The sequence below is a fragment of the Schistocerca gregaria genome, chromosome 4 (genome assembly GCF_023897955.1).
Source record: "Schistocerca gregaria isolate iqSchGreg1 chromosome 4, iqSchGreg1.2, whole genome shotgun sequence".
In the NCBI taxonomy this organism is placed as follows: Eukaryota; Metazoa; Arthropoda; class Insecta; order Orthoptera; family Acrididae; genus Schistocerca; species Schistocerca gregaria.
In genome coordinates this window covers 192,574,494-192,718,672 of record NC_064923.1, presented here as the reverse complement: position 1 = coordinate 192,718,672, position 144,179 = coordinate 192,574,494, and positions in this window count along the sequence as shown.

The following is a 144,179-nucleotide window of genomic DNA, read 5'->3' as shown; positions in this document are numbered from 1 at the left end:
TAACTTAGATGTGTATACCATATCAGTTTATTTACGATCCCTTCCGGAATGCATAAAAGCCAATTATTACCGTCTCGGTATGATCGAATAAAGAGTATATTTTGATGTACAGTGTAATGAAGTCTGACTTTAGCGTTACTTCTGTCTTTCAAAAGCGTTACAATCTCTTTCAGTGTTTCATCTTTCTGCTGTTCTCTCTCTATATCCTGTAATGCTGCTGATATAAAGTTTTCGAAAGCTACTTGTTTAATATACATAATACTATGGTTGTTGTAGCAAAAGGTATTTTCTTTCTCCATGCGTTTATTGTGAATGGACCTCGACAATGCGTCGGCAACAGTATTCTGCGTGCCTGGAATGTGTATAATGGTAAAATCAAACTCTTGTAAGTATAATTTCCAGCGGCTTAATCTATCGTGCGTAAGTTTTGCTGACAATAAAAACTGGATTGCTCGGTGATCGATATATATTGTTGTATGTCGGCCATATAGAAAATGACGGAATCGCTTAAAAGCGTAAATTACACATAGTGTCTCTAATTCTGTTACAGAATAATTGCGCTCTGCTGGAGAAAGTATCCTGCTTGCAAAAGCAATGTGTTTCACGACTGTCTTATCTTCTTCCTTTATTTCTTGGAAAATATGTACTCCTAGTGCTGTGGTTGAACTATCTGTTGCAACGGAAAAGTTTTGTGTTGGGTCAGGGTGTGATAACAAAGGTGCTTTTAATAATGCTTCTTTCAAGTTCTCGAATTCAGCTTCAACGTCTTCATTCCATGACCAAAGTGTGTTTTTACTTGTAAGCTGGTATAGCAAGGGCGTGTCTAATGCTTTGTAGTGGATAAATTTTCTAAAATAATTGATAAGACCTAAAAAGCTCCGAAGTTCCTTTTTGTTTGTTGGCACGTCGATGTCTTTCAGTGCTTGCAATTTGTCAGGGTCTGGTGCGATACCTGTTTGTGAGATAATGTGCCCTAGAAATTTTATTGACGCTTTACCAAATTCAGATTTACGCAAGTTTATAGTTATACCATTCTGCTCGAATATATTCAGTAATTGTTGAAGAGTATGATTGTGTTGTTCCCAGTTTTCTGCTGCAATTAAAATGTCATCGACATATGTAGTAATTTTGTTTTTCAGATCTTGTGGTAGAATAGTATTCATGCCTCGTATAAAGGCGGCAGACGAAATCGTTAGTCCAAACGGAAGTTTACAAAATTGATAGCATTCCCCAAAGCAAAGGAATGCCGTATATTTTCGGCAATTTGGGTGTAGTTGGATTTGCCAAAACCCTGATTTGAGGTCGAGTGTAGTATAAATGGAGGTGCCATGAAATTTTTGCAGTAACTCTTCTAACGTCTGTGGTCGGTCGGTTTCTGTAATGATTATTTTATTAACTTGACGTGAATCTAAAACTAAACGTAGTGATCCATCCTTCTTTTCAACAATGTGTAGTGGATTTATATATTGGCTGGCTGCTGGTTCTATTATTCCTTGATCGATCATTGCTCGTAATTCTTTCTTAACTGCTTCTGTGTGTATGTGTGGGATTGGATAATGCTTTGCTTTGAAAGTCTCGTGTGGTTTCACCTGAAATTCGTACATAAATCCTGTCATTGTTCCTGGAACATTGGCAAAAACTGCTTTGTGTTGTACCAGAATATTTTCAAGTTCTGTGCGTTCTGCGTCGCATTTTGCTACACTATTGTCTACCTTGCGTGTAATTGTCTCGAACATATTGTACTCCTGTTCCTCTACCAAGTCATTATTAAGTGTGTTCGTGTATAGTGCGATATAACAATCGTTATCTTGAGAATCAGTAATAATCTCGATCCTGTGCATATTTTGTTCTTCGGAGGATACTGTGTTTTGAAATCTTACGATCACTTCCCTGTTTTCCTTTTGTAGTGTGAGGTATGACGATTTGAAGTCAATCTTCGCATCGTACTGAACAAGAAAATTTATTCCTAATATCATGTCTGTTGTTAAATTCGGAACTATCCAACAATCACTGTGGAACGTTTCCCCTGCAAAAACAAATGTTAATTGTGTCTGTCTTTTAACTTCAATGCCTTTTCGTGCAAAAGCTCCCTTGACCTTCGTTCTGTTTAAAGGAAATACTGGGTAATCATTATTGCTATTGCATCTGTTAAATGTGTCTTCGTTAATTACGCACATAGGTGAACCTGAATCAATTATCGCTAAAATATTGTGCGACTGTAAATTTATCTCTATTATTGGGTGATATATTGTTTTCTGTAGGATTGGTTTCTCCTGTAACAATGTGTCTCTCACGTCGTCAAATGTAATGGCATTTTCGGTCGTTATGTTTTCTCTGTGTGATTTCATAGTATCGACATTAAGAGATTCATTGCAGGTTTTCTCTAGTCATAATTCTTCCGATATGTGATTTTCAGCTTGGGAGTTTGGTATGTGTTCTATCAACTGTACAGTTCTGCCGTTTTGATTATTAGCAGTGTCTGGTGGATGAAATCTGGTGTCTGGTACATTCATACGGTAACGCAGCTGTTGGGCCCTGTTGTAGTTTCCGTTAAAATTGTCATTGTGGAACGTCCTCGGCGGTCTGTGTTCGTTTTCTTTTCTCCTGTCGTTATAACTGTGACTGTACGGCAGCCCACCTGCACCCCGTAGAAACGTTTGTTTTTGTTCATTTTGCGGTCGACCCGCGTAATGGCCTTCCCCTGGTCGCATTATCTGAGCGATGATTCATATGGAAATTTGACCTTTTCGGTTGCGTGTTAAGTCTCGGATTTTGTTGCTGTCCTGAATATAAATTTACCGTGTCAGTATAATGTTTTTCATTACTCCTGTTTTCGTTGTCATTTTCGCTGCGAAAGCGTTTGCTCGGATTGTTATTACCAAATCGTGTTTGTTCAAAAGTAGCTGAGTTTGTTTGTTTTCCGTTCTGTCGTGAAAAATTTTTGTTAACAAATGCGTAGTCTGCCTGGTGTGCTTCTAATAGTTGTAAGATGTCTCTAAAAGCGGATACATTGTCCTTTTGTTGCCCTGTCAGTAATGACACTTTCAAAGCTCTGGGCAGTTTTGAAATGCAAAGCTGTATTAATGCCGATTGACTGTATGGCTCGTTGAGGTACTGGTTCTGTTCCACCATGTACTCGAAAAATTGTGTGATTGTTGGAAAGGTAGAATTTTCAAAGTTTGGCAAACTAAGTAGCCGATCTTTGATGCTGTTTTGTGTAGTGTCAGACCAATATGCTGATAAAAATGCTTCCTCAAATGCTTCTACGGAAAAACATTGTCTAGCAATTGGTCGCATTCGTCGTGCTGGTTCTCCTTCAAGAAAACTGACAATAAATTCTAACTTATGTTGTACTGGCCATGATGGTGGAAGTGCTCCCCTGAACTGTTGGATAAAATCCAACGGATGTATTTGCGCCCTGTCGTTTTTAAATGTTTTAAACTTTCTAACTGAAAGAAAATGTTTGTGATCAAAACTGTCATGTCTGTGTGTGTAAGTGTTGTCGTATTGTCTTGAATATGGATTCGGGTGTCTTTCTTCCTGGGTAAAATCTCTTACTCTCTGAAGTCTACCAACATTATATGTATTATGGATCTGAGGCATTTCGTAACGGTGTGTGTTCTGTTGAAAATGATTATGTGCGGCGGTTTCTTGTGCGTCCGCTATCTCTTGCTGTAGAGAATTTATTTGCTGATGCAATGAATCATTACGCGATTTTAGATCTGTGATAGTTTGTTGTATATTTGTCAATGGCGTGTTATTACTATTAGAGTTCTGTTGCACTGGGACTGGTGCAGTGTCGTCTGATCTCTCGTCATTGTTAGTATCTAAAAGATCTATTCTTGTAGTGAGTTCATTGATCTTTTCTGTCAGTTCTTTTCGTAATTTACGGTTGCTTTTGGTGACTTTCTTAAAATCTGCCTTTAAATTTTCTGTGTCATGGTTAATTTCTATGTGTTCTATTTTGTCAGTTAGTGTCTGAACGTCCTCTGTTAATTTATCTTTAACATTCTGGATTTCAGTGTCTGTAGAAGTTTTCACATCGATTGTCTGTGTTTGGATTTCTGTAAGCCTGTCTTGTATTTGATTATTTGTTTCTTTGACCGTTTCGATTTCTTCCGAGATCGACTGTATGTGATTGTCTACATATGTTTTGCCCTGGGCAAACACTTTCTTTTTGTCGTCCTGACGCTGTTTAGTGATTGTTTGTAGTAATTCTTTTCGTTCTTTATCCTGCGATCGCACCAGTTTACGGTGACGTATCAAACAGTTTTCTGTGTGATTGTTAAAACGTTCATCAATCTGAGCGTTTTGTTTAGCAAAGTTTTCTGTCATTGTTTCCCGTATACTAACTGCAAATGTTGCTTGGTTATCGGATATTTCTTGAATTTTGTCGCGTAATTCTTGTGTTGATTGTGAACATTTTTCAGCGACTGTTTGAATTTCTACTTTGATTTCGTGTTTTAGATTTTGGTACATGTTGTCTAATTTCTGATCTGTGTGTGCGTGTTCTGCCTTAATTTCGTTTTTTAGATCTTGTGACCTTTTTTCTAATTCTTGTGACCCTCTGTTAAAGTTTTGATTCATGTCTTGTCTCATTTGTAGCAAAAATGCCATTATTGGATCCGTTTCGGATTGACTTCTGTGTGTATTTGTATTCGTTGTTAAAGGCTGTAGATCTGTGTTCATTTGAACATCCTTAGATGATTGTGACTGCGTCACGTTTTCCGTAATTTCGGAATTTTGGTCATGAGAACTGTTGGATCTGCTACGCAGGTTGTGTAGCTGTGTACCGTTTGAATCTAAATCAGTGCTTAATGGAGTCTCTCTGTCTGACTGCATTGTAGTGGTTTCGTTACTGAAACTGTTATGTCTACTATGCGGAATTTGTGACTGTGTACCGTCTGTTGCATTTAATGCCAAATTATTTTGCACTACCGTTTCATTGTCTGTGGGCATTTCTGAAGTTACTTGTTCGTTAAACGCTTCCATATTGTTACAGTTATTAAATGTCTGTTCACCTAACGTTTCAGAATCAGGGTTTTCACACGTATTATTACTGCCTATTCCAGAAAAGAATCTCTCGTCAGTATTTTGTACAGTTTTATCAGTTTGAGAACGAGTAATTATTCTGCGGGACATTGTCTATAATCATCACACGCAACAAAAAGTTTTATCAGTTTGAGAACGAGTAATTATTCTGCGGGACATTGTCTATAATTATCACACGCAACAAAATATATCACTGTTCAAAGCGGATTCAACACTGAACAAACACTTTTCCACGCCGAATCAATAAAGCAAACAGAATTGCCGATGACCTGTGAATAAAAGTTATACACTTTAGTATATGCGTTGCGCCACTTAACAGTAACTTATTCACACCATTATCAAAGTCAGTATATTCATATCCACAGTAGATTCACTAAAATGTCGTACTGAATGGATATCGCCAAGTGAAAGCTTCCCGTCTAATATTGGATGTACGTTTGCTTGCTGACTGAACGCTGCGTCTCTTAAAATCTTTTAACTGCTGCTCTGTCAAGACTACCTGCTGATTATTACGACGAAACATAAAATGTGTTGTCGCCGTGGCCCTCAGTCGTTACCTGAAATTATTAAGACTGATTCTTACCTTTAATTATTTATACTGGATCGCCATCTGACTGCTACAGCAAACTGTAGAATGAATATACTTACTTCTCTTTAACATAATTATAAGCTGCTGGTGGAGTTTCATAATACTTTGTGACTGGAATTCTTTAAGTTGAAGTTAATTTAGATTTGATAAAAGCTGAAGCTCAGTTTAGACTTTTCTTTTAAGATAACAATAAATTCCGTAAAGCATTTACGTGAATGATTTTGGGATAGAAAATTCTTAATGCATTTAATCTGGTAGAAGTTAACTATATTCTGAGAACGATCTTGACAAACAATTACAAGGGGTATAGTTCTTTACAAAAATTCTTAAAAAGTAGCGTTGCGCTACATACCTAATTTTCCATCAAAATTACATAACTATATTCTGAGAACGATCTTGACAAACAATTACAAGGGGCATAGTTATTTACAAAAATTCTTAAAAACTAGCATTGCGCTACATATAGCGAGTGGCTGGCGAGCACACCGCTTCTTTCAAAGTGTTAATTCATACCTCGCTTACAGCGACCTCCTCTCATGTCTCGCTAGCTACGACTGCCTCGTCTCACATCTTACTCGCAACTGCTCGCTTCCAACGCTCAATGCTACAAAAGTGCGGTCTCGCCGCCAACAATGGTTTTTGGTGCAGACAATCCCTGCTACCATTACAGATGTATTACTGCGCGCTGTTTCCCGCTCTTTCTCAAAATGTATCTATGCGCGGTTTCCCGCTCTTTCTCAATAATACACAATGCAATTTAATTAACAAAACAATTTAAATAAGAAACAGTTCAGATAATTACATGCTAAAACAGTTTAAATACGCCTATTACATAATTACACATTAAAATCCATCACGATGCCCTGGCTGCACACCATCAGCAACATCCAACCAGCTGAATTTCGATGCCAAAAAGCAATCAATCGAGAATGGAGGAAAATACAACACCTTGACTACCCACAAGACCTCCCACTTCATACAGTCTTAAACAACCTACCCCCAGACCTCTTAAAATCTCGCAGTCCACTGTGGCATAATGGAACAAACGATAAGAAGTTAGACATTAAATAAGAGTGGCCCAAGAGGTGAAATGCTGCAACAATACCATATAAAGGTGTCGAAGACCCAACTGCCATTCTACCAGAACTTCATCTTCAGAAAAGTGAGTGGAGACGGCTGAACAGAATCAGAACTGGCCACTCCAGGTACAACGGTATGTTGCACAAGTGGGACCTCGGAGAATCTCCTACCTGTGACTGTGGGGCCCCAGAACAAACTTTTCAACATATTGTTTGAGACTGCTCTCAGAGGAAGTATGATGGACCATATTGTGACTTTATTAATGCTACTCCCTCTGCTGTTAATTGGCTTTAATCATTAGATATTGAATTGTGGTTAAATGTGTCTGGATTTCTTTGAGCAATTATATCAGTTAAAGTAGTCAGTAATATTAAGTTAGTAATTTTCACAATTTAAGAATGTGTATAAAATTTCTGCCAAAAAGTAAAACTAGACTATACGTAGATACTTAACTAGATATACATATAAAATTAAACTTTATGTATCTCTCAGTGTTTGCTGTTGTTTCCAAACCGGAATTAAATAGATAAATCAGACAAATCTTCGCCTTACAGAGTCTTTCAATGAACTCTTTCAACGTATCTTCTCTCTCCTCTCCATTTAACAGTAGATTTCCCATTACACTCATAACGTTGCCACCCTTCCTTTTAATTAACCTTAGGTTGTTTAGACTTTCATATATGCCTAGTCTCTTCCCGACAATCATTTCTTTTTCGATTTCTTCGCATTTTTTATGTAGCAATTTCGCCTTAGCTTTCCTTACTTCCTATTTATTTCAATTGTAAGTGACTTGTACTCCTGTATTCTTAAATGCCTGGGAACATTTTTGTAGTTCCTTCTTTCATGGATCAACTGAAGAGTTACCCATGCTTTCTTCGCAGCTACTCCTTTGTACCTATGTTTTTCTTTCTGTCTTCTGTGATTGCCCTTTTTAGAGATGTCCATTCCTCTTTAACTGAACTGGCTACTGAGCTATTCAGCTATTAGAGAACTTCAAGGATGTCTCTTCACTCGTTAGTACTTATGTAACTCACTTCTTTGTGCACCGGTTCTTCCTGATAGCTTCTTAAACTTCAGCCTACTGTTCATTACTAGTAATTTCTGACGTGAGTTTATACCTCCTGCTTGGAACGCTTCACAATCCAGTATGTGTCTTCAAAGATCACTATCACCGGCTTTTACGTTCTCTTTTGAAAATACAGTCAACATTATAGACGTTTAACATCTCCTCGACGGTGTGCTTACATGAGACACACTACAAATTTAGATTAGTCATGTATAAAGAGAATAATGTATTGTAGTCTTGCTGAAAATATCATTCGCGCTTGGGCTGTGACACAGAGATGCTGATTTGTGGCATCATCTTCCGTAAGCCTTGATATGAAACCGCTGTTTTACTTCTTCGACATTTAGCTCTGATCACTAGATCTGTGAGACTACGATTAGTAGATCATTCTGTCACTAATAGAAGCGAACAACATTTGAACGCTTCAGGTAATACCTGATTTCTTGATACAGTATTAAAAATTCCACTTTTACTGGAGGACATATTATTAGGCCTCCGTTTTTATGAACATAGGTCCGGATTTTTGTCCATAATGTCGTATCCCTCTACATATTTCTTTCGCTCACTGACAGGAGGCACAACCAAATTATCAATTACTATTACAAACAGTCATTCCCTCGCTTTGCTATTCTTTTGATGAAAATATAACATTGTATCCTCTAAAATGACCTGCTACGTCAACTAACTTCACCTTGGACTTTGACACAGATAAGACAGATACTGCATTTAAACTCTCTCTTGATTTTTTTTGCCTAGATGCAAACATTTAAATACTTTTTACGTAACATAAAAATCTGTGAAAAAATTTGACTGTAGATGAGTGTTTTGTCTTCGTGGCTGCTGTAAGGAGAGAATGGATTAGGCAGAGGATGAGTTGGCGGTCGGAGGTTTCCGTTTCACCGGTTCTCAGACAACGCCAGGCAAAGTCGGAGAGAACTGCTACAACTCGCGATGAAGACTCCGTCTCTCTTGGCAGCCAAAGTACTCACAGCCGCCTTAAGATTTTCTGGAAACACTTTCAGAATGAAAAGGTTGAATAGCAGTGGCAGTGTGGTATCTTCTGACTAAGGAATGTCTTGAACACGCGACACGAAATATTGCGTGTTCTTAGGACCGTGATAGTAGCAGATTCGCCCAGTACTGTTAATTTGCAAAGAAATCACTATTCACTGTATTGTTAAATACACTTCTGATGAAGGTCCGGGGATCCAATATCGAATAAAAGTTCGTAGGTGATATTTACCTTCTTTTTCATCATAGAAATTTTTTATTCATGATGATTGCGATTACAAGTTGTATCTCCTTTGCACCTCAAATTATGTCTATATGCAAACTTATCTGAACAAAAAAGTTACAATCTCCAATTGTAAAAAAGGCTAGACGCTTCTTTTCTTTTTTTTTAGCAAAGAGCGTTGTCGTCACAGCAAAGAGCGTTGTCGTCTCAATTACGGTAGCGCATCATCACTGCTACTCGCAGCCGGAATATTACCATAATATTAAATTATGTAGGGCCATTACATTGCAAACCGAGTAGAGTCGTTCAGATAATTCTCTTCCAGTAATTGAAATCGCACATATGAAAACGAGATTGAAAGTACTTGTGCGTGCTACTGTATATCAATTCATTGTTATGAGAAAATTAGCGGAAGGGGTACATAATTATGCGGTCTGTACTTGTCAATTTGCTATAGAACTGCAGTACACCACCAATATTTATTCATACCTGCTTGCGTGTATCTGCTTCACTGTCGCTTGTACAATACTATTATAAGTTCTACGTGTTTAATTTTTGTATAATATACGAACATTAAAGCTTTTTGGAGGACATTGTTGATTTTCAGTTAAAGTTTTACCGTAAATATTTTTAAAAACAGTTACACAAGGTATCAATGCTTGAGCCATGGTTCATCTGTCGTGCACCATCTCGTACCTTGAAGAGCTACACCATTTTTCCAAATAAAACCATACTTTTACCGAGTCTATCTATCTATATCCGAATCCCGCTCCAGCTACTGCCAGGTCTGGGTGCTGATGAGTTCTCTCCATTTGAATCAGGCCTCCCACCACTTTTCTTCCTCCACTTGTTGCCAGGTCACAGCTCTTCTTTCAACAGATATTCTCATTCCAATTTTTACCCTGCTCTTGGGCGCCCTCTAGGTCTTTTCCCTTCCATCTTTAGTTCTTCCATAATTTTGGAGAGTCTCTGCCATGAATCCTCTTAACATGCCCATACCATCTTAATATCTTTCTTTCAATTTCTTCTCTCATACTTTCTTGTTTGAGGTCCTTTCTAATCTCTACATTCCTTACTCTGTCCATTCTTGTTTTTCCCTTAACTGCTCTGAGAAATTTCATTTCCCCTACTTGCAGTCTGCTCCAGTCCCTTTCTGTCATCATCCATGTTTCTCCTCCGTAGGTGACGATAGGAATGTAATAATTCTTATACATACGGAGTTTTGTCCTTTCTGAAACTTCATTATTCCAAATCAGATGTTTTATTGTTTGGTAGAAATTGCCTCCCTTCTGTAACCTCCTATTAATTTCGTCACTTATTCTTCCATCCCTGATATTTCACTCCCTAAATAAGTGAAACTTTTTACCACTTTGAGGGGTTCTCCATTGAAGGTAATATTTCCGTTGATTCTCTCTTCCAAATACCATTACCTCACTCTTATCTTTATTTATTTTTAATCCATACCTTTTCATTATTTCCTTCCACGCATCAAGCTGTAACTGTACATCTACCTCTTTATCACCTCATATTACCATATCATCTGCAAAAATCATCTTTTTGTCTTTTTCTTTTACTATATCTCTAACTGCCCTATTCATTCCCTCCATCTCAACATTAAAAAGCGCAGGGGATAGAATACTTCCTTGCTTAAGTCCTTGTCTTATTTCGAAGTATTCAGAGTTCCCCAATGGTGTTCTAATTCTACAACTGTACACTGTCTTTATAACATTAATGTATCCATCTTCTATATCTATCTTCTTCAGTTCTTCCCAATTTCCCTGTCAACTGAGTCATTTGCCTTTTCTATGTCTATAAAAACCATTATCACCCTTTTGTTATACTCCCAACTTTTTTCCATTAGTTAACGGATAGAAAATATCAGGTCGATCGTGCTCCGAGTAATTTCTATAATTTCAGAGAACGGCTGTGGCACACATAAAGTGTATTTCGTCAACTTAAATGGAGTAAAAAAATATTTTTCAGTCCTGCTATCGGGCTAGAGGCGAAAGTCTGAAACATTTTCCAATTAGCATCACTCTGCACTATACATACGTATATTACTCTGCGAAAACTTAAGAACGAGATATGTAAAGTAACATAAAAAGGATGGAAATGTGGGAAATAGCAGCAACATGTTGCCAGAGGTCTCCTAGTCGTTCTCAGAAAACTGGACGTCTCATGGCGTGGATATTGTGCGGCCTTAGCGGAAAATGGGACTGACTCGCCAACACAAGGTAACTGAAGGAAAGGGAAAAGCAAGTGTGTGTCAATAAGACAGCTGTTAGGGTGCACTGTGGTGGTTTGCTTCATTACAACACAGCCCGGAGCATTTGGATGACTTGACACGGGGAAGAATCATCGGAAACCTGAAGTGTGACGAGTGTAGCCCAGGAGCTTGGTCTTGCTGACAACATTGTTTCATGTGGATGTGGAGCGTTGCGAACCAATGGCACTGCTGTCAAAAGAAGAGGAAGTGATCGACCATGGTCAGGTACAACGTCAGATGACGGAACATGCAGGAAGAGACCTACGACGAACACTGGGTGCAGTAGCAACCACATTTACGAGAAATGCATGGCAAGCAACCTCACTCTCCATAGTGGCACGTTATCTGCATGGGAGCGAGCTCTCTTTGCCCGACGACTGTAGTTTATGTCCCGATGACACCCGCAGACCGGGGGCACCGTTCGCGATGGTGCCAAGAGTATTTGGGACTAGACCAGCAAGAAATGGGATCTCATGATTTTCTCGGATGAGAGCATACTCAGTCTGAGTTGCTATTGTGGACATACCTTCATATAGCGAGAGGTCAAACACTTAATGCACCCAAAAACATCTTCAAACACGGTCAGGTTGGTCCAGGTGTTATGATGTGGGGAGGAATAATGATGCATGTGCGTACTAACATTCAAATATTTCAAAACGGTAAACGCACCAGTCGCTGTTGTGACACCGGACTCCTTCCGCATGTACATCTTTTCAGGGGTGCATTTGGCACTAACTTCATGTTTATGGATGGCAATGCGCGAGGATATTAGGCGAATGGACTAGCCTGCCAGTTTCCCAGATTTACATCTCATTGCGTACGTGTAGGAAATGTGATTGCAGCACGTTCACATACACCAAAAGCACCAACGACCATCCAAAAGTCGCCAAGTACGCTGATGGAGGGAAGGAAGGCCCTATCACAAAAACGCCTTAGAAGTGTTGTGACCAGCTGGGGGACAAGTTTAGAGCACACATTGCCGTCCGCAGTGATCACACACAACGTTAAGAACCATGTTCTGGTTTTTGTAGGGGATCATCGTAAACTGCAATTACTTCAGTGTAGCTATTGGTTTGGAATAAAAGTGTCATTTCTGTTCATCTCATTCCGTATTTCTTTCAGCTATCTGCTGTACTGGTACTAGTTCTTTATGCTCCAAGTTTCATCAAAATGTCTCTGAGCACTATGGGACTTAACGGACCTTAGAACTACTTTAACCTAACTAACCTAAAGACATCACACACATCCATGCCCGAGGCAGGATTTGAACCTGCGACCGTAGCGGTCGTGCGGTTCCAGACTTAATCGTCTAGAACCACTCGGTCACAACGGGCGCCCAAGTTTCATCAAGCTATTGTATGTTACTTAGCAATGATGCATCATGCGAAAGCTAATTTCGTTCATAATTTTTTCACACCAGTGAACCAGAACTTCAGCGACAATTTTTCTTATGTGGCAGTACGGACTAAAACTAGAAAAAGATATCCTTTAAACATGACATTTCAAAGGTATACCTTAAGAGCCATGAGCACTTGTTCATCTTCGCTACTGTGAAACACTACTGAGAAAGTGTGCCTAGCTCTTAAGGAATGTATTTTACAACACATGTTTACCAGACAATTTTTTTCTTGTTGTGGTCCACATCATATTCTATGGGAAAAGAGCTTGCTATAGAAGAGGTGTTTGTTTCACAGCATCGAAGATGAACAAGTACTCATAGCTTGTAAGATATGAATTTTAGAGCCCATGTTTACTGGATTTTTCTCTTGTTTTGGACAACACTATCACCTCAGCAAATTTGTGGGTGGAGATCTGATTCACGCACTACAACCTTTAAGTACTTCTACGAACATATTTTGTATTTTATGGAAGCTACATCTACTTTTGTATACAATATTTCACTACAATTTGTATTACAATACAGTTCACACAAAGTAATTTATGGTTGTCTTAAAATATAGTGCATATAAATTACTTTTCCAAAAAGAGTTTTGTATCAGAAATCTTCTGAGTGATCGTTGAAAATCTTTTTATGGTCTATCTCTCTCGAGTTTGAACAGTTTCTCTAGGGCTAGTGCTCCAGCATAGGAAGGATTTAATTTGAGTTACATGGTGTTGCGCCTGGACTCGCGAAAGACGTTCCGTTTCCTTGTGTTATAATTGTGTCATGTTCCAATATTTTGAATATAATGAATAATATCTTGAATATAAGGGAACATATTTTAATTCTGTCTAGCATAGGAGTTCATGCTTGATAGTGTTAATATCTTCAGTATTTTCATTGCTGGTCTAGACAAATTAATCTCTCCAATTAATATCGGCCGTCTTATTGCTCTTTACTGCATATTGAATAGTCTATTATAATCTTCCCACAAAATTGTGTTGCAGGTTAGCGTAGACTGAATTGGTGCACAATATGTCACTTTCATAACATCGTTATCTTTTAAGCAGCAAAGTTTGTGGACGACATAAAGGTTCGAGCAGAATTTCCCACTTACATATTCTCTGTGCTTGACCCAGTTTACATTTTCATCGAAGTGAAAGTGTTAATATCCGCAGTATGTTGGTTTTTTAGTAGGAAATTTAAACCAACTGCCATAGTAAATTTATTTCAGGAAACTTTTGGACAGAATTATCTATTTCCAAGTTGCCTTTTATTTCCAGATTTTCTGTGTCATTTTCCGAGAGTAATAAATAAATAAATAAATTAGTTTGACATAATAATGGTGCTTAATTTCTTCTTTTTACAGTTCTTAGTCCTCAGTAAAAATTATTTTAACTGGGACGTATAAACCCTGCTGCACTCAAGTAGCAATACATTTAGGGAACTCTTCATTCCTATTTGAGTCCAGCGCGATTTATACGTCCAACTTACTATAATTATAAACCTATAAACAACAATTGAATTTTAGAAAGATCGTGTGACTCAGTGGCCACCGAAAAAGCATAACCAGTTTTGACAGCAACATGTGAAACTTTAAGTTATTGGGTCACGAAAGGGTTAAGTGAGTGAAGTTTATAACACACTGCCTGTGAGGCACATTCTTTTCTTTCTGTCATAGTTACGACCAATAGCTTGGCATTCATCAAAGAGGTGCACGCCTGTGTACAATCATAGTTCCTTAGGTAACCTCTAATGTCTTGCTCATTAAGTTAGGAATTTTATTTTATGCCCGAGAAGTGTCATATGGTATTTCTTTCATATCATGTTTATAACTTAAATGTATATGACTAGTATAATATGAGCCATGGACCTTGCCGTTGGTGGGGAGGCTTGCGTGCCTCAGCGATACAGATAGCCGTACCGTAGGTGCAACCACAACCGAGGGGTATCTGTTGAGAGGCCAGACAAACGTGTGGTTCCTGAAGAGGGGCAGCAGCCTTTTCAGTAGTTGCAAGGGTAACCGTCTGGATGATTGACTGATCTGGCCTTGTAACAATAACCAAAACAGCCTTGCTGTGCTGGTACTGCGAACGGCTGAAAGCAAGGGGAAACTACAGCAGCTTTACTGTATGATTAAATGATGATGGCATCCTCTTGGGTAAAATATTCCGGAGGTAAAATAGTCCCCCATTCGGATCTCCGGGCGGGGACTACTCAAGAGGATGTCATTATCAGGAGAAAGAAAACTGGCGTTCTACGGGTCGGAGCGTGGAATGTCAGATCCCTTAATCGGGCAGGTAGGTTAGAAAATTTAAAAAGGGAAATGGATAGGTTAAAGATAGATATAGTGGGAATTAGTGAAGTTCGGTGGCAGGAGGAACAAGACTTCTGGTCAGGTGACTACAGGTTTATAAACACAAAATCAAATAGGGGTAGTGCAGGAGTAGGTTTAATAATGAATAGGAAAATAGGAATGCGGGTAAGCTACTACAAACAACATACTGATCGCATTATTGTGGCCAAGATAGATACGAAGCCCACACCTACTACAGTAGTACAAGTTTATATGCCAACTAGCTCTGCAGATGACCAAGAAATTGAAGAAATGTATTATCAAATAAAAGAAATTATTCAGATAGTGAAGGGTGACGAAAATTTAATACTCATGGGTGACTGGAATTCGACAGTAGGAAAGGGAAGAGAAGGAAACGTAGTAGGTGAATATGGACTGGGGCAAAAAATTAAAGAGGAAGCCACCTGGTAGAATTTTGCACAGAGCACAACTTAATCATAGGTAACACTTGGTTCAAGAATCATAAAAGAAGGCTGTATACATGGAAGAAGCCTGGAGATACTGACAGGTTTCAGAAAGATTATACACTCCTGGAAATTGAAATAAGAACACCGTGAATTCATTGTCCCAGGAAGGGGAAACTTTATTGACACATTCCTGGGGTCAGATACATCACATGATCACACTGACAGAACCACAGGAACATAGACGCAGGCAACAGAGCATGCACAATGTCGGCACTAGTACAGTGTATATCCACCTTTCGCTGCAAAGCAGGCTGCTATTCTCCCATGGAGACGATCGTAGAGATGCTGGATGTAGTCCTGTGGAACGGCTTGCCATGCCATTTCCACCTGGCGCCTCAGTTGGAACAGCGTTCGTGCTGGACGTGCAGACCGCTTGAGACGACGGTTCATCCAGTCCCAAACGTGCTCAATGGGGGACAGATCCGGAGATCTTGCTGGCCAGGATGGTTGACTTACACCTTCTAGAGCACGTTGGGTGGCACGGGATACATGCGGACGTGCATTGTCCTGTTGGAACAACAAGTTCCCTTGCCGGTCTAGGAATGGTAGAACGATGGGTTCGATGACGGTTTGGATGTACCTTGCACTATTCAGTGTCCCCTCGACGATCACCAGAGGTGTACGGCCAGTGTAGGAGATCGCTCCCCACACCATGATGCCGGGTGTTGGCCCTGTGTCCCTCGGTCGTATGCAGTCCTGATTGTGGCGCTCACCTGCACGGCGCCAAACACGCATACGACCATCATTGGCACCAAGGCAGAAGCGACTCTGATCGCTGAAGACGACACGTCTCCATTCGTCCCTCCATTCACGCCTGTCGCGACACCACTGGAGGCGGGCTGCACGATGTTGGGGCGTGAGCGGAAGACGGCCTAACGGTGTGCGGGACCGTAGCCCAGCTTCATGGAGACGGTTGCGAATGGTCCTCGCCGATACCCCAGGAGAAACAGTGTCCCTAATTTGCGGGGAACTGGCGCTGCGGTCCCCTACGGCACTGCGTAGGATCCTACGGTCTTGACGTGCATCCGTGCGTCGCTGCGGTCCGGTCCCAGGTCGACAGGCACGTGCACCTTCCGCCGACCACTGGCGACAACATCGATGTACTGTGGAGACCTCACGCCCCACGTGTTGAGCAATTCGGCGGTACGTCCACCCTGCCTCCCGCATGCCCACTATACGCCCTCGCTCAGAGTCCGTCAACTGCACATACGGTTCACGTCCACGCGGTCGCGGCATGCTACCAGTGTTAAAGACTGCGATGGAGCTCCGTATGCCACGGCAAACAGGCTGACACTGACGGCGGCGGTGCACAAATGCTGCTCAGGTAGCGCCATTCGACGGCCAACAGCGCGGTTCCTGGTGTGTCCGCTGTGCCGTGCGTGTGATCATTGCTTGTACAGCCCTCTCGCAGTGTCCGGAGCAAGTATGGTGGGTCCGACACACCGGTGTCAATGTGTTCTTTTTTTCCATTTCCAGGAGTGTATAATGGTGCGACAGAGATTTAGGAATCAGGTTTTAAATTGTAAGACATTTCCAGGGGCAGATGTGGACTCTGACCACAATCTGTTGGTTATGATCTGTAGATTAAAACTGAAGAAACTGCAAAAAGGTGGGAATTTAAGGAGATGGGACCTGGATAAACTAAAAGAACCATAGGTTGTACGGAGTTTCAAGGAGAGCATAAGGGAGCAATTGACAGGAATGGGGGAAAGAAATACAATTGAAGAAGAATGGGTAGCTTTGAGGGATGAAGTAGTGAAGGCAGCAGACGATCATGTAGGTAAAAAGACGAGGGCTAGTAGAAATCCTTGGGTAACAGAAGAGATACTGAATTTAATTGATGAAAGGAGAAAATATAAAAATGCAGTAAATGAAGCAGGCAAAAAGGAATACAAACGTCTCAAAAATGACATCGACAAGAATTGAAAATGGCTAAGCAGGGATGGCTAGAGGACAAATGTAAGGATGTAGAGGCTTATCTCACTAGGGGTAAGATAGATACTGCCTACAGGAAAATTAAAGAGACCTTTGGAGAAAAGAGGACCACTTGTATGAATATTAAGAGCTCAGATGGAAACCCAGTTCTAACCAAAGAAGGGAAACCAGAAAGGTGGAAGGAGTATATAGAGGGTCTATACAAGGGCGATGTACTTAAGGACAATATTATGGAAATGGAAGAGGATGTAGATGAAGATGAAATGGGAGATACGATACTGTGCGAAGAGTTTGACAGAGCACTGAAAGACCTGAGTCGAAACAAGGCCCCTGGAGTAGACAACATTCCATTGGAACTACTGACGGCCTTGGGAGAGCCAATCCTGACAAAACTCTACCATCTGGTGAGCAAGATTTATGAGACAGGCGAAATACCCTCAGACTTCAAGAAGAATATAATAATTCCAATCCCAAAGAAAGCAGGTGTTGATAGATGTGAAAATTACCGAACTATCAGTTTAATAAGTCACAGCTGCAAAATACTAACGCGAATTCTTTACAGACGAATGGAAAAACTAGTAGAAGCCGACCTCGGGGAAGATCAGTTTGGATTCCGTAGAAATGTTGGAACACGTGAGGCAACACTGACCCTACGACTTATCTTAGGAGCTAGATTAAGGAAGGGCAAACCTACGTTTCTAGCATTTGTAGACTTAGAGAAAGCTTTTGACAATGTTGACTGGAATACTCTCTTTCAAATTCTGAAGGTGGCAGGGGTAAAATACAGGGAGCGAAAGGCTATTTACAATTTGTACAGAAACCAGATGGCAGTTATAAGAGTCGAGGGACATGAAAGGGAAGCAGTGGTTGGGAAGGGAGCGAGACAGGGCTGTAGTCTATCCCCGATGTTATTCAATCTGTTTATTGAGCAAGCAGTAAAGGAAACAAAAGAAAAATTCGGAGTAGGTATTAAAGTCCATGGAGAAGAAATAAAAACTTTGAGGTTCGCCGATGACATCGTAATTCTGTCAGAGACAGCAAAGGACTTGGAAGAGCAGTTGAACGGAATGGATAGTCTCTTGAAAGGAGGATATAAGATGAACATCGACAAAAGCAAAACGAGGATAATGGAATGTAGTCAAATTAAGTCGGGTGATGCTGAAGGAATTAGATTAGGAAATGAGACACTTAAAGTAGTAAAGGAGTCTTGCTATTTGGGGAGCAAAATAACTGATGATGGTCGAAGTAGAGACGATATAAAATGTAGACTGCCAATGGCTAGGAAAGCGTTTCTGAAGAAGAGAAGTTTGTTAACATCGAGTATAGATTTAAGTGTAAGGAAGTCATTTCTGAAAGTATTTGTATGGAGTCTAGCCATGTATGTAAGTGAAACATGGACGATAAATAGTTTGGACAAGAAGAGAATAGAAGCTTTCGAAATGTGGTGTTACAGAAGAATGATGAAGATTAGATGAGTAGATCACATAACTAATGAGGAAGTATGGAACAGGATTGGGGAGAAGAGAAGTTTGTGGCACAACTTGACCAGAAGAAGGGATCGGTTGGTAGGACATGTTCTGAGGCATCAAGGGATCACCAATTTAGTATTGGAGGGCAGTGTGGAGGGTAAAAATCGTAGAGGGAGACCAAGAGATGACTACACTAAGCAGATTCAGAAGGATGTACGTTGTAGTAGGTACTGGGAGATGAAGAAGCTTGCACAGGATAGAGTAGCATGGAGAGCTGCATCAAACCAGTTTCAGGACTGAAGACCACAACAACAACAGTATATTATCCCACACAAGTGTTATAAGGTTTTCCGTCCATATACGTTTTGTGGCTTAATGAGCCACCGACCTCGTGAACATTCACTGTCACTGAGAATGAACAAAGGTTAAGCCAGAATTACTATTTGGTGCCCGTGCGTTCTTCCTAAACAGAACCATTTCCTGTACTGTATCCTCTGCAGTATGCACAAGAGCCAATCAAATGAAAAAGAGATAGATGGAAATTATTTTATCAAACATAATAGCCATAATTGTTAATACGTTTATCCCACTGTGAGACAAGACAGTTAATGCTTTCATGGAAAAACATTAGCGGTTACCTAAGGAACTATGATTGTACTCAGGCGTGCACCTTTTCGTCCGGTGCAAATCGACGGCCACGAATGTGAATGCATTTCTTCGGGAATGTATGGAGTATGTGTAAGACCCTAGGAGTGAAATTTCTGCAACGTATTCGAAACGGCCCTGGCATCATTATTTGTAATTTCTCTTTGCTCTTGGAGATCATAGAGAATCATGTTGGATTTAGCACAAAGGGCAATTCTCTCTGGCAGATGTGAAGGGATCGGTCGTGGTAAAATACGCCTTTGTGAGATCGACCACGTAATGAAACTCGCCGACACGGAGCTTCTCGCTGTGAAGAAGACCTACCACGCTCGCTTGATGAGGGAAGCCTCAGAAATTCACAAATATGACAACAGTTTCGACGTGAAAAGAAGAAAGCCGCGAGGTGAACGGATCCTGGATTCCCGTGCTGCAGCGAACGACCGTTGTAGGTAGTGTGGGGAAAATCACAGCCGGCTACTACTCGGCGTCACATTTCGTACATATTTATGATACATGGAGGGCTTGGTCAGAAATGAGCAAATGTGAGACGTGCAGACGACCTAGTGTTTAGAAAATAATAGCATTTTTGGCGCGGGTCGGACGAGGCATGAATCATTTAAGTTTGCGTAATTTCGAGGCAGAGGTTGGATCTTCATAAATAATACAGAACGGTACTTCGAAGATTGTGGGGTCTATTAACTATGAGGTACGTTTTTTTCTTTTTCATTTTTACATTACCTACGTTACAAATAAACAGCAATAATAGTATGTTGTTTATTAACATTTTCGTAAAAGACATGTAAGAGAAAGGCAAGGGAAAATTTTTGACTGCAAATAAATTTATAGGAGGAAATTGTAAGAGTTAGAAGAGAATTTCGTATATAAAATTAGATATTTTCATTATTTTCCAATTGATGATCTACAATTTCTGGAGTGATATTCATCGTAAAAACAAGGCAACTAATATTTTTCTATGCATCTCGCGCACATTATAAACGGGCATTTTTGCAATTGTGTAGTTGCTTTAAAGTGTCTATGGAAAACCAACGTTGATTTTCATTCGTAACAAGTTGTCCCTCATCGCGCAATTTGGCAGTAAACCACGTGTAACGCATTTTACCAGATACTGGGGGGGGGGGGGGGGGATAGCTGATGATGTGCAGTGGTATATATCTTGATGGAACCTTCTCTGAAACATTTGTCTTCTCCTCTCTGGATGAGATAACAGTATTTTTTAATCTTTTTGATCAAATTCTTTACGTAACGATGGACACAGACGTCCTGGGGTTGCATTGGTAGAATGAATTTGTTGTCAAGAATTAGCAAATGAATGCACTCCGTTGCGGTAGCTAGCTAGCGATGTCCCCAATGGCCGATTGGCTAATTTTTATCTGCACCGAGAATCCGCTGTGTACGTGTAGCCGTCGAGGGTTACTCGAAGGTCAAAATGAACCTATTACTGTACGATGTTCTATACGCCTTAGCTAAAATTCCTTCCTGGAAAGTTGTTTGCAGAGTCCTTGTCGATGCAGCATGAACAAGGTTTATTTGGAATTTTTTTGCAATCTCAGATTTTTCTTAATCTTTCCTTTTCAAGCCTTTAATAAAAAAATAATAAATGCGACACATTGTGCATTATTTAGGTTTATTTGGAGCGTAAGTAACGTAAAAGTTGAAAATAAAGGAATGAAGCAGTAAAAGAAATGGGCGTATGGCATCGTTGGTCGGGACGCCCCATGCGGGGAAGTTCGGCTGCTAGGTGCGAGTCTTAATCTGCATAGAGACTCGTCTCCACGACTCTCGCTTTACCTTTCCGTACTGTTTCAGCTACGCCAACCACTGTCTGCAACCTATGCTAACGTAAATGGTTCATGCCTCTGGAAGAAGCCGGAGAAATCACCCAGAGTATTATCAGAACTATCGAAACACGTTCATCAAATCGAATTCTAAGAAGACTCAAATAAGCGCTTTCCACCTTCGATCTTGGCAAGAAAAGCGAATACTACGTTGGAACCCACAGAAAAACAATCTACCTGGCTATGACGTTGGATAGATCCCTGACCGATAGACAACACTGTGAAATGGTTCGTCATAAAAATGGTGCAAATGGCTCTGAGCACTATGGGGCTTAACTTCTGAGGTCATCAGTCCCCTTGAACTCAGAACTACTTAAACCTAACTAACCTAAGGACATCACACACATCCATGCCCGAGGCAGGATTCGAACCTGCGACCGTAGCGGTCGCGCTGCTCCAGACTGTAGCGCCTAGAACCGCTCGGCCACTCCTATCTGCGGTTCGTCATAAGTTGACCTGCAGAAGCAATATTTTCCAGAAACTTGTAAACAGCAAATGGGGAGCAAAACCTACTGTCCGGAGAGCAACTGCGCAAGCACTGTTCTTTTCTACGACTGAATATGAACCAGATCAACCTATGTGAGGTAGAGATAAGCCTTAATGAAACGTGTTGAATCACAACAGGATTGGGGGGAATGCAGTGGAGAAGCCGGTGGGCATTCTAGCGGGATCCTTTCCTGGCAATTCAGAATTTGTAATAGAAATAAGTTGACACAGGAGCAGAAGCATAAGCTCTATGTCCTTTAGGTGCAATTACAATACGCATGTGAACTAATAAATAGCAATGTACTATTAACTAGTGATATCTGGCAAAATTCTTCAGTCATCTGACGTTACGAGTTCCTTTTTTAAATACGTAGCACAAGTATACGAAGTCATGGCATTCTTAGAATTCTGTTTCTTAATTTCACTGCGATCGTTTTCATTTACGGTAGAACATGAGGGAAAAGGTTTAACTGCAATTTTACTTTTTAGATGTGATTTGAATCCATGACTATAGTTGCAGTAGCACACAGATACTGAGGCACTGGTAACGTGCACACTCTCTCACTGCTGCACTAGTGGCTAAGGCACAAAGTGGCAAATTTTTTACAAAGTAAAATCTTATAGAAGTTGTAATATGCTCGTAAAATAGCCTCACTGCAATTGAAAAATTAAATTTCATAACAAACTATCACTTATTACGAAAGATCTATTCAGAAAATTTCATCAACACTGCAATTAAATATCTATTGAATTTAGACGTTGGCCTAACAAGACTGTACGTATATAGATTTTCCTACTATTACCGATCTGCCAAACAGTTTCCAGATTGCATTTTATATACACATTTCTTTTTGGGTCCATGCATACGAATATTTAATTTGCTATTTGTGTAATAGGACTTCAGCGGTATATTTTCCCTTGTCATTACTTTGTAATGACTAAGCCATATCAGAATTAACGTATGTGAATGAGAGTGTAGCTCATATTTATTCAAATAACTAGCGTTCAGAATATTTCAGAACAACTGAAGTAGAACTGCAGCGGGCAGATATTTTACATAGCTGTAACATACAGAACCTGTTTAGTGACTGTCATTTCAGTTGCATAGTGGATGGTAATATTTGTTGCGCAGCTGTTTGCAGAATTAGTGTAATTATAATAACAAACCCTACGTAATTTTTATATCATAGGCAGCTTATGAGTTAATGTCAATTTTAAGTCAGATTATGCAGACAGATGTCAAATTCATGAAACGTCCTTTTCAAGTTGGTGTTGGGGTATGTTTCGCAAACAGCGACGCAAGATTTAAATGCAAATTGAGCAGCGCCTAATCTGTCATATAATATGTATAATTATTATTTATGAAAAAGGGTCTATAAAGAAGCGTGCACGAGGAAAAATGTTACTACGACAGACGAGCTGTATTGAGCAGTATTCCTTACAGTAATTATTTCGCCCATGAAAAATTGCAGCTAGGCTCTGTATTCGTTTGATAAATTACAGTATACTTAAGTATTACCACTACAAAGAACAAATTTAACTTTGTTTCCTCAAGTAAATGGTTGGAGAAGTGTGACGGATCTTCCTTGGCAATTTCTCATAAACTAACACAGAAGTGTTCGGCGTAGTGAGAGAGAGGTGATATGTGGATCTTCAGCTTTTCATTTCTCACTCTGTAGAAGCTGTAAAATGTATAATTTCCAGAAAGACATATAGCAGCTATAACAGGGTAAGTAAATTTGCCAGAAGAGATTCATAGTTCAAGGCTGTAGCCAAAATTTATCTTTGCTCTTGCAGACAGAAGCTGGCATTCAATTATTTGTAAGATCAGTACACATATTGAATTACAGAATAAAAATCAATACATACTGAAAAAATGGGTGGCCACTGGACTACTTTGAACCGAGCTTAGTGCACTTATCACTCACTGTCGAGAAGAAAATGTAGGGGATGAATGTGAAAAAGTGGTGTAACCCACTATGCGCAAATACCCATAACTTATTCATTTGAGAATGAGAGCATTTAGCGACTTGCAACTAACTTCACACATAATTTTAAACCTTTACCTAACTTTTACTACATTTTCGCTGTTCATGCAGTAAAACTGCCACACGTTTTAATTTATTACTGATTTACCACTAACTCTATTCGCAACACATTTCGTGGACAGTATACACATATTCCGATGAATGAACCTGGAAAATATATCGTTGTGAGATACATAGCGAAGGAGATATGACGTCGTAAACACTGGTATGCATGAATAACCGTCGTAACTCGCATGAAGTTTTAATTTATTATTTCCTTACTATTAATTTATTATTTCTTTCCTACTAACTCTATTCACAGCAAATTTTGCAGACGGATATCACATTATCACTGGATGTACCTGTATAATTACATCACTGCGCGAGATATAGGTCAGGAGAAACGTCATTGCAACCATTCAGCTGCGTGAAAATGCAGCTTTAGGGCAACATCCTGTGACGACCTGGAAAGAAATACTGTGGGGGTTAAGAACCACCAGCCTTCTCTTGGTCTGGGGGTGACAATGTGGAGAGAGGAGGGGGGGAAGGAGATGGACACAATTGGGGTGGGGGGGCAGGAGAGGATGGGGAGGTAGTGGGAAGGGAGAAATGGCCAGAGAGGAGATGGACAGTGCGCAGGGGAGGAGATGGACAGAGAGAGGGGATAGTAGGATATGAGAAGAGAAAGGGCAGAAGGGACCAAGAGATGAACAGGGAGAGAGGGAGATGGTCTGGGAGAGAGGGGAGGAGTGAAGAGGCAAGAGGAGGAGTTGGACAGAGGAGGCCAGAGGAGATGGAGAAAGGGGGAAGTGACAGATTGACAAAGGGAGGGGAACAGATGGATTGATGGACAGCAGGAGATGGGCAGAGCCAGGGGCACATGGAGATGGTAGTGGAGAAGATGTACAGAGAGGCCTGAGGGGTAGATGGACAGAGAAAGGAGAAGGAGGAGATGGACCAATAGAAGACTGGAATAAATACATGCCTGTGCAATGCCTCAGCTAGTTGGCAATAAATGGCAATTTGAGGACAAATCATTTACATTGATTGTGCCCATACACTGCATTCAGTAAATGTAAAATATCAAGACCAATGGGTATGCAATGCGCCATCACCAGCGACATTCGAAGCAGTTAGCTTAACACCGCCTTGTTCAGAAGTGCCCATACCATTCTGATCATACAACTAATAGTATCATTTACTTACAATGATTACGCTATAATACCTGCTGATATTTTGTCAAGAAATGCTCAAAGCACCCTGTGTATGAGATTTTCTATATTCAGTCCCAGACAGGTAGAATCCAAAATAACAATAAGAGATTAACCAAATTCTGCAAAGAGAAAAATCTTTAGCAATTACCTTCGGTTCTTGCTGTAAGATACTAATTTAGTTCCTGTTAATTGCACACTAATGGATCTTTAGGCTATGAGAATATTCGGATGGCCATTATAAAAGCGTATTTGTAGAACACTACTGTCTTCAGTAAAACTCCATTTTGCACTGAATACGACTCATAAAGTAATTCTGACTTTCAATCCATCTCCTGACAACTTAGTGAAAGGTTTATGAACAACTGTGACTGCTGTGTTGTGTGCTTCACTAATTTTATAAAGTACTGTGGCAGCTGTCAGTCAGCTGTTATAGGGGGTAACTATTCTTTGCTGGAAGCTCCCTATATTGTAATTAGTAAAATAACATGAGATTCATTCATCTGAAAAACTCTCTCAGTCAGTCCTTAAAAAAGATGCCGTGAGCGGTATGGATACATGAATGGAAACAGACTGCTGGATGGAAATGTGGGCAGCTCCCTCGTTTTTGCAGCTTTTCTGATGGGGAAACCTAATGAACCAAACTGCTAAGAAATTGCAAATGTAACTGCTTTACAATGAAGTTGGTAGACAATGAGTTAAATTTGTTCTATGTGGCTCCTAACCGTTTTTACACTGTAATTTAGTCAAAAGCATACTTATATACCTAGATGCAATTTTTCATGAATATTTAATTACTGTAAATAATACTACACACCAAAGCTTGCTTCAGATATTATCTTATCTGCTATAGTACCGTTTCTTCACGAGTAATGATTCTTTATTCCCTTCCTTTCGTAAATAATACTTTACTTTTTATTGGAAACATTAAACATTAATCGCTCTTCAGTTAAACTATGCACCATTGTTTGTGAAAAACACTTCAAGATAAATTTGAAACTGACGTCTCTTGTAGTTGGCATCAATTTGAATAACCTAGATTAATGAACACAATCCTCATTTCATGAGCTGTTAATGTTACAGAATGACAACAGACTTTGCTGTTGTAATTAAATTAATTCTATTGATAATTACATAAAAGATGCTACCAACTCTATGCAGCAGAAATGACAGTCACTTCACAGGTTCTTATGTTACAGCTGTGTTAATAATCAGATCATTGCATTCCTACATCTACTGTTCTGAAATGTACTGTAACGTGTTAAACAAATAACACACCTTACAATGACTTCCTGAAACAATTCCAGGTAACTCGATATGTCACGTGACATAGTTGAATGAAATTGCACAAATTTTATTGATATACAGATATAACAAATAAGCCAACATTTCGAGAATATAAGCCACTAAAATTCACACTAGTAATTGCACACAAGTGATGTCCCAAACCCGTGCTATGACATGCAGGTCTGAGGGAAGGAGAACTTAACGATGCAATGCCCATTCCGCGTTCAGCTAAAACATCCACAGCGGGACTTATAGTGGACACAGTGAGTCGCTGGACCCACTGCTTTGTCCACCAGCAAAAGTAGTCCTTGCCCCTGCTTTTAACTACGACCCTTCAGAAAGCTTTTCTACAGGAACCCAGCGGGAGATGCTAAATAAAACGTCTGGAGAAACCCTACTCAAAACATTGGTGACTTACTGTAAGCACCTTTGTTAAAACTCGCATGAAAGAAAAAGCTGTTTATCTCAGTATTACATAGAAGAAGTTAAACTTCGGCCTACAAAAGAAACGACGCCTTTGGTAGGCTATAAAAACTCTAGTGGGTGGTGTTAAGACAAGTACAAACGCTCTGATTGGCCAGAAAGAAAACACGTGACCACCAGCTTTGATATAGTCAAATTGCAGGCAGAGTAATTCGCTTTTTGTCTTGCAGAAAATCATTGAGTGTTTAAGCAAGGCAACTCGTGCTACACAGAGACGATTGCGAGAGCCATTATGTGAACACTTATTCACAGGTTTGTCTTAACTTGTAAGGAGTTAAATTGCTAGGTCTACTAGTACAGGTAATCGCACTGAGAACTGACATTTAACAGTTGCAAGTGATTTGAGTGAAATGATGTATGTGCTATTCCAGCCTAGTAGCGTGTACCATGCTAATTAACTTAGCTAGGCAATAACTGGGAGTCTAGGCTTCTCCAAAGACGTAGGAAATGCATCTGAATGGAAGATTCTCATTTTCACAGCTCGTGCCGACAGCAGCCACTGCTGCCGCCGTCCAAAGGTAAACACGTACTCATGCTACACCAGCAAGTGATAGCCAAGCGACTCTCAGAACTGTGGTCGACTCCATCTCTCTTAATTTTTTTGTACATTCAACCACTACCTTTAGTTAAACATATTCATGCTTGCTGGGCTTAACTGAACCAGAAACGGGAGATATCCGATGTAATGAAAAGGACTGATCAGTCACTGTAGAATTCTTTATACTACGAATTTGCGGCCGGAGTGGCCAAGCGGTTCTAGGCGCTTCAGTTCGGAACCGCGCGACCGCTACGGTCGCAGGTTCGAATCCTGCCTCGGGCATGGATGTTTGTGCTGTCCTTAGGTTAGTTAGGTTTAAGTAGTTCTAAGTTCTAGGGGACTGATGACCTCAGAAGTTAAGTCCCATGGTGCTGAGACCCATTTGAACCATTTGAACTACGAATTTGTTGAATTGTTTTAATTGTGTACGTCTTCCTGATCGGTATTTACCGATCCCCATCCATAAATTTATAATTTTGATTATACATTTTTTCTTAATTGATATTTATGGCCCCAGTTGTAAGCAATTTGTTTGTATTTTGTCGATCCACAGACATGGTCATCAACCACCTTACTATTAAAGAGCCTAAGAATAGGTAGGAATTTCGCTTCACAGTTGTGAACATCCCATATAAGTATTTTAGCATCCTGTAGATAATTTTTTTCTAACATTGCTATGTGATGACTGGATGTACCGTGCACTATTCAGTATCCCCTCGACGATCACCAGAGGTGTACGGCCAGTGTAGGAGATCGCTCCCCACACCATGATGCCGGGTGTTGGCCCTGTGTGCCTCGGTCGTATGCAGTCCTGATTGTGGCGCTCACCTGCACGGCGCCAAACACACATACGACCATCATTGGCACCAAGGCAGAAGCGACTCTCATCGCTGAAGACGACACGTCTCCATTCGTCCCTCCATTCACGCCTGTCGCGACACCACTGGAGGCGGGCTGCACGATGTTGGGGCGTGAGCGGAAGACGGCCTAACGGTGTGCGGGACCGTAGCCCAGCTTCATGGAGACGGTTGCGAATGGTCCTCGCCGATACCCCAGGAGCACAGTGTCCCTAATTTGCTGGGAAGTGGCGGTGCGGTCCCCTACGGGACTGCGTAGGATCCTACGGTCTTGACGTGCATCCGTGCGTCGCTGCGGTCCGGTCCCTGGTCGACGGGCACGTGCACCTTCCGCCGACCACTGGCGACAACATCGATGTACTGTGGAGACCTCACGCCCCTCGTGTTGAGCAATTCGGCGGTACGTCCACCCAGCCTCCCGCATGCCCACTATACGCCCTCGCTCAAAGTCCATCAACTGCACATACGGTTCACGTCCACGCTGTCGCGGCATGCTACCAGTGTTAAAGACTGCGATGGAGCTCCGTATGCCACGGCAAACAGGCTGACACTGACGGCGGCGGTGCATAAATGCTGCGCAGCTAGCGCCATTCGACGGCCAACACCGCGGTTCCTGGTGTGTCCGTTGTGCCGTGCATGTGATCATTGCTTGTACAGCCCTCTCGCAGTGTCCCGAGCAAGTATGGTGGGTCTGACACACCGGTGTCAATGTGTTCTTTTTTCCATTTCCAGGAGTGTATATACATACACTACGCAACAAAATTGAATTTTTCGAAATTGGGCTATTGTCTTTCACTGCGACGTATAAGTTTAAAATCTGGCTCAGAGATGCCTAGAGACATCCTCTGTAATGTGGCAAAAGCCTGGCAGGAATATCACCCTCGGCCTCAGCGACGTTTCAGACAGCGAGGTTTCCACACATTAAAAAGAAAGGTGCCAGCTTGGATCATCATGTGAGTTGTAAGGTCAGCTAATGATGTCATAATGACACCAAATTTCGCCACAATTCTGGCCAGCATCACAGTCTCTCTTACCAACATTGCACCCCTTCTTTTGATGTCTTTGCAATGGAGGAGCAAAATATTACAGCCACGCCGCCATTCAGAACCGATAGTAAGAGGCCTCAAGAGATGGCGTGAAGGGCGTAAATGAAAGCACCCCTCTCCCTGGGGTGTATATTCCCACATATTTCGTGCTCAAAAACGACAGTTTGCAGTGACATGAGCAGCAGGCAGATGTTTTTGACATCCTTTGACACCGATGACATCCTGGGACGTTTCAAATCTTCTCTAAGGACATTGTGGAACTGCATCAAAACTAAATGTGATCAGCCGCATTTAGGGTGCAGCGCGGCCGTAATTTTTGCTCTTTTGTACAGGGTGGAGCCACTGCAGACCGTTTAAAACCATTCGCCGAAATTTGAACGTGATCCGAAGCGGTGAAGAATACTTACACATTTTCATGCTTGTCAGTCGAAGGCTTCCGGCATAAGAATTCACCTTCTTCAAGAAATGGCCTTGTCGGAAAGGGTGGAGGAGCGGACAGAGGTCCGGGGTGCTCTCTTGCCCTTGTGATGGGAAACTGCCCCCCAAGAGGCGGAAGAACCAGCAATGATCAACGGCATCAGGATGCAGAAGGCAATGGAAACCATTGCAGTAAAGACACATCTGGCCTGTAAAGGAAGAAATTATAGTGATGATCTCTCCATTGGAAAAAGATTCCGCAATAGTTCACCATTCCGATTTCTGGGAGGAGACTAATAAGGGGAAATCACCATGAGAAAAAGATTGGATAACCAGTGAAACCACAATGTTCTACGAGTTGTGGCATGGAATGTTAGAAGCTTGAACGTGGTAGGGAAGTTAGAAAATCTGAAAACCGAATAGCAAACGCTCAATCTAGATTAGTAGGGGGTCAGTAAAGTGGAATGGAAAGAAGACAAGGATTTTTGGTCAGATGAATATGGGGTAATATCAGCAGTAACAGAAAAAGGTATAACGGGAGCAGGATTCATTCTGAGTTAGAAGGTAGGGAAGAGAGTGAGTTATTATGAACAGTTCAGTGATAGGGTTGTCCTCGTCAGTATCGATAGCAAACCAAGACCGATTAACGTAGTTCAGGTATATATGCCGACGACGGAAGCAGAAGATGAAGAGATAGAGAAAGTGTCTCAGGATATTGAAACGGTAATTGAGCACATAAAGGGGGAATGAAAATTTAGTAGTCTTGGACGATTGGAAATTCGTTGTAGGGGAAAGAGTAAAAGAAAGGGTTACTTGAGAATATGGGATTGGAACTACTAATGAGAAAGGAGAAATACTAATTGAGTACTGCAATAAATTTCAGCTAGGAATAACGAATACTCTCATCAAGAATCACAAGAGTAGGAGGCATACTTTGAAGAAATGTGACATATGGGATTATTTCAGTTAGATTACATCCGGAACAGAGATTCCGAAATCGGGTATTGGACTGTAAGACGTGTCCAGGGCCAGATAGAGACTGGGATCACAATTTGGTAACGATGGAGAGTAGTCTAAAATTTAAGAGTTTAACCAGGAAGAATCAGTGTGCAAAGAAGTGGGATACGGTGTGCTGGAGAATGAAGTTCTCTAAGGTTATAGATACCACGCAAATGAATAGCTCAGAAGGAAATTCAGTTGAAGAGAAAGAGATGTCTCTAAAAAGGCAGTGACAGAAGGAGCAAAGAAAAGTAGAAAGAAGATAACTGTGAAGAAACCATGGGCAACAGAAGATGTACTGTACTTGATCGACGAAAGATAATGGTACAAAAATATTTAGGCAATTCAGGAATACAAAAATGCAGACCACACAGGAATGAAATAAACAGGAAGTGTAGGAAAGCTAGGGCGAACTGGCTGCATGAAGAAATGTGAAGAAATCGAAAAGGAACTTACTGTCGGAAGGAGTGACTCAGCATATAGATAAGTCAAACACAATCTTCATTGAAATTAAAAGCAATGATGGTAGCACTATGAGTTCAAAGGGAATTGCACTGTTAAATGCAGACGAGAGAGTAGATAGATGGAAAGAGTACAATGAAGGCCTCTATGAGAGGGAAGACTTGTCTGATGACGTGATAGAAGAAGAAACATAAGTCACTACGCAGAGATAGCGGATCCAGTATTAGACTCAGAATTTGAAAGAGCTTTGGAAGACTTACATTGAATAAGGTATAAGGGATAAACGACTTTTCATCAGAATTTCCGAAGTCATTGCGTGAAAGAGCAACAAAACGATTGTTGACGTTGGTGTGTAGAATGCATGAGTCTGGTGATATACCACCACAATTTCGGGAAACATCACATACAGAATTCTGAATATTGCAAGAATTATCACCCCATCAGCTTAACAAGTCAAGCATCCAAATTGCTGACAAGAATAACATACAGAGGAATGGAAAAGTAAATTGAAGATTGTTGGATGAAGATCAGGCTGGCTTTAGGAAAGGAAGAGACTTCAGGAAGGCACTTCTTACGCTGTGGCTGGTAATACAAGCAAGAAAAAAGAAAAAATCAAGACACACGTTCATAGGACTTATTGACCAGAATAAAACATTCGACAGTGTAAAGTGGTGCAAGATCTGCGAAATTCTGAGAATAAGCTGTAGGGAAAGAAGGGTAATATACACTGAAGCGCCAAAGAAACTGGTACAGGCATCCGTATTCCGATACAGAGATACGTAAATAGGAAGAATTCCACATAGGACTGTTGATGACTGGAAACATATTGCCTGGTCGGACGAGTCTCGTTTCAGATTGAATCGAGCGGATGGACGTGAACGGCTTTGGAGACAACCTCTTGAATCCATGGTCCCTGCGTGCCAGCAGGGAACTGTTCAAGCTTGTGGAGACTCTGTAACCGTGTGGGGCGTGTACAGTTGGAGTGGTATGGCACATCTGATACGATTGTGACAGGTGACACGTACGTAAGCAAACTGTCTGGTCACTTGCATCCATTCATGTCCCTTGTGCATTCCAACGGACTTGGGCAATTCCAGCAGGACAGTGCGACTCCCCATACATCCAGAATTGCTACAGAGTAGTTCCAGAAACACTTTTATGAGTTTAAACGCATAAAACTGGCCGTCAAACTCGGCAGACATGAAAATTATTGGTTGTATCTGGGATACCTTGCAACATGCTGTTCATAACAGATTTCCACCCCTTCGTATTCTTACGGATCTATGGCCAGCTCTGGAGGATTGACAGTTTCAGTTCCCTCCAGCTCCACTTCAGACATTAGTCGAATCCATGTCACGTCGTGTTGCAGCACGTCTGCTTCCACACTGTGGCACTACACCATATTAGTCGGGTGTACCAGTTTATTTCGCTCTTCAGTGTACAATATGTACAAGAGCCAATCCAGAACAATAAGAATAGGAGACCAAGAACTAAATGCTCAGATTAAGGGTGCAAGGCATGGATGTAGTCTTCGCCCCTACTGTTCAATCTATACAGCGAAGAAGCAATGAAGGAAATTAAAGAAACATTAAAGAGTGGGTTTAACACAGGTGAAAGGAAGTCAATGATAAGATTGGCCGATGACATTGCTACTCTCAGTGAAAGTGAAGAACGATTACAGGATGCGCTGAATGGGATGAACAGTCTAATGAGTACAGAATATGGATTAGTAGCAAATCGGAGAAAGACGAGAGTAATGAGAATTAGCAGGAATGAGAACAGCGAGAAACGTATCGTAAGGATGGAAGTAAATGAAGTTTAGGAATTTTGGTATCTATGAAGCCAAATAACCTATAATGGACGGCGCAAAGAAGACTAGCGCTGGGAAAAAGGGCACTCCTGTCCGAATGAAGTTCAGTAGTATCAAACATAGGCTTAATTTGCGGAACAAATTTCCGAGAATGTACGTTTTGCGCTCAACATTGTATGGTAGTGAAACCTGGACTGTGGAAAATCTGGAATGGATGAGAATCGAAGCATTTGAGAAGTGGTACTACTCAAGAATCTTGAAAATTAGGTGAACTGATGTTGTAAGGAATGAAGTGATTCTCCGGAGAATCACCGAGCAAAGAAATATATAGAAACACCTGTAATATTTCTGGCTTATTCAGCCATCATATTAGGCTCAGGAAGCTATTCCCAGGGCAGTGGAGATGCAAGAAACATAGAGATGACGCAGTGTGGGATGAGGTACCGGTGACAGATGTCAGGTTCGGTACCATTCCGGTGAGAAAGACCACCTGCATGCTGCTGCTGCTCTGTGATTGGCTGCTGTGTTCGGCGGTAGGGCGTCAAAACGTTAAACTTTAGTTGCTATTATTAATTAAACCTGTCATCCAAATTACTTCATTTTTTTAAATAAACATCTGTCAATAGCCAGCTATCAATCAGTCATTTCAAAATTATTAAAATCAAAGTATTACTAAAACAAAAGACTGACGATATTACTGCCGATGCACTTCGGTGGCGTTCGGGTCACGCCTGGCTGGCTTGGCTCGTGAAGTGTCTCAGGCAGCCAGGCTCTCCAGTTCTGACAGTTCCAGTAGACAGACATGTTGTCTGTTATAGCAGTATTTGTTTCATGCAGTTTTATTTACTATAGTTCCGACCGTCGTTAGATACAGACATGTTGTCTGTAATAGTAGTATTTGATTCATGTAATTTTATTCTCCAGTTCTGACGGTTCCAGTAGACAGACATGTTGTCTGTGGCAGGATGTGTTTCATGTTATTTTAACCAGATATAATGACAGTGGAAAGATATGTTCAATACGATGTGATCAAAAACAGTTTCTCGTGTCTATATCAATAAAAACTCGAGTGGCATCCCAAGCGAGTTATAGTTTATTCGTAGCAGCTGTTCCTTGCGAAGTTAATTTCAGCCTCAAGAAAAAGAATCCCCGACCCTCGTTCTGTTTTCTGCGCTGGGGACATCATCATAATGAAGACAGCAGGTTAGTGAAGTGTACAAGAACTTATGTATTCCACACAGGTCAGTGGAAACAACTAGGCACCTCACATGTACTGCATGCACAGTACAAATGTGCTCAGTGACACGTCATCTGCAGTAATACAGAGGAGGTCAAGAAGTATGAAAGTATCAACGATATCTCAATTTTATTCCTTTTTTCTTGCCGTACATTGACAAAAAAGACAGGATGGTATCACAATTGTTAAGACAGCACAGAATAACTTCCATGGTACTATAGAGGGCTATAAAGGATAAAAACTATAGAGGGAGACAGACTGAAACACATCCAGCAATCACGCGAAAGTGTAACTTTAACATGTGCGTGAATGAGACGGCAAAGGGTTCCTCCAAGACTCCCCAGTCCTCCAACAATCACGGTGCCACCCACGCACCTTAGCTGAGTACGTTAGAAAAGTTGGGTGTTGTTAGCCTGCCCTCAGGAGCTTGGGGTTCCACAAGACTGAACTGGTGTGGAAGTTTAACAGACATACATTTACAACGTACTCAGTAAGACTGCGTGGGTGGCAAATCAGTCAATGTTGAGAGATTTCCAGACCTGATACTGAGTTGTTCTGCTGAGTTCACTAAATATTTACTTGTTATTTTCATAAAATATTCAGAAGAGTCATTGCCATAATTAGTGACAATGTGTTAGAAAATTTATGTTTTCGATTGCAAGGATGTTATTTTACGAGTAAATTATAATTTTTCTCAGTTTTTACTATTTGTGAAACCTGCTCCTTTCTGTCTTAGCCACGACTACGAAACTGAAAGGATGTTTCGTTATCGAGAATTCACTAGCAGTCTGCTACTGCAACTGTAGCCATAGATTCAAATTTCGCAAAGGTATATTTAATGTCAGGAGTTTTTCCTCCTCCTCTACATTAATTTAAAGTGACCATAACGAAATTAAATAGTGGAATCGTAAGAAACTTTTGAATTAAACTGAAGTGCTATGTACATAAAAAAGCAGCTTTTTTTAATCGTCAGAAGACCGATGGAGTTTGTAAAACTTCACTAATTGTTACATCAGAATCTTTCATTAGTTCATAGGCACTTTTCTGGCACTTATATTTCTATTTTTTGAATGGTGGATCTGAATGACTGGGAACTTTGAATATTCACCATACAAAATATTTTCATTTACCTCTGTTACTCGACTTCAGAGCAGCAGCACATCCAGTGAGAAAAGTTGACAACGAGAGTCGGTAAAGAAGGTGTAAATCTGCATCGAATGTCATAAATTGTGAGACATCCACACTCGGTGTGGGTAGTGGTGGGTGGGCGTGAACAACTGTGGTAAACTGTTACACCTTTTTATTGTCTCGAAACTGAGGTGTCAGCTGCGAAAGAAATTGAGTCTCCAGTAGAAAGGTGCAATCATAGAACATTCTGCTGTGTTTAACCTGCATGTTTTCCTTGCCATTGCCAGTCTACATTTTATATCCTCTCTACTTCGACCATCATTAGTTATTTTACTTCCTAAATAGCAAAACTCCTTTACTACTTTAAGTGTCTCATTTCCTAATCTAATTCCCTCAGCATCACCAGATTTAATTTGACTACATTCCATTATCCTCGTTTTGCTTTTGTTGATGTTCATCTTATATCCTCTTTTCAAAACACTGTCCATTCCGTTCAACTGCTCTTCCAAGTCCTTTGCCGTCTCTGACAGAATTACAATGTCATCGGCGAACCTCAAAGTTTTTACTTCTTCTGAAGAAGAGAAATTTGTTAACATCGAATATAGATTTATGTATCAGGAAGTCGTTTCTGAAAGTATTTGTTTGGAGTGTAGCCATGTATGGAAGTGAAACATGGACGATAACTAGTTTGGACAAGAAGAGAATAGAAGCTTTCGAAATGTGGTGCTACAGATTAGATGGGTAGATCACGTAACTAATGAGGAGGTATTGAATAGGATTGGGGAGAAGAGAAGTTTGTGGCACAACTTGACTAGAAGAAGGGATCGGTTGGTAGGACATGTTTTGAGGCATCAAGGGATCAGAAATTTAGCATTGGAGGGCAGCGTGGAGGGTAAAAATCGTAGAGGGAGACTAAGAGATGAATACACTAAGCAGGTTCAGAAGGATGTAGGCTGCAGTAGGTACTGGGAGATGAAGCGGCTTGCACAGGATAGAGTAGCATGCATCAAACCAGTCTCAGGACTGAAGACAACAACAACAACAACCTGCATGTTATCGGTCTGATTTGTGTATGCTTGTTAATGCTGTTCCACCACTGTTGAGAAATTCTTTCAAGCAGAAATTAACTCCGGGCTATAATCCAGTCTAGTAATAGATAACCGTAATGAAGCACCAGCTTATGGATAATGTCTGCAAATACTAGGGCTGTCTGCCCATCTGTAATGTAGCTTTACAACTCGCTAAATTTCGTGTGAATATTGTGGGAGCCTAGAAGCGTCGGTCATGTGAAACCACCAGGGACCAATTTAATATGGCTCTGAGGTAACTGTGAAGTATTGCAAAGAAAATTAGCAGCATGCTCAACTTGGCAAACCTATTGTTATTTCGGATTCTCTCTGTTTCTGTCACTCTCCAAGGCTTGTGACGACAGCACCAGTCGTTGTGGAACACTATGTGTTATTTTGTTGCTATTTGAGTACTTTTCATAGTTTCCGGATATAGTTTGTTGAATATAGTTGTTAAAAGTATCACATCTTCTTAATTTTTATTCGTTTCGTGTGTTCTGTGATTCGAAACTTATGGTCAGCGAGCATCTGTGGAGCGCTTACATTCTAGTGTTAGCATCAGACAGCCAATTAATCGTTACATGTTGTCTGAATACATTACTGTGTTTTTCACAAATTCCTGATCGTATCTGTTTAAGACTGTTTTTAAATATATCGCGAGCTTTAATTTATATTCATTTCGGGTCTTCTGTTACCCAAAACTTATGTTTAGTAAGCTTATGTTTACATAATCGTGTTTCTCAACTGCCTGCCACCTAGAAGTAGGCTGTGAAAAGGATCTAAAGCTAAGTTTTCAGTAAATCTTACTTTATTACAGTTTAAGACTGTGTTCTTGCTTTTTAGTTTGCGGTTGAAGCATCTTCATGCCACGAATTTGGATATTGCTGTAGATTAGTTTGTATGGAAGAAAGTTGTCTGGACTGCGGGTTTATACATCACTGGAGTGATTACAGTGGAGAAGCCACGAGAGAATCGGATGACGCTCTTCCATATTGTTATGGGTTATGTAGTCGAGACAACAGAGTTGGGGAATGGGGTAGAAACATTTGCGCCCTTCAAGTAAAATGGTGTACTTTGAATTAGATAGGTTGAGAAGGGAATAGAGACTGTGGTAGCTGGAAAAAAGATGACAGATAACTAGTAAAAGGAGAAAACGGCGGAAACCAAATATGAGATTCTGGTTAGCAGTCAGTTCCACTGGTAGCTGGAATGGGAGAAAAGCGTCAACCAGTTTTTAGCAAAGTAGAGTCCAGCAGACTCGTAGAGAGAAGATTAAATGGGTTGAAAAGCCACGAAGAAAGAAAAAAGTATTGCTGCTAGGTTGCAGGAATGACAGGGGTGTCCGCCAAATGCTACAGGAAAAGCTGTGTGTGGAATACCAAATCACACGCATCATAAAATCTAGCGCCAAGCTTGGGCAGGTGACAGAGAATACGGGAGCTTTTTGCAGAGATTTTGATGAAGAGGATCAGGTTGCTGTAGAAAACACTCTGGCTAGGTGGTTTGAAAATAATATTAAATGTGCCCCAGAGGAAATATGTGCATCGAAAACAGACATTCCTGTTTGATTTGTGGAGGTTTTGCAGCGATATGGTCAACTCTGTCAGTCATGTAAACAAAGAGTTGAGTGAGTCGCTCTCGACTGCAACAAAGTCTCATACCTGTGCTGTTATTGTTTCTGCAGCTGTGTAAGAGGATACATAAATCGTGGTCTACACCTGTAAACGGAAGGGGGGGGGGGGGGGGGGAGGAGGAGGAGAGGACGAATTAACTGTAAATATTCCAGAAAATGTAAGGGGTGGGGACACAAGTTCAAAAGACCGAATCTCTGTGATTACTACAGCCGGAGGTGCATATCTTTTAGCTTCGACTTGTGCTATAGAATCTTGTTTTTCACGTAAAGTAGTGATTACTTAGTTATTCCACCTTTTGGGTAGTACCTGCGTTCCCTGTCATCTGGTCACATGCTCCAGGTCACACTGTTACTTCACTTATGGAACGTAAGCATATTTTTAACGTTACGAACTTTTTCTTCACAATTATCATGCCGTCCGCAGATCGTGGTCGTGCGGTAGCTTTCTCGCTTCCCGCGCCCGGCTTCCCGGGTTCGATTCCCGGCGGGGTCAGGGATTTTCTCTGCCTCGTGATGACTGGGCGTTGTGTGATGTCCGTAGGTTAGTTAGGTTTAAGCAGTTCTAACTTCTAGGGGACTGATGACCATAGATGTTAAGTCCCATAGTGCTCAGAGCCATTTGAACCAATTATCATGCGCTCCGCGTTAATTGCTGTGGAGTACTGTTACTCTTTTGTCCCTACTTGCAGATATCTTAAAGAAAACTGTGTTTTAAAGTCGTAGCTTCTGTTTGCTCTCTTTATGTCTCTTCCTATTTTGTGTATGTACATGTTGCCAACCTAACGAAGTATATAAGGAGACGTATTTGGAGTTGTGAATACGAACAACCATCACCTGTATATGGAAATGAAGACAACGAAAATTTGTGCCAGACCATGACCTGAACCAGGATTTCCCAGTCGACCTAAAATTTTTCTGGGTATGGTATCGCGGCATAAAAAAAAAAAAAACATACTGCTGCTGGAGAAAAACCAACGTTTCGGCCAAGGTTGCAGCGGCCTTCTTCTGGGTCTAATGTGTTTCTCCAGCAGCAGTAGTTTCTTTTTAATTACATTATGACGCGGTACCATACCCAGAAAATTTTTATGTCGACTGACTCTGGCCCCGGAAGCCTACGCAATTATATCACATTTTCCCACTTTACGCAAGCGGTCGCTTTAATCGCTTTGGCTGTTAGATGGTATATATTAAGTTTTATGTTGTTTTAGATCTGAAGATGAGTCAGAGTGATCCAGACATGTAATTTAACTAAAAATGTGCAACTAAGACGGAACAATAAATGAGTATTATCTTAGAGCACACAATTATTTAAAATGCACGTAAAAATAACCATGTCAATCCAAATGGTATTGCGAAAGATGGGGTGCTGCCGAGCCACCCAGGATTATTTGGCAGTAGTTTAAAATAGGGATAAATATAGATGTAGAGAACTGCATGCTCAGGTATCCTGGACATTTATAAGAATGCTGAGTACCATTATAACAGAACGGGGACAGACGGTGCTGTGGTGGTGAGTTTCTCTTTCACTTCGCCTTTGCTCTTCTTGCTTTCTTACATTTCTACATTAGTCTGGTGATAATGCTATACAATTTCGTTGTAGAATTTTAATGCTGTATATACAGTGTTAAGCTGAAAGAAAAAGGAATATGTAGAATGCAACAACCCTCCATAGACGTCTGATCTCTGTTGGTCCATCATGGACAGGAGACATCAGCTGGTTAAGTAACTGACAATGTCAATGAAATTCTCCAACAGCCGTGTAACTTAAGATGTTATTCTATTTTATTTTGAAGGTTATCAGTTTCATCATTTCACTATGCCATCATCAGGAACCATGTGATCCCTACATATAACCGAAAATGTCATAAAGTATCTGATGAAAAGTAACCAGACATCAGGCTGGAAATAACTTAAAAGTTCGTGGCGCCCTCCATCGGTAATGATGGAATTCAATATGGTGTTGGCCCACCCTTAGCCTTGATGACAGCTTCCACTCTCGCAGGCATACGTTCAATCAGCTGCCGGAAGGTTTCTTGGAGAATGGCAGCCCATTCTTCACGGTGTGCGGCGCTGAGGAGAGGTATCGATGTCGGTCGGTGAGGCCTGGTACGAAGTCGGAGTTCCAAAACATCCCAAAGGTGTTTTATAGGATTCAGGTCAGAACTGTTCAGGCCAGTCCATTACAGGGATGTTACTGACGTGTAACCACTCAGCCACAGGCCATGCATTATCAACAGATGTTCGATCGTGTTGAAGAATGCAATCGCTATCCAGAATTGCTCTTCAACAGTAGGAGGCAAGAAGGTACTTATAACATCATTGTAGGCCTGTGCTGTGATAGCGCCACGCAAAACAAGTTGTGCAAGACCTCTCCATGAAAAACACCGCCACAGCATAACATCACCGCCTTTAGAATTACACTCCTGGAAATTGAAATAAGAACACCGTGAATTCATTGTCCCAGGAAGGGGAAACTTTATTGACACATTCCTGGGGTCAGATACATCACATGATCACACTGACAGAACCACAGGCACATAGACACAGGCAACAGAGCATGAACGATTTCGGCACTAGTACAGTGTATATCCACCTTTCGCAGCAATGCAGGCTGCTATTCTCCCATGGAGACGATCGTAGAGATGCTGGATGTAGTCCTGTGGAACGGCTTGCCATGCCATTTCCACCTGGCGCCTCAGTTGGACCAGCGTTCGTGCTGGACGTGCAGACCTCCTGAGACGACGCTTCATCCAGTCCCAAACATGCTCAATGGGGGACAGATCCGGAGATCTTGCTGGCCAGGGTAGTTGACTTACACCTTCTAGAGCACGTTGGGTGGCACGGGATACATGCGGACGTGCATTGTCCTGTTGGAACAGCAAGTTCCCTTGCCGTTCTAGGAATGGTAGAACGAAGGGTTCGATGACGGTTTGGATGTACCGTGCACTATTCAGTGTCCCCTCGACGATCACCAGAGGTGTACGGCCAGTGTAGGAGATCGCTCCCCACACCATGATGCCGGGTGTTGGCCCTGTGTGCCTCGGTCGTATGCAGTCCTGATTGTGGCGCTCACCTGCACGGCGCCAAACACGCATACGACCATCATTGGCACCAACGCAGAAGCGAGTCTCATCGCTGAAGACGACACGTCTCCATTCGTCCCTCCATTCACGCCTGTCGCGACACCACTGGAGGCGGGCTGCACGATGTTGGGGCGTGAGCGGAAGACGGCCTAATGGTGTGCGGGACCGTAGCCCAGCTTCATAGAGACGGTTGCGAATGGTCCTCGCCGATACCCCAGGAGCACAGTGTCCCTAATTTGCTGGGAAGTGGCGGTGCGGTCCCCTACGGCACTGCGTAGGGTCCAACGGTCTTGGCGTGCATCCGTGCGTCGTTGCAGTCCGGTCCCTGGTCGACGGGCACGTGCACCTTCCGCCGACCACTGGCGACAACATCGATGTACTGTGGAGACCTCACGCCCCACGTGTTGAGCAATTCGGCGGTACGTCCACCCGGCCTCCCGCATGCCCACTATACACCCTCGCTCAAAGTCCGTCAACCGCACATACGGTTCACGTCCACGCTGTCGCGGCATGCTACCAGTGTTAAAGACTGCGATGGAGCTCCGTATGCCACGGCAAACTGGCTGACACTGACGGCGGCGGTGCACAAATGCTGCGCAGCTAGCGCCATTCGACGGCCAAAACCGCGGTTCCTGGTGTGTCCGCTGTGCCGTGCGTGTGATCATTGCTTGTACAGCCCTCTCGCAGTGTCCGGAGCAAGTATGGTGGGTCTGACACACCGGTGTCAATGTGTTCTTTTTTCCATTTCCAGGAGTGTATCCTGTTGTTCCTACACACGCTGGCTGCTGACATTCACCGGGCATTCGCCACACCCACACCTTGCCATCGGATCGCCACATTGTGTACCGTGTTTCGTCACTACACACAACGTTTTTCCATTGTTCAATCGTCCAATGTTTACGCTCCTTACACCAAGCGAGGTGTCGTTTGGCATTTACCGGCGTGATGCAGCCGCTCGACTATTAAATCCAAGTTTCTCACCTCCCGCCTAACTGTCATAGTACTTGCAGTGGATCCTGATGCAGTTTGGAATTCCTGAGTGATGGTCTGGATAGATTTCTGCGTATTACACATTATGACCCTGTTCAGTTGTCGGCGGTCTCTGTCAGTCAACAGAGAGGTCGGCCCGTATGCTTTTGTGCTGTATGTGTCCCTTCACGTTTCCACTTCACTATCACATCGGGAAGAGTGGACCTAGCGATGTATATGAGTGTGGAAATCTCGGGTACAGATGAATGAGACAAGTGACACCAAATCACATAGCCACGTGCGAAGTCCTTGAGTTCTTCAGAGCGCCCCATTCTGCTCTCTGACGATGTCTGATGACTACTGAGGTCACTGATATGGAGTACGTGGCAGTAGGTAGGAGTACAATGCACCTAATATGAAAAACGTATGTTTTGGGGGGTGTCCGGATACTTTTGATCACATAGTGCATAGTGCCATAACTCAAGTTGCTATCAAGTACTAGTGAAACGACTGAATTCACGACTTCCAGGGTTTATGGTACTATGTGACATTGGAGAGATGATATGGTTCCTGTAGGTGGCGCACTGAAATGCTGAAACTAGTAGCCTTTAAAATAAAATAAAATAACATCTTATGTTATCCGGTTGTGGGAGAAATTCATTGATAGTTACAAGAGGTGTTTGTCACATGTAGCTGCAATAAATAAAAAATAAGCAATAAAGTGTTTCTAATTTGTTTTTGAATATTCATGGGTTTTAAATTTCCTGGATGATGTCCGCCGGTAACCAATTGCAGATTTTTGCACCAGAGTATAAAACTCCGTTCTGAACCCAATATGGGCTCTGTACCATACGGAAATTTTACTTATAATATTTTGGTTTCGAATTTCACAGTTCATAACCAAATATAACTTTTTTACAAAAACAAATTCATTTTATTATCCATCTGGATGTCTCAAAACTTCATACATGGGGCCTCACCCAGTGTACACCCATTTATCTTTACTTTTGGCACTTGTACGCCTTTTGATGCTTGGAATTGGATAGTATGATTCTTTGTGTGAGTAAATTTTAAAGTATTTACTGTGATGCCGTTGTAGGAATGTACCATTATTCTCTTGACTAACTTTGGTACTCTGAGATACTTATGGTATGTATATTGTCTTTAGTTTTCTTGTTTAGAATTCGTTAAAATACAAAAGATACTTCTGAACAAAATTTCAATGGCTCTTTCAAGAATAAATTATTGATGAACCCACAGCTGAGCAACCTACGATACGTACTTCGCAAAAATTTCAAAAACATTTCACTGAGTTTTGAAACGAATTGCCACCTAAATATGAGCGGAAATGTCCTAGTGATGCTAATATAATGATTGTTACATTTTACCGCTTTCAGACCCCGCCTACGCTGTCTGATAATAGAGTTTCGCCGGTTACCACGTCACACACACACACACACACACACACACACACACACACAAACTTTGTATTTCGATTGTTTCGATATGTATTAGTCCTATCAGGACTATTACGGGTTGACTGAAGGTTGTGTATTTATTCATATTAATACAGGGTACCATGTACGGTAATGAGAACGTCACATACGTTCTAATAAAATGAGGCACATTGTTGCCACGTGACAGGAAGTCGCGGCGCCTCCTGTCGTTCGCAGCAAACGACGGGCTTTTCCACAGAACAGCAAATTCAATTTACGCGATCCGTCGCTGTGGAGCGATTCCGTTTAATCGCGTTTGCCGGCCTTTTCCAGTGTCCGTCCCGCGCTTTTATCTGTCAGCTTTCTCAGGTTTCTCGCTGTCCAATAAAAATCGGGCGTGGCGGAGAGAATTCGACGAGATCCGATAAACCGCCGCCAATTCCGCTCGCTCGCTCGTCGAACCACTCGATCAACAAATGTCGCTGCGCTTTTCGCAGGGACCGATATTCCGCTGTTTTGTGGGCGGGGCTCCCACAAATACCGCAGAGAAGCGACAGCTAACTGAAAGTTGTAGTTTTATACATAGGAGCAAAGCAATCCACGTTTGATTAGTCCACAATTTAATACATATTGCGAACAGGCTATAAGTATCTGTACGAACACAGCGTGTGTAACTATCAACGCAACCCAATATTGCCAACATATTCATCACGAGAGAGTCCACAAATGTGTTGAATTTAAATTTATCGTTTATTTTGCCATCTCAGTTACACATATATTCTTCTTGTATGACTGTTCTTCGACAAATCGGGTCCTTTTTTTACCATGCGGAGTTGGGCAAGAACCTCAAAGCAGGAATATTCATTAATAGTTTGACCTTCAGGAATCCAACGAAAAAATACAAATCCATGAATATACAAAAAAATCATTATCGCTTTGAAACTTGATTTGCTCATTCGAGATTTATTTGCTCTCGGTGAAATTGGGCCCTTCCTGTGCCTGGATTTTTGTTTAATTTTTGGATCATAAGTGAAAAGCAAATATTCGTTAGAAGGTATCACTCTTTTCAAGAAATCATTGTCATTTTCAGTAGTATTCAAAGAGTCAGTACAAAAATTTTCACGAGACTCTTTTTGTTCAGTAGTGAGAATTTTCGACACCTCCGCTTACGCTTTTCTCATTTTAAACTGGTTTTGCAAAATTTGCCTGACGCATTCTTTGCCAATTCTCGCAGTTTGAGCAGTCGATCGGATACTCAACTGACGTTCACATAGAATCAGAGTATCTACTTTTTCAATATTTTCATCCACTTTTGATGCTGAAGGGCGTCCCGGGCGTGAGTCATCTTCAACTTCTTCTCGGCAATCTTGAAAACGCTTGAACCACTCGAAAGCTGGCGCACCTGATAAACAACCTACGCCATGAACTTATTTTAGTAACAGATAGTTTTCAGGAGCAGTTCTTCCAAGGTTCATGTAAGACTTCCCGACAATCCATTGATCTATTATTACATTTAGCATTTTTTCGGCGAAACAAAATAAACAGCTCATACACGAAGGAAGAGGGCCACAGCCACCCCGATTTGTCTTCGGGTAATGCTCGTTTCACAATACCTCCCGCAAACATGACGTCATTTTAACTTTAAGCGTGACAATCGCGAGGCGGCATCGACTTCGTGACAAAAAAAATTTATAAACGTTATTGATCCTCGATTCACTGGCGGTAATTTAAGCAGTTCTCTTAGGTTCGTGACTAACGACACACTCGGAAATTGCTAAATTGATTGTTCGTTATCAAATTAGACGAAACCCAAATAACATTGTACGTTGCAGAACATACTTGTATTTCGTTCGTAAGAAAGACACAGAATTTGTTAATAACGCTAAATATACAAAAAATATTTGCATGTGGCGGGATGAGAACCTGCACTGACGGTTAATCACGTGATGATTGCGACCTGTCATGGTTATCACATCCTCACTTGAAGGCGTATACCGATGGTGCTTTATCAACTAACATTTATGATAATGGTGACGTGTTTGTGACAGTATTTTCAGTTTTCCATTACCTGGAAACAGCATACTTAAAATTATAAACCAAACGTGTTTGATGCTTGATTTGTAAATTATAGACGATAATAAATCGCTCCTAAGGGAGCACTCTTAAATGATGGCATTAACCGTCGATAAACCATTGTGTCATATTTTATTGTAGCAATAACTATGATAAATCATTCCAAGTGTAACGTGTTTTTTGTATATCTGCTGTACGCGTGCATTAAGCCTTGTGGGTGGCCCGTACCGAACGCTAACAAAATTCGATAGCCGATCATGCGGTTGTCGATATTTCGCGTGACATAAAAATGACGTCACGTTTGAGAGAATTGCTGTGAAATGTGCATTAACCATTTGTCTACGGACACCAGAGCGCTGCATTCGAGCGAGAAGACTTCATTCTGCACAGCTATTGGTCGTTCGTTCTTGGCGCATGTGTACTTATTCTATGACAGCATAAGTTCTGTTATTTTACAGCCACACCTCGTACTTAGTTACACGAGCAACCTGTCATACCCACATTGAATTGAAACGAGATAACAGAGTACAAACTGGAACTGTACAAGGAACCACTCCGTCATTATCCCTAAGTCGTTTAAGAAAATCATGGTAACCTGAATTCCACTTGTCCAATGGATGTAGTAACAAGCTTGTTTGTGAGACGATCCTCCGCAGAAAGCATATAAATAATTGTTTTGTAAATTAAGGCCGGCCGGAGTGGCCGTGCGGTTCTAGGCGCTACAGTCTGGAACCGAGCGACCGCTACGGTCGCAGGTTTGAATCCTGCCTCGGGCATGGATGTGTGTGATGTCCTTAGGTTAGTTGGGTTTAATCAGTTCTAAGTTCTAGGCGACTGATGACCTCAGAAGTTAAGTCGCATAGTGCTCAGAGCCATTTGAACCATTTTTTGTAAATAAAACTCCCTTTTCCTGTTGCTGGTTACTTTATTTATCCCTCACGCGTTTTGCCTTCTCCTGTTATAAGACATCATCAGAGAGATCTACACTCCTGGAAATGGAAAAAAGAACACATTGACACCGGTGTGTCAGACCCACCATACTTTCTCCGGACACTGCGAGAGGGCTGTACAAGCAATGATCACACGCACGGCACAGCGGACACACCAGGAACCGCGGTGTTGGCCGTCGAATGGCGCTAGCTGCGTAGCATTTGTGCACCGCCGCCGTCAGTGTCAGCCAGTTTGCCGTGGCGTACGGAGCTCCATCGCAGTCTTTAACACTGGTAGCATGCCGCGACAGCGTGGACGTGAACCGTATGTGCAGTTGACGGACTTTGAGCGAGGGCGTATAGTGGGCATGCGGGAGGCCGGGTGGACGTACCGCTGAATTGCTCAACACGTGGGGCGTGAGGTCTCCACAGTACATCGATGTTGTCGCCAGTGGTCGGCGGAAGGTGCACATGCCCGTCGACCTGGGACCGGACCGCAGCGACGCACGGATGCACGCCAAGACTGTAGGATCCTACGCAGTGCCGTAGGGGACCGCACCGCCACTTCCCAGCAAATTAGGGACACTGTTGCTCCTGGGGTATCGGCGAGGACCATTCGCAACCGTCTCCATGAAGCTGGGCTACGCTCCCGCACACCATTAGGCCGTCTTCCGCTCACGCCCCAACATCGTGAATGGAGGGACGAATGGAGACGTGTCGTCTTCAGCAGGGAGAGTCGCTTCTGCCTTGGTGCCAATGATGGTCGTATGCGTGTTTGGCGCCGTGCAGGTGAGCGCCACAATCAGGACTGCATACGACCGAGGCACACAGGGCCAACACCCGGCATCATGGTGTGGGGAGCGATCTCCTACACTGGCCGTACACCTCTGGTGATCGTCTAGGGGACACTGAATAGTGCACGGTACATCCAAACCGTCATCGAACCCATCGTTCGACCATTCCTAGACCAGGAAGGGAACTTACTGTTCCAAAAGGACAATGCACATCCGCATGTATCCCGTGCCACCCAACGTGCTCTAGAAGGTGTAAGTCAACTACCCTGGCCAGAAAGATCTCCGGATCTGTCCCCCATTGAGCATGTTTGGGACTGGATGAAGCGTCGTCTCACGCGGTCTGCACGTCCAGCACGAACGCTGGTCCAACTGAGGCGCCAGGTGGAAATGGCATGGCAAGCCGTTCCACAGGACTACATCCAGCATCTCTACGATCGTCTCCATGAGAGAATAGCAGCCTGCATTGCTGCGAAAGGTGGATATACACTGTACTAGTGCCGACATTGTGCATGCTCTGTTGCCTGTGTCTATGTGCCTGTGGTTCTGTCAGTGTGACCATGTGATGTATCTGACCCCAGGAATGTGTCAATAAAGTTTCCCCTTCCTGGGACAATGAATTCACGGTGTTCTTATTTCAATTCCAGGAGTGGATAACGATACAGCTTTGTTAGTTATAGATTATCAAACAGTTCATTTCGCCTTTTTTTTTAAAAAAAGTAATTACTTATTAGTTGCTGATCTGCATTTCCTCACATCTTGTCTCTGGTCTTTTTTTACAAAAAATCGCGAAGTGAACTGTTTGATAACCTATATCCAACAAAACAATATCATTATAGATTCCACTGATTATGCCTTCGAACGGGAGAATGCGAAACGCGTATGGGATAAATAAAGTAACTAGCAGCAGGAAAATGCAGTTTTATTTAGAAAACAAGGATGTAGTAATGTCGTCCCAGAATAAAGAGAGTTAGGTCGCTCGGTTTCGTGTGAAAGTGAGGGCCAGCCTTTTGTAATTACGTCTCAGATACTTCAGTGTATATCTAGTCAAACATTTACAACGTTTACATGAATGCCTCAAATTCGGTTTTCGAAGGTAGATTTCCTAGTACTTTTCTGGTTGGTCAAGGAAACAATACGGTATCGATTCTGTTAATATGGTGCCCGTTTCTGCGTTTCCTCAACTACAATCGATATTCGCTTTCCCGTAAACGCTCAGCTGTTTTTAAAACATAACTGGGTTCTCAAGTTTCTATCAGCTTTTCAATATGTTGATATGGGTAATACGGGTGAATAGACACTAGGAGGTGTAAAGGAGAGAGAGCAAGAAATTATCCACTTTTTTTTATTTGAATAACGAGAGAGACACATGGCTCTGAGCACTATGGGACTTAACATCTATGGTCATCAGTTCCCTAGAACTTAGAACTACTTAAACCTAACTAACCTAAGGACAACACACAACATCCAGCCATCACGAGGCAGAGAAAATAACTGACTCCGCCGGGAATCGAACCCGGGAACCCGCGCGCGGGAAGTGAGAACGCTACCGCACGAGCACGAGATGCGGGCGAGAGATACATTTTACATTAATTATATGTAGAGAGGTGTGTAAATGAACGTATAAGAAAATTATGGCTGATTATAACCAATCCTATCTTCTCCATACCTGGCTAGTTTGCAAAAGCTCTCTCCTAGCGACAGATGCTTTCTTACACAAATCATGGCTAGTCCTTTGCACAGGAAAATGCATGCATTTTTACTAATTCGGAAGGAGTTTCAAGTCTTCAAAAGGTCGACGAGGAATAATTTTCCATATGAACACTCGTACGTTTTTGACGATACGTGAAATTTAGTAGTGCAAATAAAACCGTTTGCAACACATTGATTGGATGAGAGTAGATTTGCAACCTTCGCCTACTTCTCACGAGTTCACTGTCAATCACAAGGTAATCCTATGTTATCCTTAGTAAAAATGTTAACAAAATACTTGTAGGGGCCGCCCCCTGCTGGGCTAAAAATCCTACTAATTAGCCAGGAAGCAAACTGAGTTCCTCCGCGACGTCGTTAGATGAAATAATGCAGCATTCATAATTATTTCTTTTTTTACTGAAAATACGAGTCGTTGCTTCTTCTTCCGTGTCGACTGGCGGCTGCGCAATGCAGAGAAGAATGCGATGAATCCAGTATCACACACACGGATGCCGAAGTCGGTCCATCAGCTCAGATGCGGCGGGTTTGCCGCCTGCAGGCGAGGTATGTACGCCCCGGCGGAAGCACAGTTTCGAGAGAGCAAAATGTGTGTCTCATTCACAAGCCGTTTCGGGGAATACTCCATCCCTCATAGATCACAGTCCGCGTTGTCGCTTCCGGTGGAATGCGATGTCGTATGCTGTGAAGTCGTGCTGAATGCAGAACCCGTCCTATCAGTGTGAAAGACCTACAGACGCCTGGGACGCTGGAGTTCGCCTTACGTTTTCTTAGAACGGAGTCTTGTTGGTAGATCGTTGAACTACCTCCCAGCGCTGGCTGCTGCTCTGACGTCATTACTAAATGCTGGACCCTACCTGCCTTGGCTTCGGTTCGCTGATCGTCTCGTAGTACAGCAAGTGGAATACCAACACTGGAAAAATCTCAAACACAAAAATGTTAGCATAACGGGAGAATCCAGAGTGAACGACGTGAACGCCATCGGTGCTGTTGATTACTGTCAAACGCTGGTGGCGTTTGGGGAGGGGGAGTATTTACGTGGCGAGGAGAGGCTGTGCGATGCCATTCGTAGTCACCGAATTGATTCTGCTATCCCCAAGTCGTCAGCGGTCTTAGTTTCCTGAACGAACTTGTTACAGGGTCCCGGATGAGATTTTCACAGCGGAGTGTGCGCTGATATGAAACTTCCTGGCAGATTGTAAGGTGTCAGGCAAATCCAACACCATCCATGAAAACCCTGACATGATAAGCAAATCCAGTAGTATGTCACATAGCTCCGAATAAATCGTGACATTAAATTAACCAAAGTAATACGAGTAACGAGTGAGCAAATGGAATACCACAGACTAACACAAGAATGCCTAAATGCATGTCGTTCCTTCCCACCGTGAGACTGACGCAGTTCCGAGGGGAGAAACGAGAACAGAAGCCGAGAGCAGAACCGTGTTAAGCTAGAAAGCCCTACGATAAGGGACGGACTGGACACCCACGTTGCCAGCGTACCTCTAAGACGACCTACCCGCACCTTTTAGTGTGAGACTTTTTCGCGTCTCCGTTACGTCAAGGACCACCCCCCAGCCCATGTTAAAAGCTAGAGCCCTCCAGAAAAACAGTTTAGATCTTACGATAACACAAAAAGGACCACTACCACCCGCAAGTTTTAGCGTGAGACTTCTTCACGTATCTGTTACATTAGGACCACCCTCCAGCCCATGTTAAAAGATAGAGCCCTCCAGAAGAACAGTATAGATCTCACGATAACGCTAAAAGGACCACACCAGCTGCAGGTTTTAGCGTGAGACTTTTTCACGTCTCTGTTACGTTGAAAACTTTAAAAACATTGCCCCACCACGAAAAGTATAACGTTTCTCATTGGACAGACAGAATTTTTGTAGGCGGAGCTTAAGGTTAACATTGAGACCCTGATTGGTCAGATGAAATACAGCCAGATAGTTTTTTTTTTAAACCAACTTCGGTAAATGTAGTAAGGAGAAGTTAGAGAGTTAGTTCCGAGACGGCGAGCTGGATGGCTGCTGCGCCGGCCGCCACCCCCCTGACGAACACCGACAAGGTAATGAACGCACGCGATGCCGCATAACAGCGCATAAGGCTCCACTCAGAACTGCAGAAGTCTCATCTGTTACACCCTCTTTTTGTGTCATACTAGTGTCGTTCGTAAATTAAAGCTCATGGTGTTCACATTTGCCACTTGAAGTAAAAATCTGAAACGCGATGATTTTTCTTTTACATAGTTATTGAGAAGCAACATCAGCCACTGTAATTTACGACAAGTTAGATAAGTAATTAAAGATAATTGAGGGTCACTGTAGACCATTTTGATAGTTTGCTCTTTTGTGAAACTTAATTTAAACCTATATTATAGATGTGATATGGCATAGGTCATCCTTTGATCGATTGTAGAACTTGGAAACCCATTCAGGGCACATTCGTTCACATTTTTGTTGAACGCAGTTGGTTTTTACCATCCTTTATTAAAACATTTCCTTTTATCAATAGTGCAATTTATAAACGATGTTTTGTGAGTAGAATAAAATTTCAAATGGTGAACTTAACTGCTTTTTCGACGTTATTTTACCAGCTAACTAAAAATAGGAAAGCCTTGAACCCCTTCCACTAAATTTAGTTAGTATTAAGATTCTTTTACAGGGAGTGCAGTGGAGCTGACGCTGAGATAAATAAGTATTTGGTTATATCATCGCTAGTCTCACTAAACTCTTCTGAATTCTACATGTCATGTGTGGTCGGGCGTCTACTTACCAGCAACAGGTCCCAGGTTCAAACTAGTCAATTCCCTAAAAAACACGCTCAGAGCGTCGTTGCGCGAAAGTGGTAGGGAGACACGATGTAGAACAAACAGACACCACCGTGAATGTTTAGAAGATTAACACTGTGTGCTGGACCGAGACTCAAGCTCGGGACCTTTGCCTATCGCGGACAAGTGCTCTACCAACTGAGCTACCCAATCACGACTCACGCCTCGCCCTTACAGCTTTACTACAGCCAGTACCTCGTCTCCTACCTTCCAAACTTTACAGAATCTCTCCTGCGAACCTTGCAGAGTTCGAGTCTCGGTCCGGCACAAAGTTTTAATCTGCCAGGAAGTTTCATATCAGCGCACACTCCGCTGCAGAGTGAAAACCTCATTCTGGAAACATCCCCCAGGCTGTGGCTAAGCCATGTCTCCGAAATATCCTTTCTTTAGGGAGTGCTAGTTCTGCAAGGTTCGCAGGAGAGCTTCTGTAAAGTTTGGAAGGTAGGAGACGAGGTACTGGCAGTAATAAAGCTGTGAGGACGGGGCGTGAGTCGTGCTTCGGTATCTCAGTTGGTAGAGCACTTGCCCGCGAAAGGCAAAGGTCCCGAGTTCGAGTCTCGGTCCGGCACACAGTTTTAATCTGCCAGGAAGTTTGTTACAGGGTCTTTAAAGCTTACCCAAACTCGTGCTAGACGTTGATATGTCCTGCCTGGCATCTGTTATGTAGCATTGTGGGAATAACGAAGCCGGTTCGGTCGGCATTGCTCTAACCATATTCTAATGAGTTGCTCGCTGTCTCTCTTAAGGGTGGGTAGGTGCCTGTTTTGCCTATACCTGTAATGATGTTGAAATATTCACGCTTCGTAGCTCACGGCTGGCGACACTATTACGAAACTGAGTAATAATTGGTGTACGAACTAAGAGAAAATTTTACCCTCGAATTTCCTTACTAATTTTGTCGTATGTCATTCCTCTCCCACGCCCCCCCCCCCCATTTTAATAAATTTCCTCAAGAATTTTACCCTTTTTTTTATCTGTTTGATTAACTATCATACATAATTACAATTACTTTGAACCTTCCGTTCCTATGATAACAAAGGTTCTTATCTTAGCTCAACATCACCTTTCTTGCTGCCTAATTTTTACATTTTACTCTATGATCTCTTACTTATTTGTACGAATCCATGTCAAAGGAATTTTGTGCACGGTGTTCCCTTTGCATGATTTCCTTTCTTCCAGAGGCAAAAGTAGACTGCACAAACAGAAGCTAGTACCACCTTAACACTAGTGGCCGATACACCGATCGATATTTTGTTTGCTCTTCTGTCGATCTCCCTCAACAAAATGGTTCAAATGACCCTAAGCACTATGGGACTTAAGATCTGAGGTCATTAGTCCCCTAGACTTAGAAATACTCAAATATAACTAACCTAAGGACATCACACAAATCCATGCTCGAGGCTGGACTCGAACCTGCGACCGAAGCAGCAGCTCGGTTCCGGAGTGAAGCGCCTAGAACCTCTCGGCCACAGCGCCCGGCTCCCTCTGAACAGACTGTAACATTTGATCTGCCGTAATCTGTCCTTTTTCTGTAATGACTGTTTTATCTATTGTCCGTAGTGAACTGGGATGAAAGCATTATTTAGGAAAGTTAGGACCAGCGTGGAAACACGCTAAAAGGTTTCTCCAGCCAATACAACATTGATCGAGTTCCTGTACTTACCGTGGTACCTATAATTGTAGCAGGAAGTTAAATTGTGTTCCGCCTGTATCACACTTTGTTCCGATTCCTAATAATCTACTTTGCCTTAACAGTTTTGTCATCGCTGTGAATGTCTCACATTGAAATGACAAAAATCGTGGGATACCCTCCGAATACCGTGTCGGGCCTCCTGTTTTTCGGTGGCTTGTGGTACGAACTCAAGTCTTTCAAAGTCCCTTGCACACATACCAAGCCATTTTGGTTCTATAGCCCCCCCCCCTTAATTCCTTAAATGCGAAAGTGCTGCCAATGTAGGATTTTGTACACGAACTGTCCTGAACACGAAATGTCTCGTAAATGTTCGATTGGATTCATGCTGGGCAATCTACATGGCCAAATCATGCCCACGAATCGTCCAGAACGTTCTTAAAACAAGTTTCGAACAATTGTGGCCTGCTGTCATTGTCCTTTGGCAACATAACGTCCATGAATGGTTACAGATGGTCTCCAAGTAGACAAATATAACCATAGCCAGTCAATGATCGGTTCACTGTTGCAATAATAAGCCGCCATCCGGTGGGCCGCAGTTCCAGATACGCATGCAGCCAGTTACAAAGCCGCGTTTCCTACAGACGCCATCGCGGCACGACGGTACTGCCACGAACGATTACGTCGCTGCCAATGAGAAGCAAGCACCCTCTCACCGGATCTCCAGCGACAGGTGTACTTAAGTTCGAACATTCATGGCCTGAGCCCATTTCGTGCGTTTGACAGTTGAAAACCTGACTTTCAGGTTTCGACATCGTCACAACAGGATTTGTACTGAAGAGTGACAGATTTATAAATCTTTTGGATCTGTATGTATTTCTACACTACTGGCCATTACAATTGCTACACCAACAAGAAATGCAGATGTTAAACGAGAATTCATTGGTCAAATACATTATACTAGAACTGACATGTGAGAGACCTGGAGAATGTGCTGACCAGGGCAGCAGTCGAACATTTGCTGTATCCAGAAAGGAACGTACAGGACCTGAAACATGCGGTCGTGCATTATCCTGCTGGAATGTAGGGTTTCGCAGGGATGGGATGAAGGGTAGAGCCACTGGTCGTAACACATCTGAAATGTAACGTCCACTGTTCAAAGTGCCGTCAGTGCGAACAAGAGGTGACCTAAATGTATAACCAGTGGCATCCCATACCATCATGCTGGGTGATACGCAAGTATGACGATGACGAAAACACGCTTGCAATGTGCGTTCACCGTGATGTCGCCAAACACGTATGCGACCATTATTATGCTGTAAACAGAACCCAGGCTCCTCGTTGAGTGCATCATCGCAGGCGCTTCTGTTTGTCATGCAGTGTCAACGGTAACCTTAGCCATGGTATCCGCGCTGATAGTCCATGCTGCTGCAAACGTCGTCGATCTGTTCGTGCAGATGGTTGTTGTAAACGTCCCCATCTGTCGACTCACGGATCGAGACGTGGCTGCACGATCCGTTACAGCCATGCGGATAAGATGCCTGTCATCTCGAGTGTTAGTGGTACGAGGCCATTGGGATCCAGGACGGCGTTCCATATTACCGTCCTCACCCACCGATTCCATATTCTGCTAACAGTCATTGGATCTTGACCAACGCGAGCAGCAATGTGGCGATATGAAAACCGCAATCGCGATAGGCTACAATCCGACCTTTATCGGAGTCGGAAACGTAATGCTACGCATTTCTCCTCCTTACACGAGACATTGCAACAACGTTTCACCAGGCAACGCTGGTCAAACTGCTGTTAGTGTATGAGAAATCGGTTGGAAACTTTCCTCATGTCAGCACGTTGTAGGTGTCGCCGCCGGGGCCAACCTTGTGTGAATGCTCTGAAAAGCTAATCATTTTCATATCACAGCATCTTCTTCCTGTCGGTTAAATGTCGCGTCTGTAGCACGTCATCTTCGTGGTGTAGCAATTTTAATGGCCAGTACTGTATATTCAGAGCTACTGTTAACAACTGGCGCTGCAAATACAGCAACAAAATTGTGTATTATTTCTACTATTTGATACTGAATGTAGGAAAAATTTATATCTGAACTCTCTGCTCATGAACAGCATCTGTTCATCACTCCGGTATCCACGTATAAACAACACAGCGTGAAAGAAGACATAACAAGTGGGACCAGAGGAGCCAGTCTAGTCCATGTAATGACAGATCATTATGGGGCCACCACCAGCTTCCAAAGTGTCATGTTGACAGCTTTGGTCCATGGCTTCGGGAGTCTGCGCCATATTCGAACCCTACCATCACCTTTTACCAACCGAAATCGGGATTCACCTGAGCAGGCCACAGTTTTCCAGTCATCTAGTGTCCAAATCGGTATTGTCATGAGCCAAGGAGGAGCGTTGCAGGCGATGTCGTGCTGTTAGCAAAGGCATTCGAGTCGCCGTCTGCTGCCATAGTCCATTAACGCGAAATTTAGCTACTGTGCCTTTACAAATGCGTACGTCGTACGTCCCAACTGATTTCTGCAGTTATTTCACACTGTGTTGCTTGTATGTTAGCAGCGACAACTCTCTGTAAATGTTGCTGCCCTTGGTTTTTAAGTGACCATCGCCCACTGCGTCGTCCTTGGTGAAATGTAATGCCTGCAATACGGTATTCTCGGCACACTCTTGACACTGTGGATCTAGGAATACTGAATTCCCTATTATTACCGAAATGGACTGTCCCTGCGCCTACCTCCAACAATCAGTCCGCGTTCAAAGTCTGTTAACTGCTGTCGTGCAGTCACAAACATGTTGTAAACTTTTCACGTGGATCACCAGAGTAAAAGTGACAGCTATGTCACTACAATGACATATTATAAGAGATACTACCGCCATCTGTACATGTGCATATCGCTGACCCATGAATTTTGTTTAGTGACACTTTTTTTAAATTCTGGTGATTCTATGTTCCCTAGCAACAACTGAATTTCACACGATAGTTTTTCATTTGGAACATCTTGTGCTGTATAGATGGTATGTACGAGGTGCATTCAAGTTCTAAGGCCTCCGATTTTTTTTCTAATTAACTACCTCACCCGAAATCGATGAAACTGGCGTCACTTCTCGACGTAATCGCCCTGCTGACGTACACATTATTCACAACGCTGACGCCATGATTCCATGGCAACGGCGAAGGCTTCCTTAGAAGTCTGTTTTGACCACTGGAAAATCGCTGACTCAATAGCAGCACGGCTGTTGAATGTGCGGCCACGGAGAGTGTCTTTCATTGTTGGAAAAATCCAAAAGTCACTGGGAGCCAGGTCAGGTGAATACGGAGCATGAGGAATCACTTCAAAGTTGTTATCACGAAGAAACTGTTGCGTAACGTTAGCTAGATGTGCGGGTGCGTTGTCTTGGTGAAACAGCCCATCCCGGACGTTTTTGTTGCAGTGCTGGAAGGAATTTGTTCTTCAAAACATTTTCGTAGGATGCACGTGTTACCGTAGTGCCCTTTGGAACGCAATGGGTAAGGATTTCGCCCTCGCTGTCCCAGAACATGGACACCATCATTTTTTCAGCGCTGGCGGTTACCCGAAATTTTTTTGGTGGCGGTGAATCTGTGTGCTTCCATTGAGATGACTGTCGCTTTGTTTCTGGATTGAAAAATGGCATCCACGTCTTATCCATTGTCACAACCGACGAAAAGAAAGTCCCATTCACGCTGTCGTTGCGCGTCAACATTGCTTGGCAACATGCCACATGGGCAGCCATGTGGTCGTCTGTCAGCACCAACCTGGATGACACTTTTCGCATTTTCAGGTCGTCATGCAGGATTGTGTGCACAGAACCCACAGAAATGCCAACTCTGGAGGCGATCTGTTCAACAGTCATTCGGCGATCCCCCAAAACAATTCTCTCCACTTTCTCGATTATGTCGTCAGACCGGCTTGTGTGGGCCCGAGGTTGTTTCGGTCTGTTGTCACACGATGTTCTGCCTTCATTAAACTGTCGCACCCACGAACGCACTTTCGACACATCCATAACTCCATCACCACATTCGCCGCTGGCGGTATAATTCCATCTGCCGTACGGTGCTGCCATCTCTAGGACGTATTGACAATGAACGCGGCCTCATTTTAAAACAATGCGCATGTTTCTATCTCTTTCCAATCCGGAGAAAAAAATTGGAGGCCTTAGAACTTGAATGCACCTCGTAACTCCTTGACACAACTCCTGCTATTGACTAACAAAGTGCATATGAAACAAGTAAGGCTTCGTTAGTTCATACTTGTACCCACTTATCGATAACTGTGACCAGATGCAGACGGATCGCGAATTTCAACTTGCAACTGGAAATCTGGCTCGATCTGACTAAACCTTAAATGTAGAAACATGGAAGGAGAGTGCTGCATTATTCTTCATTTGAGGCACAACGTCTCATAAGGTCAAAATTAAATTTTCTAATGGCTGGACTGTAATCATCTTTGCTTTGCATACGAGCAAGAACATTACATTTCTGATGACATACTATGACGTCATCTTTGACACCACCTAGTAGAAAAAAATTACCATGGATCCTCTACTTGGTCAGGAAGAAATGGTACCTCCAGAAAACTACTATAGGAAACTAAAAAATTAACATCAATTTTAGTAGCCCAACACAAAATTAAATATAATACACTGTCATTTTATCATTTACCGCTAGACTTAAGCTTATAAGCTACACTCTATGTTACTCTCCTTCCTGTGGTAATTTATTTTTGTGTGGTAACGGTGCAGGTAATTGTCATAACACTTGAATTGTACCCTTCAAAGTTTTATTGTGAGTAACATGTACAACCGACATTCCACCAGTAATTTCAATTTGACAATAGCTGCTAAAGTCATCTCCACTAGTGGGTATGGTTCTTACTACTTCAAGAATTTCTTAGTATTAACTTTTAGAATGTGCTGATTTGCTAATAGAACCAAGTGTCCAACTTTGTACTGAGTTAATCGTCTCATACTCCACCCAGTCCACTCTTTGTCCTGCAGTGCCTTTGTGATTTCACGTTTCGCTCTCTACCAAACTTTTTTTAACGTTTTCGAAAATTACTTTATAAGTACGCCCTCTGTTCCTATCTTTCGCCTATGCATTACTTCATACAGTGAAAGACCTGTTCTTGTGTGAAGTTTTGTGTTGTACACACTCCCCACATAGAGTAAACAGAATCCCAATCTAAATGTTGATAATTCACATAATCACTTACAGTCTTTGCTATGGTACAGAGGACTCATTCTGTATGACCATTAGCATATGTGTCGAATGGACTAGGCTGCTATTTCTTTATTCTCAGTAGATGATGTAACTGTTTAATTAGATTACACACAAAATCAGTTCTTTATCTGTGACAATAGTTATGGTAAATGACTTACATAACCAACTGTTATCCATGGCTTGAGCTATAATGCTTACTTTCTGCTCTGATATTGCTATCACAACGAGGTATCTTAAAGACTGGTCGATCAATGTCAGTGCATACATATTATCCACTAAACTCCCATTAAACGGCTCAAACATATCAATTCCTATAATTTGACAAGGGTCTACCAGTTAAGGAACTCTCTGAAGCTGGCGAATCAAAGCTGTTCATTGAGCACATGGAATGCAGCTTTCTACATCTTGCTCCAAATCACCTTGTCATATTCTCCACCAGAATCTCTCTGTGACTCATCTTTCAGTAGTTCTCCTACCCCCATATCCTGATAGTACATGTCGTGATAGTTGTAACATTTTGGCCCACATTTAGTTGATTTACTTAATACACCTCTTTGCACACTAAACTGTGGTCGTTTACTGTACACCTGGAATTCTGTATTCACTGCCTGTGTCTTCTTCAAATATGCTGGAATCAAGCCCTATTCCTGGAACACTGCAATATTCCTACTGACCACAACGATAACACTCTTTACGAGATCTGAATATTCTCCTGTTCAGTCCACTTCTTGTAAAAGCATAGCAACGCCAAATGCCGTGGCTAAATCCTCACGATTTTCCATTCACAGCCATCTTGAACCACTGTTTGATTCACCTTCTTTGTCAAATTGTTGATTTTATTTCTAAAAACTGCTTACTGCTCTGTTTTCTAGACTTGTGACACAGGCCCTCCTCTATCTCACTGACTGTGTACGTCTTTGCCTCGCCTGTAATGTGTAACTTGAAAATCTTCAAGCATGTTTCATCTGACCAGCTACTCAACGTTGCCATAGTTAATACATCATCTATTAACACAGAAACGTCGTTTGTTGTTTTTATGGAGTAGGACGTTATTAGATTTGCGGCTGAAGGATCAGTTCATGACGAGAGAACACTTAGTACTGTTCTAGACTCACACAAACCCATTGAAACTGCTGTTCTGCCAATAAAGATTGTACTTGTTGCGTTATCTCTTCGTTATATGTTTTCTCTGTTTGTTATCCTACAAGAATTTCGAAACGTGCTCCATAAGAGCGTCTACTAATATATCAGTATCAGCTGCACATGTTTTTGTAATGTACCTTTACCTCTTTACGATAATAAAGTAGCATTATTTACAATGGTAACTCAATAGAAAAAATAAAACAATTACACTCTGAACAATCAGCTGGTGTGACCGTATTTTCTACATCTCATACATGTTGCTCGTACAAATGTGTCATACGGTGCCAAAGGTGTCGTGAAATTACAGATTTTGCGACATGTCGGACCAAGTTACTCATGCCGACTGTTACCCTTGTAATGCGATAAGTGTGCCGGTTCTCTCGGTCTATACAAGGTCACTTCAGTGACTGTATGTCATAACCGGTATATAGAAAAGAATACAGTTTTTCTTTTGAGGAAAAATAACAGAGTCTTCTCTTTGACTCACTCTTTGTGACTGTTGCTAATTTTAGTGTACCGGAGCGTTAGTGGACATCCTACTCTCACTGGCGCTGGGCTGGAGCGCTTCTATACACCAATTTGTAGGCCGCACTAAGCTGGGCTGGAAAACAATATTCAAAATTATTCTATTTATTACTGAAAATAGAAGTCGTTACTGCTTCTCCCGGATCGACTGGCAGCTATGTAATGCCAAGAAGAATACGCTGAATACAATTCCGGCCCACCCTCATGGGGCCGTTTAGCTGCCCCTTCTGGAGCTCAGCTTGGAGATAGCGGTAACAACGACGTGTGTCTTTTGATTCACACGCTGTTCCGGGGAGCACAAAGCCCCTGCCCGCATTGTCGACTCAGGTGGTCGGCGATGTTGGAAGCCGCGTAGTCCTGCTGAATGCTGAACCTGGCCCGCCAATACTGTAGGTCTTCAGAGACGCCCGGTGTTGGAGTTGTAGGACACCTTCTACCCTGCGCTTGAGTCAGAGAATAGACAGCGAATGACATGAACGCCATCGATCCTACTGATCGAGTGCCAGTAGCTAGTGGGGACGGAGTATTTTTGTCAGCTAGTGGGGACGGAGTATTTTTGTCTCCAAGAAGAGGCTCTGCTCTACGACGTCATTCGTAATGAGTGATTAGATTCTGCTCTTCCTAAGCTCCACAGCGGTGTTCGTTCCGCTACATTTGCTTAGCGAATTTATTGAAGAGCCTTCACAGCTTGACGTACACTCATGCTTACAAATTAAGGATAAATCAGATACATGGCGAAATAACTCTCTGGTGGGCGGTTTGCGGGTTTAAATCACCTCGGGGTATGAGCATGCGGTGCATTTGACCTGCGGTCGTCGCCTGGGGCCGTTGGCAGCAGTCCATGTACGCAGATGTGTGTTGGTGTATGTCAGAGTACGGTGCAGCGAGTAAATGTGCAGACGTTTTCAGACGTGATGATGGTGACTGTGTGTTGAAAATGGATCAAAGAACACAGACTGATGACGTTATGAGGGGTAGAATACTAGGGCGACTGGAGGCTGGTCAAACACAGCAGGTCGTAGCACAGGCCTTCTGTGTGCCACAAAGTGTGATCTGAAGATTATGGCAACGATTCCAGCATACAGGAAACGTGTTCGGGCGCTACTGTACGGGACGTCCACAGTGTACAACACCACAAGTAGACCGATATCTCACTATCAGTGCCCACAGACGGCCACGGAGTACTGCAGGCAGCCTTGCTCGGGACCTTACCGCAGCCATTGGAACAGTTGTCTCCAGACACACAGGCTACAGACAACTGAACAGACATGGTTTATTCGTCCGAAGACCTACAAGGTGCATTCCACTGACCCCGGACACAGGAGAGCCAGTAAAGCCTGGTGTCAAGAACATAGTACATGATCATTTGAACAGTGGTACCACATTACGTCCAAGGACGAGTCCAGGTATATTCTGAACAGTTATACTCGCCGGGTTTTAATCTGGCATGAACCAGGAACCGGATACCAACCTCTTAATGTCCCTGAAAGGGACCTGTATGCAGGTCGTGGATTGATGGTGAAGGATGCGATTATGACTGATGCATGTATACTCCTGCCTGTCTTTGACAAAGGAACTGTAACAAATCGGGTGTACCGGGACGTCATTTTTCAGGGCTGCAGTGAGTCCCACCGAGCTCCCATCGTGGGGAGTACCTTGAAACAGAAGATATCAAGCGTATGGAGTGGCCTGCCTGTTCTCCAGACCTAAACTCCACCGAGAACGTCTGGGAAGCTCTCGGTCGACGTATCTCTGAACGTCTTCAAAGCCCTACAGTACTTCAGGAGCTCCGACGTGCACTGGTGCAAGAGTGGGAGGCCATACCCCAGCAATTACTCTACCACCTTTTCCAGAGTATGCCAACCCGTTGTGCGGGCTGTGTAGGTGTGCATGGTGACCATATCCCATATTGATTTTGGAGCACATGCGCAGGAGACAGTGGCGTTTCGTAGCACCTGTGTTTCGGGACGATTTTTCTCAACTTATCACCAATACCGTGGACCTACAGGTCTCTCTCGAGTGTGTTCCCTATATGCCTAGGCTATTAGCGCCAGTTTTGTGTAGTGCCACGTTATGAGCATGAGTGTAGTTGCGTCTCACCTAGTGTGTCTTACTTAATGTTACGGGACTGACGAAGCTGAATCGGTCTTAAATTTTCTCCATTTTCTCGCGAGTTGCTCGCAGTCTCTCTTACGAGTACTGTGATGTCTGTCTTCCTGATCCAGTAACGGTGTTTAAATGTTTACTCTTCGCAGCTGGCGGCTGGCGACGCTTCTATGTGACTGAGGTATGCCGGCTGTTCGAACTCTGAAAAAAAAAATTAATCTCATATTTTGTCGTGTAACATACTGATAACATCGTTTGATGATGCTGTCGTTGATTTACAGACGCCTTTAGTGCAAAAGAACTGTCGCCAGCTGAGGGTCAACATAGGAGCAGCATGCTATTTCCGTAATACAGATTTCTTCTTGTTGAAGTTGTGTTATATATTAATTTGTTGATTGATCCGAGGGGATGGAGCTGTTTTCGTGCTTTCCGCCCAAAGTATTGTTAACACTTTGCCTTGATTTTTTGTGTCCAGCTTAGGACATATTTTAGAAATTACTGAAATTGTTGTTGTTGTTGTTGTGGTCTTCAGTCCTGAGACTGGTTTGATGCAGCTCTCCATGCTTCTCTATACTGTGCAAGCATCTTCATCTCCCAGTACCTACTGCAGCCTACGTCCTTCTGAATCTGCTTAGTGTATTCATCTCTTGGTCTCCCTCTACGGTTTTTACCCTCCACGCTACCCTACTAAATTGATGATCCCTTGATGCCTCAGAACATGTCCTACCAACCGATACCTTCTTTTAGTCAAGCTGTGCACAAACTTCTCTTCTCCCCAGTTCTGTTCAGTACCTCCTCATTAGTTATGTGATCTACCCATCTAATCTTCAGCATTCTTCTGTAGCACCACATTTCGAAAGCTTCTATTCTCTTCTTGTCCAAACTATTTATCGTCCATGTTTCACTTCTATACATGGCTGCACTCCATACAAATACTTTCAGAAGCGATTTCCTGACACTTGAATCAATACCCGACGTTAAGAAATTTCTCTTCTTCAGAAACGCTTTCTTTGCCATTGCCAGTCTACATTTTATATCCTCTCTACTTCGACCATCATCAGTTATTTTGCTCCCCAAACAGCAAAACTCCTTTACTTCTTTAAGTGTGTCATTTCCTAATCTAATTCCCTCAGCATCACTCGACTTAATTCGACTACATTCCATTATCCTCATTTTGTTTTTGTTGATGTTCATCTTGTACCCTCCTTTCAAGACACTGTCCATTCCGTTCAACTGCTCTTCCAAGTCCTTTGCTGTCTCTGACAGAATTACAATGTCATCGGCGAACATCAAAGTTTTTATTTCTTCTCCATGGATGTTAATACCTACTCCGAACTTTTCTTTCGTTTCCTTTACTGCTTGCTCAATATACAGATTGAATAGCATCTACATCTACATCTACATCTACATCCATACTCCGCAAGCCACCTGACGGTGTGTGGCGGAGGGTACCCTGAGTACCTCTATCGGTTCTCCCTTCTATTCCAGTCTCGTATTGTACGTGGAAAGAACGATTGTCAGTATGCTTCTGTGTGGGCTCTAATCTCTCTGATTTTATCCTCATGGTCTCTTCGCGAGATATACGTAGGAGGGAGCAATATACTGCTTGACTCATCGGTGAAGGTATGTTCTCGAAACTTTAACAAAAGCCCGTACCGAGCTACTGAGCGTCTCTCCTGCAGAGTCTTCCACTGGAGTTTATCTATCATCTCCGTAACGCTTTCGCAATTACTAAATGATCCTGTAACGAAGCGCGCTGCTCTCCGTTGGATCTTCTCTATCTCTTCTATCAACCCTACCTGGTGCGGATACCACACCGCTGAGCAGTACTCAAGCATTGGGCGAACAAGCGTACTGTAACCTACTTCCTTTGTTGTCGGATTGCATTTCCTTAAGATTCTTCCAATGAATCTCAGTCTGGCATCTGCTTTACCGACGATCAACTTTATATGATCATTCCATTTTAAATCACTCCTAATGAGTACTCCCAGATAATTTATGGAATTAACTACTTCCAGTTGCTGACCTGCTATTTTGTAGCTAAATGATAAGGGACCTATCTTTCTATGTATTCGCATCACATTACACTTGTCTACATTGAGATTCAATTGCCATTCCGTGCACCATGCGTCAATTCGCTGCAGATCCTCCTGCATTTCAGTACAATTTTCCATTGTTGCAACCTCTCGATACACCACAGCATCATCTGCAAAAAGCCTCAGTGAACTTCCGATGTCATCCACCAGGTCATTTATGTATATTGTGAATAGCAACGGTCCTATGACACTCCCCTGCGGCACACCTGAAATCACTCTTACTTCGGAAGACTTCTCTCCATTGAGAATGACATGCTGCGTTCTGTTATCTAGGAACTCCTCAATCCAATCACACAATTGATCTGATAGTCCGTATGCTCTTACTTTGTTCATTAAACGACTGTGGGGAACTGTGTCAAACGCCTTGCGGAAGTCAAGAAACACGGCATCTACCTGTGAACCCGTGTCTAAGGCCCTCTGAGTCTCGTGGACGAATAGTGAGAGCTGGGTTTCACACGACCGTCTTTTTCGAAACCCATGCTGATTCCTACAGAGTAGATTTCTAGTCTCCAGAAAAGACATTATACTCGAACATAATACGTGTTCCAAAATTCTACAACTGATCGACGTTAGAGATATAGGTCTATAGTTCTGCACATCTGTTTGACGTCCCTTCTTGAAAACGGGGATGACCTGTGCCCTTTTCCAATCCTTTGGAACGCTTCGCTCTTCTAGAGACCTACTGTACACCGCTGCAAGAAGGGGGGCAAGTTCCTTCGCGTACTCTGTGTAAAATCGAACTGGTATTCCATCAGGACCAGCGGCCTTTCCTCTTTTGAGCGATTTTAATTGTTTCTCTATCCCTCTGTCGTCTATTTCGATATCTACCATTTTGTCAACTGTGCGACAATCTAGAGAAGGAACTACAGTGCAGTCTTCCTCTGTGAAACAGCTTTGGAAGAAGACATTTAGTAATTCGGCCTTTAGTCTGTCATCCTCTGTTTCAGTACCATTTTGGTCACAGAGTGTCTGGACATTTTGTTTTGATCCACCTACCGCTTTGACATAGGACCAAAATTTCTTAGGATTTTCTGCCAAGTCAGTACATAGAACTTTACTTTCGAATTCATTGAAAGCCTCTCGCATAGCCCTCCTCACACTGCATTTCGCTTCGCGTAATTTTTGTTTGTCTGCAAGGCTTTGGCTATGTTTATGTTTGCTGTGAAGTTCCCTTTGCTTCCGCAGCAGTTTTCTAACTCGGTTGTTGTACCACGGTGGCTCTTTCCCATCTCTTACGATCCTGCTTGGCACATACTCATCTAACGCATATTGTACCATGGTTTTGAACTTTGTCCACTGATCCTCAACACTGTCTGTACTTGAGACAAAACTTTTGTGTTGAGCCACCAAGTATTCTGAAATCTGCTTTTTGTCACTTTTGCTAAACAGAAAAATCTTCCTACCTTTTTTAATATTTCTATTTACGGCTGAAATCATCGATGCAGTAACCGCTTTATGATCGCTGATTCCCTGTTCTGCATTAACTGATTCAAATAGTTCGGGTCTGTTTGTCACCAGAAGGTCTAATATGTTATCGCCACGGGTCGGTTTTCTGTTTAACTGCTCAAGGTAGTTTTCAGATAAAGCACTTAAAAATATTTCACTAGATTCTTTGTCCCTGCCACCCGTTATGAACGTCTGAGTCTCCCAGTCTATATCCGGCAAATTAAAATCTCCACCCAGAACTATAACATGGTGGGGAAATCTACTCGAAATATTTTCCAAATTATTCTTCAGGTGCTGAGCCACAACAGCTGCTGAGCCCCGGGGGCCTATAGAGACATCCAATTACCATGTCTGAGCCTGCTTTAATCGTGACCTTCACCCAAATCATTTCACAATTCGAATCTCCGTCAATTTCCTTCGATACTATTGCACTTCTTATCGCTATAAACACGCCTCCCCTTCACTGTCCAGCCTATCTCTGCGGTATACATTCCAATCCGAGTTTAGGATTTCATTACTGTTTACATGTGGTTTCAGCCAACTCTCTGTTCCTAGTACTATATGGGCGTTGTGACCGTTTATTAATGAGAGCAGTTCTGGGACCTTTCTATAGACGCTCCTGCAGTTTACTATAAGCACATTAATATTGTTATTCCTTGTTGCATTTTGCCTACTGCCTTGCCGCGTCTCAGGAGGCGTCTTGTCGGGCCTAGGGAGGGAATTCTCTAACCTAAAAAAACCCCATGTGCACTCCACACGTACTCCGCTACCCTCGTAGCCGCTTCCGGCGTGTAGTGCACGCCTGACCTATTCAGGGGGACCCTACATTTCTCCACCCGATAGCGGAGGTCGAGAAATTTGCACCCCAGCTCTCCGCAGAATCGTCTGAGCCTCTGGTTTAAGCCTTCCACTCGGCTCCAAACCAGAAGACCGCGATCGGTTCTGGGAACGATACTACAAATAGTTAGCTCTGATTCCACCCCGCAAGCGAGGCTTTCCGCCTTCACCAACTCCGCCAGCCGCCTGTACGAACTGAGGATGACCTCTGAACCCAGACGGCAGGAGTCATTGGTGCCGACATGAGCAACAATTTGCAGTCGTGTGCACCCAGTGCTCTCTATCGCCGCCGGTAGGGCCTCCTCCACATCTCGGATGAGACCCCCCGGCAAGCAGACAGAGTGAACACTGGCCTTCTTCCCCGACCTTTCCGCTATTTCCCTAAGGGGCTCCATCACCCGCCTAACGTTGGAGCTCCCAATAACTAATAAACCCCTCCCCCCATGTGCCTGCTCGGACCTTGCTGAAGGAGCAGCCACATGTCCACTCACAGGCAGAGCGGGCGATGCCACACGATCAGCCTCCACATTGGCCCTCCGCCTCGTGCGCCGCGAACGCCGCTGAACCCGCCACTCCCCTTGGGGAGAGGGTGGCCCAACCGCGCCCGGTACCCGCGAAGATGTCTCGACAGCAGGGACAGTGGGTGAAGCATGTAACACCTGGGGTGTACCTTGCGACGCACCAGACTCCCCACTGCCGCTACACTCCGAGGCAGCAGCCTGAAGACGGCTGACTGCGGCCATCAACACGCTCAGCTGTTCGCGAAGAGTGGCCAGCTCCTCCTGCGTCGGGGCTACAACCCTGTCTCACTCCATTCCTAATCACTGCTTCCCTTTCATGTTCCCCGACTCTTATAATTACTGAAATACTCAACTTTATTTATTCAATTGTATTTTACACTAGACATGAGTCTTTCAGAAATGATTTCTGTAAAATATTGACCGAACGACCAATGCCTACAACATTTCTACCTATATCACTTCGAACTTTTCTGAGCAATTTTCATCACGCTTTCTCTTCACAAGAACGAAACTACTGTTAGTTTTATCAGCAATTTAACAAACCAAGTTATATTCAAGTTTGTATTTTTTCACACACTGCAGGAGATACTGAGTCAAAATTTGAGTAATTTCGCGTGATAATTCATCGATATTTAAGAGTTAAACTTGAATTCCCTCTTCCTGATTGAATATCTTTCAACAATGGGGAATAGCCAGACCTCTCCTGTGTTTGAGTGATCCCTCGTTACTCTTACATAATTAATGTTTTTCAAAAAACGCAACAAATTATCAAATACAAACGGTGAAATACCATTAACAATAACTACCTTGCTTTCGGTTCTATCGGATGAAAATTTTGCTTCACATAATTTTTAACCAATTTATGTGTGGAGTCTGATGTTTTGAAACTGAGTTCGCGTGTGGATTGAAACTACAGCCTCTTTAGGAACACACTACAGGCCACAATACCCATCTTTAGCTTTAAAAAGATCTCTCGTGTTTAATGGGACAGTAGCGTTGACAGAAATCTTATGTTTAGCTTTTTTCACGTGATCTTTACCATCTCCCTTTCCTTGATGTGCAACGAAAACTATCCAGTTCATAATGTAGAATAAAGACTTTCATTGTTACTATAATTACACAATTTCAAAAACCTGTATTTTTGTTGGCATTTAACGTTAAACACACTCTTTATTTTGTCCATTGCTAAGGGATGCGTCAAAAAAGGACAGAAATAAAATGATCAAAAACGTGTAGACGAGATACTTCACAAACACAAACAAACAGTACCTCAACATATGTCGTGGATGAGTTGGCCACGCCTCCGCACAAAGGCCAACACTAGCTCCAAAGTCGGCTGATGTTAAACATGTCGGTATAAAATTTAAAAAAATATTCCTAGTCTCCCATAAAATTCTCAAACTCCGGATACTTTTGCAGCCCCGGACATCACCTTGTACAGCACTAAGGCCCGTTTCACATTGGGACAGTGGTGACGGTCGCCAGTGATGGTCACCGGTGACTGTGGTCAACACTCCTGGATCACTGGTGTCCGACACCTAAACTATTTCCAGCTGATTAGTTAGTGAAATGCGCTTGTACAGGGGTAGCAACTATATTTCGCTAGAGTTTTATGGTCCCAAAAATAAGGTGCTAAATTTATAAACATACAACTTACCAAATTTGTTTTTCTCATCCATGCTCTTCTCATTGAAATCAAGCACAAACTTCGTTATAATTTCTTGCCACACATTCGCTTTCATCACTTTGTTTGCTATAGTCATCGCTTTTACAACCTAAATAGCAAGATGAGCTTCTACTTCACTCATAAGATCTTCCGTGTTAATCAAATCTAAACTCATGGTTACAGTGTGTACGGTATAATGTACAATGAATGTTTCGCGCCACTGTCTCATTTATGGCTGCCTGCAGGTTGGCAAATCTGCAGCGCTGTGTCTGTGATCTGTGTCCCAGTGCGAACACTCCAATTCAAACTAATGCATGTCCGGCGTTGACTGCTGTGAACACAGCGACGGTGTCCGTCACATGTGGCGAGGTTGAGTGACTGCTGGAACACAGTGGCATGGTGAGGCAGTGTAGTGTCCCGGTGTGAATGCTCCAGTTGAAACGAATGTGTCTCTGTCGGTGACCGTCGCTGGTGACCATAACCAGTGTCCCAGTGTGAAACGGGCCTAAAAGGGCAAGGCTGCTAATCCCGTACGTTTGGTAAGTCAGGTTAACACTGTAGACCATTGTTAGAAATGTGCAATCGTACATAACTGTAATGTTACTATGGATGATTTTACCTCGTCGTATCTGTAAAGTTTACATTCGACGAAAGCAATAATGCTACAATGCTGTCACTCCGAGACAGACTGCAGCGACATTAAGATGTAAATCAGGATACTTGTGAAAAATGATTGATCGGAAGCAGTATACCATCAACTTTCCTCCAGTTGCCTAGCAAATACCTCTTCTAGCTCCAGAATTTGAATCGATTACTTCTGAGTCGTCCTGTTTTATTTATTTCCTTCAATTTTTTTTACTGGATTTCGGTACAAGCTTATTCAGCCGTCTCAAAAGGAGGAGTATGAGTCTAGAGTTTGTTGTGACACTGCAGAGTAAACATTAGTTTAAGTCGTACCCTGATACGAAGTTGCATAAGCTGAACAAAGGAGAAATTTCGACATAAAACGAACTTTACGTCTTCAGTATACAGTGTTGACCTCCAGTGTCATATCCTGAATTAGCAAATCCGTTCCTCATCGTCGAGTTGGTTCTGGCTCTACAACAAAGAGTATAAAGACAGCCAAATCTTTTCATTTTAAAGCCAGTCAAATGCAAGGTTTTGACACTTTGTTTTGCAGCACTCCTTAAATTTAGAAATATTATACGTGTTGCAAACGATAACTGTTGACAACATAATACTATAGTTGTGTAAGGGAGTCGAGACAAATAATTTGATACAAGACAGTTTTGATTAATCTAGCCGGGAAAGAACCTTATGGCCTAGCAAAGCCACCTCATTTGCAACGGAAGTGCGCCGCACGAGACTGAATATCTTGACCTCGTTTACCGCCACCGACTGAGGCGGTCAGGTATTTATATGTTTATTATTTCGATTACATTACGAAGTTAAACTGTCCTTTTCGTGTAATAAAAGAAAAAAGACTTTTGTAAACGTTATGGAAAAACAATGATGTTTACATTTCGATTTACGCTTTGTCCTTACAAGTACAGTGGTTTCGCAGTAAGAAGGCTAGATGGACAAACCAATTTAATAGTTAATTTACAAAATTTTGATGTAAAATTTACGCAAACGTCAATTTTAGAGTTTTTAAAAGCAAGGACAATGTTTGTTTAATATTCCAGGACGATTGTAGCCTGAAAAAGTAATGAGCTCCGAACGGGTAAGACTGACTAGGCCAGTGGCACCAAAGCGCGATCAGATGTTCAAAAGTTCGCCCAGCCGCATGCATGGGTAGCTTTTGTAGTGTTGAGGTTCTTTCCCGGAACGGTAGCCCACAAGTGTGTGACATCAAATTGTTCATCTCGACTTCCTGCATGCCAATGTGGTACATCGTAAACAGTTATCGCCTTCTAACACTCTATGTGGTGTCTGTTTGTTCTAAGTCGTGTCTCCCTACCACTTTCGCGCAACGAAGCTCTGAGCGTGTTTTTTTAGGTAATTGCCTAGATTGAACCCGGGACCTGCTGCTGGTAAGGAGACGCCATACCACACATGACATGTAGAGTTCAGAAGAGTTCAGTGAGACTAGCGATGATATAATCAAATACTTAATGATTTCAGCGTCAGCTCCACTGCACTCCCTGTAAAAGAATCTTAATACTAACTAAATTTAGTGGAAGGGGTTCAAGGCTTTCCTATGTTTAGTTAGCTGGTAAAATAACTTCGAAAAAGCAGTTAAGTTTACCATTGGAAATTTTATTCTACTCACAAAACATTGTTTATAAATTTCACTATTGATAAAAGGAAATATTTTTATACAGGATGATAAAAACCAACTGCGTTCAACAAAAATGTGAACGAGTATCCCCTGAGTAGGTTTCCAAGTTCTATAATGGATCGAAGGATGACCTATGCCATATCTCACTATAATCTAGGTTTCAATTAAGTTTCATAAAAGAGAAAACTACCAAAAATGGTCTCCAGTGACCCTCAATTATCTTTAATTAATTATATAACTTGTCGTAAATTACAGTGGCTGATGTGGCTTCTCAATAATTATATAACAGAAAAATCATTGCGTCTCAGATTTTTACTTCAAGTGGCAAATGTGAACACCATGAGCTTTAATTTACGATCGACACTAGTATTACGCAAAAAGGGGGTGTAACAGATGAGACTTCTGCAGTTCTGAGTGGAGCCTTATGCGCTGTTATGCGGCATCGCGTGCGTTGGCGGGAAGGGAGGATGTTTTTGAACAGGATACGGTGCTGTCGTGCCATGACAGGCATTTAGATCAGGGTGTCGAGATGGGAGAAGGTAAAGTGAGCCTGGTTGTGGGAGTAGGTGGCATACATTTTAAGGTGGAAGACTGAATGGGCGGCAAGGGATATCTGCTGGAGGGTGTCAGATCGTTGAAAAGGGTGGACATATGGAGAACTATGGTGAGGAGCCTGATTATGTCGTCAGCAGTGGGGCGTGGGGGGGATGAAGGGAATTGCCAGGAGGAGTTGGGGCATCCAGAGGGCAGACAGGGATGGTGAGTTCAGGGGTGGTGGAAGGGGGTCGGGCATTATATTTTTGGAAGTACGTGGGATGTGGAAGATTACAGGTGTTACAAGAGCCAGGCGACTGATGGTTGGGGCACTGCTGGAAGAAACTCGCTTGTTTGCAGTGCAGGTGGGTGGGGGCCTCGCGGCACTCAGATGTTGTATGTACATTGTAGTGCAAACACCTCTGGCAGCAAAGGGATTGAGGAGGGGAACGAGAGGGTTCGACTTTGTAGCATTGGTTGAAGAGGAGGGCACCCTCCTTCAGGAGACAGTCGATGGAGGGGGCGTCCTCGGGGAAAACCCGCATAAGGCGGGTGGGGTCGTTCAAGCTCTGCCAACACCTCCTCCTCCACTATCGCTGCACTAAGCCGAGTGGTAACGGCAATGAGGGTCGGCGGGCGACGTAGGGTTTCGGGTTGATGGGAGGGAGACGAGGAAGGTGCAGGGGTGAGGGAGGCATTAGGGCCAAAGCGGGTGACGGGGACACAGGAAAGGATGTCAGTGTGAAGAGTAGGGCTGGGGGAGGAGATGAGGACGGAGTCACAGCGAGAAGTGAGAAGGGAGATGGGGGCACCGGGAAGTTGTCTGCGGAAGAAAAGAGTGAGGTTTCGGGCCTTGAGAAGGGTTGGAACAGGATGGGAGAGGAGGTATCTATAGGAGGAGGGGGGAGGAGGAGGAGGCGGAGGACGCAGGGCCAGGCAGCGAGACATCCGTGGCATCCTGAGGGGGGGGAGGAGGATGGGGCGGAGCCGTTTTGGAAGCAGAGGAGGCAGTGGTGTCACTAGGGCGTTTGAGGGCGATGGAAGGGTGAGAGGAGACATGCGGGACAGGAGCAACAGGGAGGTGGCGAGAAGTGGCAGGTCCCGGCTTGGACGGTGGATCCATCGCTGGAGGTGGGGATGGCGATGGTGAAGGCGACGGCGATGACGTAGATGACGGCGACGGTGAAGGAGAGGGTGAGAGCTGGGCATGGGCAGTGGCCCTCTGGGCCACCACCCTAGCAGGAGCTGCGGTAACAGGCTGAGGGAGTCGACGGAAAGAATCATAGGTGGAGGCGCGGGAGGAAGACGCTGGGGAGGGGGCGATGAAGAGCAAGGGCGAAGGGAGAGTGAGAAGAGGAGGGATGGGGGGGGGGGTGACTGGGCACACCATGTAATAGTGGTGGTGGTGGCGGCGGATGGAGAAGTATAGACTATGGCGGTGGTGGTGATAGTGGTAGTGGTGGTGGGGTTTGTGTTGATGACAAGGAGGAACAAAGGCAGGACAGGACGAAAAGTACAGAGGAAAACAGGGGACGGACGAAGACGGACAAAGACCGGTGGGACGACAACCGGGGCCAAAGACCCACGCTGTTGGCGCTGGCGGGAGGCGACTGCTGGCAGGAACGCTGGCTGGTAGAACCGCCGCAGCAGCCGCTGCTGCTGCTGCTGCTGCCACTGGCTGGCACCTGCAAACCTAACGCTTCAATTAGTGACAGGTGCCACAATCGAAGGGCTTTATTCGTACCGAAGTACCGCCGGAGATTCGCTGGCTGGGCAAGAGGCCGGCGCTTAAGTACGCTATCGGGGGCGCCGCTATTGGCCGCTGAGACCACGTACTCCACTGTGGCGCCCCCACACTAAAAGCGGGCCAGGAGGCGCGCGCCGCCACAGCTTACGGCGCGATGGTGCAGAGACCTCTAGGGGTCTTCGACGTCCATGACGTCTGGCGCGGATTCAAATTCCGCAGCGCGCGGTACCAGAATAGGAAAGTATCTTACAGGACTATATTTTGGGTACAGTAGAGGGACAGTTTGTAGACGATAATTGATTGAATCAACATGACAGTAGACCTTGTCATAATGCAGCAACTATGAGACAACAGCCTGTGGAAAATTCCACTGGTGAGGTGAACCGGCCAGTCCAGAGAACTGACCTGAACACTATGGAATACCTTTGGGATGACTTAGAAGATCGACTTCACTCCAGACTGCAGCGCCAGACGCCACTACCATCTCTGGATTCGGCTCCTGAGGAAGATTTGGCTGCACACACATTCAGACACCCTACTAAATGTGTCCACAGTAGAGTTGTAGGTGTCATAAAGACGAAGAGTGTAATGTCCGCTACTGGGCGTCCGGAACTTTCGATCAGATAGCAAACGTTTATACTATTGTCCAGCATAATTTTTAAAATCGAAATTCAAAGTTTTACGAGTAATATAATATAGGGTGATTCAAAAAGAAAGAATATATGAAATTGTTTATTACAAACTATGAAAGACAGAAAAAATGCGCATGTCACTGGATAGAGGAAAGTTCAGTGTTTTATGTTTGCACAGACACTGTACCGTACAACATGCGTTGCTCGAGTAACTAAGAAACGGTTATTTCCATACACGAATCAACAGGTACCTGTTTATGGAATGGACGGCTTCAACACTTCGACGTCTCAGCTTTTGAAGAATACCTGCCATAGGGGGTTATAGAATCTGTCTTTTACGTACCCAAAGAGCAAAAAGTTCAAGGTGTGGAAGGCGAAAAACAATGTACCAGATCGTGTTGTCCACCTCTTCCAATCCACCGTTGTGGTATGGTGTCGTTAAGATAACGCCGCAACTCAAGGTGAAAGTGAAGCGGTGCTGCGTCTTCCGTAAAAATACAACTTCGCGAAATTTGCAAAACAATCATTTTTGAAGCATGTCAAGGTAAGAAATTGTTGTGACAGTTTCCTCAGTAAAAAAGAAAGCACGATAAACTTTGTGAACAGAAACGGCACAAAACACATTCGGTATCGGTGACTCTCTTTCATGGTTGCGGACAATGCCAAGACTTCATGCCCCCCCCCCCCCCCCCCCAAATTCTTACATTACGGCGACTTACTTTACCCGACAGATCAAACGTCGCTTCCTTCGAAAAGAAGAGTCGTTCGGAAAAAGTGCCCTCTGCCATGTCATGGACAACTGAAATGCGAAATTCATACCTTCTGTTGTCGTCACCAGGACGCAACTGCTACATAATCGTAACTCGTAATGCTTTATATGCAGAACACGCAACATTCTTGTTTGAGAAAGTTGAAGTTCTTAGTCTGCCGTCTTGTGGACATCCGAGGATTTCGTGTGAATGCATCTCGGGTGCGCACGACATTTTCATCAGACATACGCGGCCGATCAGTGCTCTTCCCTTTGCGTGCGCAACCAGCTTGCAAGAATTTTGTACGCCTGTCAAAATATGCAGAGGCGGATTTTTGCTGAATCGATGGCAGAATGCGCGTTACGCTTGAGCAGTGGGTTGACTTTGTGCAAATTCCAACTCAACAATAGGTTTCCCTTGTGGTGTAGCCGCCATTTTGCTACGAACAACAGCGTGTTGTTGTTGTCGTGTCTTCAGTCCTGAGACTGGTTTGATGGAACTTTCCAAGCTACTCTATCCTGTGAAAGCTTCTTCATCTCCCAGTAGCTACTGCAACCTACATCCTTCTGAATTTGTTTAGTGTATTCATCTCTTGCTCTCCCTCTACCATTTTTACCCTCCACGATGCCCTCCCATACTAAATTGGTGATCCCTTGATGCCTCAGAACATGTCCTACCAACTGAGCCCTTCTTCTAGTCAAGTTGTGCCACAAACTATTCTATTCAATACCTCCTCATTAGTTATATTCTCTTCTTGTCCAAACAATTTATTGTCCACGTTTCACTTCCATACATGGCTACACTCCATACAAATACTTTCAGAAACGACTTCCTGACAGTTAAATCTACACTCGGTGTTAACAAATTTCTCTTCTTCAGGAACGCTTTCCTTGCCATTGCCAGTCTGTTTTTTATGTCTTTCCTAATTCGACCATCATCAGTTATTTTGCTCCCCAAATGGCAAAAGTCATTTACTACTTTAAGTGTCTCATTTACTAATCTAATTCCCTGAGCATCAGCCGATTTAATTCGACTACATTCCATTATCCTCGTTTTGCTTTTGTTGATGTTCATCTTATATCCTTCTTTCAAGACACTGTCCATTCCGTTCAGCAGCTCTTCCAGGCCCTTTGCTGTCTCTGACAGAATTACAATGCCATCGGCGAACCTCAAAGATTTTATTTCTTCTCCATAGATTTTTATTTCCTAATCCGAATTTTTCTTTTGTTTCCTCTTATTCTTGCTCAGTATAAGCAGTAAAGGAAACAACATCGCAGCTGTGTCAAAACTTTGAACCTTCCTCTATCCAGCGATATGCGCAATGTGTTTCTCTCTTTTATAGTTTGTTGAAATTTCTTGTTTCTCTTTGAGTCACTGCGAGAAGCCCACGACCTGTTAGCGATTTTTCATAGGATCAAAAATGTCGCAGATTTTCGAGAAGATTATTCACTTACGTATGACGTTGGAAATTGCTGCTTGTTTCGCGTATCTACTTCTTGCTACCTGCTGCTGCTGGTGTACGAGTTGGACTACCGACAGAAGCTACAGGGAGCTGGATGTGCAGCAGACTTTTTTGGGGTGGGGGGAGGGGGGGGGGGGAGACGCGGGTAGCTGAGTGGTGCTGAGGCAGCGTGCTGGGGCTCTCGCGTCCCCAGGCGGCCATTTCTCTGGGTCGGCTCTGGGACCACAGCTCACACACGCCCCCGCGCTCTGATATACGCAGCCGCCATACGGCGATGGCTAGGGCTCGGCCCGGCACACGTGCCTCGCACGCGCGCCGCAGCTGTTTGCCCTGGACCCGCACCCACGCTGTTTGCTCGCAGCCAACGCGCAGCGGCGTGAATGCAAGCGACGGGTCACCCTAATTTGTCACTTCAGGAGACCGTGGGCCGCCAGAGAGAACTGTGTACCTCTGCCCACGCGCTTTGCACTATGTTGTTCTGCGATTTGGAGAGGGGTCGGTGGTGACACTCCAGCACTCGGTGCAAACGGAAAACGGTACCCAATAAGCTGGGACTGACAGAACAAAGAGTTACCGACAACGCATTGCATCATGAAACTGGGACATAACATACGTTTTGTGATGTAGGCGCCTACTAAGAATGGATTTTTCAGAAGTGAAGCACTAAAGACATGACAAATAAACCACTGGCCCTAAAAACACCAAGTTTTGCTAATATTTATTCATCGTAGCCTTCATTGACAAACCTTTTACTAACATTACATACCTAAAAGCAGTCCTCGTCAAACTTCTTTGCTCAATAGCCAATACTGACATTGTACATGATACCTCGGACAGCATATGCACCGATCGTATTATTGGTTAATAACCTAAGTATAGTAGTAAGTTTTGGTGCCCTAGGAGAGTGGTAACGATAAAGGAGCGATAAATTGGTTGCCGGTCGCCAACTCTGCCCCTTAAAAATTTGGCACTATTCGGAATATTTTCCATCAGTTGTCCTGCTATCCTCAGCGATCATACACACATGGCACTGTAACTGCTTGACGAAGTGCTGTGAAGTATGCGTGAGCGGGCGATATATTGATTAGTAGTATTAATTGTTCATACTATGTATTTGTAATTAAAGTTTGGCTACTCGTGGAGTTTGAGAGTGTGCTGCAATTCTCTTAAGGGAGCAGAAATTGATAGATATGCTAATGAGTAAATGCTAACCGATCTACGCTGGAAATAAAATTTGTTCAGATTTTGGCCACCAGGTGCAAATCAGGCGCTGTAAACATGATCCCTTTCTCAGTTGTTCGACGTTTTTTGCCCAATCCATTACATACCGAAACATTTCTATTCGATTTTATTGCATTCACAGCGTTAGATTTTCATCTGGTGTCCATAATTGGAGCAGATCTTTTACAGCGTGTATCGATTCTGCATTAAAGCAATAGAATATCTACCAAATTTTGTTGTTATGCGGTAATTATAGCCGACACTGGACTTCTGTCAGTAGCTATACTTTACCACACGGTACAATGAAATGCAGTATACAATGTGAGACACGAGCACAAATGTTTACTAAACGTTTTGAATGTTATTTTTACAACAGCTTTAATTTTATTTAATATTTCTTTTTACAGATATGTACTGCATTTCAAGATAACCACGAATCTGTGTTACTAGAGTTTAAAATTTTTACCGTAGCAGCTGAACGGTACGAGTCGCGCACGCGCCGAGAGTTGTCAGTACTGGGAGACAAACATTAAATCATTCGCCTTCTCCCATCTTATAACCCAGCAGCGGCCGTGCTACTTATCCCTCTCACCTTACGTAAGCCATCAATGGTACATTGCTTACCGTAATTAAAATATTACTGTGTCTGTAAGTATTTTTGTTTGGTAATGCCAGAAAAACTACACTGCTGTGAAATTCTTACCTCTAGTTGACATTTTTGGATTCATTTGTAAGACGCTAGAGACATTTTATTATAAAATAGGCTGAAAATTGCCCGCATGATTATTTGATAGCAGCCGCATGCCAGCTTCAGTCATTACTTCAAGCGACTGAAATTCACGGGGAACATTCTTAGTGTCGTCCGGCAACAAAGCATTTTTTAAGCATTGGAGTACTAAGGCGATTCACAAATTTTTTTGTCGAATCGATGCCCGTCGTAAATTACTGACCCTAGGAAAAAATTAATTAAGATTGTTTATGCATCATAACATTCCACTAAGAAAGGATTATGTAAACTTCACCCATTCTGGATGAAATGGATATTGTTTTAGTTTCGGGGACTGTGACGTTATGTAATCTAAGAATCAGAGGAAACCATTGTTTAAGAGGTGTTGTGTTCAATGATATCTGCAGGACGAATTACTTGCGGTACAACGAATTACTTGCGCAGTTGGAGGATGTCTTTCTAGGAATACGACATAAGTCGGTGTACGCAAGACGACGAACCACCCCATTTTTTGCGCCTCGTACGACCGTACTTAACACAAACGTTTACTTCGTGAAGTATTGGTTGATTAACTCCAGTATGATGGTCTCGCCGTCCACATAATCTTGTTCCCTGTGATTTACGGTCATGGGGACAATTAAAGGCATTTTATCTATCACGTTCATTGGCAGCTCGAACACGTTACGGGAGCATATGTCCCGTTCACGTGACCTAATCCGAGAACAGCCAATTGTGTTCGTGAGTGTTTGAGAAGCAGTGCTTGAGGATCCGCAAGAATACGGAGCGCACGCGAGAATGTCACATTTTTTCTGGATGTTTGTTGACAGGAATTATTTATTACCAATTATGGCCTGTAGTACTTACTATTAGAATATGGGACATATTTTTAAACAATTTGGGTAGTGACTAACATAATCTCATTGATAGTATTATTTTCTTTTTGCAATTAAGTGAAGTGGGCCAGCGGTGCGACACTAAATTCGCTTTCCGGAGGGCAGCCGTGGTCGCTGTCAGACAACGCAGATTTAGCTTAAGGCAAATGCCGGGTTGGTTCCTTCCAGAATCCAAGCTCGAACTCTATCTGTAATTACCTCGGCGTTAACGCGACATTAAATCCCAATCATCGGTTCGTAACTCCTTTTCTTACGCATTCGAAACCCTGAGCACTAGAGATGGCAAAGATACGGCCATTGTAGAAAAAGACTTGAAGAAGTGAGTAGAAATTAACATTTTAACAAAATTGTCGAAGCAACTGGTGGAGACCATACCATTCTCTCTCCCTGATTTCTAAATTTAGGCCCGCAAACGTGCTCTGTTAAATGTGATATACACGAGGAGCGCTGGCGTGTGACGTGTCTCTGAAAGACCTCGTGATTGTTGCTCCGCAACTCCCAGCCCTTGCATGAAGGGTCCAGCAAAAGCGGAGAACGAATAGAGACCTCAAAAGCAGGAAATAATGATAGGGATGCTAGCGAAGAGTTGAAACAGACACAAAGAACGGAAGCCTTCACCAGACCGTAAGGACCTTTCCTGTTAGTAAACAGGCGTAAGGAAGTGTCTGTACGTGTAAAGCAGATGCTTCGTCCCTAGGTTCTACACAAAGCTACATTGGAGAGACAGATTGTAGACCATGTTGCAAGAGAATGCGTGCCTATGTACGGAGCTACGGCTAATTATATCATCAATATTAAGAAAATAGGTGAAGCAGAGAATGCTAAATTGGAAAGGCCAATGATTTCCTATTATGGCTGCACTAAGACTGATTTTTCTAGCGCAAAAGTTAAGATGAAAGCAGCCGCCATACAAGATAACATCGTGTTCGGTAGGAAAAAAAAAACACCTACAGCCGTCCATATGTTTTTATTTTATTTTGTCGCTACCACTACAGGCTGATACGATCCCCATGCATAACACATCAGTTGCCAGCGTTACTGGATTCGCAGATACGTAAGTTTCAGATTATCTGCGAATGCAGTAATGCTGGCAACTGATGGGTCATGCATGGGGATCGTATCAGCCTGTACCGCATCAAAACAGCCTGAAGATGACGCAATGAAGCGTCGAAACTGGTAGCGACAAAATAAAACAAAATCATAACGACGGCTGCAGGTGTTTTTTTTTTGTTTTTTTTTTGTTTTTTTTTTTTTTTTTCCACCGCAGTAAACGGCCGTCGTCCCAGAGACGTCCTGCTAAAAGTATGGACATACAAAAGCTTGCTATATTTTAGTCTTTGTGCCGTAACACCGCAGCAGTCGTCATTACATAAAAGATTTGGCGCTAATATTATATTCCTTTCCCTTTCGCTGGCCGTAGGCAATATACTTACCAGTAACTGTACCTCTTTACTGCAGTTGTGAATTACGTCGTACCACTTCCATATGTTCCTGACATCTTGCGCTAGTCCGCTGCACAGCCTATAGGTTCTGTTTATTGTGAAACATTGCTATTGGGATCTGTTAAAGACGACTTAGAGTTGCGCAAGGCAGAATTCCGTCCCAGTACTCCAAATCTTACATAGGACAGACGATGGGCACAGTGCAGGAGCGCATCGTAGAACAGCAGCCTCCTCCCAGCCAGTAAGTCCGCTATCGCCGAACATTGTATTTCCACTGGTCATTGATGAAAAACGACCAAAGGAAAATCATGGCCCATATGTCAAACTACTGAGGCACTAACGTCAATGAATCGGTGGAAATATGACTGTCCGAGGACATTATTAATCGAGACCGCGGTTTCCAGTTCTTCTGCATAGAATGCCGTCATACAAAAACTTCATGCTCCACGTAGCCACTGTCGTTCACCATGCGAATGCAAATCGATCTGATATCGATAACGCAGCGCACAGACTTGCAGAAAAACAGCACATGGGCAACGCCAACTGGACACATCACACATGTGCCGACTGGGTCTTGAATATTCACCTAAATTTCTTGATTACTCTGCGCCGAAATATCGTCGTAGCAAGTTGCAGACATCTGGCAGTTCGCCCGAAATTTTATGGAATAATCTTCTGTCAGTATATGCGGAATGGTTGTGTCCCAGACGCGAACACTGTTTAGCCTCGTCAGTATTTGCAAGGTTATTCTGGAAATTTCCAACCTCGTATAAAGGGTGAAGAACGTTCATAACGAATTGCAGACGTTGTGGCTTGTCGTCTGGTTTCAGGGCTTGCAACGGTTGCAACCAGTAGTGATACATCTGTAAACGTTTCCGAAAGACGGTCGCTGTAGGTGTATGCAATTCCTGCGACGCTCCCTGAAGAGACCTGTGCGCCGGACTTTGACATACCGATCGTATCAGTTCTGTGTCGGCTTCACCTGTTCCATACCGTCCAGTATGATGCTTCTCATCGACACTTCCTCTCTGCATTCAATTTCTACACCACCGGCATATTGATATCCGTGAGAATGGATGCTTCTTATACCGTGCCCGGAAGTTCGCTGGCCGGCCGGTGTGGCCGTACGGTTCTAGGCGCTTCAGTCTGGAAACGCGTGATCGCTACGATCGCAGGTTCGAATCGCATGCCTTGGGCATGTATGTGTGTGATGTCCTTAGGTTAGTTAGATTTAAGTAGTTCTAAGTTCTAGGGGACTGATGACCACAGATGTTAAGTCCCTTAGTGCTCAGAGCCATTTTTTTTGGAAGTTCGTTTGAAGCTGCGTGTCAAATCTGATCTCAATAAACCCTTACACACAACGAGACTTTCCTTGATCCGTTGTCATGGTGCTTCCCTCACGACAACCCGAGACACACGCAAGCACCACTTTGTGATTTTGTCTGTCACTTAGCCCAAACATGGTGTGAATATTTTAATTAGTTCAGGTGCTACATCTCTTTGAAGTTATGGATACCTTTTCAAACAAGCTGTACATTACTGCGACTAGTGTCAGCTCACGTTTTTATTGTGTGAGAAAGGAAATTACTATGATTTTTACCCACGTTGTGGTAAGTGCACTACAAAGATAAAACGCTGTTTTTATGTTTTTTCTGTTTAATGGTCATAATAGGTAATAACAGGTTACAAAAGAGCCGTTGGAGATGCAGATACCGCCATCGCTTTTGATCTTTAATCACAAAAATAAAATTATTCAAAAATAAATTACATCACGTCATCAACATTTTAATACTATACCAAAAAACTTAAAATCGTTGAGTCATACAAAAAATAACACCCGCGGAATAGTTATAGTAACGCCAAGTCTCTGTCACGCCGTTATACAGTATATAATCGCGAATATTTCAGTCAGTTGCACGGATGCACTCTAGCGGTCGCTAGTGGTAGCAGTAGTACTAAAGTTCAGGTAACCTGGCTCATTTACGTATGCATTTTCCCATACACAGCGCCGGAAGAAAACTACTATACGTGAAAGGGCGACGTTGACTCTGATCCGATGACAGCATATGCTGCCTGTGGCACAGTAGATGTGCTGATACTGGTATCAACGTTGTCCGCCAACAGGTAGTGTAGTGTCATAGCTTCTAAGACGCCATCTGAGTCTACCCTTTAGTAGGGATGGCTCACAGCCAGAAGGCTCAGTGCGGTGGAAATGTAGGTTTGAAGAAACCAGGCAACCATGGCAGAGCGACGCAAACGTGTTTGATAAAGTAAAGTGAGCGGACTTCAAAGGTGTCAAATTGCGGCCTTCCCAGTGGCAGGATGATCCTTTAGGAGAGGTATCACACAAGCTGGACGTGCTGCATCAATTGTGCAACGATGCTGTTATTAGTGGTGACGTGAAAGTTCTCAGATCCGTAGACGAGGTTCTGGGCGTCTACACAGCACAGACGCCGTATTGTTATGGCAGCAGTGGCTGTCCCAACGCAGTTACAAGGGCTTGTGAGCCCATACGTGTCAACTCGAGCTCAAGACTAACTGTTGCGAACCTGTTATTAGCAGTGGGACTACTGGCTGGTACAACTATAGCCTGTCCACTCACGCCACAGCATGGGCGTGCAACTCCCGACTGGTGCCATCAGTGGATCAAAGGCGCTCTGTAGATGACTTATAACAGGTTGTTCTAGTAGAAATGGACTCAGGCAACTTGAAAGGAATTTCAAAAATAAATAAAGTATATAAACATTTGTTAACTGTCAGTGACGCTTTTTCAAAATTTGCTAGGGCTACTCCAGTCAAGGACAAATCGGGTAAAAACTTAGCTGATGTTTTGAAAAAAATATCGAGATAGAGAATTTCTAGAAATCTACAGCCGCCATGGTTTTCGGAGACGAAAGCAGAGTCTGAGTGCATGCAAATGACGGTCGTTTGTGTGTACAACATAGAGCTGGTGTCCGCCCCCGGTAGCTGAGTGGTGAGCGTGACAGACTGTCAATCCTAAGGGCCTAGGTTCAATTCCCGGCTGGGTCGGAGATTTTCTCCGCTCAGGGACTGGTTGTTGTGTTGTCCTCATCATCATCATTTCATCCCCACCGACGCGCAGGTCGCCGAAGTGGCGTCAAATCGAAAGACCTGCACCAGGCAAACGGTCTCCCCGACGGGAGGCCCAAGCCACACGACATTTCACTACATAAAGCTGGTGAGCACCGTCCCGTAGAGTGCATTTGTACAAGACACACTGACCTTCCTCAGGCCTTATGGTATGGAGTGTGATAAGTTAAAACCTGTGATCATCCTTTGTGACTCTGTAGGGGACGCTGATCAGCACTTGGCACGTGCAGTATGTTGTTAGACCCGTTCTTTGGCCGTTCTTGCTACAAAAAGGTGATGTGTTGTTCCAACAGGATAATGCTGGCCCACACACTTCCGCTGAAGCGCATCGTGCTCTCCAAGACGTGCAGCAACTTCTCTGGCTACCATAATCTCCAGAGTTGTCTTCAGTGGAGCACCTGTGAGATGTGATGGAACGAGAGGTGACTCGTCCGACTCGTGAACCAACTCTTACAGAACTACGTGAACAGGTCGAGCAGGCGTGGCGTCACGTATCCCAGGACAGTATACGCCATCTGCACAGTCGGCTGGATGCCTGCTTTTGCAGCCCATCAAGGCTACACCAGGTACTAATACCGATGTTTCAGCTTGACGTGATACCTGGTACCTCAGAACCGCTTGTAGTATTCATCTTGTGAGTTAACGAGCATTTCCCTCTCATTTAATTATATGGCAGAAAGAGACAGCCTTCCAAGAATTGTGAAACGAATACCGTAGTCCAGGACCGTGTGCCACAAAGAGCACACATTCGACAAGAGATGGGGAAAATCACAGGCGCCTGTTGTGCTGAATGAGGCCAGGCTGATCAGGTCTAAGCGCTGTAGTGTGGAAGTGAGATAGACGAGAACCTACGTTATTGGGAAACGCTGTAGGAGCTGATTGTGCCCAGGGAAGCGTAGCAGTGTTAAATATGGCGGACCTAAGATTGACCATAAAGGGGAACATTAATGAAAACTATTTAATTCTGAATTATTTCAGGAAATGAAGCCACAGTCATTTTAATCTACCATCTTTCTTAAATTTTCGTGGTGATCCCAATAAAACTTGAATATTGATTATATCTATAACAATTTAGAATTTACTGTTACATCGCAAGTTCACTGAGGCTTTTTGCAGATGACGGTGTGGTGTATCAAGAGGTTGCAACAATGGAAAATCGTACTGAAATGCAGAGGATCTGCAGCGAATTGACGCATGGTGCACGGAATGGCAATTGAATCTCAATTTAGACAAGTGTAATGTGATGCGAATACACAGAAAGATAGGTCCCTTATCATTCAGCTACCAAATAGCAGGTCAGCAACTGGAACCAGTTAATTCCATAAATTATCTGGAACTACGCATGAGGAGTGATTTAAAATGGAATGATCATATAAAGTTCATCGTCGGTAAAGCAGATGCCAGACTGAGATTCATTGGAAGAATCCTAAGGAAATGTAATCCGACAACAAAGGAAGTAGGTTACAGTACGCTTGTTTGCCCACTGCTTGAATACTGCTCAGCAGTGTGGGATCCCCACCAGATAGGGTTGATAGAAGAGAGAGAGAAGATCCAACGGAGAGCAGCGCGCTTCGTTACAGGATCATTTAGTAATCGCGAAAGCGTTACGGAGATGATAAATAAACTCCAGTGGAAGACTCTGCAGGAGAGACGCTCAGTAGCTCGGTACGGGCCTTTGTTAAAGTTTCGAGAAGATACCTTCATCGAAGAGTCAAGCAGTATCTTGCTCCCTCCTATGTATATCTCGCGAAGAGACCATGAGCATAAAATCAGAGAGATTAGAGCGCATACAGAAGCATACCGACAATCCTTCTTTCCACGTACAATACGAGACTGGAATAGAAGGGAGAAACGATAGAGGTACTCAGGGTACCCTCCGCCACACACCGTCAGGTGGCTTGCGGAGTATGGATGTAGATGTAGATGTAGATGTAGAAAGTGATATTATCAAATTTTGTAACAATGACCTGAACGCTAAAATCTCAGGCTTTGGTCGATCTTAACGATCGACATTTCATATGAAAGAGCATAATTAAAATTATAAATCTTGTAAATATCAACTCAGTAACTTTATTTGTGTAAAATATATAGTAAATCTGAATTATCAGTGTTTTCAGTTAAGCATCAGATCATCATTTACTCCACACAAAACACATTGAACGATGACAGCATGACACCTTATTGAATCATTAGGTAATAGAATATTGGTTGTAAAGTTTAGTGCGTAATATCTACTGTTATGCTTTATTTATATATCAGAAAGCACACTGGCGCAAGGCTACTGGCCGTGACATTAAATGTTAAGAAGGAAATTGTATTGGTTTTATGTAATAGAATTTAACGTTTGTTATGTAATGGTGCTATTACTTTACTTAGAACGTGAAAGTGGTCAAGCTTTGATTATTTAAATAAACTGAAATGTAAAAAAAAATGTAGAATAAGCTGTGACCAATCAGATGTATGGCTTCAGGAAAGGGGACTGCACTAGTCAGTTGAGCGAAGGTGTTCGGCACGCCGGATATGCGGACGGAGCAGGGCAGGGGGACACTGCTGGCGGTGACACGAAAGCGGACCGTCTGTCCTTAGGTAGCTAGGAAGGGAAATGAATTAGAAAATTTCGTGTTGTTTGGTGTAGTGGGTCTTAGTCTCTGAGCGGTGAGCAGCGTGTGGCTGGTGTGAACTCACTTTCGCGCAGATTACGAGGTGGAGTATTGGGTTTGTATTTCGCGAATAGATTGTGAATGATCGAACTGTCTCAAATGGATATGCGCTCGAGTGTAACAGTAATTCTCAATAACTTTCGCTATTAGTTTGCTTTCTGAATAAACATTATTCCAATGAAATCGAAACTGTGTGGCGTACATCATTTATGGGTCGTTAATTAAGCTACCGATATTACTATTACTGTTATTATACACTCCTGGAAATTGAAATAAGAACACCGTGAATTCATTGTCCCCGGAAGGGTAAACTTTATTGACACATTCCTGGGGTCAGATACATCACATGATCACACTGACAGAACCACAGGCACATAGACACAGGCAACAGAGAATGCACAATGTCGGCACTAGTACAGTGTATATCCACCTTTCGCAGCAATGCAGGCTGCTATTCTCCTATGGAGACGATCGTAGAGATGCTGGATGTAGTCCTGTGGAACGGCTTGCCATGCCATTTCCACCTGGCGCCTCAGATGGACCAGCATTCGTGCTGGTCGTGCAGACCGCGTGAGACGACGCTTCATCCAGTCCCAAACATGCTCAATGGGGGACAGATCCGGAGATCTTGCTGGCCAGGGTAGTTGACTTACACCTTCTAGAGCACGTTGGGTGGCACGGGAAACATGCGGACGTGCATTGTCCTGTTGGAACAGCAAGTTCCCTTCCTGGTCTAGGAATGGTAGAACGATGGGTTCGATGACGGTTTGGATGTACCGTGCACTATTCAGTGTCCCCTCGACGATCACCAGAGGTGTACGGCCAGTGTAGGAGATCGCTCCCCACACCATGATGCCAGGTGTTGGCCCTGTGTGCCTCGGTCGTATGCAGTCCTGATTGTGGCGCTCACCTGCACGGCGCCAAACACGCATACGACCATCATTGGCACCAAGGCAAAAGCGACTCTCATCGCTGAAGACGACACGTCTCCATTCGTCCCTCCATTCACGCTAGTCGCAACACCACTGGAGGCGGGCTGCACGATGTTGGGGCGTGAGCGGAAGACGGCCTAACGGTGTGCGGGACCGTAGCCCAGCTTCATGGAGACGGTTGCGAATGGTCCTCGCCGATACCCCAGGAGCAACAGTATCCCTAATTTGCTGGGAAGTGGCGGTGCGGTCCCCTACGGCACTGCGTAGGATCCTACGGTCTTGACGTGCATCCGTGCATCGCTGCGGTCCGGTCCAAGGTCGACGGGCACGTGCACCTTCCGCCGACCACTGGCGACAACATCGGTGTACTGTGGAGACCTCACGCCCCACTTGTTGAGCAATTCGGCGGTACGTCCACCCGGCCTCCCGCATGCCCACTATACGCCCTCGCTCAAAGTCCGTCAACTGCACATACGGTTCACGTCCACGCTGTCGCGGCAGGCTACCAGTGTTAAAGACTGCGATGGAGCTCCGTATACCACGGCAAACTGGCTGACACTGACGGCGGCGGTGCACAAATGCTGCGCAGCTAGTGCCATTCGACGGCCAACACCGCGGTTCCTGGTGTGTCCGCTGTGCCGTGCGTGTGATCATTGCTTGTACAGCCCTCTCGCAGTGTCCGGAGCAAGTATGGTGGGTCTGACACACTGGTGTCATTGTGTTCTTTTTTCCATTTCCAGGAGAGTATGTCATATTAACTTTGTATGTTTCATACAATTTCGCAAACTTACCATCAGCCCGACAGTTTAACTACATATTTACGAGGGCCTCATTTAAGGCGTATAATGCGACACGTGCGGTACAACACCTAGACGAGTTTGAGCCAAGACATTTCGACGAAGAGGAACCCCGTGTAAGTCAGAACATCTCTAGGATGTTAGCTCGCAATCTCCAGATGTAATCATTTCGTGTACTCCACATACTCTGTTACAGTGATACATCTTGGAAGAATTGGAAACCTCTAAAAGGGTGTACTAATTCTGTTTTTGCTAGTACAATATGATAACTAGCTTAGATGACAGAGAGTAATTAAAGTTTATGTGTCACTTGATTCTAGTGCCAAATCTGAAGATGAACTGATTCATTTCATAACTGCCCAAGCAGTCAACAGAAAGCAATCTGCACTGTCCTGTGTTTATAATTCCGAAAACAAGACGACTGACTTCTCTTTTGACAAACCGCCATTTTTCTGTTAGGTTTACCTTGTCGTGCACTTGGAAACGTTAATAAGCGTCTTAAAGTAAAAAATAGCATTATTATATGAAATATAGCAATGGAATTTAACAAAGTGTCTAATCCTACACATGACACCAAAATACTTAATGTAAACAACGACCCAACAGAAATCGCAAAACACAAATTGTAAACAGTTCGGGATTATTCAGATCAAAGAAATATTCATAAGAAAAGATAGATTTTAACTTTGTTTGTTTGCAGTAACCAATTCGTTATTGAAAACCCAATTTCAATATTTGAGACACAGAATAATCAATGCGTAAAGTAGAATTCAAGCAGATACCAGAAAAAGGTTATAAATAGGAGCAACAATATCACTAAAATGTGGAGAAGAATCAGCACCAGACAAACAGTTTTTATGGTGGAATAATTATTTCAACTAGCGTTAACTTGACAAGAGAGCAACCTAAAATTCTTAAAGACCTGCAATATAACCTAAATTTAACTCTCAGTTGCAAAGTAGTTAACATTACTATTTGGAGACAAGGAAGGGACATTACGCAGGCTATTTACCAGTAACCAGTAATTGGTGTAAACCACAGATAATATAACACCTTTTTAGGCGACTGTCAATAAAAGAGATATAGTGTAGGACAGAACTGCATTGTAACTTCTTATTTATTCCAATTGGTTTTGGGCTTTGACAAGCAACGAGGAAGAAAGAAAAATAATAAATCTTTCATTTGTTTTATACTTCATTGCTGAGCTAATGTCAGTCCTAGTCGAGGGACAGGGAAATTTTATCAAAATTCAATGAAGGCGCGGTTGGGCGATGAAATCCGGGGCCGCTGGCAGAGTATAGTAGCATACGGCAGCCAGCAGGCCAGGCAAGGTAAACAAGGCACTCGCGAGCGTGGAGCTGCGACGGCGGTATTGCATGCACGATTTGTTTTGAGGGGAGCAACAACTAGGCAGGAAACTGCAGCGTTGCTTTAAGTTTTTGCGATGTATGAGGCGGGACACTAGGACAGAGCCAGGAGTGGCGATTTGCAAATGGTTGGCGTGTGGGAATTTATCCCTGCAATAGTTTGTCTCTCTCTGACACTGTGTCAAAAGCGAGGGAGAAATCGATATAAATAATTGGGCAATTTTAGCGTGAGTCAGGTTGTGCGAGGTCAGCCGAGCATCAGGACGAACCTGTGCTGGTCTGTGCTTATAGGGCCCAGTCTGGCAGCAATGTTATAAGTATTCAGCATAAACTTGTACATTTTTTCTATGTGCTTGTCTGGGCTATAGTCCACCTCCAGGGACACAACACCGGGGCGGGACGGTACAACAGCCTGGAACTTGGAGATCGCACGATCTTCCCTCAAATAAGGCAGTGATAGCAGTCTGTAGCGGCTCCAGGAGCGGTTTGGTTTCACTCCAATCTACGGGCCATGTTCACTTCCCACCTAGTGTACTGGGGTCTGGGTGAGGCGTACATGGCGGGAGGCGCAGCAACGCTGCGACCGCGCCAGGGATGGTGGTGGGTGTTGCCATCCGGTAAGCACCAGTAGCGGCAAATTGTGGCACAGCTTCTAGGAGGGCGCGGGTTCGAGTCCGGTCCTGTCCTGGAAGCAGCGGCGTCCCGAGGGCCGTGGGTGTCATGTACATCCACCTTCATCCCATGATCGGACAGAGCAGACCGAACCGGGCAGAGGGTGGCGAGGACCAGGGACTGTAGCAGTTTCCAGCAGCGGGGCATAAGTCGCAACACACTGGCGGCGGCGGCCTTGATGACAACAGCAGTGGCGTCACCATATCAGAGTCTACTGAGCCGGCTGGACTCGCGGGACATCGGCGAGCGGCATGCTGATACTACGCATCACCATCAAGTATTGTAAATTAGCTGAATAAAGCAATGTTACTGAAAACCGCTGTATCACTGTGCACCGCCCCTCGACGCACTTGAACTCGCTTGGCCTCCTGACGAAGTATGGCACAGTGGGTCCCGGCTTCAGCTCTGATATCTGGAGTCCTGGGTTCGATCCCCCAAACCCGCAGCAGCGTGTAATATCCTTATTACAATCACTGTTATTGTGCACAACAGAATAAGGCAACTTCACAATAAGATGATGCAGCTCATTAATAGTAATTGGGTACTCTGAGTACAGTCAGGGGCTTTTCTGTGAACCTGTTTTTTTTAGCAGAGAAATGACCACTTCTGGGTATAATATATTTTATTTTATATTTTTTGTGTATTTTAATTAATTTATGTTTTATTTCTTTACATTTTTAACAATTTCTGTGGAAGGATTTCTCCCTCTGGAATTCCATACCAAAAGAGTAAAATACCCTTACTAGTCAATATATTTATCTCTTCAAGTAGAGTAAGGAAACAATGCAATTCACAGTAAGAGTTCCGAATCATGAAATTAGTTACTATAGTTTTTATGTTTCTTCATTTCCTTATATCCCAGCTAAATATTTACATCTTGAACAAAATGAAGATCCGAGCCAGTAACTGATATCTGATTGGTAAAATAATTTTATAATCATTATTGAGCTCCATATATATTTCTGCCCTTATCTAACATTCAAGTATTTACAGCCAGTAATGTTATCCAAGACATTTACATTTAGCTCAATAACGTTTTTGAACAAATTAGAGTTGCTTGCATTACTGCGTTTCGTGGTTTGGGGCTCCATTTATAAAGAGAATATTTTTATTGTGGTTAAAAATAGCATGTAAATGAACAACAGTGTAAAAGCTAGGAAAGATCTCAGCAAAAACAATATCCTTCAAACTACTGAGTTGTTTAAGACAGATAAACTTTTTTAAAAAAGAACATACTTGCTTGAATAAAAAGGGAATATATTTGAAACTATAAACTGTTTTAACAAACTTGTGCTCCAAAACTGTAGCGAAAAAATACAAAAATGGAGACTTAATCTCATATAAAATGGTTAAAAGAATTAATAAAAAGTTTAAAATAACAGAATAATGTCTGTATCCCAAGTATGAATATTTATATAATAATTATTATTTTGCCCAAAAAATTAGATAAAGAAAAAATATATTTCATAAAATCAAATACACAGAAAAAATATTTTTCATGTTTCATTCATTCTGTTCCAGAATTTTTTGATTTTTCATCATTCTCCAAATCATGATTTAAAAAGAAAATTTGAGAGGAAATAGATTTAGAAAACAAGGAGTGCAGTAAAAACCAGCTATTGACTATAAATAATTTTTAAAGAAATTTATCATATAATTTTTTTACATAAAAATACACATACAGTAAACCATTTCAATTTTAATATCTATATAGCACCATATCATAATATTCCAGAACTACTCTTTCTTAACGTCCTTATTCCTCAAATTTTAGGTGCTAACATCTCTGGTAATCTGGTTCTGCTGTAATTGTATCTTTTCTTTGACTCCATTATCAATTAATCGTATTGTAGATCTACAATTAAACCTGTCATTATTCCTATGGTTTAAAATAAACCTCTTTATCTTAATCAATGTATTTTTCTCTTTTTTCTCAAAATAGTGGCTTTTAAGTCTAGTCGATGCCCAGTTTTTTATCCAGTTCTTTCATAACTCATCACTCCATTCAGCCAGCATACAAACTGTTTCCACCTTATTTTTACCATCATCAGTATGTACTATACAGTCTGTGTTAAAATATATAACTGATTATCCTAGCTTATGTAACATACCCTACAGCTCAAGCATCATATGTGAAAAAGTTACTGCTGGCATAAAAATATTTGTAGTTGATTTATTTACAACATAATAATCTGCAAATGTACTTCATATTAACCATATTCTCATTAATGAAGTTGATATCTACTCGATCTCCAACAATATCTAATAAATTCGTTGTAAATCTGTAACATACCCTGTTTTACTCATATTTTATCATTGAACAATTTTTTTCCGTAATGAAGTCATATAGACCATAGCAACAGCTCGTTTTCCTGGACTTTCCTTTACATTATCATAATCCAATTCTATACCCAATTTTTATTTCGCTTTTTTAATACATAACTACTTGGATTTAGAATCATAAAGACTGGTATGTAATTGTGTTTCATAGTCTTTAACATAATTTTTAAACAACAAGCTTGCAATTATTTCTCAAATTCCACACTTCATAGAGATCTACATCTACATCTACATTCATATTCCGCAAGCCACCTGACGGTGTGTGACGGAGGGTACCCTGAGTACCTCTATCGGTTCTCCCTTCTATTCCAGTCTCGTATTGTATGTGGAAAGAAGGATTGTCGGTATGCTTCTGTGTGGGCTCTAATCTCTCTTATTTTATCCTCATGGTCTCTTCGCGAAATATACGTAAAAGGGAGCAATATAATGCTTGACTCTTCGGCGAAGGTATGTTCTCGGCGCTTTAACAAAAACCCTTACCAAGCTACTGAGCGTCTCTCCTACAGAGTCTTCCACTGGAGTTTATCTGTCATCTCCGTAACGCTTTCGCGATTACTAAATGATCCTGTAACGAAGCGCGCTGCTCTCCGTTGGATCTTCTCTATCTCTTCTATCAACCCTATCTGGTGCGGATCCCACACTGCTGAGCAGTATGCAAGCAGTGGGCGAACAAGCGTACTGTAACCTACTTCCTTTGTTGTCGGATTAAATTTCCTTAGGATTCTTCTAATGAATCTCAGTCTGGCATCTGCTTTACCGACGATCAGCTTTATATGATCATTCCATTTTAAATCACTCCTAATGCGTACTCTCAGATAATTTATGGAATTAACTGCTTCCAGTTGCTGACCTGCTATTTTGTAGCTAAATGATAAGGGACCTAACTTTCTATGTATTCGCATCACATTACACTTGTCTACATTGAGATTCAATTGCCATTCCGTGCACCATGCGTCAATTCGCTGCAGATCCTCCTGCATTTCAGTACAATTTTCCATTGTTACAACCTCTCGATACACCACAGCATCATCTGCATAAAGCCTCAGTGAACTTCCCATGTCATCCACCAGGTCATTTATGTATATTGTGAATAGCAACGGTCCTATGACACTCCCCTGCGGCACACCTGAAATCACTCTTACTTCGGAAGACTTCTCTCCATTGAGAATGACATGCTGCGTTCTGTTATCTAGGAACTCCTCAATCCAATCACACAATTGATCTGATAGTCCGTATGCTCTTACTTTGTTCATTAAACGACTGTGGGGAACTGTGTCAAACGCCTTGCGGAAGTCAAGAAACACGGCATCTACCTGTGAACCCGTGTCTATGGCCCTCTGAGTCTCGTGGACGAATAGCGCAAGCTGGGTTTCACACGACCGTCTTTTTCGAAACCCATGGTGATTCCTACAAAGTAGATTTCTAGTCTCCAGAAAAGACATTATACTCGAACATAATACGTGTTCCAAAATTCTACAACTGATCGACGTTAGAGATATAGGTCTATAGTCCTGCACATCTGTTCGACGTCCCTTCCTGAAAACTCTGTTTCAGTACCATTTTGGTCACAGAGTGTCTAGACATTTTGTTTTGATCCACCTACCGCTTTGACATACGACCAAAATTTCTTAGGATTTTCTGCCAAGTCAGTACATAGAACTTTACTTTCGAATTCATTGAAAGCCTCTCGCATAGCCCTCCTCACACTACATTTCGCTTCGCGTAATTTTTGTTTGTGTGCAAGGCTTTGGCTATGTTTATGTTTGCTGTGAAGTTCCCTTTGCTTCCGCAGCAGTTTTCTAACTCGGTTGTTGTACCACCGTGGCGCTTTTCCATCTCTTACGATCTTGCTTGGCACATACTCAACTAACGCATATTGTACGATGGTTTTGAACTTTGTCCACTGATCCTCAACACTATCTGTACTTGAGACAAAACTTTTGTGTTGAGCCATCAAGTACCCTGAAATCTGCTTTTTGTCACTTTTGCTAAACAGAAAAATCTTCCTACCTTTTTTAATATTTCTATTTACGGCTGAAATCATCGATGCATTAACCGCTTTATGATCGCTGATTCCCTGTTCTGCATTAACTGGTTCAAATAGTTCGGGTCTGTTTGTCACCAGAAGGTCTAATATGTTATCGCCACCAGTCGGTTCTCTGTTTAACTGCTCAAGGTAGTTTTCAGATAAAGCACTTAAAAATATTTCACTGGATTCTTTGTCCCTGCTACCCGTTATGAACGTTTGAGTCTCCCAGTCTATATCCGGCAAATTAAAATCTCCACCCAGAACTATAACATGTTGGGGAAATCTACTCGAAATATTTTCCAAATTATTCTTCAGGTGCTGAGCCACAACAGCTGCTGAGCCCGGGGGCCTATAGAGACATCCAATTACCATGTCTGAGCCTGCTTTAACCGTGACCTTCACCCAAATCATTTCACAATTCGAATCTCCGTCAATTTCCTTCGATACTATTGCATTTCTTATCGCTATAAACACGCCTCCCCATTCACTGTCCATCCTGTCTCTGCGGTATACATTCCAATCTGAGTTTAGGATTTCATTACTGTTTACATGTGGTTTCAACCAACTTTCTGTCCCTAGTACTATATGGACGTTGTGACCGTTTATTAATGAGAGCAGTTCTGGGACCTTTCTATAGACGCTCCTGCAGTTACTATTAGCACATTAATATTGTTATGCCCTGTTGCATTTTGCCTACTCCTGCCTTGCTGCGTCTCAGGAGGCGTCTTGTCGGGCCTAGGGAGGGAATTCTCTAACCTAAAAAAACCCCATGTGCACTCCACACGTACTCTTCTACCCTCGTAGCCGCTTCCGGCGTGTAGTGCACGCCTGACCTATTCAGGGGGACCCTACATTTCTCCACCCGATAAGGGAGGTCGAGAAAATTGCACCCTAGCTCTCCGCAGAATAGTCTGAGCCTCTGGTTTAAGCCTTCCACTCGGCTCCAAACCAGAGGACCGCGATCGGTTCTGGGAACGATACTACAAATAGTTAGCTCTGATTCCACCCCGCGAGCGAGGCTTTCCGCCTTCACCAACTCCGCCAACCGCCTGTACGAACTGAGGATGACCTCTGAACCCAGGCGGCAGGAGTCATTGGTGCCGACATGAGCAACAATTTGCAGTCGGGTGCACCCAGTGCTCTTTATCGCCGCCGGTAGGGCCTCCTCCACATCTCGGATGAGACCTCCCGGCAAGCAGACAGAGTGAACACTGGCCTTCTTCCCCGACCTTTCCGCTATTTCCCTAAGGGGCTCCATCATCCGCCTAACGTTGGAGCTCCCAATAACTAATAAACCACTCCCCCCGTGTGACTGCTCGGACCTTGCTGAAGGAGCAGTCACATGTCCACTCACAGGCAGAGCGGGCGATGCCACACGGCCAGCCTCCACATTTACCCTCTACCTTGTGCGCCGCTGAACCCGCCACTCCCCTTGGGGAGAAGGTGGCCCAACCGCGCCCGGTACCCGCGAAGATGTCTCGACAGCAGGGACAGTGGGTGAAGCATGTAACACCTGGGGTGTACCTTGCGACGCACCAGACGCAGTGGGGACTGCCGCTACACTCCGAGGCAGCAGCCTGAAGACGGCTGACCGCGGCCATCAACACGCTTAGCTGTTCGCGAAGAGTGGCCAGCTCCTCCTGCGTCCGTACACAGCAGTCACACATCCTATCCATCCTAAGGAATCAATTTACTGAAGAGACTTAATCAGCTTTTAACTAGACTGCTAATTCACTAAAGGCGGCTGATTATTAACGAAACTGTGATTGCTAACCACTTCTTGTAGAAAACAACTAAAATAGCACTACCTGTCTCTGACCTGTATTCAAAACAAACACTAGCACTACTAGCACTATGGTTGACTAAAGGGACTCTCTCTGACTGTATTCAAAACAAACACGAAATCTATGGAACACTATTAATAGCACTCGACAATTAAAGCTTCCTAAAAGCAAAAACACACGGAAGAAGAAGTGACAAGTAAGAAAAATACTGTTAATACTTAAATTAAGGTAGCTCGCTGTACAGCAGACGTGAAGCAGACGGCGGTTAGGGCGAAATCAAAAATTTTATATCATTTTTCCACAGCATTCTTTGCTTAATCAGTTGTAGAGCTTCCAATAAAACTTCTTTCATCATCATTATGATTACATTGACAAATTTATTCTTCTACATATTTGACACACAAAACAAATAGATGTTGTTCATTTTTATCGATTTTTATTTTATTGCCAAAACTGGATGATACAGCCCTCTAGATGCCAATATCTATACCATTTCGTAATATAATATTTTGTTATATACATTTTTGTTGGATGTTTCTCAGAGTCATAATCACAATGCTTTACAGTTGGGTAAAACTACACACATCAATATATATTATTTTTGTGATAATGCAATCTGCTTTTGCACCTAATTTTATTTTGTTAGTTCGAGGACCATGAAAGACATCTGTTGGATGTCTTTTGATATAGGTCACGCATCAATACATTATTTTTATTGTTAACGGTTTCAGTTTTATAACATTTTTACAGGAATGCCAAAAAGTAGCATGATATTAATAAACAATTTTTTTAAAATCAAAACCATCCACTTTCTTCATAGCTGTACTTCTTTCACAACCGTTAAGAGCATATGGAATGTTGTCATTTTTAAAGTGTTTAGGCAAGGAATAGATTCTTCACTACAATTTTCTTTTTGTTTTTTATTCAATACAGCAGTTCTTTAATTAGGCAAATATTTAGATCTGTATATTTCCATAGAAACATTTCCCTACTCAGAAAAGTAGGTTCACAAGAAAGCCGCCAAGTGCACTCAACGTGCCTACTTACTACTCCAATACAATGGCAGAAAACAAATTGCCTCTGCCACTGGATGGGTCTCATCATTTCGTTGTGAAGCTTCGATATTATATTGCGCACATTATTGTGACTGTAATAAGGAAATTCAAATTGACTGACGTATGAATTGTGAAAGCTTGTTGTTTTTATTACTTCCTCGACGATGGTGGAAGAGTGAAAAAGTCGGAATAAATAAAAATTTACAGTACAGTGGTTTGTCGTGCTCTTCCTTCTAGAAATACTCTGCCATACATCCCCTCCCTCTCTCCAGACACTTGTTATTGCTATTTTAGGGCTAATATAACCTAAGAAACGTGACATCGGATGTTTTACGATATAAGTAGAAATGCAATGTTCTGACGCCCACACTCACCAGCTAATGAGTCTGTGTTCTAAGCAAGGTCACTACAGCACATCGAATCGTCACTTGTTTTACAACTTCAAAGTTTTATTTGTTATATAAGACAACTGGCAGTACGCACAGAAGGGGTTTAATGAGACTATCACCAGCCATGGAAGCCTGTGTACCTGTACAGCGTGTTTCAAAGTCTTTGTGACAAACGTCAAGCGCGATAGATCATGTCATGGAGAACTACTCGTGTAAATTACAAAATGTTCGCTTATGGTTCCCAGTGTCGCTAGGCGTCCTTCGTATTCGACGGCCCTGGGTTGCCGAGAATTTACCGAACTAGCAAGATGCTCTTAAGGCCAGGTTGTCATTCAAATGAAAAAAAATAGGCAAAATTTGAAATTTTCTTTTAGACATTGAAACGACATACAATGATATGTTTGGTGATTGCGATTGACCATCCTTTGAACTTTCTTTTAGATTATCAGTACAAAAAAATGACGTCCGTAACCATGGATTGATCAAAGACCGGCGAGTTTGAAGTACGCACACTACATGCAGTGTAGCTCCTCTGGAGTTAACTGAAATTAAAAAAAAATGGATAATATCGTCTTTTATATGTTCCCCAGCAACAAATTGAATCACCACTGGCATAAATACGCCAGAAACGTAACGCCTGCTATCCATATTACCGGCTATGCCAACCAAAGGTGATCGTGTTGTGTAGCCAATGGCACTCCATACGACCACGTCAGGTGTTGGGTCCATGTGACGATGATGAATGCGATGAGGAAACGTTCGTTCTCCTCAGAGCTCCCAGAAGAGATACATATGTCACGATGTTGTGTACGGAATTGGGGCACGTCTGAAAGCACGATGTGGTGCCACTACTGCGGTCAGTCTTCTTGCTGGGTTCACACCTGTCAGAGCGCCTCACTCTCTGAGAAACCAAGGTGCTCCACATGTCGCCGCGTTCTCTGTGTCGATAGTTGACTTGCTACAAAGAAGCACATTTCCTGGCCCAAGGTACTTGGTATGGCTTTATGATCCTGTGGTGTAGAGAAAATAATCTCAGACCTCTCGGTCGCTACTCACGTGGGGACACTAACGTTCTCATCATCACATTCCTCAAGATATTTACACGGAACAGGGAGGCATCAGGAAAGTCGATACAGTGCGAATTCTGTGGCCAGTCTTCTTGTTGGCTCCACTCTGTTGGTGCTCATTACTCTGCTGTCTTGTCTAAGAGCGTCTCTCTGTGTGCAGAGAATCCATGGTGTTGCAGGTACCGTAACATTATCTGAGTCTGTACCTGTCTTGCTACGAACAAGCTTATTTCCTCACTCGAGGTACGTGAAGTTAATCTATGATGCTGTAGGGTGGAGCGAACAGTGTCAGCCCTCTGAGGGGTTAGTCACGTGAGGTCGCCGAGGTCTTTAGTGTCTGTTCATCATGACATGGAGGTAGTAGGTATCTGACCTGGAGCGAGTGTTATTGTTGGTTCCCCTCTGCTGGCACTCTCTCTGCTGCCTCATCAAAGAAAGATGTAATAATGGTCACCTTGCTGACAATCCATGGTGCTCACAGTATCTGTTTCGATACTTGTCTTACTACAAACAAGTCCATTTCTTGGGACAAGCGCCATGATGTTGACATATGGTCCTGTATCGTGGAGCAAACGGTATCAGTCCTCTTGGGCGCTAGTCATATGGGGCCACTGAGGTTCTCGTCGACTCGAATATACCCTCCTGAACCCACTGATTTTGACGAACACGAGCAGCAATATCGTGGAGTGATGAACCGCAGCCTTGACAGACCTGGTCTGCTGCAGTTCAATTACAATGCATGATGGTAGATGATTCTTTTTCCCACTTGATCCGAAACATGATCTTCTCACAAACAACCAGTATTTAGATGCTATTTCTGATCGAGAAACCTGCTGAGCAACTTTTCTTTATATACAGTACATGGCCATCACTATTCCTATCTAATTTGTGAGGTTTCATTGAAATCTAATTATTTGTGTGGTCAGACATATAGTAAGCGTAATTCCAACTTGACGTTCGTCTTCATGGTATTTGCAGACGTAATGGTTAACAGAGAATCTATTATCTTGTCTCAATTTCATCAACTTAACCAACGTGAAGTGTATGACACACAAGCTTTCATAGAGTTTTTTAATTTTATATCTAGGATATAATCAACTACAATGATGCTCGAATTTAGATCAAAATGGGTCACTATTAGAAGAATTAATTTGATTTATTAAATGCTATTTATAATATGGAACCATGCCCACCTATAGTGTAGGGGTTTCTTCTTTAATTAGTAATCAAAATGTCGTCGGTCCCTGATTCTAAACCCGCCACCGCTTAAAATTTGATTAATAGTCAGCATTGGCAACCGCATACTTCCGACATAAGAAGTTACCCTCATTCTGCCAACGGCCTTGTCAAAGAGGGCGGACGAGCGGACAGATGTTCAGGCACTCTATTATCCTTGGGGTGAGAAACTGTCGCTAAGCCTGAAAAATCAACAATTATCGATACCATGAGGATGGAGAAGGCGATGGAAACCACTGCACTAAAGGTATATAATGTGTATCCATGTGAGCTGTAATTGAAAGTTTCATGATGATCCCTCCATTGGCAAAAAGATTCCCCCATTCGGATATCCGGGAGGGGAATGCCAAGGGAGAGGTAACTATGAGAAAAAGAGTGAATGATTAACAAAAGGATAACGTTCTACGAGTCAGGGCGTGGAATGTCAGAAGCTTGAACGTCGCAGGGAAGCTCCCAGATGAGCATAGAACAATGTCAACAGAAGCAGCAAGTGGCAAAACAGAAAAAGCTATAACGGGAGTAGGATTAGTCACCAGTAGGAACGTAAGGCAGAGATTGTGTTACTGTGAACAGTTAAGTGGCAGAGTTGTTCTTATCAGAATCAACACCAAACCACCACCGACAGTGATAGTTCAGGTATACATGACGATGTCACAAGCTGAAGATGAAGAGATAGAGAAAGTATGTGAGGATATTGAAAGGGTATCCAGTATGTACAAGGACATGAAAATGTAATAGTCTTGAGGGTCTGGAATGCAGCTGTAGGCAAAGGAACAGAAGAAAAGGTTACAGGAGAATCTGAGCATCTGGAACCGAGCAACCGCTACGGTCGCAGGTTCGAATCCTGCTTCGGGCATGGGTGTGTGTGATGTCCTTGGGTTAGTTAGGTTTAAGCGGTTCTAAGTTCTAGGGGACTGATGACCTCAGATGTTAAGTCCCATAGTGCTCAGAGCCTTTTGAATCATTTTTTAATCTGAGCACGGGTCAAGGAATGAGACAGAGGGGAAAGACTAATTGAGTTCTGTAATAAATTTCAGCTAGTAACAGTGAATACTCTCTTCAAGAATCACAAGAGGAGGAGGTATACTGGGAAAAGGCCGGGTTATAAGGGGAGATTTCCGTTACATTACATCACGGTCAGTCACAGAGTCTGAAATAGGATACTGGATTGCAAGGCGTAGTCACGAGCAGAGCAGATACACACTCGATGACAATGCAATAGTGATGAAGAGTAGGCTGAAGTCTAAGAGATTAGACAGAAAGAATCAATACATGAAGAAGTGAGTTACAGAGGTACCAAGGATTGGCGAGATACGCTTGTAGTTCTCTGAGGCTATAGTGCAGCAATAAGGAATTGCTCGTTGAAAACTAATGGACATCTCTAAAAAGGGCAATCACAGAAGTTGGAAAGAAAAACGTAGGTACAAAGAAGGTAACTACGAAGAATCCATAGGTAAATGAAGAAATAATTCATTTGAGTGATGAAAGTAGGAAGTACAAAAATGTTCACGGCAATTCAGGAAAACAGAAATACAAGTCGCTGATGAATGAAATAAACAGGAAGTGCAGGGTAGCGAAGACGAAATTGATGCATGAAAAATGAGAAGAAATCTAGAAAGATATGAGTATCGAAAGGACTGACTCAGCATACAGGAAAATCAAAACAACCGTCGGTGACATTAGAAGCAACGGCCGCAAAATTTTGAACATGGCTGCACGTTCAGAGACCGTGAATAGTTACAACTGAAAGAGAAACAGCTCTCGGTCACTATATTTTCAACAAAACACTGCTAGCATTGTCTTCCTCAGAATTTAAAACAAAGAATGATCTATATTCTATAACATGGTCTCACAATAATGACTAAAAACGTATGACAGGGTTTAAGTACGTAAAAGACTGACAGTACTTACATGTCATTTATAAAATAATAAATACGCCAAAAGGGCATTAGTCACAAAGCTACTTAAAGAAAACTGTGATGGCGAGCCACTAAGGGCTGCTCGTTACTTGTGTGGTGCAGGTTGCAAAACAGACTGATGTGCTCGCGTTAACAGCTGTGACCATGTAAACGTGGCACTGCAATGAGCGCGCCATCCAGTAGCCGTAGATACAATTAGGCTGCTTCACAGTGAAATATCGGCAGAAATGATTATAAATGAACAGTAATTGGTACATAATGGAAAGCAATGTTTGTTCGATAGTAGCACACAACATAACATAATTGTCTACATCAAAGCTTATAACAGTAAGATAAAACATGAAATCATTATTATGAAAATGTAGATAGGACTAAATGACAACTTGTAGAAAGCAATATTGACGAGAAATGCAGCCAAGAAACATTTGATATATGAAAAACATAGGACTACCTTAGAAGGAAAAGAAGATTTCGGCAACCTGCACGAGGAGACCGGAAGTCAGATATCGAGTAACGGCTTTATACCTTCGAAAAAATTTTTGTTACGTAGCTGTAGCTGTTCGTAAACGATGAGGCTATCATTTCGAGGAAAATGCTTGAAATTCTGTAATTCTTAGAATATGTAGTTTATGCCCTTTCTTTTCAGTGTGCAAAATGTTGCTATCGCAGATGGCTTTAGGTTATGACCTGTAATTAGAAGATGGTGGGCAAAACACGAATTCTGGAGGGCTAGTGCCATTTTTTCTTAGCAAGTGTTCTTTATATCTTGTAGTGAAGGCACGTCCTGTTTGTCCTACACAGTGTGAGCAGCAAGTATCACAGACAATTTTGTAGATACCAGAATTTTCTAAAGGGGAACGCATAGAATGTAAATTATGAATGAAGTTTTTTTTCAAATTGTTATTAGTACAAAAAGCAAAATTGCAAACTTATTTCTTTCGAAGAATGCTTTGGATCTGATAAGAGATAGGCCCCACGAAAGGAATAGAGAAATATTTTTTTGAGTTAGACGCGATAACAGAAGCGCCTAGCGTAGTAAGTCGTTTAGCAGTTTTCTTTTTAAGGACGTCATCTAGTATTTTAGTTTTATACTCGTTGTTAACTGCTATTGTTTTATGTAAATTGATTTAGTCGTTGAAGTTTTCTTTAGAAAGTCGGATGGAAATGGCTCGGTGAACAGCGGAATGAAGGAAGGCTTTTGTATGCGATTGTGGATGAGTAGAAGATGCAGGAACAATCTGGTCAGTATATGTTACTTTACGAAAAGTATTGAAAGAAATTTGATTTGTTCCTATAGTAAGGGTCAAGTCAAGGAAATTTAATTGACGGGCCTCATTTTCGATAGTGAAAGAAATTTTCTCATGAAGATCACTGAATAGGTTAAAGATACGATCAACGACGTCAGCGGAGCCTTTGTAGATGATTAGAATATCATCAACGTATCTGGAATAAGAAAGAATGCCTAGTGACGCAGCTGGAAAACAATTAAAAAAATTTTCTTCCAGGGAGTTGAGGAAAATATCAGCAAGGATACCAGCTAACGGATTTTCCATAGCGAGACCGTCGGATTGCTGGTACAAATGTCGATTAAATTCAAAATAGTTGAACTTGAATACGAATACATGAGATTCATGAAGTCTGTGATTTGTTCATCTGAAATATCTTTTGTGAACTGACGTAAATTTTTTCTCTACAACTGTAAGCGTTTCCTGTACGGGGACGTTAGTATAAAGATTTTTGATATCAAAAGAAACTAAGTTGGTGACTCAACTGCATTCCAGTTGAGACCTTTCTGCAAAACCGAGACCGCATCATCACTCAACACCATGCCACTCAAATTGATGACAGTCTTGCACGGAACCTGCAGAGATGGTTTGTCAAGGAGACGTGAGAACTTAGCTGTTTGACGTCCCGTAGCCTTCTTATGAGCGGAATCAGCTGACACCCATGTGACACCATCAATCCAATCCCAAGGTCTCAACTTCGTTCCCACCCCCAAGTTCACTCCGGTCGCAGAAATTGTTAGTGCTGTTGAACAGGTTGCAGCTCGACTTCCGCCAGAATCAGCCGAGGAAATACGTCGTGAAACTTGTCGTGCGTTGACGAAATCCAAGCCGATGAAGTCAAATATCAGCAGTAAAGAGAGGGCGGCCATTCGTGATCTGAGGGAACGCTCTGAAATTGTTGTCTTACCGGCTGACAAAGGCAATGCTACAGTTGTTGTCTCCCGTAAGGACTACACTGATAAGATGCAGAGCCTGCTAAATGACGATTCCTACCGGAAGATCAGCGTTGACCCTACAAAGAAGGTGGAGAACAAGACGAGGGTTCTTCTCAAGGACGCAGATTTACCGGAGGGTGACGCTAAGAAATTGTTACCCCTAGGTCCGGTACCGCCTAGACTATATGGACTCCCGAAGGTTCACAAAGAGGGGGAACCATTACGCCCCATTGTCAGCAACATCAGGGCACCTACATATTTGTTGGCCAAATACCTGACGGGAATATTAAGTCCTTATGTGGGTAAATGCCCTCATCACATCCGTAATTCCGTGGATTTTGTTAAACGCCTTGATAGCTTCAGGTTGGATGAGTCAGATATCATGGTGAGTTTTGACGTCGTTTCCTTGTTTACGAGGGTACCCCTGCGAGAGTCGCTAGAATTGATTGGTCAGAGGTTTGACGAGAATACCACTGAACTTTTTAGGCATGTCTTGACTTCCACGTATTTTCTTTTTAATGGAGAATACTACGAACAAACGGAGGGAGTCGCCATGGGTAGCCCACTCGCACCGGTGGTGGCGAATTTGTACATGGAGAACTTCGAGGAGGAAGCCCTGTCATCATCCGAATGGAAACCTACTTGCTTTTTCCGTTACGTGGACGACACGTTCGTCATCTGGCCACATGGTATGGATAAACTCCTTGACTTCCTTACACATCTAAACTCCATACACCCAACATCAAATTCACTATGGAGACTGAAAAGGAGGGTAAATTACCTTTCCTTGACGTCTTGGTCTGGAGAAGGGCTGACGGCACCCTAGGTCATGGGGTGTATCGAAAGACAACACACACTGATCTGTATTTGCACGCAGACAGCTGCCACTACCCTTCACAGAGGAATGGGGTACTTAAAACTCTAGTACATAGGGCGTGCACTATCTCTGACACAGAGAGTCTACCCCAGGAATTGGAACATCTGAGAACTGTGTTTCGAAAAAATGGGTACTCAGAGTGGCAGATCCAACGTGCTCTCCGCCTAACCACTGCATCACAACCTGTTGATATGGATGAAGTCACGAGGGAGGAGGTAGGCACTGCATTTATTCCATACACAGGCGCACTCTCGGGGAAAATCGCCCGCATTCTGAAGAAACACCGGGTCAGAACTGTGTTTTGTCCTCCGAATAAAACTCGTGCACTGGTGGGGAGCGCCAAAGATGACCTCGGTTTGAGGAAGGCTGGCGTGTACCAGATTCCGTGTCAATGTGGCAAGTCGTATATTGGTCAGACGATGCGTACTGTCGAGGATCGATGCCGTGAACACCAGAGGCACACTCGATTAATGTATCCGAGCAAGTCGGCGGTCGCTGAACATTGTTTGTCGGAAAATCACGCTATGGAGTATGACCGCACGAGGATTCTGGTACAGACGTCGAGATACTGGGACAGCGTTGTTAGAGAGGCCATCGAAATTCGCACCAATGACGACCTCATAAACCGTGACTGTGGCTATAATCTTAGCAAGGCTTGGGAACCAGCGATTGGGTTAATCAAGAGTAAATCGAGCAAACGCATAGTTGTGACGACCACGGCGGACAGAGCCATCACACCGTCATCTCAGACGCCGTCGCAATCTGTTCCACCGCGAGACCGTGGCGCGGGGCGCGGACGGCGGAGGGAGCGCGCCGCGGGCGTAGGGTATTTAAATCGGCCGCCGCCGCGACCGAACCCAGTTCCCCCTGAGCAGCCATAGCGTACGGATCTCCGTGCCGGCACGTTCACAGGAGCTCAGTCCGTCAGTTCACCTGATGATGGCGACATGTTTGATCGCCGAAATATTGTGCCCGTTGGACACTATAGACCGGCAGTACGCCCGTGGATATTTTGATTATCAAATACGCCGGGAGAAACTCAAGAATCACATTAAAATTGTAATTAATATGAAAAGTATTTGTCAGTTCTAAGTACAGGTAATAAGCTTCTTCGTTAAGAAGACATTTTTTGGCATATAGCCTATTAATTCTATCAGATATGAGATTTTTCGTGAAAGGTATGAAGGATTTAGGATTTTTCTTTGATGTTTGTAAGAAAAATCATAAATCCTTCAGACCTTTCATGAAAAATCTCGTATCTGATAGAATTAAAAGGCTATAAGCCAAAAACGATATTTTTAACGAAGAAGCTTATTACCTGTACTTAGAACTGACAAATATTTTTCATATTAATTACAATTTTAATATTGGCGATCTCTGGAAGATAATTAATGAATATTTAGAAACTTGTAAACTAGGCATAATACAGAAGCATGAAAAGAAACGCAGCAAGCTTTTCTGTCTGTCTCCTAGCGAAAAGTGCCCTCAGAGTACGTTTAAAAAAAGCAGCCACACTTTTTACAAAAGAATTCTGAACAAAACTAACATTACTTTTTACACAAAATGAACGTGTTCTGCTAGGAAAGGGCTGAAGTATAATGTCCCGCCCAACTTGTCAGATAGAACTGTGATTGAAAAAGTGCTTGTAGATCTTAAAGTTGGTCTCGATAGCAAAAAAATAGATAACGCTTGTCAAACTCGTATTGCTCATGACGTAGCCAACATTTTCATGGAAAATAAAGCCCCTATTTAAAACGTTACGCATAATGATAGAAAATTGGTCGTTTCCATTAATAATACACTTAAAGAAGCAGAAGCCCTAATTACTAAGTCAGACAAACGGTGCTCTTTAGTTATTGCTTATAACTCTGAATATATTTCCAAAACCTTTGAATTTTTTTAACGAAAATAATATTTCAGAACTGCAGGAGGATCCGACTCCAGTTTTACAAAAGGAGGTCAGGACAGCCATCAACAGCGCAAATTTCCTACTCAAACCGTTTCAGAAGAAAATGCTCATTAACATGAACCCTCAGCCCCCAAAACTTATCAGGTTTGATGATCACGAAGTAGATGAAGTTAAGGATATCTTCTACCTAATCAGCAAAATACCCAATGACGGGCGGAGCAAGGAGGAAATCAAAAGCAGACTAGCGCTGGCAAAAAGGGCACTCTTGGCCAAGTGAATTCTATTAATATCAAACATAGGCCTTAATTTGAAGAAGAAATTTCTAAGAAGGTACATTTAGTGTACATCATTGTGTGGTAGTGAATCGTGGACTGCTGGAAAACCGGGAAAGAAGAGAATCGTAACATTTGGGATATGGTGCTACAGACGACGGTTGAAAATTAGATGGAGTGATAAGATAATGATGCGGTTCAGTGCAGCATAGGAAAGGAAAGAACTATGTATAAGACACTGACATACAGAAGAGATAGGATGATAGGACATCTCTTAAGATATTACGGAAAGACTTACATGGTACCGGAGACAGCTGTAGAGAGCAAAAGCTGTAGAGGAAGACAGAGATTGGAATACAGCCAGCAAATAATTGAGGTCGTAAGTTGCAAGTGCTACTCCGAGATGAAGTTGACACAGGTGAGGAATTTGTGGAGGATCGGATCAAGCCAGTCAGAAGACTGATGACTCAAAAGAAATGGATATTTAAATATACATCATCAGATTGTTTCGTTGATTTGGGGGAAGGGACCATACAGCAAAGTTGTTGGTCCATGCGGCTTTTCGCGGATGATGCTGTAGTCTACCGAGAAGTTGCAGCATTAGAAAACTGCAGCGAAATGCAGCATGATCTGCAGCGGATAGGCACTTGGCGCAGGGAGTGGCAACTGACCCTTAACATAAACAAATATAATGTATTGCGAATACAAAGAAAGGAGGATCCTTTATTGTATGATTATATGATAACGGAACAAACGCTGGTAGCAGTTACTTCTGTAAAATATCTGGGAGTATGCGTGCGGAACGATTTGAAGTGGAATGATCACACAGAATTAATTGTTGTGGGTACCAGGTTGACATTGATTGGGAGAGTCCTTAGAAAATGTAGTCCATCAGCAAAGGAGGTGGCTTACAAAACATTCTTTCGACCTATACTTGAGTATTGCTCATCAGAGTGCGATCCGTACCAGGTCGTGTTGACAGACGAGATAGCGAAGATCCAAAGAAGAGCGGCGGGTTTCGGCACGGGGTTATTTGGTAAGCGTGATAGCGTTACGGATTTGTTTAGCAAACTCAAGTGGCAAACTCTCCAAGAAAGGCGCTCTGCATCGCGGTGTAGCTTGCTGTCCAGGTTTCGAGAGGGTGCGTTTCTGGATGAGGTATCGAATATATTGCTTCCCCCTACTTATACCTACCGAGGAGATCACGAATGTAAAATCAGAGAGATTAGAGCGCGCACGGAGGCTTTCCGGCAGTTGTTCTTCCCGCGAACCATACGCGACTGGAACAGGAAAGGGAGGTAATGACAGTGGCATATAGAGTGCCCTCCGCCACACACCGTTGGGTGGCTTGCGGAGTGTAAATGTAGATGTAGATCGGGATAATGAAAGATGGGGAAGGAAGTCAGCAGTGCCGTGTCAAAGAAACTATCTAGGCATTTACCTGAAGCGATTTAGGGAAATCCAGGAAAACCCAAAACGGGATGGAAGGACGAAGGTTTGAACCGTCGCCTTCCAGAATGCGAGTCCTGTGTGCTAGCCCCTGACAGATGTACGTAAATCGGTAAATTATACCACCAGCACCTTTGATGAATGACACATGTAATAGTAGACAACAGTCCAAACAGTTTTACCACATAAGGCAATCGACATCCTACAATTATAGCGCACACGTACGCATCGACAGTTTCAAATTTCAAGAGGATGTGCGAAAAACGTGAATATAATATAATATGTAGTAGGACCTGTCGCTGTAGAGTTATGCCTCATTCATCACTTTAGAAACAAGGAAAAAGGTTCGTTATAGCACCGCTGCCATTGTTCCAGTTACGCACGACCTGCCCTGATGAATGGCACATACAGTAGCAGACGACAGTTTGATTCGTTTTAGCACATAATGCAATAAAAAACTCAGAATTATTTTATAGAGTACGAAGTATTTAATTTATTAGCTGCATTATAGTTACACCGAAAGCACAGTTTCTCCACGATAAGTTTCATATGCGGTTGCTCGTTCACTGATAGCGTCAGCCAGAATTTTTTTTATCTCTTTCTTATTCTTTAAGCAGCATACCTGTTGTTTTTTGTCAGTATCGGTAAATTATGTACTATACAAATTTTACGCAATTCAAAGACAGAATACTGGTGATCTTAGCATCTTCCTTTCAGAATTATTAGATCTGCTACAAGCCCCAAATACTCCATTCGAAATTTTCATTGTTTAAAATGTGTAGAGACTGAGCTGTAGGGAAGTAACCGTCTGATGTCAAAATTTGTTTTTTGTGTCCAATATATTCTTAGTTCGACTTCAGAGACAGCCATCCACATGAAACAGGTTTTGAAGTGGGCTGTTTCCTAGAAAGCCTTTGCGCACGTTGCACGTACTGTAATCTAAGTATTACTTGTAATCTGTGAAGGACACATGGATACTCAAATTACTTCTAAGTAGTCCTTTAATAGTTTGTTGAATCGTGAAATGTCTTGCTTTTTCCTCTACTCACAACATTTTTTCTGTTGTATTTTAATTACTTCAGGAGATACGCCGGGTATTAAATGAGGTCTCTTTTTGGAGTATGCATGTAAATCAGGTGAGACAAAGAGTTTGGCTCATGAGCCATGCCGTGACTCGCATGCCAAAGTGCTCAGCCTGGCTGCACTCTTCCCCCACCACCACGCCACACTGTCTGAGTGGGAGAAGAGGGAGAGTTGACAGACTGAAAATGTGCTGTGTTTAGATGGCAACAAGGTGCACTACATTAGACTTGGTTTCATATATTTCTCAAAATATAGATCACAAATGCATTATTTAATTAATTTTTGGCACGCTGAAGACATAATACAATTTTTATCTGACACAAACTGTCGGCATATGGACAGGCGCAGAGAATTTCAAAAATGTTCGTACTCAGATTGCCACATAATTGTAACTTGTTTGATTCCATATTCGAAAAAAGCCTTTCACGCACGCATATGTTGATGGAATTACTGTAACACTTTTGTAACTTTATTAAGGAGACATTGACTGTACCTGATGAAAACAGTGTAAATGACATGACCAGCTTTAATGTGAAAGGAATTGCGTTCAAAGTGTGAATTACACCACAGATCAATCAATCACATCTGCAGATGCACAAGGGCGCTTTCAACTGTAATGGCAAATAGTCCCGAAAGCAGTTGACTTGCAATGTCCTCAAAACATCTAGAAAACTATCTTATCGTTCTTTCAAGCCCACAATGAATACTTCAGAACTTGTGTTTTCTTTAATACCAATGAACTTGGGGAACTAGAGTGTTTTTGTCAGTATTTGGGCCATAAACAGAGCGATTTCACATTTTTAAATCCATCCTCATATAATCAGACATAAGCTATTTCTCAATTTTCAATATCTTCCTGCGGGTAGCGTGCAGTCAAGTGCACTTAAAATGCGAGGTCTCCAGTCCAACCCGGATGTTTTAATTTTCGTTCCTAAGCTTCTTTTTCCTTCATAAATTCAATAACATCTGGTTTTAAGTCGAAAAGTTGTTCCGCTTATGCCTCTCGACGTTAAGTATTTTGAAGACACCATCCCCTTCGTTAAAGTCCATCAGTGGAATAATGCGTGGGACGCCAGAAATTTTGCTGTTCGTACTACCAATTCTTACATGCTCCGTCCCTGCAAAATTAGCACAGAGTGCATCTTTATGCACAAAACAGTGAATCCTAGATGCTGTTCATTGTAATTTTTTACTCTTCATTGTCAATTACATCTGAAAATCTTTGTACAATATACTGTAATATTTTTTCATGGTAAATTTTCAGTACCAGCAAACTAAGCGATTGCATGATAGATACTGCGAATTATCATTCCTATCTTCTGTCATTCCTATTCATTTTTACAGGCTTGTAACGATACTTCGCTAGTCTGCCACTTTTTGGGAAAATAGGCAAAAGGCCTGTGAAAGTCCTTCATACCACAAACAAATGACGGCACGCAAATAGTGTTGACGCGAAGATTCTGCCTCAGTGAATAGAGTCGTTCTGTACCAGGTACTTTATGAAAAAAACGAAGAATGCCGAAACAGACGGAGCCTCGGTCCACATGTACGGGTCCCATGCGGTTCGCCACACCGTGGCAGGCCCGCATCTCGTGGTCGTGCGGTAACGTTCTCGCTTCCCGCGCCCGGGTTCCCGGGTTCGATTCCCGGCGGGGTCAGGGATTTTCTCTGCCTCCTGATGGCTGGGTGTTGTGTGTTGTCCTTAGGTTAGTTAGGTTTAAGTAGGTCTGAGTCCTAGGGGACTGATGACCATAGATGTTAAGTCCCATAGAACTCAGAGCCATTTGAACACCGCGGCCGACCCAGATCTAAATAAATCGTAGAATTCACTGTCCTGGTGCGCTATAGTTAATTTGCACACATGACTGATTTCGGCTATGCGAGCGTTACCAGATTTTAAAGAAGCGTTAACACACAATACTTATAGTCACAACCAAAACTGAATTCTGCGAACTGCATGATGTCAATTCAGTACTTAGGCGCATCGTGTTCTGACCAGCTACAGGAGTATGTATGTGAAGATAGATAAAACAGTACATCGAAACATCGTGGCAGTAAGTCACAGACTTCCAGTACTTCTCCCAAAATTTTATAAATTACCAAGTTTATATGGTAAAGGTTAATTTGGGAAGAACATACACATTCTAAGAAGGACACATGAAACAGAAACTGGACACAACATACACTACCGTCGTAGGAAAGGCCATTAAAATAAGGAGGATTAAAAGGAGTTTTCCTTACTGTAAGCACTTCGTATCGGATTATGATTTTATTGGGAAGTTAAGCAGATGGCAGGAAATCAGTATGTAAATCATTGAATTATATGGCAAGGAAAGGGACGAGAAAAGTTGTGGTAGAACTTGTAGATTACGTGAATACTCCTACAGTCCATTTCTAATTACCGTCCAATTTACGTGACATATAATCTATTGAAAATGTGGTAATCTACGCATAGTCTCGCTCAAACTTACATGAAGCAGATTAACGACTACGAGGAGGGAGATAGGTTACTTTTTTGTTGGTAAGAACACTCGCGGTGGAACAGCTGGATAGGAGTTGGTGGTCTCAGTTATCTCGCAGCGGCTGAGGTGATTTGCTTCCTTCCCAGCAGGCAGCGCGCCCTGGCGTGGTGTCCCAAGTTGGCGGCAGCCAAAGTTGTGCTGATTTATGACCTCGGCTCGTGACAGGCCACGTACGAGAGCGCCCTCTGTTCCGGCTCGCCTCACGCTGTGCTCGTAATTTATGCCCTGTCACCGCCATGCCGAACCACGAAGCATTATGTTCTTTCTGAAACAAAAAGGCTATTGGGAAACATATCTATTCTGATCTATGAGCAACAGTCTGAAGATGCATATAAACTATGTGAAAAATCTACTATTGATCTATGACTGGTTGTGAAATGGCTTTTTCTACAAGCACATCGGTTTACTACAACATTCTTAAGCACATTCTGAGGTCAAATATAATTAATTTCCATGAGACAGAAAAGCTTCTGTCTTTCAATCAGCACGCATTTAGAAAGCATCACACGTGCGAAACTCAATTTTCCCTTTTCTCACACTACATACAGTGAAATATGGGTGGAGGGCAACAGACAGGTTCCGTTTCCCTAAATTTCTGGAAGGGTTTGAATGGCATACACAGTGTCACACAGCAGACTGTTAATGCAGGTGCGAGCGTACGGAACAGGTTCCTAGATATGTGAGTCGATCGAAGAAATAATTATTCTGGGACAAGGGAGCCACGAAAGCTAGATTTTCCAGATGAAATAGGAAAATAGCGCAAGCCAGGGTGTTCAAAAGTAAATTTATTACTATAAACACAAATGGTTCAAATGTTTCTGAGCACTGTGGGACTTAACATCTGAGGTCATCAATCCACTAGACTTAGAACTACTTAAAACTAACTCCTAAGGAGCCCGCATCTCGTGGTCGTGCGGTAGCTTTCTCGCTTCCCACACCCGGGTTCCCGGGTTCGATTCCCGGCGGGGTCAGGGATTTTCTCTGCCTCGTGATGGCTGTGTGTTGTGTGTCCTTATGTTAGTTAGTTTTAAGTAGTTCTAAGTTCTAGGGGACTGATGACCATAGATGTTAAGTCTCACAGTGATCAGAGCCATAACTCCTAAGGACATCACACACATCCATGCCCGAGGCAGGATTGGTACCTGCGACCGTACCAGCAGCGCGGTTCCGGACTGAAGCGCCTAGAACCGCTCGTTCACAACGACCGGCTCTGTAAACGTAGTAAAACATACCGAATTCATACGAAACCGAAATATGCACTTGCTATTCTGAATGGCATAATTCTATGAAACTCGCATGATACTTTGCAACCAAAAATCAATCAAGACCTGTAAATATTTTCAAGCATCGAAAAGAGGAAGAGTCTCCCTGTCAGTTGTGGTGTTTAAGCAATTTCCTCTCTTCGTAATCTTGATTTTCTTTATTTAGGGAAAATCTGTTATAATATACTTATTTGAAGGAGGAGACTGGATTTCAAAGGTTTTTTCAGGTGTAGATCACACAACATTGCCGCTTTAAGGAAATCATCGGCTTCACGCAGATTGTATGGAATGTTTGTGCTTTGCACCTCGTATCACACATGGATCTTTTTCTGGCGTCAGTGATTTTCAAATCTTTTCTCGATAGTGCCAAAATTTCTGTCACGATACTAAAGAGTGCCTCCACAGAAGAAATTTGTAGTCAGACAACTGCTTATTAAGAAACTGATGGGTTACCTTAGGCGAAAATATTTCTTTCTGTACGTCCACACAGTGTGTAGATAGCACTGGAAGGCATTCGCGTTCTATTGTTGCCAAACTGGTTTTCATGGCTTTCTGTGCATATTGTAGACGCAATTCCTTTTTAGCTATATGAGATGTGGTCATACAGACGTCGTTATCACATCGAAATAATAGCCGGCCGCGGTGGTCTCGCGGTTCTAGGCGCACAGTTCGGAACCGTGCTACTGCTACGGTCGCAGGTTCGAATCCTGCCTCGGGCATGGATGTGTGTGATGTCCTTAGGTTAGTTACGTTTAAGTAGTTCTAAGTTCTAGGGGACTGATAACCACAGCTGTTAAGTCCCATAGTGCTCAGAGCCATATGAACCATTTGAACCACATCGAAATAATAAAGCTGCGACAATGGCATCAGTTCTTCTGTAGATTTATCTTCCGATGCAAGGCATTTTTCCCAACTATGGATGAATGACATGACTTTGCAGAGACTCTGCATGAAAGTTGATGAGTTCGTACCCTAATTCGACTACCACCCAGTTTTGCATTTCATCCTTACCGAAATCTCTGTATCTACTCTCGTCGCACTCTAACCGTGCTTTCCTCCTTGTTATAATTAACTCGATGTTCTACCCTATCGTTATTATCAGCCCATATGAAAATTCGCTGTTAACCAAGAAAAATAGCGCTGGTAAAGATGCTGTAAATAATACAGCACATGGTGCAAAAGTTACAGACCAACACAAACAAAAATTATTCACCTGAGGAAAAAATACATCGGTTAATGAATTGGCGTTAGCCATTACAAATACGACGGAAATAATGGTTCAAAATCCTGTTGTAGAAATTAATCGATAATTAATTGAAAATTAAGTTTATTGAGCAAAATACGGTCAAGTTTTTTCTGTAAATTACAGTGTTTGTCAGTTTGATGTTGATGTTCATCCAAGTACTGTCCTGAGGGATATTACCTCGACACAAAATTTTGTGTCTTCCTGACCTTTAGTTCCAGCTATTATTCTGTAGAATCCTGTCCTAGGAAGCCTATTCTCGGTCATTCCTGATAATATGACCTGTCCACTTCCTCGTTGTCTTCTTTACCACTTTGGAGATTTGAGCTGTTCGTACAACTCTCTTTATTGTTCTTTTTATCTTATCCTCGATTCCTTCACCTTTCCTTCTAATAATTAATGCTTCACATCGCGTAATGTTACCGGTAAAACAGTCGATGCAAACGGATTTTCAAGTTGGTACTGAGTGCTATTTTCTTTGGGATTTTGCTAAACCTAAAAAATGTTTTGTTCGCTGTTACTAGAGGTGTACAAATTTCAATATCAATTCTATTGTTACTAAAAAAGGCTCCCTAAGTGAATGAAGAGGTATACTGTCTTTAAAGAGAATCTATCTACAGCCAAAGTTGCATAGCCTCGGATTTTCTTACTTACGACTAAATATTCTGTTTCCTCTGCGGTTTTCTAGTTACTCGGCATCATCTTGATTAATTCTGTTCCGGAACTGCTTATTAATGCTACACCATCTGAGTAGGCAAGTAGAAATGTTAAGCTTCTGCAGCTGGATACCTTGTGGATTTGTCTTACTAAATTCTCTACGATCTTCTCCAACACGAGGTTAAAGAAAACAAGTGCAATGGCGTCCCGTTGTCTCAGTTCAGATTACACCCTAAAATTTTCAGGTACTTCTGCAGGTGTCTTTATACCACATGAAGTTTCGTCTGTACACATTTTAGCTAATATGATTAACTTTGAGGGTATTTCAGATTATCTCATTATTTTCTGGAGGTTCCGTCAGTCTATGCAATCATACGCCTTTTTGAAACCTGGAAGTAATAAGTGGGCATGTTCACTGAACTTCCAGCCCTTCCATTCTGCAGATATGGATTCTATCCTCCAAATTTTTCCTATTAAAGACTGTAGTTCCAATACTAGTTCTGGTCCTCCATTCTTTAAAAGCTCAGCGTATATCTGTTCCTCACCACAAGCTTTGTTGTTATTCTTTGGTCTCCTTATTGATTGCTGTATTTCGTTTACTGATGGGCCGATGCCACGTACATAACCCCTGTAAGGTTCTTCATACTGAAAGTAAGACTGTGGAACAGAGACGTCGAGTAGTTGTGAAAAGCATGACTTCCAAATTTTTGTACGTCTCTCCTGTTGGTCAGTATTTTACTATGTTGATCCTTTACAAATTGTTTCCTTTTAGCGATTTTACGGAAGTATTTGTATGTTTTGATACATCGGCCTTGCCCTGTGATGCCTGAAATCATCCTTTGCAAGTCCTAACACAGTGTCGTAGTATTCCCTTTTCTATTGCCTTAGGGTCCACTGTGTTTCTGGCGAATATTTTATATTAGTCATATTGTTCTACTCTTGAATCCACTCATTCCTCGAATTTATTCGCTCCAGCACTCTTTCTTGGCACTTTATGTTAAAATACATTTTTTAGGTTGTTTTCTTTTAGCTATAGCTTTGTACGTCACTTTGGATACTTTTCATTCGGATTTCTCCATCTGCTGTGACATCGTGTTGTTAGGTTACACTTTAATTCTTTTGTAAAGCTTTTCTTCATATTTTCTTCCGTGACATTCCCTACATTGCATCTAGTAATTTGTATTCTACTTCTGTTTAGTTTTCTATCCAGTTTTATTTTCATTTTCTTACGACTAACATATCTACCGTGTCGCAGTCCGTACCCTTAAAGACTTGATACCTGTAATACTCTTTTAGAATGTATTTCGGTAGATACGTGGTCATTCTGTCACCAGACTCAAAACGAAGTAAGCCGTATCAAGGGAAACACGTCTTCTTCTATTCATCTTCATAAAATAACCTAGATTTGCAGTTCATTTGGTAGGTATTAAAAGCGATATTAACCAGCGTTAGATCAGGAGATAATTTCAGCACTATAGACTGTAGTTCGTCTTATCAGTTTCCAAGGAAAATTACAGCTACAAGAACTTTGCATGTTTCCAAGGAAAATTACAGCTACAAGAACTTTACATTCCAGCACTCAACGTGCACAGGTGATGCCAGCATGACGTCACTGGTAGGGGTGCGTTAGCGAGACGAAGGCGGTTGGAGGTATCGGCAGCAACACAACAAGAGCTACTGTAACTGTGTCAGCTGCACAGCACTGCGAACTATCAGCCTGAGGGTGTATCACGGCAGAACGGAGATCTCCGCAGGCAGCCGGAACAGCTGTTCAGGTGCGCCCAGCCACCTACCAACGGTGGCTTAGTTTCTCGCGAGATCTCAAAATGCTGCGGCAATTGCCATGTGCTAGGGTGTAACTACAATACAAAAGTAGCACATTCTAACACTTTCGGTTCTTAAACTAAAATGTTTTTCTTCTTCTGAAGAAAGCCAGTGACTACGTGAATAAGAAACTATTTTGGCTTCCCAAAGGAGTTGAAATATCTCCATTTGACGATTCCGCAGCTACTTTTTGGAAACCTGTGGCTCTCTTTCAGCGGTCACATGCCGCTTTTAAAGTCCCATTTAATTTTCATATACATCCGTAACTACTTTTCATGCACTTTCTATAGACATTTACGAATGAAATTGTAGAGGAAATACGACAATGAAGTACCCTCACAAGAAAGTGCTACTATGACGAAGACAGATAATCTGAACCTAAACGTTCATAATCAGAAGAATGCTAAAGCAGAGGATAACACTGGTACAGAAAAGAAAAAGAAATAGGAAAACAGAATGTATCCGTTGTTGTTGTTGTGATCTTAAGTCCTGAGACTGGTTTGATGCAGCTCTCCATGCTATTCTATTCTGTGCAAGCTTCTTCATCTCCCAGTACCTACTGCAGCCTACATCCTTCTGAATCTGCTTAGTGTATTCATCTCTTCGTCTCCCTCTACGATTTTTGCCCTACACGCTGCCCTCCAATGCTAAATTTGTGATCCCTTGATGCCACAGAACATGTCCTACCAACCGGTCCCTTTTTTTTTGTCAAGTTGTGCCGCAAATTCCTCTTTTCCCCTGTTCTATTCAGTACCTCTGCATAGTTTTGTGATCTATCCATTAAATCTTCAGCATTCTTCTGTAGCACCACATTTCGAAGGCTTCTGTTCTCTTCTTGTCTAAACCATTTATCGTCCATGTTTCACTTCCATACATGGCTACACTCCATACAAATACTTTCAGAAACGACTTCCTGACACTTAAATCTATACTCGATGTTAACAAATTTCTCTGCTTCAGAAACGCTTTCCTTGCCACTGCCCGTCTACATTTTGTATCCTCTCTACTTCGACCATCATCAGTTATTTTGCTCCCGAAATAGCAACACTCCTTTACTACTTTAAGTGTCTCATTTCCTAATCTAATTCCCTCAGTATCACCCGACTTAATTCGATTACATTCCATTATCCTCGTTTTGCTTTTGTTGATGTTCGTCTTATATCCTCCTTTCAAGACACTGTCCATTCCGTCCAACTGCTCTTCCAAGTCCTTTGCTGTCTCTGACAGAATTACAATGTCATCGGTGAACCTCAAAGTTTTTATTTCTTCTCCCTGGATTTTAATACCTACTCCGAACTTTTCTTTTGTTTCGTTTACTGCTTGCTCAATATCCAGACTGAATAGCATCGGGGAGTGGCTACAACCCTGTTTCACTCCCTTCCCCAACACTGCTTCCCTTTCATGTCCCTCGACTCTTATAACTGCCATCTGGTTTCTGTACAAATTGTAAATAGCCTTTTGGTCCCTGTATTTACCCCTGCCACCTTCAGAATTTGAAAGAGAGTGTTCCAGTCAACATTGTCAAAAGCTTTCTCTAAGTCTATAAATGTTAGAAACGTAGGTTTGCCTTTCCTTAATCTTTCTTCCGAGATAAGTCGTAGGGTCAGTATTGCCAACATTTCTACGGAATTCAAACTGATCTTCCATTCGTCTGTAGAGAATTCAAGATAGTATTTTGCAGCTGTGACTTATTAAACCGATAGTTCGGTAATTTTCAAATCTGTTAACACCTGCTTTCTTTGGGATTGGAATTATGGTTCAAATGGCTCTGAGCGCTGTGGGATTTAACTTCTGAGGTCATCAGTCCCCTAGAACTTACAACTACTTAAACCTAACTAACCTAAGGACATCACACACATCCATGCCCGAGGCAGGATTCGAACCTGCGACCGTAGCGGTCGCGCGGTTCCAGACTGTAGCGCCTAGAACCGCTCGGCCACTCCGGCCGGCGATTGGAATTATTATATTCTTCTTGAAGTCTAAGGAAATTTCGCCTGTCTCATACATCTTGCTCACCAGATGTTAGAGTTTTGTCAGGACTGGCTCTCCCAAGGCTGTCAGTAGTTCTAATGGAATGTTGTCTACTCCCGGCGCCTTGTTTCGACTTAGGCCATTCAGTGCTCTGTCAAACTCTTCACGCAGTATCGTGTCTCCCATTTCATCTTCATCTACGTCCTCTTCCATTTCCATAATATTGTCCTCAAGAACATCGCCCCTATATAGACCCTCTACATACTCCTTCCACCTTTCTGCTTTCCCTTCTTTGCATAGAACTGGGTTTCCATCTGAGCTCTTGATATTCATGCAAGAGGTTCTCTTTTCTCCAAAGGTCTCACTAATTTTCCTGTAGGCAGTATCTATCTTACCCCTAGTGAGAGAAGCCTCTACATCCTCATATTGACCTCTAGCCATCCCTGCTTAGCCATTTTGCACTTCCTGTCGATCTAATTTTTGAGACGTTTGTATACCTTTCTGCCTGCTTCATTTACTGCATTTTTGTATTTTCTCCTTTCATCAATTAAATTCAGTATCTCTTCTGTTACCCAAGGATTTCTACTAGGCTTCATCTTTTTACATACTTGATCCTCTGCAGCCTTCACTATTTCATCCCTCAAAGCTACCTATTCTTCTTCTACTGTATTTCTTTCCCCCATTCCTGTCAATTGTTCCCATATACTCTCCCTGAAACTCTGTACAACCTCTGATTTACTCAGTTTATCCAGGTCACATCTCCTTAAATTCCCACCTTTTTGCAGTTTCTTCAGTTTTAATCTACAGTTCATAACCAATAGATTGTGGTCAGATTCCACATCTGCCCCTGGAAATGTCTTACAATTTAAAACCTGGTTCCTAAATCTCTATCTTACCATTATATAATCTATCTGAAACCTTCTAGTATCTCCATGGTTCTTCCATGTATAGAACCATCTTTCATGATTCTTGAACCAAGTGTTAGCTGTGAGTAAGTTATCCTCTGGGCAAAATTCTGCCAGGCGGCTTCCTCTTTCATTTCTTAGCTCCAATCCATATTCACCTACTACGTTTCCTTCTCTTCCTTTCCCTACTGTTGAATTCCAGTCACCCATGATCATTACATTTTCATCTCCCTTCGCTACCTGAGTAATTTCTTTTATCTCATCATACTTTTCATCAGTTTCTTCACCATCTGCAGAGCCAGTTGGCATATAAACTTGTACTACCGTAGTAGGCGTGGGCTTCGTGTCTATCGTGGCCACAATAATCCGTTCACTATGCTGTTTGTACTAGCTTACTCGCACTCCTGTTTTTTTTATTCATTATTAAACCTACTTCTGCGTTACCCCTATTTGATTTTGTATTTATAACCCTGTATTCACCTGACCAAAAGTCTTGTTCCTCCTGCCACCGGACGTCACTAATTCCCACTATATTCAACTTTAACTTATCCATTTCCCTTTTTAAATTTTATAACCTACCTGCCCGATTAAGGAATCTGACATTCCACACTCCGATCCGTAGAACGTCAGTTTTCTTTCTCCTGATAACGACGTCCTCTTGAGTAGTCCCCGCCCGGAGATCCGAATGGGGGACTATTTTACCTCCGGAATATTTTACCCAAGTAGATGCCTTCATCATTTAATCATACAGTAAAGCTGCATGCCCTCGGGGAAAATTACGGCTATAGTTTCCCCTTGCTTTCAGCCGTTAGTGGATCCATATATTCCAAAGAAATTGAAGAAGAATGTATCATACCCAGTAAGTCTGTAGGAAATTTAGATTAAAAACTATTCTGAAGCCATCAGAAGAGGATAAAAGCTATTGCTCACCATCACCCCTATGTAAGCTTTATAAAACCAAGGAAACAATGTTGTGAATCGCTTATAACAAGTAACAGAACAAATATTAATTCATCAACAATCGGACCGCAGGCCGCAAAAGAACTGCGCATTTCCGATTCTTGGTGCTACCCTACATAAAGAGAAGGGGCACAAAACGTATAATAGCCTCCATCGAATTGACAGCTGCTAATAATACTGGCTACAGTATGAATTTTGATTTAAAAAATCTACGTGGTTAATAAGCACTATGGTCTCACCAAATACATTGAACAGCCTCTCCCAGACAGGTTATAAGTAACCTTTCAGGGGCATCGCAGTCGATAGCAACGTGTGGCAAATGGATTACCACAAGGAATTGTATTGGTGCTGACCCTTGACGAACATTTATACTAATGACCAGCTACTTCTATAGCAGACGAAGCGTTCTCTTCATGCAGACAGAATGGCCATAGCACTCACTCCAAGTCCTTTTAAAATGTATTCATTTGCCAGATGTCTTAAGGCAGACGAGAGGAAACAAGAATGTATCAAAATAACAGCCAACTTCGGGCAAACACAACTTCGATACATCCAGCCACAGCAGGCCTAGCTTAAACATAGCATCTCAAGCAAGGAGTTCAATTGGATGCTGAAGCACATCAAAATACTTAGGTGTCACTCTTGATCCCACCTTCATATACAACCATCATGGCCGAAAACCATTAGTATTACGCGTGATTTGATGTGGCACATCACGACTCTCACTTTCCCTCATGTGCCAAGCTCTTCATCTCAGATTACCACTTACATCCTATGTTCTTGACACTTTGTGGGTGTATTCTAATTTCTCCACGGCTTCCTCTAGTGCCACGGAAGTTTTTCTCTGATGTCTCAAGACATGCCATATTATCCTCTACCCAATTCTGATCAGAGGCTTCCACATATCCCCACCCTTGTATCTAATCTCGCAATCAACCAACCTAATTCACAATATACTTTTGTAATACCGCATCCCAAACCCTTCAATTCTATTCTTTTGCGGTTTCCCTACGCTTAGTGATTCAATTCTGTACAAGGCTGTGTAGATTCAGCAACCATGGTCTAGGGGTAGGCCTTTGACTAGTAATGAAAAGTTTCTCTGTCCGGAGTTCGAAACCCGCCGCTACTTAAATTGGGAATAAAAACCATCATAAATGGCGGCCTAAGACTTCCGTATAAGAAGTTACCCTCACACTGCGGAAGGGCTTGTCAAAGTGCGTGGAGGAGCAGGCAGAGGTTCTTGGTGCTCTCTTATCCTTGGAGTGGGGAGCTGCCCCTAAAAGGCAGAAGAATCAGCAGTGATCGACGGCATGCGAGTGAGGGAGGAATGGGAAATCCTGTATTAAAGACACGTGATGAGTATCCATAGGACATGTGGCCAGTAATTAAAGTGTCATACAATTCTCTCCAATGGCAAAAGATTCCGGACTAGTCCTCCACTACTATCTCCAGAGGGGACTGCATAGCGGGTGGTGACCGTCAGAAAAAATCGAATAACCAAAGGAAGAATAGCGTTCTACGAGTAAGGGCGTGGACTGTTATGGTCGAACTTGGTAGGGAATCTACAAAATCTGAGAAGAATGCGCTAGGGCTCAGTTTGGATATAGTGGAGGTCTGTGAAGTGAATAGTAGAGAAGACAAATATTCCTGGTCAAATGGATATAGGGCAAAGTCAACAGTAGCAGCAAATTGCAAAACAGGGGAGGGATACGCTATGAATAGGAAAATAGGACAGGGAGTGAGTTACTGTTAACAATTGTTTTCATCAGAGTTCCCAGAAAACCAACAACGACAACAAAAATTCAGGTATACACGACGAAGTCACAAAGAGAAGATGAAGAGACAGAGAAAGTATAGGAGGATACTTACGTGGTAATTCAGCCCGTAAAGGGAGATGAAAATCTAATAGCCATGGGGGACTGGAATGCTGTTGCAGAGGAAAAAGTAGAAGTAATGGTTATTGGACAATGTTGGCTTATTGGCAGGAATGAGAGAGGAGAAAGACTTATTGAGGTGTGCAATAAATTTTAGTTACTAACAGCGAAAAATCTCTTCAGCAATCACAAGAGGAGGAGAGGCTGCGAGATACGGGAAGATTTCAGTTATATTACATCTTAATCAGACAGAGTTTCCGAAATCAGATATTGGATTGTAAGGCGCAATCAGGAGCAGAAATTGATTCAGATCACAGTTTAGAAATGATGAAGAGTAGGATGAAGTTTAAGAGACTAGTCTTGAAGAATTAACGCGCAAAAAAGTGGGATACGGATGTACTAAAGAAGGAAGAAATACGCTTGAAGTTCTGCGAGGCTATAGATACTGCGGTTAAGAATAGCTCACTTGTCAGTTCAGTTGAAGGAAAATGGACATCTCTAACGAGAGCAGTCACATATCGTGGAACGAGAAAAGAAGGTAACTATGAGGAAACCACGGGTAACAGAAAGAAAGAACGTAGTTCAAAACGTTCAGGTACATTCAGAAATACAGAAATACAAGTCGCTTGGGAATGAAATAAATAGCAGGTGCAGAGAAACTAAGGAGAAATGTCTGCATGAAAAGTGTGAAGAAATCAAAAAATAAATGGTTGTCGGAAGGACTAACTCAGCATATAGAAAAGTCAAAAAAATCTTCGATGAAATTAAAAGCAAAGGCGGTAACATTAAGAGCATAATGGGAGATCCGCTGGGAGGAGAGAGCGAATAGGTGGAAATGGCTCTATGACGGGGAGGGCTTCTGTAATGGCGTGGTAGAAGAGGAAGAAACAGGAGTTGATCGGGAAGGGATAGGGGATCCAGTGTTAGAATGAGAAGAGAATCTTGGAAGACTTAAGATCAAAAAACTCAGACAGGATAGGTAAAATTCCATCAGAATTTCTAAAATCGTTGTGGGAAGCAACAACAAAGCGACTATTCACGTTGGCGTGTAGAAACTATGAGACTCGCTATGTTGTTGTTGTTGTGGTCTTCAGTCCTGAGACGGGTTTGATGCAGCTCTCCATGTTACTCTATCCTGTGCAAGCTTCTTCATCTCCCAGTACCTACTGCAACCTACATCCTTCTGAATCTGCTTAGTGTACTCATCTCTCGGTCTCCCTCTGCGATTTTTACCCTCCACACTGCCCTCCAATGCTAAATTTGTGATCCCTTGATGCCTCAAAACATGTCCTACCAACCGATCCCTTCTTCTAGTCAAGTTGTGCCACAAACTTCTCTTCTCCCCAATCCTATTCAATACCTCCTCATTAGTTATGTGATCTATCCACCTTATCTTCAGTATTCTTCTGTAGCACCACATTTCGAAAGCTTCTATTCTCTTCTTGTCCAAACTAGTTATCGTCCATGTTTCACTTCCATACATGGCTACACTCCAAACAAATATTTTCAGAAATGACTTCCTGACACTTAAATCTATATTCGATGTTAACAAATTTCTCTTCTTCAGAAACGCTTTCCTTGCCATTGCCAGTCTACATTTTATATCCTCTCTACTTCGACCATCATCAGTTATTTTACTTCCTAAATAGCAAAACTCCTTTACTACTTTAAGTGTCTCATTTCCTAAACTAATTCCCTCAGCATCACCCGATTTAATTGGACTACATTCCATTATCCTTGTTTTGCTTTTGTTGATGTTCATCTTATATCCTCCTTTCAAGACACTGTCCATTCCGTTCAACTGCTCTTCCAAGTCCTTTGCCGTCTCTGACAGAATTACAATGTCATCGGCGAACCTCAAAGTTTTTACTTCGTCTCCATGAATTTTAATACCTACTCCAAATTCTTCTTTTGTTTCCTTTACTGCTTGCTCAATATACAGATTGAAAAACATCGGGGAGAGGCTACAACCCTGTCTCACTCCTTTCCCAACCACTGCTTCCCTTTCATGCCCCTCGACTCTTATGACTGCCATCTGGTTTCTGTACAAATTGTAGATAGCCTTTCGCTCCCTGTATTTTACCCCTACCACCTTTAGAATTTGAAAAAGAGTATTCCAGTCAATATTGTCGAAAGCTTTCTCTAAGTCTACAAATGCTAGAAACGTAGGTTTGCCTTTTCTTAATCTTTATTCTAAGATAAGTCGTAAGGTCAGTATTGCCTCACGTGTTCCAACATTTATTTATTTATTTATTTATTTATGCATTTATTTTACCTGGCAAGATTAGGGCCTTCAGGCCCTCTCTTACACCTAACCAGGCATACTCAGATTGAACGAGTTACAGTTACTAAATAACATTAAGAACATTTAACGTATTATGCAGTATTGATGTCAAACGAAAAAAATTTGAGATTATAGCAGTAGTACAATGATAGTCATAACAATAAAAATAATTATAACAATCAACGATAATAATGATAATAATAATGATAATAGTAATAATAATAATAATAATAATAGTGACTAAGTATATGAAAGTAAACATACATTTCTTTTGTGAATGTCAGTTAGTTGGGAAATTTTCTCGTTATATTCTTGCAGCTTGTGAGTTATTCTCATCGAGCAGAGACATAAGACGATAGAATGGGGTGAAAGAGATATATAAGAGGTAGATAGGTTTGAGGAAGAGAAAAAGAATGGTAAAATTCGAAGCTGTGATGGAGAGAAGAAAGAAAGAGATGTTAGGGGCACAACAATGGTGGCTATACCGTCCCTAATATGTAAGTTTTGAGTTCCCTCTTGAATGTTGAGTAGTTCTGGATAAGACGCAGATCACAGGGGAGTGCGTTCCATAGTCGTATGGCTGAGATGGAGAATGACTGATCCTCCCCGAGGTCCGCATCTACCAGTTTTTCCATTCGTCTGTAAAGAATTCGCATTAGTATTTTGCAGCTGTGACTTATTAAACTGATAGTTCGGTAATTTTCACATCTGTCAGCACCTGCTTTCTTTGCGATTGGAATTATTATATTCTTCTTGAAGTCTGAGGGTATTTGGCCTGTCTCATACATCTTGCTCACCAGCTGGTAGAGTTTTGTCATGACTGGCTCTCCCAAGGCCGTCAGTAGTTCTAATGGAATGTTGTCTACTCCGGGGGCCTTGTTCCGACTCAGGTCTTTCAGTGCTCTGTCAAACTCTTCACGCAATATCGTATCACCCATTTCGTCTTCATCTACATCCTCTTCCATTTCCATAATATTGTCCTCAAGTACATCACCCTTGTATAAACCTTCTATATACTCCTTCCACCTTTCTGCCTTCCCTTCTTTGCTTAGAACTGGGTTGCCATCTGAGCTCTTGATATTCATACACGTGGTTCTCTTCTCTCCAAAGGTCTCTTTAATTTTCCTGTAGGCAGTATCTATCTTACCCCTAGTGAGATAAGCCTCTACATCCTTACATTTATCCTCTAGCCATCCCTGTTTAGCCTGTTTGCACTTCATGTCGATCTCATTTTTGAGACGTTTGTATTCCTTTTTGCCTGCTTCATTTACTGCATTTTTATATTTTCTCCTTTCATCAATTAAATTCAATATTTCTTCTGTTACCCAAGGATTTCTAGCAGCCCTCGTCTTTTTACCTACTTTATCCTCTGCTGCCTTCACTACTTCATCCCTCAGAGCTACCCATTCTTCTTCTACTGTATTTCTTTCCCCTATTCCTGTCAATTGTTCCCTTATGCTCTCCCTGAAACTCTGTACAACCTCTGGTTCTTTCAGTTTATCCAGGTCCCATCTCCTTAATTTCCCACATTTTTGCAGTTTCTTCAGTTTTAATCTACAGGTCATAACCAATAGATTGTGGTCAGAGTCCACATCTGCCCCTGGAAATGTCTTACAACTTAAAACCTGGTTCCTAAATCTCTGTCTTACCATTATATAATCGATCTGATACCTTTTAGTATCTCCAGGGTTCTTCCACGTATACAACCTTCTTTCATGACTCTTAAACCAAGTGTTACCTATGACTAAGTTGTGCTCTGTACAAAATTCTACTAGGCGGCTTCCTCTTTCATTTCTTAGCTCCAATCCATATTCACCTACTATGTTTCCTTCTCTCCCTTTTCCTACACCCATTACTATTAAATTTTCGTCTCCCTTCACTATCTGAATAATTTCTTTTGTTTCATCGTACATTTCTTCAATTTCTTCATCATCTGCAGAGCTAGTTGGCATATAAACTTGTACTACTGTAGTAAGTGTGGGCTTCGTATCTATCTTGGCCACAATAATGCTTTCACTATGCTGTTTGTAGTAGCTTACCCGCATTCCTATTTTTCTATTCATTATTAAACCTACTCCTGCATTACCCCTATTTGATTTTGTGTTTATAACCCTGTAATCACCTGACCAGAAGTCTTGTTCCTCCTGCCACCGAACTTCACTAATTCCCACTATATCTAACTTTAACCTATCCATTTCCCTTTTTAAATTTTCTAACCTACCTGCCCGATTAAGGGATCTGACATTCCACGCTCCGATCCGTAGAACGCCAGTTTTCTTTCTCCTGATAACGACATCCTCCTGAGTAGTCCCCGCCCGGAGACTCGCTATATACCATCATTTTTCCGGAAAACCACGATCTACTCAACTGCGAAAATTTCAAGAGCCAACAAATGCGAGAATTATCACAGTATCAGCTTACCAGCTTACATATTCAACTTTCTGACAAGAATAATATGTATAAGAATGGAAAAGATAGTTGAGGACCTTTTAGAAGACGATGGCGTTAAAAAAAGTGCGGTTGATAACGGAAGCAAGACTGAACAAGAATCAAGACACGTCCAGGTTAAGTCGACCCGGGAAAAAGTGTTCGACAGTGTAAAATAAGATAAGATGTTCGAAATCCTGAGAAAAATTGGGGTAAGCTATAGCTTCCCCTATAGGGAAAGACGGTTAATATGGAATATGTACAAGAACTAAGAATTAAGTAGAGGAGTGAGAGATAGGAACGAAGTGCTCGAATTAAAAATGTGTAAAATTCAAGGTGAAGTGATATCACTGGTAAAATTCGCTGATGACATTGCAGTCATCAGTAAAAGTGAAGGATAACTACAGGACCCTTTTAATGGAATAAACTGTCTAATGAGTATAGAATATGGATTGAAAGTAAAGCGCAGAAAGACAACGACGATGACTAGCACAAATGAGCCGGCCGCGGTGGTCTCGCGGTTCTAGGCGCGCAGTCCGGAACAGTGCGACTGCTACGGTCGCTGGTTCGAATCCTGCCTCGGGCATGGATGTGTGTGGTGTCCTTAGGTTAGTTAGGTTTAAGTAGTTCTAAGTTCTAGGGGACTGATGACCACAGCAGTTGAGTCCCATAGTGCTCAGAGACATTTGAACCCTTTGAACACAAATGAGAATACTGCGAAACTTGACATCAGAAGTAGTGACCTTGAAGTAGACGAAGTTAAAGAATTATGCTATGTCTGCTCAGACAGAGCATAGATGACATGAAAAGCATAGTATCACTGACAAAAGGAGCATTCATGGCCAAAAGAAGTCTACTAGTTCAAACATAGGCCTTAATTGGAGGTAGAAATTTCTGAGAATGTACGTTTTGAGCACAGAAATGCATGGTAGTGAACCATGGATTGTGGGAACGGGCGTGAAAGGAAGAAGTTTTGCGGAAGAATTTGGAAAATTCGGTCGAATGATTAGGTAAGGAATGAGGAGGTTCTCCGTAGAATCGGCTAGGAAGTGAATAGATGGAAAACACGGAGAAGAAGGGACTGAATGTTAAGACGTCAAGGAATAAGTTCCATGGTAATAGAGGAAGTTGAATGTAAAAACTGTAGAGGAAGACAGAGACTTTATTAGATTAAGCAAATAATTCAGGACATGGGGTTTCTAGTGCTACTCTGACATGAATAGGTAGGCATACGGGAGGATTTCACGGCGGGCCGCATCAAACCAGTCGGAAGACTGTTGGCTCGAAAAGAAAACAATCAGACTTTGTTCTGCAAGACTTTTACGGTGTTAGCAGGGGTACTGTATAAAATAAATAAATAAATGTAATAAAATAATTACTTATTACTTATGTGTTATAGTGATATGTATTATAGTGATTGGTTGTAATTAATATTTGCTTATCTGGAACGTGGACGTTTAATTATTTGGCATCAGACGCTTAACAATGGCTTTTTCGTAAATGCAATTTTATTCGTAGTTGACCGTGAAATAAGACTCAAATAATTGGACTTCGTATTTAAATCGTTTCCAAAGACTGCTGCGGTAGGTGCGGACTCAAAATCTAAATCTCTGTATTAGAATAATTTGCCAGCCATGTCAATACGTCGTAAAGAGGTGACTGTCTACTAAACATAAAAAAGTTTACACAGTTAGTTAAATCAGATATATTCAGCGAATAAGCCTACAGTTACATAATTCAACTTACTTTCATAAATATAAATTCTTTACAGAATCGAGTGCCTAGTAAGATTGCAACTCGCAGTGTTCTTATATAACATGAAATATGGCGGTGTGCCAGTTAATAAAATATACGTGCTTCCCGCACCAGTTCTTCTGCTCGACCCCCTTCTTCTTTAAAAAACATAAGAGTGTCGTAATTGTATTTTGTTTTATCAGCGGCATAGCGCTGCAGTTCTGTGCCATAGGCTTTATTTATTTGTCAGAGATGAATTATTTAACTAAGATTTCGCGTTTCCGAGGAAACTCAGGCACGGCATGCAAATGTGCCTTTATATTCTCATGACTAGTCGTTAGGCGCCGGTACTGTTTGTGTGGTTATTCAGGGTTGAACGCAAACATTAGTGTGCGTAACACTTGCAGTTAGTGGACATACGTCTATGTTAGTAGGGCTTTACTCGAGTAGCTGTTCTATCAAAGCAACAGCACTCGTGTAGCTGCCCTTTGCGATTATCGACACATTTAACAAATACGGACAGGTCCTTATGCGGCACCGGAGATGAATAATATGATCTGGAAGTTTGAGTAAACCGGCGATTTTGAAATTGCTCCTACGACAGGCCGACTGCCTATTGCGCCACAAACTGTTGAAGAAATTACTGTTACAATGATTGAGAATACTGGACACAATGTGCGATCTTCAGGCAGAACACGAGCTGTGTCACCACAGCTGAACAATCCATCGTCCATCCTTCGAAAACTCCTGCGAGCAATTGGGAAACGGTCTATAAAAACATAACATTACTTACCATTTTTCCACGTGACGCAAACTTTCGAGTAGACTTTGCTGTTCATGTTACCTTCTCATGTGGAGCTCAAAATGTGTTTCTTTCAATGATTAATTCCTTATTACGTTTCCCCCTGTCTTTAGCAGTGTTTCCGCTAAGTTTTATTTTCAACGATCGCTCATTTTTCGTGGGGACCCTCTCAAGTAGTGAAAGTTTAATTGCAACCATCTTGTAACTTCTTCTTCAAATTATGACCGATATTTTCTACTAGCAGATTTCTTTTAGCGAGGAATTAGCTTTTTGCTCAATCTACTATGATTCTTATACCATCCTTGCTTTGTGCGGCATGTGACTGTGTATGTCCAAGTTACCAGAATTCCTTCATTTCCTCTGCCACGCAGCTACCACTTTTGATGCTACTTTATCACTTATCTCATTTCACGCACTGCTCATTACTTGCCTCTTTCCTCGTTTTGATCTCAGTCCATATTCTATTCCTTACTTTCAGTGAGCAATGTCATCAATCAGTTAATCTTAGGATTGGTACTCTTTAATTCTGAATTTTAATAGAAGTCTGAAAGTGAAAGATAGAGTTAGTATCTTTAGGCAGATAATTGGCAGAATATGAGGCTCTGAGACACGAAATTTTAGACCAAAGGCGTTATCTGTCTGCAGATTCGTGGAAGACTGTGAACACTCTGTCTAGGGTAGGTGTGCTAACACGAAAGATGGCGAAAAAGACCCGGCAAGATTGAAGAGAACTATGTCGCTAGTATCAGACTATGAAATCAACTATGTTTTCGCCTGCATCTGGTGGTCGTGCGGTAGCGTTCTCGCTTCCCACGCCCGAGTTCCCGGGTTCGATTCCCGGCAGGGTCAGGCATTTTCTCTGCCTCGTGATGGCGGGGTGTTGTGTGATGTCCTTAGGTTAGTTAGGTTTAAGTAGTTCTAAGTTCTAGGGGACTGATGACCTAAGATGTTAAGTCCCATAGTGCTCAGAGCCATTTGAACCATTTTTGAACTATGTTTTCTGACCGAAGAGCGCAGTAAATTTCGAGCACCCAGCTTGCAGAACGTTCACAGTGCCAACTGAACCTGACCGTAGTAGCCGCACATATTACTGCCCAGGCCACAATTCCCTTGCAGGGAAAATAAATAGCTGCTTGTTTTATTTTATGCATATTTTGGTGTATGTAGCTTCACCTGTCCTAAAGTTAATGTGTGATCTTAAAAACTTGTTAAGAACTTTCGTTATATTATTCCATGGCTTATTTAGTTGCGGGCCTCCTCGACATATTCCGAATGTGTTTCCTCTTCAGAGCATGACTTATGATATCTCTCACGCATGGGCTCTATCTGAAATGTAATCTGTCGACACGGCAACCACAGCTTCTTTTGCAAGATGATAGCTTGAGATACACTTGAAAAATTGTTCAGATGGCTCTGAGCAGTATGGGTCTCAACTTCTGAGGTCATCAGTCCCCTACAACTTAGAACAACTTAAACCAAACTAACCTAAGGACATCACACACATCCGAGGCAGGATTCGAACCTGCGACCGTCGCGGTCGCACGGTTCCAGACTGAAGGGACTAGAACCGCTCGGCCATCCCGGCCGGCAGATACACTTGAGCTCATTCGTACACAGTAATGTAGACGCTCGGATCATACCTAACTGCTCGAGTTAAGTTACACAATTAAGATCAGAGTGTTCAAGACTTAATAAAATTTATAAACAAAATAACAAATATATGGTTTTGAGTAAAAGGAAACTAACTGAAGAATGAAGTGCAGATTCGTACAAATGAGAGAAATTATTTTACAGAACGGTTAGTAAAACTGAAAACAATTAAGACTTATTAATATAAGCGTTTTAAGAAAAGATTAATGATGAATAAATTGTGTAAAAAGCGATTAAATAAAATCAACATCACGTCTTTCTCACTTCTTTGACATTTTCTTCCCACATCTCGTGCCTAATCCGTTACGTATGGAAACATTTCCTCACGTCTTTCTTGCATTCATAGCGCCAGATTTGCAGCTGGTGGCCAAAATTCGAGCTAATAATGTTCAAGAGCAAAAATGTTTGTAATGGTACTTGAATTACGTAACCATTATGGCACCTCACCTCAATCTCTCGATACCAGCAATATTATACTGTGTTTCTGTTAACATAGTTAACATATTTCTCAGACAACATACAGATTTGATTTCATTAATCTAGAGGTACTTTGATACATCTATGTGTTTTTATAGCAACGATATTATTCTCATGTGAATTCTCTCTTTTGTCACTATGATCTTTGACGTACTTGTAACTCTGATGTTTTTGGCGGGTAAGTGGTTATTACGTAATTAGAAAGTCAAGTCTTGGACGTCATGTTGGAAAGACGTAAATTGTCAGTTTATATAATGTGAACTTTAACGGTGAGGAAGATATTTTCAAGTACGTTCTATAATGTGATGTTTTGTGTGTTACGTGATACTGCAACAAACGTAACAAAAAAGAAGTGTAACTTAAATTCGGAGTGCTGATTACTTTTTTACATCACCATTGTGCTAACTTTCAAAGGTTTAATCTTTAAGAATGGTTAGTGAAATACATCTATGAAACTTTTGAATATCGCAGAATAGCACCTAGGCCTCTTTGCATCCGAGCTTGGAATCATCACTACCTAGATTTTCGACGATTGATCCATGATTTCACAACGAGACCAGCGTGGGAAACAAGAAAAGATGAGTGCCTAGTTTATTCATTATTTCATGAAATGACTTAATTAACTGTGCTCTAATGACACCTGCCACATAATATAACTTTGTTGTTGCCCGAAAATGCAATATTTAGCAGCGTGAGCAACACTACAAATCATTATTAATTTTTGACCTTTGTTGTGGTAGGGTTGTTAGAGATCCCACATTAAAGTATTACCATACATACGAAGTTGCGCCACCATACGATAATTACGCCCATCACTGTACCTCTGTGACAGCTGCGCTTTAATTATAACCACCCGGTACAACTGAAAGGATTTAAATCAATTGAAATGATACTGAGAGATCGATGGGCTCAATTTAAAGAAGAATGAAGATGCAATCGTTTGAAATGATGCTGGTACGAACCATTCAGATATGCTGAATGTTTGAGATAGAATGTGACTTGAACACGATTTCTTGCTAGACCAGAGCAGTCACCTTAAGTATTTAGTTCTCTTTTTTCCTGTAGCAGGGATAGAATACCAAACAGTGTGAGTGGTATAGGGTTGAGAGGGAATACATCAAAGTTTACACATCACAAAAAACATTTATTAAAATCCGAAAATTAGCACATTCCCAAAAATGTATGAACACTTTTCTTGCTATCCTAAGTGAATTTTCATTCAAATGTTACCAAGCTTCTGATAGGTTTGATGCGGCCCGCCACGAATTCCTCTCCTACGACAACCTCTTCATCTCAGAGTAGCATTAGCAACCGACTTCCTCAGTTATTTGCTGGATGTATTCCAATCTTTGTCTTCCTCTACTGTTTTACCCGCTACAGTTCCCTCTAGTGCCATGTAAGTTATTACCTGATACCTTAACAGATGTCCTATCATCTTGTTCCTTCTCCTTGTCAGTGTTTTCCACATACTCCTTTCCTCTCCGATTCTGCGCAGAACCTCCTCATTCCTTGCCTTACCAGACCACCTAATGTTCAAAATTCGTCTCATCTGTTCCGGTTTTCCGACAGTCCATGTTTCACTGCCGTACAATGCTGTGCTCCATATTCTTCCCCAAATTAAGGCCTACATTAGATACTAGTAGACTTCTCTTAGGCAGGAAGGTCCTTTTTGCCGAGGCTAGTGCGCTTTTGATATCTTCCTTGCTCCGTCCGTCATTGGTTATTTTCCTGCCTAGTTAGTAGAAGTACTTAACTTCACCGACTTCGTGACCATCAATCAAGATATTCTGTTTCTCGCTGTTATCATTCCTGATACTTCTCATTCCTTTCGTATTAGTTAAAAACAGTCTTTATTGCAATTTTAGTTTCTTATTTTTCAACGACGCGTTTAGCCTTATTTAGGCATTTTCAGGTTATCTTTTCTAGATGGACGCGAGAGGCACCAAGATCTGCATAAAGCGTTCCCGTTCACAGGAGCGAGTAACAGAGTAAGATGGAGGCTCAGGCCTTGGATGCTTGACGTGTTAAGCTGATTGTGCAATAATTCTCTCTCTTGTCTGCTCTTGGATTCTTCGGAACTGTGTAGATGATATTTTTCCGAAAGTCAGATCGTATTCTAACATTCTGCGTGGTGTCTGTTTGTTCTAAGTCATTTCTCCCTACCACTTTCGCGGAACGACGCTCTGGGCGTGTTTTTTAGGGAATTGACTAGTTTGAACCTGGGACCTGTTGCTGGTAAGGAGACGCCAGACCATGACATGTAGAGTTCAGTGAGACTAGCGATGATATAACCAAATACATAATGATTTCAGCGTCAGATCCACTGCACTCTCTGTAAAAGATTCTTAATACTAACCAAATTTAGTGGAAGGGATTCAAGGCTTTCCCATTTTTAGTTAGCTGGTAATATTACGTCGAAAAAGCAGTTAAGTTTACCATTGGAAATTTTATTCTACTCACAAAACATTGTTTATAAATTTCACTATTGATAAAAGGAAATGTTTCAATACAGGAGGGTAAAAACCAACTGCGTTCAACAAAAATGTGAATGAATATTTCCTGAGTGGGTTTCCAAGTTCTACAATCGATCGAAGGATGACCTTTGCCACATCACATCTATAATATAGGTTTAAATTAAGTTTCACAAGAGAGAAAACTATCAAAATGGTCTACAGTGACCCTCAATTATCTTTAATCGCTTATCTAACTTGTCGTAAATTACAGTGGCTGATATGGCTTCTCAATAGCTATATAACAGAAAAATCATCGCGTTTCAGATTTTTACTTCAAGTGGCAAATGTGAAGACCATGAGCTTCATTTGACGATCGACACTAGTATTACGCAAAAAGGGGGTGTAACAGATGAGACTTCTGCAGTTCTGAGTGAAGCTTTATGGGCTGTTATGCGGCATCACGTGCGTTCATTACCTTGTTGGTGTTCGTCAGGGGGCGTCGGGCAACAAGCTCCGCTCACCTCGCCGTCTCAGAAGCAACTCTCTCCTAACTTCTCCTTACTACAATTTACCGAAGTTGGTTTAAAAAAAAACTATCTGGCTGTGTTTTCATCTGTCCAATCAGGGTCTCAATGTTAACCTTAAGCTCCGCCTACAAAGGTTCTGTCTATCCAATGAGAAACGTTATACTTTTCGTGGTGGGGCAATTTTGCAAGGTAACAGAGACGCGAAATAAGTCTCACGCTAAAACTTGCAGCTGGTGTGGTCCTTTTAGTGTTATCGTAAGATCTATACTGTTCTTCTGGAGGGCTCTATCTTTCAACATGGGCTGGGAGGGGGGGGGGGGGTCCTGACGTAAGAGAGACGCGAAAAGGTCTCACGCTAAAACTTGCGATTGGGGTAGCCCTTTTTGTGTTATCGTAAGATCTGTACTGTTGTTCTGGAGGGATCTAGCTTTTAACATGGGCTGGGGGTGGTCCTAGCGGTTAGCTTGCGTCGTGGGTGTCCGTCCGTTATCGTAGGGCCTTCCAGCTTAACACAGTCTTCTCTCGGCTTCTGTTCTCGTTTCTCCCTTCGGAACTGCGTCTGTCTCACTATGGGAAGGAATGACATGCATTTAGGCATTCTTGTGTTAGTCTGTGGTATTCCATTTGCTCACTCGTTACTCGTGTTACTTTGGTTAATTTAATGTCACGATTTATGCGGAGCTATGTGACATACTACTGGATTTGCTTATCATGTCAGGGTTTTCATGGAAGGTGTTGGATTTGACTGACACTTTACAGTATGTCGTCACACACATACATTATGCACACCAGCGTGAAAAATCCTTTTGTTGCCACTTTCCCAATGATTTTAGAAATTCTGATGGAATGTTATCTATGCTTTATTTTGTCTTCAGTCCCCCCCTATCTCTTCTAAACCGACTCCTTTTTCTTCTTCTATGACATCAGACAAATCTTCCCCTTCATAAAAGCCTTCAATGTTCTCTTCTCACCTATCCGCTCTCTGCTCTGCGTTTAACAGTGGAACTCCCATTACACTCTTAATGTTAACACCATTGCTTTTAATTTCAATGAAGGTTATTTTTACTTTCCTGTATGCTGAGTCAGTCCTTCCGGCAATAATTTCTTTTTCGATTTCTTCACGTTTTTCTCACAGCCATCCCGTCTTAGCTTCCCTGCACTTCCTACTTAATTTATTCCTCGGCCACTTGCATTTCTACATTCCTGAATTTTCTTGAACATTTTTGTACTTCGTATCATTTGGGTTATTTCTTCTGTTACCAATGATTTCTTTGCAGTTATCTAGTTTGTACCTTTATTTTCCTTTCCAAATTCTGTGACTGTGAGATGGACATTCTTCTTCCTAGTGAAGTATTCTTTACTGCCACATCTGTAACCTTGGAGTTCAAGCGTATCTCTTCGCGCATTGATTCTTCCTGACTAACCTCTTACACTTCAGCCAGTTCTTCCTCACTATTACATTATGATCTGAGTCTACATCTGCTCCTGGGTAAGCCTTGCAATCCAGCATCTGATTTCGAAATTCTGTGTGACCATGATGTGATCTAACTGAAACCTTCCCGTATCACATGGCCTTTTCCAAGTAATCCTCATCTTCTTGTGATTCTTGAACAGGGTATTCGCTATTACTTGCTGATATTTATTGCAGAATTCAACTGGAGACATGCACGGGAAACCAAGCTAACCCTCAAATGTAAAAACTTAGAGATAAGTGTTGCCATCTGTGCTTTCATATTTGAGCGTAGCCCGTTTTTCCGCCCATGTCTTCAATTAGTCTTTCTCCTCTCTTTCCTTGTGGCAAGTGAATATTCTCCTGTAACCTTTTCTTCAACTCCTTCCCCTACAACTGCATCCCAGTCCCTTACGACTTTTAGATTTACATCTTTATTTACGTACTGTATAACTCCTTCAATATCCTCATATGATGGCACAGGTGCTCGGCACCAGCGTTTGGGAAACTGGACGACTTGTCGCGTGTTCAAATGGTTCAAATGGCTCTGAGCACTATGGGACTTAACTTCTGAGGTCATCAGCCCCCTAGAACTTAGATCTACTTAAACCTAACTAACCGAAGGACACGACACACATTCATGCCAAAGGCGGGATTCGAACCTGCGACCGTAGCGGTCGCGCGATTCCAGGCTGTAGCGCCTAGAACCGCTCGACCACTCCGGTCGGCCGTGTTCGAGGAGTGCCGCGTTGAGTGTCTTCAATAAGAGGTGAAACGAAGGTGAGATGTCGTCCAGATGTCATGGGGTTGAGTGGTCACCTCTCACTATAAATGTGGGACGTCGTAGGCAGGACAGACAGATAGAACAGGACAGGCGGCGAACTGTGACGGAACTAACATCAGACTCTAATTCTCGGCAGATCACAACTGCATCTGGATACATAGTGCACCGAATACTCTTACCGATGGGCCTCCGCAGCCGACGACTCATGCATGTGCCAACTTTAACACCGCGACGTCGGAAATTACGAATGAAATGGGCACGTGGCTATCGGCACTGCGCCTTGGCGCAGTAACAGAGCGTTGCAAGATCTGTTGAATCCCGTACCGTCTTCAGCTCTACGAAGGGAGAGTGCGAAAGCTCCTTGACACCTTTGTTGCGGGATGGAGACCAGCTGGCGGCGGACCCATTATGCTCTGAGGATTCAGTGGAGCTCATACAAGGCACCATGACGGCCAAGAAGTATCACACACAGGTTTCAGACCACGTACACCCGTACATGAGGACCGAGCGAGGTGCGCAGTGGTTAGCACATTGGACTCGCATTCGGGAGGACCACGGTTCAATCCCGTCTCCGGCCATCCTGATTTAGGTTTTCCGTGATTTCCCTGAATCGTTTCAGGCAAATGCCGGGATGGTTCCTTTGAAAAGGGCACGGCCGATTTCCTTCCCAATCATTCCCTAACCCGAGCTTGAGCTCCGTCTCTAATCACCTCGTTGTCGACGGGACGTTAAACACTAACCACCACCACCACCACGTACATGAGGTTCACATTTTCCGGCGGCAGTGGCATTTTTCAACGAGATAATGCGTCATTTGAAAAGGTCGGGAGTGTGATGGAGTGGTCTATGCCACGACTCCTCGACGCTGTTACCCGTGCCGAAGGTGGACATCCTGGGTATTAGGTAGCTGGTCATGTCGTTCTGGCTGATCAGTGTGTTATAAGGCCACTTACGTTATCCGTACAAGCATTTAAAACTTATAACTGTAATGTTCTTGTTTGTACAGTGCATCTGGCACTAGTTTAACTAATTTTCAGATCAGTAAGAAATGTGTTTTTACCTCGACGTAAGTCAATTTTATCACTTTTGTAGGGATTATTGCCGGTACGACACATACCAAAGGTGGTCGCGCAACTCTTAATTTTCACAATCACTCTTTGACAATCCTAAACTACAGTTTTTGTAATTTCAATATTGCAGCACGTTACATCAGGTGGTTTTTCCACACACGGTGCTTACATAATGTGGCATACATGGTTTTTAAATAATTAAGATGTCCGCATCTATCCCACAGGCAATAGTAATTTTCATATAAGTGGTTACTAGCCTACGAGTGGTGAAATGGAGCCTTAGGTGACAAGATGAAGTTTAGCTGGTCCCTCTCGACCTTTTGGGATTTAATTCCGTTTACATTTATTTGTAGTTGCAATCCAGAGACGACTTCATCCCTGTCCATTTATGTCATGTACATGGGCATATTAGAAGCTATCTTTTATTTCGTTTTAACTCTTCCCTGTAAAGAACATGCCGTTTTCCCATGCAAGTGTCCATAAAATTTTCCTACGTGTCTTTTCGGGCCAAGCACGTTTTATCAGATCATATCTATTTAACAGTAGCCTTTAATATTAGAGGGATAATTCTCTTTTGTAGCGCGTAGTGAAATTGACCTTTATCGGTCGATAGAGTATAAAGACGATGAAAGGGCATTGCACGTCCGTTCACGCAGTTACACGTAAAGCATAATTTGATCTATGGTGGTAATTTGCTATTACATGGCGATGAAGTGGCGTTGTTCGTTCACTCACGCGTTACTTTTAGTAATAAGAAAAAAAATTAATCTTGATAATATTCTTCATTCAGTGCGTGTCAGCAATAAGAAGTATACCTACATCAACTGATAAAAATACCTACTCGACCAACTGTGTACAGGTTAACCGAGATTATTGGATTATGGCGTTTACATACTACAGTTTCACTCTTTTGTGTCCTATGTCACCTTTCATTAATAACGATGGTTGCGTTATGCAAGCCGGCCGGAGTGGTCGTGCGGTTCTAGGCGCTACAGTCTGGAGCCGAGCGAGCGCTCCGGTCGCAGGTTAGAATCCTGCCTCGGGCATGGATGTGTGTGATGTCCTTAGGTTAGTTAGGTTTAATTAGTTCTAAGTTCTAGGCGACTGATGGCCTCAGAAGTTAAGTCGCTTAGTGGTCAGAGCCATTTGAACCATTTTTTTTTTTTTTTTTTTTTTTTTTTTTTTTTTTTTTTTTGCTTTATGCAGCATTCATTGTGAAAGGGCCGATATATTCTAATAGTGTAATGTCGGGGTAGTGTGTTCGAACTTATATAAATTCTTGCATAGTTTGTTACATTTTAGTCATAACCTGGTGCAAAAGCTTTATGTTCAAGATTTTCAAAAAAAAAAGGTTCAAATGGCTCTGAGCACTATGGGACTTAACATCTTAGGTCATCAGTCCCCTAGAACTTAGAACTAGTTAAACCTAACTAACCTAAGGACATCACATACATCCATGCCCGAGGCAGGATTCGAACCTGCGACCGTAGCAGTCGCGCGGTTCCGGACTGCGCGCCTAGAACCGCGGGACCACCGCGGCCGGCCAAGATTTTCAACCTTTCTATAAGTTATTTGGTGTAAGATACAACTGCGTTGGTCTTTTATCTTTGAATGTCATGGTCTCAGTTAGACGGGCGTAGTGTTCCCCGCCATGTTATTTTGCAGCGCCCATGGAGACGAGGCGCACGCCAGAGCTTAAGCCAACTCTCGGTGTTGACTTAGTACTTACGAACCGCATTTTAAAATTGTGACTACGCTTATTCAGGCTGTTTTAGTTTGATTTCCAGACCATGCCCTCTTAGACAAATTATAGATTGGGCTATAACTTCCGCAGAAGCCTCAATTATTTGGGCTTAAACCTGGGTAAAGTTTGGTTTCATTACCACAATCGTGGCTGATAGTTTCTTACATACTAAACTACAGTCGCCACATTTAACAGCAATATAAGTAAATCCGCAACACGCCAACATATGTTCCAAATCGCTATGCAAAACCAGCTTCTTATAGAGGCTCATAATTCAACCACTTCACGTTTAACATCAAGCAGATTGGTGCTGTTATTAATCTATGTCCAGTTTCATTTTTTATAATTTGTCAGTTCACAAATGATTTATTCCTAATACGTAATTACTTGTTCGTTGTTATAATAGTATTGGTAATTTTTATGCAGAGATGCACCAGAAGATGTTACAAAAAGTATTGTTACTCCGGTAGTACGATTCTACAAGGACTTCAATAAATAAAGCTATAGTGGATTAACGAGCTTTCATTCAGCTATGTGTTCGTCCGTTTTACACATATTTAACGTCTAGATTTTACTGTTTGGAAGTTCTGTAAACTAAGTACCTCCAGGATAGCCGAGAGCGCTAACGCGCTGCTTCCTGGACTCGGGTAGGCGCGCCAGCCCCGGATCGAATCCGCCCGGAGGATGAACGACGACAGCTGGATGTGGTTTTAGGCGGTTTTCCACATCGTACTAGGTGGATACCGGGCTGTTCCCCACGTCCCGCCTCAGTTAAATGACTCGCAGACATTTGAAACGCATTCACACTCTATCACGATTTACACTAGACGCAGACAGCTGGGGTACACTACTTCCATCCTGGGGGATATGGGGTGGCGGCAGGAAGGACATCCAGCCATCCCTTAAAATTAACCATGCCAATTCCGTACTTAACCCTGCCGACTCTGCACACTATGCAGGATAGAGGCAGTAGCAAAGAAAAGAAAGGAACGAAAAGTTCTGTGAACTACGTTCAACACAGACTGTTGAACGTGCAGTGTGTGAAGACAGCTGAAGGTTCGTGCAACACTACATTTTGGACCCGATTTATCATTTCACCACGAGCAGCCGCTCTAAACCATTCAGTTATCTGAGCGCTCCTGATTCAAACTTTCACTCACTGATGTTTCCACATAAGATTTCCGAACACTACCATGAGAACTTACCCCATCGAGTTTTACGAAGTGCCACATCTGAGGGCACGGAGTTTGGTAGTGGACTGTGGCTTGTGTTGAATTACAATGATGAGCCGAAACATTATCACTACACGCTTAAGAAAATATCGAGTACCTTTCGAAAGCAATGCAGTTGCTGTTCTGCGTTTGATGGAGTCTACAAGTCCTTGGTAGCTCTACAGTGGTACTTGGCACTGAATGTCTACGCACAAATCACGTAAGTCCCATAAATTACGTGCCGGTACTTTGCGGACGTGGCGCTGACGCCCATTGACTCCTGACATGCGTTCCTTTGGGTTCAGGTCAAGGGCATTTGGTTATCAATACGTCACATTTACGCTCTTCAAACCACTGTAATTACCCTGCTGGAAGATATCGCTGTCAGGGCAGATACCAGAATGAGGGGATGCAAGTGGTCTGCAATGATGTTCACGGAATCCTGACCAGTCACAGTGCCTTCCATTTCTACCACGGATGCCATGGCAGCCCATGTGGCTGCCCGCAACCGCCTACGTCTATGGCACCTGGATGCTAGAGTATCCGGACGCGATCATCGACCTGGTGTTACAGGAAACGTGCTTCATGCGACCAGGCGCAGTGTTTACATTGATACACGGTGTAACCTCTATGGTCCCGTGCCCACTTTAATCGTAAATAACAATTTCGTTGCGTCAATACACGAGGAGCGTTCGATGAGTAACGAAACACATTTTTTTTCCACCAATTTCGATTGCAAGTATTCGGAGTTTTTTTTGTGGGACATCGTGCAATATTCTCGCTTCAGCCCCTACAGTTTCATAAAGATTCGACAGATGGTGGCGCCATAAGTAACCTTCAAAATGGCGTCCGGAACGGAGGTTCAGTTCTGTATGTTTATGCTTGTTGCGATATTAATCCTGTCCCAAATCTTGGATAGCGTGTCACCCGTTCTTGTTGCCATCCTACAACAGTAGTTTTATTATAGGGCCACTCTAGTTATCCAGATGAAACATTAACAATAGAATTCCTCTAATTACTTCACGAAAGAGATAAATATTTCACATTAAGCGTCTAAGAGAAATAAAGTTCGTCTTTGGGAAACAATGGATGGATATGGAGTTGGTCGAGCGGCTACAACAACAATAATAGTGAACTTCAGTAAAGCACTTCAGTCCCTAATACTTAAATGAGATGAATGTTTGGGGGATGTTAGTGAGCAAGTTTCGTTAAGATTTCAAGCCGTGTACTTTTTTTTTTTTTTTGCTCCCATTCTCAAAAACTGTATGAATAAAGTCTGATTATTTCTGTACCCTCAGTTAAAAACTAGAACTAAACTCCTCCCGAACAGGTCACGAAGGAACAAAGGTACCGACCGGCCGCCGTGTCATCGTCAGCCCACAGGCGTCACTGGATGCGGATATGGAGGGTCATGTGGTCAGCACACCGCTCTCCTTGCCGTATGTCAGTTTCCGAGACCGGAGCCACACTACCTCTCAATCCAGTAGCTCCTCAGATTGCCTCACAGGGCTGAATGCACCCCGATTGCCAACTGAGCTCAGCAGACCGGATGGTCACCCATCCAAGTGCTAGCCCAACCTGACAACGCTGAACTTCGATGATCTGACGGGAACCAGTGTTACAACAGCGGCAAGGTCGTTGGCTGTACCCTCAGTTACGCTACTTAAATATAAACACAAAGTAATACTTGTAACACTGTGTTTAACTTTGAACACAGGAGTATACCTGTTAATCAGTAGATTATCTCAAGGTTTTCAATTTTTGGACTCAGTCAGTACCCGTAATTACGCGCCATATTAAAAATTAAAAGTTTCTTACCCCTGGAAGCCGTTAGGTAGGCAGCCTGAAATTAGAAATGGGTTTCGGGTTGTGGAATAGTCGCTTAGTAATATACAGGCTGATTCCGTGCTGATTTGACATGTATTCAAGGGTTAGGAAGAAGGCGGAATGTACAGTTTCAGGTAACGGATTCCACCCGGAAACGACGGAGTAGAAAATTGCAATCGAATATCGTTGTGATACCTCTGACTGTGGACTTCTTCTGCTCTAACCTCTTTGTTTTCCATATATTTGGAAGAGGTAGTGTGGACCAAAACTAGACAAAATTGTTTAGCAAACGTGGACTCTAGAATGCGTATCTTAAGGGCGCTTGTTTAATAGAACAGATGAGTTCCACAGCAGCGTAGATCAATATGTACTCGTAGCTTTAAAGAAATGCACATTAGAGCCCATGTTTAAGGGACATTTTTCTTGAATTGATCCATACTAGATATTGCCAAAATATGGAAAGCAAAGAGCTTGGAATAGAAGAGATCCAGTGGCAGTGGCATCAGGACGGATTTCACTTGTAGCTTCCGACT